This window comes from Cryptomeria japonica, chromosome 1 (genome assembly GCF_030272615.1).
Source record: "Cryptomeria japonica chromosome 1, Sugi_1.0, whole genome shotgun sequence".
NCBI lineage: Eukaryota > Viridiplantae > Streptophyta > Pinopsida > Cupressales > Cupressaceae > Cryptomeria > Cryptomeria japonica.
In genome coordinates this window covers 23,478,990-23,623,168 of record NC_081405.1, presented here as the reverse complement: position 1 = coordinate 23,623,168, position 144,179 = coordinate 23,478,990, and the positions used below count along the sequence as shown (strand labels likewise).

Here is a 144,179-nt window from a genome sequence, read left to right as displayed (position 1 = left end):
TATTTTCTTTTAAAGTCCTCAAGATTAATTTAGAACTTTCAATTTTCAAAGATGACTAAAAATAACATTGTTTCTATTTTTAGTTAGTTTGCATATGAGCACATAGGGACTTGAAACATACTCCAAAGCTCTAGAATGGTAAGTTGCACATTGTAGGTGAGTTTTTTCTGAAGACACCTAAGGGCTAGTAATGACCATTTTTTGATAATTTTTTTGAGTAGGGGAGAAGGATCGAAAGTGGTAAATTTTGAGAAGGGAGGGAAGGTAGAAAATGTAAGCACATTTGAGGGTAAAATAAGGCAAAAGGCTCTAGAAAATAGAGGAAAGAAGTTGTAATGTGTTGCAACCTATTGAGGATTTCATCCTCTATTTTGATTCCAACTTTTGTAATGTAATTTATTTTTCAATTCAATATAAGAACTTTCATATTTTTTTGTGAGAAATCTATGTTGTTGTGTGTTGTGGTATCTACGAGCCTTCATCACCACATTAAATATTTGTTTGAATGAGAGGATGGATGGTTAGAGTGCTTGGATAGTTGGTTATTGGTACTAGTATCATGGTTGTTTATCACAATGTCATGGATAACTTGGTTACATAGTTTAATGAGAAATTTTAATAGTGATAATTTCCTACTTTATCTTCTTAGCTTGGAGATGTTGGTTATACTTTATTCTCTAGAGTTGTTGATATTATGGACCATGGGTGATCTTCATTTAGGCTATTATTATTATCATTATTCCATGAATAACTTAGTATCATAGTTTAATGGGATATTTTCTAGTGACATTTGGATTTATCTTTTGGTGATGAGTGATTTTTTGTCTAGTGGTTGTGGATGTCATGAAAAACTCCTGGATCATGATTTCTGTCTACGATATGAGTACTTTAACATCTTGAATTACATTAATAGGAGATAGTTATCCTCATGTGATTAGGGATTTTAACATCTTGGTTAGCCATGGAGGACTCTTGGAGTCTTTGGTCGAGGTATCATTTTATGAAATCAATTTTAATAGGGAATCCTTTGTTAAGAGAATGTTTGGTATTATCAGAGTTTATTACTTATCGATATTGAATTACATAATGAAGTGTTTATATATCTATGAAGTAGTTATACATGAGGAACTTACAAATTCCATATTAAATTGACTAATAATAAATATTATCTAATATAGACAAACAACCTATACCAAATTACTAACAAATAAACAAACTATAACCAAACAAACCATACGGGTGAGAATGATGGAATATGACAACATTTTCCCCCTTATTACATCATTGTTTAAGGGTACTAATAAGAGAACCTTGAAATGTATCAAAATTCACACATACAAGAGGCATGGTGAAGATATCAACACGTTGTTCTTGTGTGGAGCAAAATTGGAGTTGAATGTTGTTTTGTTGATCATGTTCTCATATGAAGTGACAATCGAATTCAATATCCTTGGTTCGTTCATGGAACACTAGATTACAAATAAGCTTGAGAATATTATGATTTTCGCAATAGAGGACTATAGGCTAATCCTTCTAATGTGTGATGTAGCCAAATTGCTTCACAAACTATTGCACTTGCTACACGATATTATGCTTCTATTGAGGAATGAGCAACTAGGATTGCTTCTTACTTCCCCAAGAAATAGGTCCCGAACCTAGGAAGAAAAAAAATCCAAAAGTGGATCTCCTATCATCAACTGAACCTACATACTCTACATCTATGTACCCTATCAAGAAGAATTGATCATTCCTTTTATATTCCAAACCACGATTCATTGTACCTTGGATATACCTTAAAACCCATTTTCTTGCTTTCCAATGACACATTTTTTGTTCTTTAATGAATATTGATAGATAATTAATAGAAAAACTAGTATCTAGTCTGGTGTAAGTCAAGTAAATCAAACCTCCAATCATCGATTGATAGAGAGTTGCATTCACCTGAAGAGATGTATCAGATATAGATAATTGCAATCCTGATTACGTAGGTATACACATGGGTTTGGAATCCATCATTCTAAATTTCTCAAGCAGTGTCTTGGAATATTCCCTTTTAGATAAAAATCAATGGTGATTAGTTTGTTAGACCTCTAAGCCTAGACAATAATGCAGTAGCCTGAGATCTGTTATATCAAATGCTTTCTTGAGATTATTCTTGGTTGTTTCAAGCATTGCTTATGAGATGCATATAATAACCAAGTCATCAACATATACATTAATGATCACAATACCCCCCTTTGATCTTTGAGGTAGAGATTGGGATCATATGGATGCCCAGTGAAATCATCTTGTAGCAGATGTTCATCAATTTTAATATACCAAGCTCTAGGAGCTTGTTTGAGACCATATGTGGATTTACCAAGTTTGCATACCTTTTATTCTTTACTAGGTGCAATGTATCCCTCTGGTTGGATCATATAGACCTCTTCCTTAAGGTGTCCATTAAGAAATGCAATTTTTACATCCATCTAATACAATTTCCATCCAAATTGTGCAATTAAAGAAAAAAATAATTCTAATTTTCTATGGGAGCAAATGTTTCATCATAGTTTATACCTTCTTTATGGGCATAACCCTTGGCTACAAGTATAGCCTTATGTTTGTCTATATTACCATCTACTTTATATTTAGTTTTAAATATCCATTTACATCCAATTACTTTCTTACCAGGTGGTAGATCAACAAGCTCCCAAGTGTTGTTTTTCATTAGAGATTGATACTTTACATCCATAGCCTCTTTCGAAGGCTTTGATTCTAGTGCTTCTTGAGCATTAGATAACTCAAAAAATTTCAACAACTATAGTCATTAGAGCTAAGTTTACCTCATTTTGAGCCATGTTGCGAATCCTCAGACCTAAAGTGGAAGTGTTTGGATCTCAATCTAGCTTTGCATCATGAATGGTACTAGTATACCGAATTGGTAAAGGTTTTGTGACATTTGTGAGTGTTGAATTAGATTGACTATCAACATCCCCATCATATTTCCCATCCATGTTGAATATAGGAGCACTATCTGTAGTAGGTGATGATATGGGAGGAGAACCTGACTTGCTCTTCTCATAAAAAAATACATCTCTAAGTACTAATGTATATCTTGTGTGTTATGATCCATAAGGTGACATGCCTTAGATTCATTACTATATCTAAGAAGAATAAATTGCATGGATTTTTCATCTAGCTTTTTCCTTTTTTGTTTGGGAATGTGCGTATAGGAATTGCATCCAAAAACATGAATATAAGAGATAGAAGGCTTTACCCAGGCTATCCATGCTTCTTTTGGTGTGATTCCATCAAGAGCTTTGGTTGGTGCATGATTCAAAAGATAAACTATTGTGTGAGCAACTTCAACCCAATATGCATGCTCTAGTTGAAAATCTTTCAACATTATTTGGAGCATCTCCACGATGATGTAATTTATTCATTCAAAAACTCCATTTTTCTAAGGTGTGTATGCTGTTGTCAGTTGACATTGAATTCCATGTTCCTTTAGATATGTGGATAATTATATGTTGGTGTATTCCCCCCCTTAATCTGAGTGGAGTACATGAATTCGATGATTCATAGCTTTCTCCACAAGAGTGTGAAACTCTTTGATGTAGGAAAAAGCTTCATCTTTATGCTACAAATAGTATACCCACATTTTCCTTGTGTAATTATCAACCAAATGATGAAAGTAACTATATCTTTTATGAGTAGGTATCATGGGGTCGCATAGATTTGTATGCAACTACAAGTGTTGGCTTGCATGTTCTCCCTGGGATAGAAGGGTGATCTATGTTATTTTTCCAGCAAGACAGCTAGAACAAACAACACTCAACTTTCTTAAGTGATGGAAGCCCTTTGACCATGATTTTCTCATAAGTTTTAACCTAGTAACTAGTTCTTAAATGACCAAATCTACGATGTCAAATCATAGAAAGATCATTGTCTTTAGTCACTAAGGCTTGATTGTTAGCTATTGTATAAAGCCTAAATATTTTACCAACTTTAGTAGCATTGGCAACAATCTTTCCATTTTCCTTGGTGATTATCAAGTTCTCATGATAGAAAATGATGATAATCACCAAGGCAAATGGAACAACACTAGTGATAGATAAAAATAGTTAGCAAGAAGAGCATGACAGGCCAAGAAAAATATTGTCTAAAAAAACTACTAAAATGACAACCAACTCGCCAGTGCTTGGAAACCACTTCTAGGTACATTAAGTGAACGAGGAAGGAGCAATCATACTGTCAAATACATCAATATTATTCTAGCAAGAAGTTGATCCTACCAGATTCGAGCTCGCAACCTTTGGTGATATGAAGAATTGTGGGAATTGTTATCCCCGATTTCAACTTTGGTGAAAACATGGGATAACCCCTACAAATTTTTTCCAATTTTTAGTCCAAGTGCTCTAAGAACATTGATTGAGGTGAAATTCTATTTTTCTCGTTCACATTTTGGTCCCCAAGAAGTCATCTTGATTTGCATTCCAAATTGTCAATTTGGAAAATTGATAAAGTGTTCTTTTAAGAGTTAGTTTTTATTTTTAGGTATATTTTTGGAGTTAAACTTTGATTTTTCACTTGTCTTTAGAAAATATGCATTTTGGGGTTACAAACCCAAAATACATCGAAATACATGTTTTGGTTTTTTATCAACACCTTTTTGGTGTAGTTCAGAGTTGTAACTCCAAACTACACACTTTACTAGTCCCATCACTAGGTGTAGTTCAGAGTTACAACTCCGAACTTACACCAAAGTCCCATCTCATCGAGGTGTAGTTTAGGTTTATAACCCCAAATTACACCAATATGTTTTTTTTTTTAACATGGACTGAGGTGTAGTTCGAAGTTACAACTTCAAACCACACCAAATTATCATCACTTTCAATAGTGTAGTTCGGGGTTGTAGGTCCAAACTACACTGAGTTTCCAAGTGTTTCACCAAGTGTAGTTTGGGGTTATAACCTTGAACCACACCAAAAACACTGGACCATGTGTAGTTTGGGTTTATAACCCCGAACTACACCAAGCTGGTTTTTCACCCATGAATAAGTGTAGTTCGGGGTTATAAACCCAAACTACACCATTATACCATATAAGTCCAATTTACATTAAGTGTAAATTGGGGATATAAGTCCGATTTACAAATTTTTGGTCTTTTTTGTCTAACTCTGAGAATTCCTCAAATTAGTATTGCACTCCACTCCAGATGCCAGATTTCGCATTCTAGGACTAGATGACATTGAAATACAAGCTACCTTGCAACAATATAATGTTTTTTGATGAAGGATGTGTCTCTGCATACTTAGTTATCTTTCACACTTTCTATTTGTGGGTGCATTTTTGTAGTTGGTAATCAACACTTCAGGTGTCATTTTGTATATACATTTTTGCATCTAGGATTGCACAAGTCTTAAGTCAAATAGAACTCTACTTTTGACTTAGTCATACTTAGTTGAGTTTTTTTCCTAATTTTGCTCATAGCCCCTCTCCTATATATATGAGGATGCTCATTGTAAACATCATCTTTAATTTTATGCAACAAAACTTTATCGAAGTGAAGAGAAAAGTGAAACTTTGAGTTCAAATTGTTATTTTACAAATTCAATAAAAAAGGAAAGTATTTTTTGCATTCAAACTTTGAGTTGAATTCATTGTGTTTCTTGATGAGAATGTTCTTATATCATTCTTGTTATAGAATCTTATTTGTTTGGATGAGAACAATGTGTTGAAGCATTATTGGAGAGTAAAGTAATTTCGGTTTTGTAAAACTGTAGCACATAGTTCAAGATTTGCTTAGTAGAATTAGTAAATAGATAAAAAATTGAAGACTTTGAGCTTAATCTTGTTATTTTAGTGAAAGTTTATGAATTTTTATGTAAATAGCAATATAAATACTTTGAGCTTCATTTTGTTATTTCGAAGAGAGTTCATAGTGGGTTATAGAGCTCATTTGTAAAAGGAAAGGTTGATAAGATAATAGTGTGCTAAAGACTTTAAACTTCATCACTATTTTCTCATCCTGCGAAGCAACAAAAGACTTAGTGCTTTCATAAAACCTTTGCTTCTTTACTTGTAAATTTCATATATATGCTCCTAGGTTTTTTCTTAGGAACTTAGAAGTTGTTTGAACTATTCTTTCTCTAAATTGTAATATCCTTTCTGAAAAGAGAGAAAATGATAAACATCTATTTGAAGAAAGAGAATGAGATTGTGTAATGCCCAATCTTAGAATAGGATTAATAATTAGAATTTTATTTTAAGATAGTTAGAATAATAAGCAAATGGGGAGCCTTCCCTTACAAATGGGAGAGATTCAATTTCACACATTGTGGTTCAAACCACCATTTTGTAATAATCCTTTGATTGCAAAATTTTCAACAAATAGGAATAACCTAAGTTGCCCACGAAACAACTGCTCTTGAACTTCCACAATTGCATTTAGAGATCCTCCTTATCACTAAATAATAGAAACAAAATCTATATTGCTTTGATACCATATCAAAGTTTATTACTCATCGATCTTGAATTACATAATGAAGTGTTTATATAGCTATAAAGTAGCTATAAATGAGGAACTTATGGGTTCCATATCAAACTGACTAGTAACAAATATTATCTAATATAGATGGACAACCTATAACAAATTACTAACAAATAAACAAACTATAACCAAATAAACCATACGGGTGAGAATGATGGAATGTGCCAACATGTATTGTGTCATGGTGGACTCTTGATCATGTGATAGTTTTTTGACATGATATAGGTGCTCACAGGAATACAATATGTTAATTGTAGCATGTAATCCCCAGGGAGAAGATGTTAGATCATGACATCATGGTGTATTCTTGATTAAGTAGTTGGAGCTTTGACATTGATCAAGATAACTTTCTTAGTATTGAGTATATTAGTCATGTTATTAGGGTTTTTATAAGAGTGCATTGTTACATTGGGATCTTAGCATGGATTTATTGGATATAGGTACTCATGGATACTTAGATACTAAGGTGAGGCTAGAGTTCTCTTGAGTTTAGTGATATTTGTTTAGAAAACTACTCTTTAGAGGTTTTATGAAGAAGTCTAAGATTTCACTTGGATATAGATGTGAGTTCATGACGGACCTAAGAGGAGATTATTTTTGGAGAGATTTATTATCACTTGGTGTATCCTAGAGGATAAATCTCACTCCCACTCTTGGAACCTAGCTGAAAAATAATCATTTGATAGGATTGCCCATATTATTTTGGATTCATTATGTTTTATTTGTCTTTTCATGGATATGTATCTTCATCTTTTTAAATTTTTTTTTTGGATGGTTCATTTGAGGAGTATTTAACATATTTACCTCCTTATGTATATGAGTTTGATTTATGATGTCCTTTATGAGGAGTTGACAAGATGTTGTTGGGCTGACTTCTTGGATTTAGGAAGGCATTTAAGTTTGATCTTCCTTGGTTTCAGAGAGGTTTACATCCATTTTGGTTATAGATACATATATATATTTTTTAACTATGATATGATCAATTGAGTATTGCTAACCCTTTTTTAGTTGACGTTATGAAAGAGGTCAAACTCTCGGTACAATTTGACACTTTCAAGCATTGGTAAAAGAATATGTTATGTAGTGTGATTTGTAAGTTCTCTTTTTATTATATGACTATTTATTAGATGTTAATGTTCACATAGTTTGTTGTGGAGAACTTGGGAGAATTATGGCATATAGTTATGATAGAGCATGTAGATGTTTCTTGTTACATGTGTGGATAATTGTGAATGTTATTTGTTACTACATGGTTTTGGTTATTAGCTACACCTTGGTTGTGTTTATGGTGAAAATGGATAACAATAATAACGATATTGAAAGGCTAAATGAATTCAACCACAAAACCCTAGCCTAACAACAACAAAGATCCACCATAACATATGAAGATTACCTAAGACAATGCAAATCAAATGAAATCACAAAGATTATACCATCACATGTCCAATAGGGTTTGGATCTCCATTCTTCCTATCTCCATTGATCTTGCTTGATATATTTTCTCTCAGATTTTATGTGCACAAGAGCTCAACAAAGAACGGAATGTGGTTGCAAGTAGGATCGCCTATGTTCAAAAGCGTAGTGTAGTCAAGTAGTCAACGGGGGGCATAGATTGATTAGAATGATTGATTAGGGTTGATAATGAAGGAAGCATCTCCTTATATAGAAGACACTATAAGAAATGGAGGGATAAGATTGAGAGGTGTAAAAGAGGTCGGCTATGATTAGAGGGTAGGTAAAAGAAATAATAAAATAATGAAAGGGGTAGGTAGTGTATGAATTAAGAGATGAATGACATGTGTCATGGGTAGAAAAGGTTAATGAATTAATTAAATAAATAAAGATTTATTTAATTAATAGAAGGAGTGAGATCAATTAAATAAATAAGATATTTATTTAATTTAGGAAAAGGATAATTTAAATAAATAAATGTATTTATTTAAATGAGAAATAAGGTTAGAAGAGGATAAATGAATTAATTAAATAAATAAAGATTTATTTAATTAATAGAAGAATTAAGCTTAGATAATTAAATAGACTGGACAATTTTGGGTGTCTACATTTTGCCCCTCTTTGAGACAATGTGGCTTGTCGCGTTGTTTCAAAGAAGATAAGATGAATTGATACAGAGTTGCCCCAAGATGGGAATGATATGCCCCCTCGAGAGATTGGATGAAAATGTATGAAAAGACCACAGACAATCTCTCGATAAGAAAGAAAGGCTAGAATGGACTGACCAGATAAAGTGACAAAGTCACAGGATAACGAAGACTGACACAGGAGACTAGGGCTAGGGTAGTCTATAAGATAGACCACGAGGGGAAAACATCCTCATTGTCATCCACACATCCAAGAGATCAGAGTGCAGAGCGAGATAGAGCAACAACAGTCAGCAGCGATGGCAATGGCTCACAGATTCAATCGTGTTCGCCGATTTCAGAGGCCAACAGAGGCAGGAGAGCTAGTAAGTACAACAAAATCTCCTTGTACTTTGATGCATTTATTGTTGTCATTAATGCATGCTAGGTAGAGTAATAAATGCACTTAGAATAGGGTCCAAAAAATGTCAAAAATGTATAGGCACGTCTGCGTTGGTGCCAGGCACGTTTATGCGGTCTAAAAGAGTGTTTATGTCATGAAAGCACGTTTGTGTCCAAAAATGTGAATTTATGTCTTCTAGGTCAAATCGACAGTTCTGTGATGAACATACGCTGTCGATTGGATAAGCTACTGAGAGGATACACTCAAGCAGGTCCTCTAGGGAAGACTAGGATAACAAATAAGGCTAGGATTGACAATTTTGTGATAGAACATACGTTGCCAATTAGGAAACTTCTCAAGAGGATTCACTCAAGCAGAGGCCCTAGGATAGGATAGATCAAGGCACTTTGTGATGAACAGTGAGTACCAAGATATAGTACTTTGTGATGAACAGGGAGTACTAAAATATGAGCAACACTTTGTGATGAACAGTGAGTGCAAATGTGAGCAGCACTTTGTGATGAACAGGGAATGCCAAACACGTAGTACTTTGTGATGAACAGGTTGTACCACTAGGATAGAAGCAACACTTTGTGATGAATAGTGAGTGTCACTAGGACTGAGATGATTGATTTGTGTGACTACAAGAGTATTTACCTATGCTAGAGTCACGGGAGAGATTCCCATCGACTTAGAGGTTGCGACTTGAGTTGATAGCCGAGGACCGAGCTGCGATTGAGGCTATGGGATTGAGACATATTCTATATGTGCCTGAGTTTCGGGTGAACATGGGATTGCTGACTACATTGGCAGAGAGGTGGCACTCTGAGACTTGCACTTTTCATTTGTCAATGGGGGAAATGACACTCACCCTGGAGGATGTATATAGGATTCTATGGATACCGATCGATGGGGAGCTGATTTCATATGACAGAGATGGAGATAGGGATGCCCTTAGACGAGTGTTCCAGGATCCGGGACTAGAGATGAGGGTGGAAAATGTGGCATGGGATACCATGACATGGACAGGATTAGCACTACCAACAATGTTGGCAGGAGTTATCAGTGGGTTCCTCTGTCCGGATAGGGCGACATGAGGGGTGGCTGCAGAGGACACAAGGGCCAGGAGAGATGATCTTGGGGTGGGTCCTTCTAGGGCTCAGACTCCGTCGAGACTAGCCAGCTCTGAGGAAGGGAATTCATCATAGCCGTAGAGGGCTCCCTATGTATCAATATTGTACCATTTTTGTATGATGATGTAGACACCTACGGGTGATTGTAGCCATATGATTTTGACATCATTGTATCATGACACTTTATATATATATATATATATATATATATATATATATATATATATATATATATATATATATATATATATATATATATATATATATATATATATATATATATATATATATATATATATATATATATATATATATGAGATGATTCATCTTTGCGGCAGCTATATGCATGTGTACCTATGTGATGAGATGTGCTCATGTGATGCTTATGACATGGATGCAAATATGTAGATGATGCAATGCAATAGATTTTTTTGTTTGTTCTTTTATGTTTTATATGTGTATGCATGAAGCAAATGTGAATGTATGTAATGCAGATGAATATGATAATGCAAATGTAAATTATGCTAACAAGTGTTGTGTGCAGGATGTGATGCAGTTGTGATATCTATATGTATGTATGAAATGCTTATATGTGGTAATGCAGGTGCAACTACATGAAATGCAAATGTTTTTGGTGTGTCATTATACTCAGTCATGTGATAGTAGGCTACGAGGACTCGAGAAGGATGATGGAAGTCAATCAAGAAAGGGGGATGGAAGACAAAAGATATGAAAGTGAAAGAGCTTCTTGTGCGTTATCATCATTGAGCTTTATTATGGAAAGTAGGTTATGATAATTGAGGCATATGTTCGACCCAGAAAGTCATTGTACCTGTTTGCATGGAGATAAGACAATCACAAATAAAGAATGCCCCAGTTCATACTAGAATCACAATGTCCTCATATCCTTGGACAAGTCATAACATTACTAAGAGACAATCGATAGACAACAAATACAAATAGGTGACGATACCCCATCCTCGCCTTTCTAGTCAAAGACATCCTGGAGATAGAATCTCTAGTTAGAGACATCTTGAAAAAGCTAAAAGACATGTCACCAAAAGATAAAATCAAAAGAAAACCAAGATTCGACACCAACATCCATTGTAGTCCTCAAGTTTAGTGTCTCTTGTCACTTGTATAAGTCTTATTTGATTGTGGTCACAATGTTTACTTTCACAAAAAGGATAGATAACACTGAACCATATGTTGTCTGAGTCTATTGAAAGATTTGATTTGTTGAAGCCCATTGTTGCTGCCGTGTCTCATCTGAAACTGACTGAATCCATGAAACTGATACTTTATTGTGGAGAAGATGAAACTTTATTGCAGATTTGTGATGCAAATGTTGCTTTATTGCGGATTGTGCGTGAATAGACTGAAGAAAAGTGGAAGAAACTGTACTCCTCGAAACATGTGATGTTCTTAGTTCCGCACCCATTACTAGATGTAGGATTTGCCTTAGCCACAGATAGGAGTTGATTTATTATGAATGGAAAGGGTGAAAAGGAAGGTTATTATGGATGATAAACCAATCTTGGGTAGATCAATAACAAGCCATGATGGGAATGGGTAAGTTTATTATGAACGAATAGGTTGTGAGTGTGTGCAAAGTGAAAGGATGAAAGTGAATCCTGAAGGAGGGAGGAGCAATGTCTCTACACATGGCGTTGGTGACCCAATTTTCACCATGGTACTTGCCCAAGGCGCCACCGAAGTGGTTTTCACCATTGGACGAAATTATTTCTCTTTACTTTTTTCGATTTTTCAATGTTTTTTGTGTCACAAGGCGCCTATTTGCCAGGTTTTCACCAAGTAATGATTTTTTTTGTTTTATAATTTTTTTTTTGTATTTTTGAATTTTTTGATTTTTTTTTGTATTTTTGAAATTTTTGATTTTTTTGAAATTTTTGAATTTTTTTTGTATTTTTTGAATTAGGATACTCTGAAGAGCTATGTGTAAAACCTGCAAAGGTGCATGCAGTTGATAGGATCCTCCAAAGGTTCACCTTCTCTAGTTGAGAGCTGATATGCTCCAGATCCATATGCTGCTGTAATGATGTAAGGACCAAGCCAATTTGGTTCGAACTTGCCCTTCTTCTCTCTGTCTTGCTGATTTTTGGGATTTTCTCTGAGAATTAAGTGCCCTACCTCAAATGTGTGAGGCTTGACTTTGTGATTGTAGTTGCATTGTTCTTTGACTGAATGATGTGTAGCTTGAGTGTCTGTCTTCCTTGATAAAGGAACCGAGATAGAATTACTAGTGTGTAGACTACGTAGGCCCATATGCATGTCACCTAAAGAAGTTTGGGCATCCCTGATAACAAAGTCCCTTGAGGAAGCTCCATTAAAGGTCCATGATGTATCGCCAGAAGGGAAAGGATGTGTGAAACAAGTGGATGAGTGATGAAGGCTTATGATTGTGAAAAGAAGTGAAAGTAGGATAGCATGATGAAGACTTAGGATCAACAAGTATGCTTTTTGACTTGAAATTGTAGAATTTTTGCCCCCAGTTATTTTGATATTAGGGGAGATCAACTCTTGTTCCTTTTCTTTCATAGTATTTTTATCCTTGACTTTGATTTTTGCAGAGTCCAATAGCTTTTGATTTTGATTTGGACTGAAGGACTTTTCTTTAGTTTTGACTTTTAGTTTTCTCTATTCATAGCTTGATTTTTGATCCTCAATGAGGAAGGGCTTTTGTGATTCTTGTTGATCCAAGTCTGGGAAAGAAGTGGAAATGGAATGAGTGGATGAAATGGTAAGGCTATGTGAGTTCTTAAGAGGGCTGGTGATACACTCAATAGATTCTTTGTTGGAACCACTCTTAGGACTATTAATATCAAGAGATGCTTGCACCACTAGAGGAGATTTGCATTCGGACTTAGTAGCCACAACACTAGGTGCTTTGTACCCAATTCCTTGATATTACAAATTGTTTGTAGATTGTTCCTGTTGACTGAATACCTTAGGAGATTGTGGGAGTTGATTAACATGAAAGATATACTCACCACATCCCAGGTCTTTAACCTTGAATTTTTCTTTGAGCTTTGTTTGTTTTGATGTAGAAGCTTTCAATGATTCTGGATCCACATATGCTGATGAAGGAATAGCTTTTCGATTGGCTAGAATTGTTATTTCTGATCTAGGTCGCAGATTGTTGCAATATATGAATGGATTTGGGTCAGCTTTGACGATCACTTCAACTCCATTGTGTGGAAACTTGATACATTGATGATACGCAGATGGGACTGCGCTCATCTCATGAATCCATGGACGTCCCAAAAGTATGTTGTATGTGAGATCTAAATCAAGGACTTGACAAACCACATCCTTTGTAACTGGCCCAACTCTGAGAGGCAAGGTGACTGTGCCTTTGGATGAACGTTCTTCATCATCATATGCTTTGATGGTAATTTTGTTTGTAGAATTCACAGCTTTATCAGAATATCCTAATTGTTTAATAGTGCTCAATGTACAAATGTTCAGACCTGATCCTCCATCTATCAGTACTCGTTTTATTCGATGTTTGTGTATGAAGGCTTCAATGTGTAATGGTGCATTATGTGGCTAACTTACGGAGGCGTCATCGACTTCTATGAATGTAAGGGAGTGTGGAACAGAAAGGTATCCCACCATGGCTTGAAATTGGTCCACGTTCAAATCAGTAGGAATGACAGTTTCTCTCAAGATTTTGTCAAGAATGGATTTATGTGCGGGGGATATGCGTAGGAGTTCAAGAATGGAGATGAGCGTGGGTGTCTTCCCTAACTATTCTAGAAGGTCATACTCAGGCTTGGTTGATGAGGAAGCAATATTTTTAGCTGGAGCACCTTGCAAAGTGAATTTACCTCGATGAGTTGTAACATGACATTCAGAGGTAGGTTCGGAAGAAGATCCAATGCCTTTCAGAACAATCTTGGGTCTCTGGGTAGAATTCTCAGGGGTTTTGTCCTTGATGATAATGGTAGAGACATAATTGTCCAGCGAGATGTGATTGATGGTTGAATCATAGTTATAGGATGCTCTTGTATAGTTGGTTTGGTCATCTATGGCTTTAGCTTTTCCTTTGTCATGTTTTGGGAATGGTTCCTTAAACATCTCATGTTCTTGATTGGATGAGTGTCCTTCAATCTCAATGTCACCTCTATCAATGAGATCTTGTATGATGTTCTTCAGTCGATGACAATTTCCTATTTTATGACCCTTGCTCTTATGAAATTCACAATACTCATCATCATTCCACCAATTTGGTTTAACCTTTGGTTCATATGGAGGCAAATTTGGAATTGTTATTATTTTGTTTGCCACTAGCTTTTTGAAAACTGACTCAAGTGGTTCTCCCAATGGGGTGTACTTCCTTCGTGATTTGGAAGTTGTTTGAGTATTCACTTGATTGTTTGTAGAACTTGATCCAGAAAAAAATGATTTTTGGTCGTACCGTGTTGGCATCGACAACACCATCATTGACTGTGTTCTTGTTTTTATTCCAAAATCTTGGCTTGTCTTTTCCTTTAAAGTCATCTTTGTTTTCCTTGAATATCTTAATGTCTCCTTATTCAATTAGGACCTTCTCTGTTGCTAAGCCTTTTTCAATGACATCCTTGAAGGTGGACAAACAAGATTTCCTTAAATCATAGCCAATGTCTTTGTTAAATTTTGGGTGAACATCTCTACCATTTGTTTTTGTGGAATTTCAAAAGAGCAACTGTTGGCTAGATTCCTCCATCTTTGTAAAAATGATGCAAAAGACTCTCCCTCTTTTTGCTTGGTGTTGCACAAAGTAGTGATTGATATGTCTGTCTCTATATTGTAGGAGAAATATTGAATAAATGCCTCTACTAAGTCACCCCATGACTTAATATCAGGTGGAAGTTGGGAGAACCATTCCATAGCTTGATCACCTAGGCTTTGTGGGAATAATCTCATCAAATATGTCTCTTCTGAAGCTACCTCAATGCAAGCTGTGAAAAACTGTCTTATGTGTGCCTTAGGATCCCCTTTTCCTCTATACTTATCAAACTTAGGTGTCACAAAGTATGTAGGAAAAGGAGGCATTGGAATGCTCTTGTCAAATGGATAAGGACATATGTCTCTCATTGTGTATGTTGGCTTCAATGTATTTATGTCCTCCATTTTCTTTTGTAAGTCCCTGATTTGTTGCTCCAAATTGTTCTTAGGTGGAGATTGACTTCTTGGACCATACCCTATACTTGAGGCACCAATTGGAGGAGGAGCATGTTGCATATATGGATGATATTGATCATACACATGTTCATATGGAGGAGGTCTATAGTGATGCTGCATATATGGACCACTTGGTATAGATTCATGTTGAGGAACGAAATATCTATTTTGTCCATGTATACCATACTCTACAGGCATGTCATGTTCTAATGTGTTGCCCCCAAATTTGACACGGGGTTTCCTTGTGTCCAAATTTTGAGCATGCCTTTGAATATCCAATTGCTTTGGTGGTTGATCCTTAGCATTGATATGTGATTGAGAATATTTCTCTGCATAAGACTTCCATAATGGTCTGCGAAGGTGAGTATCATATGCTTGACCATGTGTATGTGGGACCTCTGGTTTTTGAAACAAAGATGATGGTTATTCAGGCACAAGATGTGGTCGTCTATTGCCTCCACTATTAGGCCTCCTTTGATCCATGTTAGAGTGAGGTTGTTGCAAAGGTCAATTTTCCATTATTTGAGACATGTCAAAATCATGAGGTATCTTGGCTCCACTTTGTGCCATCATTTGTAAGAAGCATTGTCTATCCCTCCTCATTATTTCCTCAACCAATCGATTGAAACGGGGATCCATAATGGATTCTTCCACATCTGCTGAATGTACTGAAAAGTTGTCCATATCATCATTGTGTGTATCATTGTTGTTTGTAGTGTCCATGTTCTCAACATTTGGAATGTTTCTATAGGCATCCATGTCAGGTAATGTAGTATGATCGGAATTGAAAAAGATATCATTGTCATACTCATAAGAACTCATGTTTGTGGACTCTTGAGCCTCTTTAGTTTCTCTCCTAGATTTTTGAAGACGGGTTTCAACCATGAACTAGGTATTGACCGAGATGTGTGAGACTAGATGAAAATGGAAAAAGTATGGAAGACCAAGAGTTGGATGGAATGTAAATGAATCTGAGGTTTACTTGCAATGTCCAAAGTGTAAGACCAAGTATGTATGTAGTAGAGTAGGTGTGGCTTCCAAAGAGAGGATAGTTTCTCTTAATGAGGTAAGTTGACCTTGACTCTAAGTAAGACCAAATGAGACCCAAAGGTGATAGACCTTGATGAGGGACCACTTAGCAAAATGTTGTTGTATGTAGTGTGTTGACAAAGCAAGATGAGGACAAGCAAGTGACCTTTTGACTCAAGTTTAAACAAATGTGAATGTAATGTAAGGTGTAAAGCAATGATGGACTTTGTGAGACCCAAAGACAGGTTGAATGCTAGATGAAACCCTAGAGAAATAACCTAGGAAGCTCAAGAATTTTGAAACTGACTGTGTTTGTTTGCTGGACTGTAAAAGTTTTTCAATTCTGGATACAGACGTGCCTGTATACTGCACAGACGCGATTTCCTGACGTAGACGTGGTTCTGTTAAACACAGACGTGTTTCTGAGATTTTGTCAATGCAATGTTGATTCTGGGAACACATACACGTTTCTGCCCTTCACAGACGTGGCTATACAACACAGACGCAGTTATTGTCATGCCCAAAATTTAGGGCAAAAACAGAATGATTTTTTTTTTTTTTAAATAACTAGATAACAATAAGTTCGCTAACACAACATGCACTAACATGTTTTGCCATATCTATATTCAAGCTAACTCTAATACTAAATCAAGTAATGAAATTAATTTAAAATTTATTTGCGGAATACAAAATGATTTAATTTATTTTCTCATCCAACATAGTCAATAGATTAATTAAATCAAACTCATTAAAATAGTAGATGAAGATAAAATTAATCTCCAATACGTCCATATTGTCTAAACTTCATTTTAAATCAATAATTAAAATAATCGATTAAAGTGTCAATTAATTTCTTAATGAATATCTCCCATAAGTTTATTTATAATAAAATCTAAAAACAATCCCTTTTTTTTTATACTCTTATGTTTAACAACCAACTCTTAATAAAATAGTTGATTTACCATTTGTCCTATATACAACCTTATTATTAATTGCTTAAATCAAAACAAACATTAATACATATATTATATCATAAAATATCTTTGATATATGTAAATAAATTAGATATATTTTTCCTTTAACAGATATTATTACAACTTACTCAATTTCGCTCAAATGTTTAAACTCTTTCTTTACTTTATATATATATATATATATAGAATTTTTCCATGATGAACATGTCCAAGAAACCCTAACTTTATTAATATATTAATACCTTTCTTTTATTGTAACACTTCTTTATTTTATTTTTTTTCCCTAGCCCTACCCGGGCTAGGGTTTTATCCTTAACTCATGGCAGGGCGGAGTTTCGCACAGAGGCCGAGCGAATGAAGGCAAAGGTCTCCATGTGGGAGTAGTGGCGGCCAAACACAAGGGAGAGGCAGCTGAATGGAAGAGGCGTCGCCAGTGGGATGACCCACTGTGGGGGTCGCGGCCCACACAATTGCCTTGGCCGCTGTGTGCGTCGCGGCCCGCACAGTGGCTGCGGCCACTGGTGTGGACGCGACCCACACAGGGAGCCGCAGGCCCTGTGGGTTCCGTGGCCCGCACAGAGGCTGCGACCTCTGTGCTGGTCGCGGCCCACACAGGGACTGCGTGCCCTGCGTGGCCCTTCCCATATATATTTCATTTTTTAATTTTATTTTATATATTTACATGCATTTTTTTTTTTAAAGGGAATCCATTAAGTTTAATATATATATATATATATATATATATATATATATATATTTTTTTTTTTTTTTCTTTTTCATATGTATATATTCATATATATATATTTGTATATATATATTTAGGTTTATATCTACATTTGTTTCGCAAGTAAATTTTATGATATGTTTTATATATATGTATATATAAACATATACATGAAATTTGCATGTAGATAATTATATATATTTATATATAACTATATTATTATTTCTTTTCTTATAATAAAACCGAATTCATGGAAGATTCTGATTTTCAATTGTAGGAAAAGAAGTAAAGTAATAAATCTGTTTACTGTAGATATCAATTTTTGAAAATAAATATTGCCAGTATTTAAGATAAATATCTATCTTTCTGAAGTAAATGAAAAAAATATTTTCCAGAACTTTATTGCACTATATTGCTTTTACAGAAAACAGAAAAATATAATTTATTTTTAATCTACATTATGCATGCAAGCCTAACTTATGCCTTTTCTATTTTATTTTATTTTAAATGCTTAAGAAAAATGGAATTAAACTTCCTACTAATCTATTTATCATAACACATCAGATATATTTTTTTTTGAAACTTTGGGAATACTAATTTAGGAATACATAATTCTTTTCTGCAATAAGTACATTCACTGATTCTGCAATTACTACAGCAACTAAATATGATATTTTTATTAAAATCTAACAACAACTACAACTCATATTTTCTGCAATTAAAATGAGGACAAATTCACAGATAAAAGGGAAACACAGAATCAAATAAAATGATTTTTATTTTTCAGTGGGCTATTGCATGCAATTCAAAAGCATTTCTTTTCAAATAGAAAGAAGAATATATCTAGCTTTTTACAATCCAAAAAGTATTATGCAAAATTTACAAGATGTTTCTTTATCTAAATAACAATAACTAAATCTCATGTCTTTATTTCTAATTTACAATTAGCCTCTCATTTCAACGAATGAATGTATATTTCTCCTCTTTAAACTAATAATTACAATTGCAAGTAAATATTTGCAATAATAACTCCTGCAACCTTTCACTTGTCCTATTCTTTTCTCCCGACAATCCTGCATATTAAAACACAACTATGACCATGGAGTGCTCACCTCCCAGCCTAGGCTAACTGGTAGCCACCCCCGAGCTCGGAGAACCAAGCCCTAGACAGGAAACAAACATGCAAACACATAGAAGGCAGAATACACACAGATTTCAAACACACTCCCATCTTGGCTACACTGCACCACACTTTGGTGATGACCTTTTTAAGGGTGGTAGTGGACCAATACCCTGAGGAGAACTGCAAGTATGGAAAACATATAGCCACCTCATGGCACAACAAATACATCAAGAATTTCAACCCCTTATTCCTTATGCCCCCCAAGGCATTCTAGCCTTATATCCCTCCTTATGACCCCCATTGCACAAACAGGCCATGCAGTAAGGGTCACACAAAAATCCCTTATGATCGCTCTCATAACGAGAGTCTCTCACTCGAGGGTTGTCATTGCTACCACCCACAAGATCCTCCTCTCTCCCAAGAGTAAGAGGTCTTGAAGACTCTCAAAAACATATACAAAATAAAATACAAATACCTAATGAAATACCCAAACATAACATACAAGGAAACAGATTTCTTACACCAACATACTTTCAAACACATGCAAAAAGAAGTTATTTTAAGAAGAATGTAACCAACCTTAATCTGCCCAAAGGTAGGTTAGTATGGTTGAGGAAGAGCTGCCCAATTCCACGGATCTTCTCCTTCTACCCTTAGCCAAATTTTACTATTCCAAATCTAGTCTATTCTTTTCAAAATTTCTCGTCTCCAAAAATGGAGAGTGGGTGATTACCCTCAAATTTTCAAATTCTTGCTTAAGAAGCTCATTCTCTCAGTTCTCACAAGTTTCTAAAAACTAAAGAGGAAGGTAAAACAGAATGGGAAAGAGAACTCTCATTCGAAAAGGAAAGTTTACAACTAGGTTCAATCTTCTAATTTCAATTTTCGCACAACTCAGAAAAGTCAAATTTTAGAGTGTCTAAATGGTCACTTAGGAGTAGAAACTTGTCTAAAATTACCCCTAACCCTTAGGTATACCTTATGGGCTTTAGGAAGCCCTATTAAACTACCCCTAGGTGTTCATTTAATCCATTTTAAACCCCTCTGAAGTTTATTTTCGGGTCAAACCTATGTTGACCACCCCAAAGGTTCTTTACCCAAGGTATTTATGAAGTTATATTAATTGAAAAGGCTATAGTTGAACACTTTCCCACCAAGAGACAAAAATAAAAATTTAAACTTAAATCCACACGTGTCAAGTGACACAAAGAAAAACACTTTTAAAATTTAATAAATGAAATCGTCTCTTGCGGATTTTACACAAAACAATTAAATAACACTTAACACACATGCATCATGTACTATTACGAATAAAATACAACACAAACGGGGTGTTGTCTCTCCAAATAGACAACCCATGGCTTACATAAGTCTAGGTTTGGTTCTCCGTAATATTTCCATGGTCACATGGATAACTTCCTGCGCATCTCAATTTACACATTAGTACTTTCAAATATCCACATATAATATAATTCAAAGGAATAATAATACACATCATCACTTGCATACAATTTACATCTGAACAAATTAAATACATCTTTTATCCAAGAAATTTCACATAAGCAATTCATCCCAATTCTCATAAACTTAAGCATACATCATAATTCTATTATCATAGTAAAGTCCTGCAAATTCAATAACGACATTTATCACCGCAATTTCATCTTATCTAACAATCATGTAGTGTTCTATCTCATAAAGCATATAAATAAATCATCAATATATAACAATGTTATGCAAATCCTGAAATCATATAAGTTCTAAATTCCAAAATGCATCAAAATAAAATATCCATAATAGTCTCAATATAAAATCACTAAAATGTCAGACTGAGTCGAGGTGAGGCCTCACAGTTATATCAGACACAGACGCATTTATGAAAAATTTGTGCAATTTTTTTTCAATCTGTGAAGTTGCTTTATTGTGACCAAATCTGAATGTTTAACTGTTTTTTTCGTGACAAGATGACACAGTGTTGGTGAGGACTCAATGTTTGCAAGTGTCTGGACAAAATGACTCAAAGAAAAATGTGTTGTTTGATGTAAAATTGTTTTGCATACACTTGAAGACACAAAAAAACACAATATTTTGCTGTTTGGTCTTGAATGTTTTGAATGTTTAAAATAAGTCAAACACAATTCTTATGGCTGGCCAAGACAACAGTTGTTGATCCCACATGAGGTTTTACCCCCGAGGCTACGCTATTCAGAGCGGATACTTAGATGCTTGACCTCACTGGGTCCACCCTCGGCACTCACTTCTCAGGTCAGCCAAGCATCAGTCCCCACAAAAAATCCCCGTGGCGAACTTTGTATTTCTACTAAGAACCGTATGTGTGTGGGCCGCTACCAGAGGTCCGACCTCCTGCCTCAACAACTAGAAAGATTTTGGCTTCTAAAACAAAAAGGTGCTAGTAAGGGCATCCACTCACGTGGCCATACATGTGACACTTTCAGCTCTGTAAATACAGAAGGCTCCTAGTCGGTAGGGGTTACGCCCTACAACTGATCAAATAAATTTGATCAAACGGGTTTATGGGGAGACATAGTGTCGGTATGAACTAATCAGCACACGTTATCCATAGTTTTCACCATGAATACAGTTGTTTATAATGGTTCAGAAGAGGTGGGTTTTTCTCGCTACCACTTGGGTTGTTCTCTTCTCATTAGTAGTCCTAATGACCACACGGGAAGACAGACCCTCTAAAGATTAAACAAAAAGAGCCTATTGCTAAAGACACAAAAGACAATGATTCAATTTTAGTGCACCAATTGAAGTGTTTGCTAGTCTATGAAAAAAAGGCACACAATAAAAATCCAAAAACCCTTGCCAAGGACCTGCAACAAAGATTTATTAGTAGTTTGGATTGTTTGAAATAATCACCCCTTCCTGCAAGCACACAAGTTAGGTAAATTTTAGATCCAAAAGACTTTGTGAAATAGGGGCCTTCAACAATGCATTTTGTTGACCAATTCAAAGATATGATTCATCATAAAAAAGAACACCTGTAAAATTTCAAGAGATTTCCAGAAATGTAAGAAAATCCAAAAAATTTGCTAATTTGCTCCAAAAATTAATTTTTTATGAAAAATCATAAAAAATTCATATAAAATGAAAAATCGATCCAAAAAATATGAAATTTTTACTGGAGAGTCCCGATGGTCTTCCAAACCTGCATAAAAAAATTTCTACAACAAATCCAAGCAGTTTGTGAGATATGAGTAAAATAATGCAAAACCCTAATTTTCAAAGATCTAATTTTTGAGGAATTATTTTGCATCAAATTTAAAATAAAAAATAATATATCCTATGTATAATTCTGAGATATTTCCAAAAATGTAAGAAAATCCAAAAAATTCGCTAATTTTCTCTCAAAATTAATTTTTTATGAAAAATCATAAAAAAATCATATAAATTGAAAAAATGATCCAAAAAATCTGAAATTTTTACTGAATCCTTCTAATACTTTTCTTGACTAAAATCGGTTTGTGAGATCTTATCAAAATAAGGAAAAACCCTAATTTTTAAAGATCCAATTTTTAGGGAAATATTTTGCATCAAAATTAAAATAAAAAAAAACAGATCTTATGTATAATTATGAGAGATTTCTAAAAATGTAAGAAAATCCAAAAAATTCTCTCATTTGCTCTCAAAATTAATTTTTTATGAAAAATCATAAAAAAATCATAAAAAATGAAAATGTGCTCCAAAACTTTTGAATTTTGAATTGAGAGCTCTTGATACTTTCTTCAACTTGAAAAAAATATTTGGTGCAAAATTTCCAAACCATTTGTGAGATATGATCAAATCTCTCCAAGATCTTGATTTTGTGTCCAAAACCCTAGCTGCACAAGGTTATTCTCCAAATTGTTTTACAAAACAACAATATAGGGTTAGAAAAATCTACAAAAAACACAAATTTAACAAAAATCCATGTCCCATCGGGCGTGCCACAATGTTTATGGTGAAAATGGATAACAATAATAACGATATTGAAAGGCAAAATGAATTCAACCACAAAACCCTAGCCTAACAACAACAAAGATCCACCATAACATATGAAGATTACCTAAGACAATGCAAATCAAATGAAATCACAAAGATTATACCATCACATGTCCAATAGGGTTTGGATCTCCATTCTTCCTATCTCCATTGATCTTGCTTTATATATTTTCTCTCAGATTTTATGTGCACAAGAGCTCAACAAAGAATAGAATGTGGTTGCAAGTAGGATTGCCTATGTTCAAAAGCGTAGTGTAGTCAAGTAGTCAACGAGGGGCATAGATTGATTAGGGTTGATAATGAAGGAAGCATCTCCTTATATAGAAGACACTATAAGAAATGGAGGGATAAGATTGAGAGGTGTAAAAGAGGTCGGCTATGATTAGAGGGTAGGTAAAAGAAATAATAAAATAATGAAAGGGGTAGGTAGTGTATGAATTAAGAGATGAATGACATGTGTCATGGGTAGAAAAGGTTAATGAATTAATTAAATAAATAAAGATTTATTTAATTAATAGAAGGAGTGAGATCAATTAAATAAATAAGATATTTATTTAATTTAAGAAAAGGATAATTTAAATAAATAAATGTATTTATTTAAATGAGAAATAAGGTTAGAAGAGGATAAATGAATTAATTAAATAAATAAAGATTTATTTAATTAATAGAAGAATTAAGCTTAGATAATTAGACTGGACAATTTTGGGTGTGTACAGGTTGTACACTTAGTATGACTTGATCCTAATTTTCTTTATATTTGACTTTTACAATGTATTTGGAGTTCTTAGATATGTATGTGCTTCAGTAACATGTTTTGTGATTATGATTTATGGATTGGGTACATTATTGGCTTGAGTTCCACTAAAGGTTTTAGATACCTTTGGAGGTGTGGGTGATTAAGATAAATTAACATTTTTTGTGGTTTCTATTTTCATAAATCTGGGGTTTTTCCTTTGTAAAACCTTGGACCTTTTTTTATCACTTTGATTGATGCTCTTGTTCTTTGGATTGATGCATATTCAACTTTTCTTGTTCTTTTTCTTCCAAATGAGCCACATTGGATTAGAAGAATTGTTGCTTGAGATGGTGGTCACTGTGGATGTTATTGTACACATCTGGATGAAGCACAAGAACATGTTGGAGGTTCATGTGATTTCATGATTATAATAATTTTATTCGTTGATTGACCCTTATGCAATATATACAAGTAGGAAAATGCTAGTATAAAGAGTGTTGTATATCTTGCACAAGAAAGTGTTGGTGTAATTAAGGCATTTTACCCTGGTTTATTCTTACCTAGGTCCTAATTACACTTTACTTAAGCTTACTTAGGGAATTGCATAGGAGTAGTTGGATCATCTCCACTTTAGGTGGACATATCACTGTACCACTTTATCATATTCACCTTTCATACTTGCACTTTTCCACCTTTAGTGGCATTATCATGTGATCACTTTTCCACTTTAGGTGGGTTGATAGATTTTCACTCTATTTATCATGTCATGAGACACCAACACTTGTCCTTGTCTCATTCACTCTCATTCACTCACCTTGGCTATATAACCAAGGGGGTCTAGTCTAGTCCAGCTTATTGCATCATTGATGAGAATACAGTTTGTTCTTGTCTCTGTTGTTCTATCTTTTTATTGTGTTATTCAATAGGCCTCTAGATCTTGGGTGGCTATCTCTATAGTCAATTCTTATAGAAAGAGATATTTTAAATAGGTAAAATAAATATATTTAAGGTTATATTAAAAAGTTATTTAGATCCACTTGTAAAATTATATGAGATATTGGCTAAATATTTTATGTGTACATGTACATTGGAAAAATATTTAATATTAGAAAGACTTAGTACCAAAATGTAAATGTCAGGGTCAATGATTTTGTGCTCATGGTTTCAAAACACATAGTTTAGCAAATACCACTTAGTGGTTTTGTGTGAGCTTGAATGTATAAAAGAAAGCACATGTTTAGTGGTTGAGGTTGGTTGTCATTTTGTTCAATCTCTCTTGGAGTGCACATATGTGAATCATGGCATTGGATGTGTGGTTGCATGATTACCTATATGTTTAGACACACAAGTATGCATTGGAGGAGCTTGATATTTTAAAAGTATTCATAGAGACTTTGCAAGTGTATTGTAATGCTTCATTGTTGAAAAATAAATCGAGTTTGGATGCTTTTGGAGGTTTTTTTTTCCCTCGTGAAGGACTTTTTAGGGTATATCTTGTGTAATCTTGTGGTATCTCTTTGATCATTGCATTATGGCTATTTTATAAGCTTGTATGCATGCTACTTTCTCACAAGGTTATGCAAAAAATAGTTTGATCAACTTGGTAATTTCTCACCACTAATTGCACATTTCCTTTTTGTTTTATAGGTTTCCATGGAGCATGCATGCTAAAGGATAAACACATATGATAAGTTTTAGGGAGCTCCATTAGTTTATATGGGCCTCAATATCTTTTTATGTCCAACTATTTTATTTACATGCATGTTTGTGAGTGTTTTTTCCTATGAAAGTAAAATTTAATGTTAGGATTTGTATGCACCTCCAAGAAGGGGCAAAATTTAATAGTAAAATTTGCATATTCATGCCAATTCCTATATAGTTTTTGGCCCATTTTGATAAATTGGCTTAATACAATAATACATCAATTAATATTGCAATATTTTATGAAGTTGGGCTCATCCCCCAATCCTTCACATATCTCCACCTCCTTACATCCCATTTATTCAACCTTCACACATCCATTTCTACAAATATTCCCACACATGTGACACTTGCACAACCATGTCCAAACATTTATTCTCCACCTTAGCATCACCTTTTCACCACTTAGGATCATAGGGTGAGTTCAATCCTACACCACACAAAACTAGCACTTAAATTTCAAAATATCAAATTCAAATTTATTGACTTCCAACAACTTGTTTCACCCCTCCCCATGAGTTGACTTGGCACATGTTTCACATGGTTTATTGCTATCTACTAGTATTAAGAACATTAAATGTGCATCGTTTTATCATGAAATATTTAGTGAACAAACATTCACATTTAAGGAGCATTTATTGTAGGAGTCTTTTAACTTGAAGCATTAAAAGAAACCTAAGTCTACAACATCATTCCATCACATTCACATAATTAAAGAGTGTTGTCTTTACTCATTTTCATGATTGTGAAGCTAGTATAATTGAAGGCACCGACTTAGGAGAGCACGAACCTTGAGATTTGACAATCTCCCCAAGGCATTTTAAATACCATCAATCCCTATCAAATAGAGAAAAATAGAGAATTAAATGAATTAGAAAGCAAGAGTGCTAACTACTAGAACAAATCCATATGATCAAACTATGATACAATTGACAAATTATTTTGATTCTCAAGTGAAATAAAAATAATAAGATATCTATACTAGCTAGAAAGTCATGAAACATAAAAATCGAAAGAGAATAATCTAAAGAACTTAGAATGTTACTTAAGATATCTATACTGGTGCAAGTGGCTATCCAGTCAACTAAAACTCAACTAATATGAAGAACAGTGTTGCGTTTTAGTTAGCTGAATAGCTGTTCCCTGTACTAACTTAAAGAATGGTGAAACATAGAGATGGAATTAAGAATGTTAGTTAAAATATCTACACTACCTAGGGAGTCATGAAACATAGAGATGGAGAGAATAACAGAAGAACTTGGAATCTTTAAAAAAAAAACTTGGAATCTTTAAAAAAAAAACTTGGAATCTTACTTAAGAAGAAAGCTATCGAGCATTAGATTTTCTCTGTAGAAAGCGCGAAAGAAAACTAGCGGACTTCAAATATTTCTTCCAGGCAGAAGGTACTCGTGTTTGTGTTGTAATAACTTTTGTACAGTTACATGTCAGGAATCAGGATTTGTGTTTGAAGCACATTAACGAAGCGACTGCAACGTCTTTATTCGAATCACGGATAAATCACAGCAGAATTGGCTCTCCTCCTTAATGCAAAATAATGGTGAACAGACAGATCTGCACAAAATTCCTTTTAAATACTTCTCGGCTTCAAAACCTTGGCAAATGATTATTGACAAGGTATGGCGAGATCCAAGGCGATGAGCAAGGCAGATCTGATGCGTAATGCCAAAATCAATGTGATCAACAGAACTTCTTCCAAAGATTACAGACTTTTGGAGAGCGAAGAATGGAAGCGTTCCTGTTGCTTGGATTGTTGTGCAGAAGAGGTACCGTCTGTCAGACGGAAAAGATTCCTGTTTCCGTGGGGGAAAATGAGTGTAAAAGATCTCAGGCACGCTGTTGATTCGGCTCTCGCAGAGATATTTGGGCCCGATATAGTGCTCGCTTTTCACACCTTTCCCCTGCCTAAAACAGCCGAAAATGCCCTAGGAGTTCCAAAAAACGGTTCTTCCCAGATTTGGGACGCCAGAAATTAGGGAGAGCTTTGACGCATTCATCACTCCATGAAATTACCCTTAATTTCTTTTTTATTTGAAGATTTCAGAGCGTGTTTGCTTCTTGTACCAGTGCAAATCTGTATCTTTATGCTTAGTTTTCATGCTTTTGTGATAAGTATAATACACTGGTTTTCAATCTGGACAGGCTTTGCTTACATAGAAGAGAGCCAGCCAAGTTGGTTATTTCATGATGACCTCATACTGTCTCTGTTCTTCTTCTTTCTCTTCCGAGGAATGTATTTTTTTGGGGTTGATCTTTGCATAAATATTCTGTGCTTACAATGTTTTATATTTGGAAGATTGCTTTTTCCCCGAGTAAGCAATTTTTTTCAATAAGTTTCTGGATATAATAAGATATTATAATTCATCTTTATATATATTTTCTTTAGAGACAATAATTTTATAGATTAATGTTGGTATTTCTAAACATTATTATCATTTTCTTATTTCTTATGTTTTTAATTTTCATTAGTGCAACAAAAACTGTTAAGTTTTAATAATTATGCAATGTTAAACTGGAAATATTTCAAGATATCTATATTAAACATAAAACTTTTAAGAGTGTCATATTTAGAAGATTTAGAAGAGAAATGTGAGTGATCAGTATTTATGGTCCACTCAAATAAAAATGAACAAAATGTCAAACTAAGATATGATGACACTAATAAAACAAGAGAAAATAATAAGTACACACCATAATGCCAAGAGGCATAGGAGTATCATCAGATTGATGAACACGCTGTTGGGAAGGTTTGTTGGGTATATGATCTAGAACCTTCATGCCCACCCTATGAATCCCACACAACCAAAGGGATAAAAAGACTCTCCCTTGGCAAAAAATTCATCAGCCTCAACTCCACTTTGCATATAATGAAACACCTTGACATGAGGAGATGCAAAGTAGCCCTTTTATTGAGCAAGAGGAGATGGTGAAAAGTGACTTCTATTATGGCAATGGATCTATTGTTAGATAGCATGGTTTGCATAGGACTATTAAATAAGAATTTACTCAAGGTGCATGATGAACTCCCCCAACGATTAAGCAGGTCTTGTACATGTTTAAATTCCATTGCAATCTTCTCCACTTGGGCTTGAATATGTAAAAATGCAAAAGTGATAACACTGATTTTCTCAAGGAAAGAGAAATAATTTTATAAATGAATTTAGAATAAAAATAAAATAGTTGTATTTTTCTAGACCTAAAATAAAATAGAGATTCTTAAGAAATTCCAAATCATAGCAATAAGTAGGGCATTGAGTTGTATCCCCAAAAAGAGGTGTCCTCAAAAAAGAAAAATTTGGACAAAAGGCCATGTATCCTTTTCTTGGTGTCTTTGGTATGGAGGAAAGTCCATAAAATATGCTTAAATGTCTCTAGTCTATGGTTGGTTGGCTTATTAAGATGATCAATGGTGATGTGGGTAATCCTTTCACTTTATGACAATCATTTATTTACCAATAATCAATGGAAATGAATTAATTTTTACTTCAAGATGGGTTTTCTGTAGTAATTTTGTTGAGACAAATGTAAGGGGAGGAATTTAATTCCTATAGCTTGTTAAACTTATAGAGAGATAAAGATAAAGAACTAATAACCGTATAAATAAATCTTATAATAAAATTTAAATCTAATGTCGAATTTACACCACTTACTACTTCTTCCACCAAGTGTGAGGAGGTTAAAGCCCCAATGTTTGAAGCATGGCATTGGGAATTTGAGATCTTGTATGCATATTATCAAATGAAAGTAAACAAAAACAAGATAAAACTCTTGCTGTAACAAGGACCAAGGGATTAGTCCCAAGAGGAGGCAAGTCCCTAATAATGTAGATGACTTTGAAAAAGTATGAGAGCTTTAATGCTAGGAATTTCAACCAAATAGAAGCTAAAGGTATTAATATTTGGTGATCACGAAATATCATGGTTATTGGAGTACTCGTCAATCTTGAAACCATCGTTGGATCATTTAAAAAAGGATTGCACAATCTAATGACTATGACTACCCTCAAAACAACGCAAACTATCTAAAGAATGACAAACGATCGAGTTCTACTCTAATACTATAATGATGTTTGAAAACTTTCAAACAATCATAAAATGCAAACTCACTCAGCCTTCAGTGGCGACAGGAACTTAATCGAGCACAATGACATTCTGTACATACACGTATAGAGATGCAACGACTACTTTCAAAACATATCAGAACATTACTGCTTACTATTTCATGATCAATCTTTAGACTAAGAAACAACCGGAACGACAAGGTAAACATCAGCATTATGTGGAAAACAAACACAATGATTACAAATCACAATGGCCCACAATCTTTTATTCTGAAATCGATGCCATCCACCTCTCAAACACTAGTCCAAGAAAAACTCCTTTGTCGTCCCTTGTTCAATCTGGCGTTTTCCTCTCTTTCCCCAATCTTCACTCCATCCGATGGAGGACTAACAATTTGGTCCTGCCGCTACTCTCTCTATTGTCTTATCCTCTCTCCTACATGTTTCTCTTCTCTTAAAGCTTGCATTTTCTGTTATTGGTGATATGTCTGGGCGTCTCTCTCTTCTCCGCGTTTTCTGGTTTGTCTGATCTCTAACTCCTCCACACTCTCCCTCCAATCGACCATACTATCCTCTTTTATTGTTTTCGGATCTATACGATTTTTATCTCTCTCTTTCCAAATTGTTTCACCATTTCCATAACTATCACAATTGAAATTGATTCCAAGTTGAATTTGACCACACCAGGTAGAATAGGTAATCGATGCTCCTGCATCAAACTCCCCTAGAGACAAAAGAAATCATGTGCTCCTGTGCATGAGGTCATCATCAAAAGTCATTTCTCGAGCTCACTTCTTTCAACATCCTGCCAGAATAATTGTCATCCTTCGACTGCATCTCGTTTTCCCACCCAACAGTCCTGACATAGGCTGCCTCTCATTCAATGCTCTGCCTATGCACACATAATCTCGGGCTCTTACTATTTCATGATCAATCTTTAGACTAAGAAACAACCAGAAGGACAAGGTAAAATTCAACATTATGTCGAAAACAAACACAATGATTACAAATCACAATGGTTTGCAATCTTTTATTCTGAAGTCGATGCCATCCACCTCTCAAACACCAGTCCAAGAAAAACTCCTTTGTTGTCCCTTGTTCTATCAGGTGTTTCCCTCTCTTTTCCCAATTTCTTCATTCCATCCGATGGACTAACAATCTGGTTCCAAGGGAATTGAAGCTAATTCCATTTCTTGCCATAAGAAGATCTAGAGGCAATATAATGTATGAGAAGAATCTCCTTGTCCACTAAGCCCTTTTTTGAATGAACAACCCACTTGGCACAAAGCTAAATAATTATGATACCTCCTTCATCCTAAGAAAGGGAGAGAAGAAGGAAAAACAAAAGCAAAAAACATGAGCTTCTTTGACACTAATCCATATAGAAAATCCTATTAGATCTGTATGAGTCTATCATGTAGGTAGCTTTGGATGGGGTTCAATAGGAAGAATAAAATAAATTGGTGGCTTCTAGGAATTTGTACATATATAAAAAAATTGTACATGGGAGAGAAATTAGCTAATCCAAAAGATATCTTCTTAATTCAATTGGAGAACATATTGCTAAAGTGTGATGGAAATTTTTTTAAAAGAAAAAGAGATGCCAAGGAATTCAAATATATCTCATTTTTCCAACCCTACCAATTGGAATATTAAATCTAGTTTAACAATAAAAAAATGATTTTTTGGTAATATCATGTTTTTCTCCATTAAAGATTTGCATTAAAATATTAAAAAAAAAAGTCTTCTCACATGACTTATAGTGCTTTATAAGCATGGAAAAAGAGTTTTCTACGTCATGCCCATTGATGAGATACTAGGAGGAGGGAAGATTCATGAATACACGTAACTAATCCAGGTAATTCTCTATGATCCAAGAGAAATCTAAAGGATTCAACAATAAGAACTTGCAAACACAGGGAAGTAGCATCCCTAGTAAATAGTTCAAAATTTTCACAAACATTGTCATTGAATGGAAGGAAAGCCAAGGAATTAAAGAATTTTGATGATTACCACGAATCATTATTACATTATTTACAAGGAAATGAGAAGGAAAATATAGGCAATGAATTCAAATTTGTTGAATACAATGTGAACAACATAATGCTAATATTAATAATTATTTACTTTCAATTTGAATAAACGAGTGGCGAACCATATCACACTAATGAAATAAAGGCTAAGAAAACATAAATACATATAAAAATTAAATAGTAGATATACATAAATAAATGCTTGTAAGAAAAATATTCCACTAACAAAGATACCCAAGCTTGTATTTATAAGTGAAAATAGAGTACAATAATACAATCAATTTATCCCTCTAATTGACAATAATCTAGAAGCATACTGGTACCGAAAAAAAACCCTTACAATATAGTCATGGTCAAGCAATCTAAAATAGAAAGTAATTCCTCTTACATCTCTTACACCTCTTACACCTTTCCTACACATCATAATATCAATCATAACTTGGTTAAATTTATGAATTTCCCATGCTCCATGAGGGTATTTAATGCTTTGTCATAATAACCCCATTGGAAAGCTACACTCTATAACACCCAATTTTGACTTTTTATTGTTGTCTCCATATTCAATGTCTTCTTACATAATATTAATATTATCTTGAAAAATAAATAATAAAAAGATAATATCTCTACCCTCAACTAGGTGTGTATTTTTCCCACTCTATAATTTTTAGAGATCATGTACATTATTTATTAGCTACATGATTAAATATAGTTAATTAGGACATAGACTTTAAGTGAATAACACACCTAATCCTTACATTAGCCCAATTAACATTTATATTGTAAAGACATATTAGGAAACTAAAGTATAACGAATTGATTGATAGAAGAGGTGAATCCCATGGTCTCTCTAAACCAATAAAACTTATCCATATTCACTGACTTAGTGAGAGAATTTGTAACATTAACCATAGTGTCAATCTTTTTTGTCATAGCTTTTGCCACCCTCAACCATCTTGTGAAAAAGTGTTACTAAATATCAATATGCTTCTTATAAGCATGGTACATTAGTTTCTTCACTAAAAAAGAACACTCTTACTATCACATTTGATCTCGACTTGTCTAGACTCAAGGAGAATGGTTGAATATAATATCCACAACCACACTATATCCTTAGAAGGATGTGTTGAACAATACTATACTCTTATTCTATAGAGGAAAATATAAATATGAGTTAATTCTTACTCATCCAATTGATAACTCGTCTAAATAAATTGAACATATAACCACTCATGGACATCCTATTATCTAAATTGCCAGCTTGACCTAAATCGACAAAGCTTTACATATAAAGAAACTTGGCCACATCATTAGTCTCATAATTAAAAATGTAGAAGTTAGAAATCCCTCATAAATATATAAAAATCCTTTTCTAGGGTTAGAAATAAATCTCCTAAGAATTCCCTCTATCTAGGTAATTTTTAATCTTGTATACACCACAACATACATTAGGCTACCTACATTAAACTAAAATATAAATGTCTCTACTTTATGGTAGGTTAGGTACCTAAGATGAACAAGGTGAATGTTTTCTACATTCATATTTTGTTTGAAATAACTATGTCTAATTTCTAGAGCCCTATTTAATGTTAGGTGGGTTTCTTTCTCCTATTTTGTTTGAAACAACTATAACCTCTTAAATTGACCTCTTTTCATCTAGCTTATTGAGTCCTATTTAATGATATTAATAATTAAATAATAAAATTACACTTAAAAAAAAACAAACAAACATTGTCACGATGTATTGGAAATAATAGTTCAATATTACATTACATAAAACATGTTGATCATTGCCCAAACCAAGAGAAGGTCCCAAATTTGAGAAAAATATCATAGATTTCTTTCACAAGGAAGGAAGAAAAATATAAAGGTTAAAAATAAACATGTAAAGGTCCAATTTAATGAAATGCCTTAGACAAGCTTTTTTTTTTTTGATAAAGAGGAGTATTTCAAAAACCAAATAATAAGATTTATGACTCTACAATAAATCAACCCAACATATTGCAATCCACATATTTAATACACATAATTTGGAATTAAGCACTAACAAAGATAGCTATAAAAATATATGAAAGACAAGGAAACATAAAAAAAGCTTTTTACAACCAAACCATTTATTGAACTTCATAAGAACTTATAAATCTTTATTAAGTTAAGATCTTCACGAAGTTAAGATCATTATTGTATAATTAGATTTCTTTGAGTTTTTCTTCATTCTTTTCAGCACAACTATCAAACAATGTGTAGTTATAGATACAACATCCTTTCTTCATTATTGATTAAAAACCCTTTCCTCAACCACAAGATAGATGATAATGCTTTGAGATTATATTTTTATTTTTTTCATATTTAATCATTTTCTTCTACTCTACAATTATTTAATAGCACTTGCTAGTGTCTTAGTGTTGGTCGACCATATCTTTTTCAACTACACTGGCTCAAGAATAGGTGATTTCGACTTGACCTAGATTATGGGCAGGTTAATTTTTGTCTTCTTGGCAAGTTTCCTCTTTCTTTCTCTCTCATGACTAGGAAAAGCAAGTTCTATTAACTTTCCACACACGACAACTAAAAGCTGCAATTATAGGAGACTTACAAGCCACATGTTTTGAAGGAGAACAAGTTGCCACTTAATGCTTAAGAATCTCTATATTTTTCCACACAAGACAGTGACTATTTTACAACAGACAAATTTAGAGAGACAAAAATCTACGGATAAGACAATCCAATCCGCAGGCTTATTTGACTATCCAGTCAAAAAAATAATTTTCATATCTGTAATAGTTAAAAAAAAATTCTGTGTGGAAAATAAGTCGCTGATGCGAAGGGAATCGCGATTTAGGCAACATAATTAGTCAAAAAAATGAGGTCGAATCTCTCATATTCAACAACGTGCCGACTGTTTACCCCTGTCACTCAATAACCGAGTAAAAAATGATGAGCGTGATGTGAAGAAATCGGGATTTATAGGTGAAGGCAGGCAAAAGATGGAGCAGAGCAGAGCAACAATGGCGAGTGGAAGCGCACATGTTGTTGTGCTGGCGTTTCCCCAAGCAGGACACACAAATCCCATGCTGCAATTCTCAAAAGATTTGGCCTCCCAAGGCGTGATCATCACTTTAGTTAGTTTCGCCTTTGACCACCACAGAATGTTAAAGGCGGATAAAACGCTCCAACGCCTGGGTATACGTATTCGGTTCGAGTCCATTCCGGACCGACTTCCGCCTGGAATTGACATCGTTTCAGACGTTCTTTACGTTTTCAGGCACTTACAGCACATAGATGGATCCGACCTGGAAGAGCTCATTCATCGCATCAACGTAACGGGACCTCCTGTCACTTGTATTGTTTACGATGCGTTTATGCCCTGGGTTGCCCAAGTTTCAACCAAATTAAAGATCCCCCGAGCTGTTTTCTACACGCAGTCTGCAACTGTTGCTGCAATCTATCATCATTTTAAATACGGTTTGTTTGTTGAATATCTCGCCCTTTTTATTAATACAGAAAATTATCGTCGGGATCCCACAGTCGTAGTAATTTTTAAATTTAATTCTTCCCATTTTCGCTCTCGCATACCTATCTGCTAAAAAATAAGGTTAATCTTTGATTACAACAAAAGTTTTTTTCTGGTTTTGTGTTCACAGTCGAGAAGTGGAATAACTGCGAGCAGGATTCGAATGACGTTGTTGTCATTCCGGCAATCGGCGAGATGAGAATGGCCGATTTGCCGTCGGCGTTTTTTCCTCCACTTCTCGTTACTGGTAATCTGGACGACAATCTAAGTTTCGTCGAGGGTTTTAACGGCGCGTCGTGGGTGATTTTGAACACGTTTGATGAGCTCGAAGATAAAGCGATGAATTACCTAAGGGAAGCAAATGTTCCAGTCTGTACAGTGGGTCCTGCCATACCCTCCGCCTTTCTGGACGGAAGAAATAGCGAGGACACACAGTTCGGCGGCAGCCCGTGGGAAGAAGAGACGGAGGAGTGTATGGAATGGCTCCAGTCAAAGCCTCCTCACTCTGTTGTCTACGTTTCCTTCGGCAGCGTAGCCACCATTAGTGCACAACAAATCCGGGAAATAGGTCGTGGGTTGCAGAGAAGTGGCCAGAATTTTTTGTGGGCGATCCGTCCCTCTGCAGGGCAGACAACGGTATGGGAAAACTTTTGGGAGGGGTTTGCGGAGGAGATTGGAGATCGGGGTTTGATTGTGAAGTGGAGTCCTCAGCTCAAAGTGTTGAATCACCCGTCGGTGGGGGCGTTTATGTCTCACTGTGGGTGGAATTCGACGTTGGAAGCACTGAGTTCTGGTGTTCCGTTGCTCGCCTGCGACCTGCGCTTCGATCAGCCCACCAATTGCAAATTTATGGTGGAGGTGTGGAAGATGGGTGTGAAATTGAGGCGGACGCAGCATGTGGATGGTAATGCGACGTTTGAGTGGGATGAGATTGAGAGATGTGTTCGAAGGGTGATTTGTAGCGAGGAGGGTGCAGAGCTCCGAAAGAATGCAGTCCATTGGAAAGAGTCGGCGAAAAAAGCGAAGATGGAAGGCGGCTCTTCTCACTCCAACGTCGACAGATTTGTTAAAGAGGTGACAAAGTGATGAGAATTGTAAACAACTTTTGATTTCATGGTATGTGAGCTTCTAGATTTGAACTGTGTGTGTTTTTTTTTTGAGCTTTTGATTAACGTTCAACTCTTTCAATATAAAAAATCTTTTGCTTCCATTAGTGTAATTTTTATTTAATTTAATTTAAATGTTGTGTATAGAGGATACATTATTTTAATTTCTATATCAACATTTTTTAAGTAAAAATTCAAATCTAATGAAAAAATGAGTTTGGTAAAATTAATGGGGAATCATCAAAGACTAGATCATAGGACATATTTATGTTCTAATTTTCAAAAGTCAAATATTCAAACGTAATAATGATTTTTTAAATTGGTAAAATTATCCATTGCATTTTAGTGTGGTGTAGTCCAACCAATAAAGCGATATATATGTTTACATTTGAATGAATTTGAAATCAACAAACATAATATTTCTATGTCAATCTTAAAACTAAATTTCTTATATCTTTCACATTTGGACTCTTGAATTAATGTGTAAATATTGAAACATTATTTTTATCTACAAATAGAATGCTCAAATCTGGATGAATTCTTGGATACTTCCAAAAAGAAGGGGTATGGTATTTAATGCACAAGGATACATGCCCCCAAACAACTTCATGTCGCATCTATGCATATATATGCTACATGTTTTATTCACATGGTTACTCCCTAGTAGCACATGGTTTCATAAATCACAATAGAATTATCATTAACATCAAGAAAAAATGTGACAATTATAGCTTGTGGGTTTATGGAGTTTTACACTTGGCTTTCAATGATTTTAATTTAAGTATCCAATGTTGTGTCTATAATGTGTAGCTCTAATTTCATTTCTTTTTCAAGTGGCCTTTTCAAGTCATGGTTTTGGGTGGAGGTGTGGAACCAACAAATGGTTTTTATCAAAAAGTTTACTTTGAGGCCATTGGTAAGGTTTATTTCATTATTGATGTATAAGTTAAACACATACAATAAGAAATATCATTAGGAAAGTCTATTCATTTGAGAACAATGCCAATTGGTTATAAAACTTTGTATGAGATAAATTCTATTAGAAGAAAACCTTGGTACAAGTGTAAATAAATAATATTTATGTAAATCCTAAAAGAGGTTCAATATTATTTGAAGCAAAATGTAAATTAGACTGCATTGGTTCGAACATCTTCAATAAGGTGATTCTATACAATAATCATACAATAAAAAAATTGCATGTTGATAAAAGTTAGTAGGAAAAATGATATAGACAAATATTAAATATTCTATAGAATAGCATAAGCCGACTAATAGAATGTCTAGGAAATTATAGTTGATCACATGATCAAAGTAGAATTACAAAGTTATAAAATAAAACTCAAGTCCTTTGTAAAAACATATTATGCTCATTAATATGGACTAGGGAAAATTACGTCTATTGCATGATTATGAGTTAAAATTGGGTAGAATGCAACATATTGTTCACTAGGTGCAACATATCCTTTCAAAAAAGGTCGAGTACGATTTCCCAATGATCTCTACCAATGTGAAACTCTTCTATGATGGGGTTGAATTTAATTGCAGAATAAACAGATTAATTTTTTTCTATAAAATATCACCAAAAAATTCAAAAGAGGGTATTCCATGTCATGCATGAATTTGGAGATACCGTCAAAATTCTTAAACAACTATAAACTAAGTTTATAAGATTGAACTAGACCGTACATCATTTGATTTTTCACTTCTTCACAATGGACCATCTTGATGGCTAAAAATGATATACTCAATGAATAGTCATCCAAAAATCTTTTCCCGAGATCAATAAATAAAATAATTGTTGTCATTACAATGATCAGAAGGTTACTCAACATCAAGCGATCAACTTCAAGATTGTGTAGAAATTGTGTCTTGCTATCAAGGATGCCGAAGAGAAAAAAAGGGCATAGTTTGTAAGATAAATAACATGAAACCCTACCAAGGGAGATTTTTTTTTTCAAATGAGAACCAAAATCAATATTCCTACACCTGTCCATGGTTAGATGACTACTTGGGAAATTTTAGAACATCATCATTTGGTGAGAACATGCCCTCTTTATGAAAATAATACCATGATATGAGTGCTTTATAGTACCAAGCCTTTGATCTTTCCTCATGGAAGAATTCACCATCTAGTATGATCAAAGTGTTTCTTGCTTTTACTTCTCCCCACCTTAGTAACAACATGTAGCTTTTTTTGGATAGCCAATACCAATAGGCTCTTCATCTCAACAAGCTTGTCCATTGCCTTGCCATCTAATTGAAAGTAACTTGATGCATTTAGTGTACATACAGAGGACAACAACCCAAAATCATCAGATTCCATATCTATATTAGAGCAACCAAACACGTTCAGTTACTTGAGATACTTCAGCTAACCAAATCCTTTAGGAAGTCTCAATAGTTTCTTACAATCAATTATATTTATCTCTTCCAAACAGCTAAGTAGGCCAAAGCTTTTTGGAAGGCAATTTAATTTAATAAATTCTAAATTCAGTTATTTCAATGAAGAGCATAGAGAATCAAATAACTATACCAATAGTTAACTTTGGAATTAATGTTCTTAATTTAATAGAAAATAAAATACAAATACCTAGACATCATTCAAAGAACATATAGCATTAAATTAAGGAATTTTCTATTGCACTACTTTCTTGCATGTACAATTTAAGTAGATCTCTACATGATTGCTTCAAATATATATATATATATATATATTTGTTCATAGATGTTAAATTACTTGATCTAAGGATTTGACTAAAGAAGAATCAATCCTTGCCTTTAAAATTCCACGAAGATGATCCTAAACATCTCAAAATAGAGATAACATATCATGGGCATGTAGGAAAGTAAAAAAACAAATATAAGAGTTAGAAAAAATTAATTCTACTGTAACGGAGGGAATTCGACACCCTAGGAGTGATGAGTCCTCGGAGAGCGAATGGTCCTTCCAATACCTCTGTGAACTGGCACAAGGCTCGACCAGGGGATAAAAAGTAATAGAGTTAAATAGTTAACCGCAAATCAAGGCTCTCGCACGACTTTGTCAAACCTCTGTCTAGAAGACGAGCGCGTGGGTCTAAGATGCCAGCGCGACGTGTTGTCGTCCTATACGGATGAGGTACAAAGTTGTATAGAAAGTTCCAAGTGTGATTATAATGCAATAAAACACAAAAAATAATGAAACTAAACTAGTAAATGTGTTATACGAAATAACCAAGATAAAATGGAAGGAGAAAAGGGAAGAGAATAGACAAACAATGGCGAGTGGAACTGCAAGTGGAAGCGCACATGTTGTTGTGCTGGCGTTTCCCCAAGCAGGACACACAAATCCCATGCTGCAATTCTCAAAAGACTTGGCCTCCCAAGGCGTGATCATCACTTTAGTTAGTTTCGCCTTTGACCACCACAGAATGTTAAAGGCGGATAAAACGCTCCAACGCCTGGGTATACGTATTCGGTTCGAGTCCATTCCGGACCGACTTCCGCCTGGAATTGACATTGTTTCAGACGTTCTTTACGTTTTCAGTAACTTACAGCACATAGATGGATCCGACCTGGAAGAGCTCATTCATCGCCTCAACGTAACGGGACCTCCTGTCACTTGTATTGTTTACGATGCGTTTATGCCCTGGGTTGCCCAAGTTTCAACCAAATTAAAGATCCCCCGAGCTGTTTTCTACACGCAGTCTGCAACTGTTGCTGCAATCTATCATCATTTTAAATACGGTTTGTTTGTTGAATTTCTCGCCCTCTTTATTAATACAGAAAATTATCGTCGGGATCCCACAGTCGTAGTAAAATTTTAATTTAATTCTTCCCATTTTCGCTCTCGCATACCCATCCGCTCAAAATTAAGGTAAATCTTTGATTACAGCAAAAGTTTTTTTCTGGTTTTGTGTTCACAGTCGAGAAGTGGAATAACTGCGAACAGGATTCGAATGACGTTGTCATTCCGGCAATCGGCGAGATGAGAATGGCCGATTTGCCGTCGACGTTTTTTCCTCCACTTCTCGCTACTGGTAATCTGGACGACAATCTAAGTTTCGTCGAGGGTTTTAACGGCGCGTCGTGGGTGATTTTGAACACGTTTGATGAGCTCGAAGATAAAGCGATGAATTACCTAAGGGAAGCAAATGTTCCAGTCTGTACAGTGGGTCCTGCCATACCCTCCGCCTTTGTGGACGGAAGAAATAGCGAGGACACACAATTCGGCGGCAGCCCGTGGGAAGAAGAGACGGAGGAGTGTATGTAATGGCTCAACTCAAAGCCTCCCCACTCTGTTGTCTACGTTTCCTTCGGCAGCATAGCCACCATTAGTGCACAACAAATCCGGGAAATAGGTCGTGGGTTGCAGAGAAGTGGACAGAATTTTTTGTGGGCGATCCGTCCCTCTGCAGGGCAGGCAACGGTATGGGAAAGCTTTTGGGAGGGGTTTGCGGAGGAGATTGGAGATCGGGGTTTGATTGTGAAGTGGAGTCCTCAGCTCAAAGTGTTGAATCACCCGTCGGTGGGGGCGTTTATGTCTCACTGTGGGTGGAATTCGACGTTGGAAGCGCTGAGTTCTGGTGTTCCGTTGCTCGCCTGCGACCTGCGCTTCGATCAGCCCACCAATTGCAAATTTATGGTGGAGATGCGGAAGATGGGTGTGAAATTGAGGTGGACGCAGCATGCGGATGGTAATGTGACGTTTGAGTGGGATGAGATTGAGAGATGTGTTCGAAGGGTGATTTGCAGCGAGGAGGGTGCAGAGCTCCGAAAGAATGAAGTCCATTGGAAAGAGTCGGCGAAAAAAGCGAAGATGGAAGGCGGCTCTTCTCACTTCAACGTTGACAGATTTTTTTTTGTGAGCTTTTGATTAGCGTCCAACTTTTTCAATATAAAAAATCCTTTGCTTCTATTAGCATAATTTTTATTTAATTTTATTTAAATGTTATATGCATAGAGGATACATTATTTTAATTTCCATATTAACACTTTTTAAGTAAAAATTCAAATCTAATAAAAAAATTGAGTTGTATTAGTAAAATTAATGGGGAATCATCAAAAGACTAGATCATAAGACATATTTATGTTCTAATTTTCAAAACTTAAATATTAAAATGTAATAATGATTGTTTAATTTGGTAAAATTATCCATTGCATTTTAGTGTGGTGTAGTCCAATCAATAAAGCGACATATATGTTTACATGTGAATGAATTTGAAATCAACAAACATTATATTTCTATGTCAATCTTAAAACTAAATTCTTATATCCTTCACATTTGAACTCCTGAATTAATATGTGTAAATATTAAAACATTATTTTTATCTACAAATAGAATGCTCAAATCTGGATGAATTCTTGGATACTTCCAAAAAGAAGGGGTGTGGTATTTAATGCACAAGGATACATGCCCCCAAACAACTTCATGCCACATCTATGCATATATATGCTACATGTTCTATTCGCATGGTTACACCCTAGTAGCACGTGGTTTCATAAATCACAATAAAATTATCATGTACATCAAGAAAAACTGTGACAATTATAGCTTGTGGCTTTCTTGAGTTTTACACTTGGCTTTCAAATTTTGATTTAAGTATCCAATGTCGTGTTTCTATTTTGTAGTTCTAATTTCATTTCTTTTTCAAGCAACCTTTGGAAGTCATGGTTTTGGGTGGAGGTGTGGAGCCAAAAAATAGTTTTTTATCAAAAAATTTACTTTAAGGCCATTGGTAAGGTTTATCACATTATTGATGTATAATTTGAACACATACAATAAGAAATTTCATTAAGAAAGTCTATGAGCACAATGCCAATTGGTTATCAAACTTTGTATGAGATAAATTCTATCGGAAGAAAACCTCAGTACATGTGTAAATAGATAATATATATTGAAATCCTAATAAAGGTTCACTATTATTTGAACCAAAATGCAAATCAGACTACAATGGTTCGAATCTCATTTTCAATAAGGCGATTTTATACAATAATCATACAATAAAAAATTCTCATGTTGATAAAAGTTAGTAGGAAAAATGATACAGACAAATCTTAAATATTCTATAGAATAGCATAAGCCAACTAATAAAATGTCTAGGCAATTGTAGCTCATTACATTATCAAAGTAAAATTACGAAGTTATAAAATAAATTTAAAGTTATTTGTAAAAACATACTACGCTCATTAATATGGACTACATAAAATCATGTCTATTGCATGATAAATAGTTAACATTAGGTATAATGCAACATCTTGTATGCTAGGTGCAACATATCCTTTCAAACAAGGTTGGGTTCAAATCCCCAATGATCTCTACCAATGTGAAACCCTTAGATATGATGGGGTTAAATTCAATTGCTAAATAAATGGATTAAATTTTTTTGTATAAAATATCATCAAAAAATTCAAAAGAGGGTATTCCATGTCATGCATGAATTTGGAGATGCCATCAAAATTCTCAAACAACTATAAAATAAGTTTATAAGATTGAAATAGACCATGCATCATTTGACTTTTCACTTCTTCAGAATGGACCATCTTGGTAGGTAAAACTGATATACTCGATGAATAACCATCCAAAAAGATTTTCCCAAGGTCAATAAACAAAATAATTATTGTCATTACAACGATCAAAAGGTTACTCGACATCAAGCGATCAAGGATGCCGATGACAAAAAAATGGGCACAATTTGTAAGAAAAATAGTATAAAACCCTACGAAGGAGATTTTTTTTTTCAAATGAGAACCAAAATCAATCTCCATACACTTGTCCATGGTTGGGTGACTACTTGGGAAATTGTATAAAATCATCATTTGGCGAGAACATGCTATCTTTATGAAAACAATGCCATGATATGAGTGCTTCATAATACCAAGCCTTTGATATTTCCTTATAGAAGAATTCACCATCCAGTATGATCAAAGTGTGCTTTTAATTCTCCCCACCTTACTATCAACATCTAGCTTTTTTGGATAGCCAATACCAATAGTCTCTTCATTTCAATAAACTTATCCATTGCCTTGCCATCTAATTGAGAGTAACTTGATGCATTCAGTGTACATATAGAGGACAACAACCCGAAATCATTAGAAACCATATCAATATTAGAGCAACCAAACACGTTCAGTTATTTGAGATACTTGAGCTAACCGAATCCTTTAGGAAGTTTCAATAGTTTCTTACAATCACTTATAGTTATCTCTTCCAAACAACCATGTAGGCTAAATCTTTTTGGAAGGCAATTTAATTTAATAAATTCTAAATTTAGTTATTTCAATGAAGAGAGACGTAGAGAATCAGATAATTGTACCAAAAACTATCTTTTGAATTAATATTCTTAATTTAATGCAACATAAAATACAAATCATTTAGAAATAAAAACTAGAGAGAGATTCTATCTTTTTTTAAACTAAAAATTCTCAAGTGCGATAGAGAGTTGGCCATTTCGAACATAAGGATTTGCTAAAATATTTGGTAGACTTAAGAAGGCCTTTTGCCTTTTCTTAGACTATGGTTATAATTCTTTATGCAATGAATAACATACAAGGGACATTATTTATACTGAAAGATGAACATAACTGAATTCTTATCTAATCCCATCTACACATGTTCTTAGGAACTAGTTCTAATCAAGTGAATTTTACTCGTTCCCCACTAAGTTCAAATTTATGATTTGAGCAATTGATTTAGGTTGGTTATGCAATTTGATGAAATGAAATCAAAACATTTATAATTCAAAGTCAAATTTAATGTTGACAAAACAATTCCTTTAATCATTATGTGTCAATTTGAAGCATGAAATTTTTTGCTTTTCACCTTTTGAGTCACATTTAAGAGATAACCCTAGTTCACTTTTACACATCCAATATGTAATACATATACATCATTCAAAGAACATATAGCATTAATTAAGGAATTTGCTATTGCATTACTTTCTTACATGTTCAATCTAAGTAGATCTCTACATGATTGCTTCATACCTTTTTTTTTTAATCTTTGTTCATAGATGTTAAATTAGTCAATTTAGGGATTTGACTAAAGAAGAATCAATCCTTGTCTTAAAAATTCCACGAAGATGATCTTAAATATCTCTAGTTAGATATAACATATCATGAGCAGGTAGGAAAGTGAAAAAACAAATATAAGAGTTAGCAAAAATCAATTCTACAAACCAAATTTTAGATTTGTATGCCCAAATTAAATGTATAATTCGTACAAATCAAATAATCATGAAAGTGACCTCGATGAGTTTTAGATCATAAAATATACATCTAGTCATTTATATTTTTCCTACATATTTATATTGCTTTTCAAATTAAATATTTTTCTTGTATTTACTTAACTTTTCAATACATTATTCTATGTAATATTACATTAAATAATTATTAATTCTAAAATAATTATTTTACTATTAGAACTCAATTATTTTATCCTAAGATTTTATATAAAAGAAATTTGAGATAATTTTTCAACGTTTATCCAAACAATTGTGTTTTTTATAATTTTATAGTGTTAACCATATTAGAAGAACATAATAATATAAGAAAAGGGGAAAACCAAACGTATTCTTAAACAATTAATAATAAACTTTTATATTAATAATAAGAGAATGACTCCGTTAAAACGCAACTCTATTGACTAAATAAATTTATCATTATTTTATCTTGAATGACATTGAAATTATGTCACAATAATAATAATTAACAATTATATACTAATTTCCTTTTTCAGCTTCTTGTCTTATTATGCGGTTAAAAAATCTGATCCGCAGGCGCAATTGACTATCCCGATAAAGATAATTTAATTATCGCATTTATAATAATAAAAAATAGTCTCTGTTGAAAAAAGGAGAGTATGCGGATGGAATTACGATTTACAGGCGAGGCAAAATAATTAGTCAAAAACTGAGGTCAGCAGATCGAAGATAAACACTCAGCAAAAAAAAATGAAGGAATCGGGATTTATAAGTAACGGCAGGCAAAAAGATGGAGCAGAGCAGAGCAACAATGGCGAGTGGAAGTGCACATGTTGTTGTGTTGGCGTTTCCCCAAGCAGGCCACACAAATCCCATACTGCAATTCTCAAAGGACTTAGCCTCCCAAGGCGTGATCATCACTTTCGTTAGTTTCGCCTTTGACCACCATAGAATGTTAAAGGCGGACAAAACGCTCCAGCGTCTGGGTATACGTCTTCGGTTCGAGTCCATTCCCGATCACCTTCCGCCTGGTCGAATGGACATCGCCTCAGATATTCTTTACATTTTCGGGCACTTACAGCGCATACAGGGATCCGACCTGGAAGATCTCATTCACCGCCTCAACGTAGCGGGGCCTCCTGTCACTTGTATTCTTCACGATGCGTTTATGCCCTGGGTTGCCCAGGTTTCGCACAATTTAAACGTCCCCCGAGCTCTTTTCTACACGCAATCTGCAACTGTTGGCGCAATCTATCATCATTTTAAATACGGTTTGTTTGTTAAATATACTACCCTCTTTATTAATACAGAACACAGGATTAGTATATTTTTATTTTATTCCTTTCCGTTTTCACTCTTACATCCCTATTTGCTCAAAATTATAGTGAAGCTTTGCTTACAACAAAAGTTTTTTTTCTTTTGGGTTTTGTGTTCACAGTTGACAAGTGGAACACCTGCGAACAGGATTCGAATGACGTTGTTGTCATTCCGACTATCGGCGAGATGAGAATGACCGATTTGCCGTCGACGTTTTTTCCTCCACTTCTCACTGCTGGTTGTCTGGACGACAATCTAAGTTTCGTCGAGAGTTTTAACAGCGCGTCGTGGGTGATTTTGAACACGTTTGATGAGCTCGAAGATAAAGCGATGAATTACCTAAGGGAAGCAAATGTTCCAGTCTGTACAGTGGGTCCTGCCATACCCTCCGCCTTTCTGGACGGAAGAAATAGAGAGGACACACAGTTCGGCGGCAGCCCGTGGGAGGAAGAGACGGAGGAGTGTATGGAATGGCTTAACTCAAAGCCTCCTCATTCTGTTGTCTACGTTTCCTTCGGCAGCATAGCCGACATTAGTGCACAACAAATCCGGGAAATAGGTCGTGGGTTGCAGAGTAGTGGGCAGAATTTTTTGTGGGCGATCCGTCCCTCTGCGGGGCAGACAACGGTGTGGGAAAATTTTTGGGAGGTTTTTGCAGAGGAGATTGGAGATCGGGGTTTGATTGTGAAGTGGAGTCCTCAGCTGAAAGTGTTGAATCACCCGTCGGTGGGGGCGTTTATGTCTCACTGTGGGTGGAATTCGACACTGGAAGCGCTGAGTTGTGGGGTTCCGCTGCTCGCCTGTGACCTGCGCTTCGATCAGCCCACAAATTGCAAATTTATGGTGGATGTGTGGAAGATGGGTCTGAAATTGAGGCGGACGCAGCATGGGGATGGTGATGTGACGTTTGAGTGGGATGAGATTGAGAGATGTGTGCGATGGGTGATTTGCAGCGAGGAGGGTGCAGAGCTCCGAAAGAATGCAGTCCATTGGAAAGAGTCGGCGAAAAAAGCGAAGATGGAAGGAGGTTCTTCTTACTCCAATGTTGACAGATTTGTTAAAGAGGTGACCAAGTAATGAGAATTGTAAATAGCTTTTGATTCCCTAATAACGCTCAACTCTTTCAATATAAAAAGTCCTTTCATTCCATGAGCGTTGTTTTAATTAGTTCCTGCCGATAGGCAGGATACTTATGCATCTGTTGGATGCAATTTTCCTTTTTATTTTGATCAATCATTTTCAAGTATTTTAAAAATTTGTATACATCTGTATAGTTTTAAAATTTATAAACATTTAAATAATTCTAACAAAATTATTTATCTCTTTTGCTATTGGCCTATAGTGGCTACAGTCATGGTAGAGAATTAAATTTTCATCATTCTACCTACAACATTTATGACATATGAGAGAGAAATATGAAAAAATATACTAAAGTATGTAAAAATCTTACCTAACTTAATGCAAGGAAGTAGGAAGATCTACACAAATCTTGTCATCTTCAATGCAAGTAGGGACAAATCGTATGCGTGGGAAGACGAGGCCAATCGATGCAACCATTTGTCTCACCATAATCTGGAAAAATCTTGGCTTAATGAATGCATATTGAAATTGATGACTGGAACTATTCAACATACTCGAAACTTCCAACATAAATGTGCATTGTTCATTCATTTGAATATGGTGTTAGCTAGAAATTACGAGCCATAATTGTCAGTCTGAATCACTTGAGGTTGCTAAATCTGTCCAGGAATCGATTGCAAGGACATATAACTCCATGTATTGAGCAAATATTGTCTTTGGAATATTTGCAGGCGAGCATTTTATTTTGTTCTAACTTAGCATTTCTTTTTTAGACTTTTATGATTATAATTATTTTTGTTTCTTATTCTGCTTGGTACAAACATCATCTAGATCTTAGTTACAACCACAGTTCTACCATTGGATTTGCAGGCTTCACAGCTTGGCTTGCAAGTTTCTATTTATCTTTATAGAGGTAAGGATTGTTATGTTATGCTTCATCTCTGTTTTGTGCCTATTGTTGCAACGTTGCTTTAATCTTAATATGCTCACTCTTAAATCTCTTTAAAGCATGCCAATTTCTCCTTTTGTTAGGTTGATATAGCTATTAATAATGGCAACATTATTTGTGTTTTTTTTAAATTTTGAATGGAAAACTTCTCGAAGAGTAGTCACCTAATTCCAATGTTAGATAATAAGCCACCATGAATCACAAACCCAACTCTATACGAGATTGATCTTAGGTTGCAGTTGTAATGGTGGCTATAACCTATGCTATTTTAAGTCTTAGAAATTTGCACAATAAAGCTCTATGCTTTTATGTGATCTATATGTGCGAATGCTTTACTGCAGTTCTCTCATTTAGCAGCATGATTGACACTTCTATATCATTAATTCATTCATAATCATGCTCTGATAAGTACTACAAACTTGATAATACATATTCAGAAAACATGGAACAAAACGGTATGGGTTTGATTTAATACTCCATTTTGTAGACCGAGAGATAATAGTTGTAAGGGATTCTGGTTTTGTAACTCTAAACTTCCAGTCCTTAGATGAGAAAAGAGAAGCCATCTCATAAAATCATTCTCGGGACTAATTACTGACCTGTGTAGGAATGAATCTTCCTAGTAAAGAAGTTGTATGTTGGAAAGTGTTGTTATTGTTTTTGAATAGGTATTTTTTGACAGCTTAGGTTTAAGCTATTTTCTTTTCAATAGGTACTTTTTAACATCTTACATACAACTTAAGCAGTTGTTTTCTGATTAACATGATTACAGTTCTAAGATGAATAGGTTGTTGGGCACTTCAAATAAAACATGAAATTTGTTTCTAAAGTCATCTAAGACCATTTGTTCAATTTTTTTCAGAAAACAACTAAGGCATCCTGAAGGAACATCTACATAGTTAGATGAGAGAGTTAGGCATTCAAATTCAATAGGAGGTAATTATAATAAAAAATCCACAATTTCAGAGAATAGATAGAAAGTCTAGATGAATAGAAAATTATACGTGTATGGCATAACAATCAAATGTTAAAAAATTATTTTTGGCCTGAACTGTGTTGTTTATGTAGCATTTATTCTGTGTGCATCCTATATGTTGCTCACACATTGTTTACACTATGGGGACGTCATTCTATTATGATGCATTCCATTTGCACTTATTGAATTCCATTAGCATTTGCAAATACTGTGCAGCTCCAACCAATGACTCAACTTCCTAATAGGACGCCCAACATGGATAGCCCTGCCTTACAAACATTCGAGTGTATACCAGTGTAAGAGACCAGCAGACATAACTCCTTGGCCTACATAATCCTAGCAAGACTACAATTGTAGAAGAAACACAACCTTTTCGTTTGAAGGAATAACAACACAACTCTAGGCTTTCAGACGGAAAAATGCATGTGTTCGTCTCTACCCAACTTATAATATCTCACTTTTTCTCTAGTCCATGTGTTAGTATTTCCTGACATATGTCAATGCACAACTTTATAGATTTTTATTTTTATTTTTGTTCGATATCTTCAATGTTTGTATTATTATTAGTCAAATATATTAATAGACATTTATGTTGTTTTAAAATATACTAATTATAGGTAGAATTCCCAAAAAATGCCCAAAGCAAAAGGGCCTACAATTTAAATTTATGGTTTTCTACAATCCACAATAAAGTTTTTAAAAACTGCCAGAAGTGTTTCAATGAAAAATGAACCAAAAAACAAGATGTCACAGATTTACACAAAGCAAAATGCATATTTTGTCCAAGTTTTCAATTGAGTTTCACCTCACTACAAAACTCTTAGATTGCACACTAAAGAGTCCAAATAATAACTTATCCAATATTATAAATAAGGGTTAGGTAATGGTTTCTTTAATATGTTTTAAAACTTCTCCCTTTCACTTGATTTTCTCCTCCTTTTCTCATGCTTCTTATTCTTGTTCTCTGTTCAACAAAATTTTCAAGGGACTGTCTTGGTTTTCTTTTTTTTATCTTTTGATCTTAATTTTTTATACAATTCTGTCATGTTTTTGTAAGCAAATCTCTTTTTTCACATAAAAAATCATTTAACAATTCAGATTGATCTCTACTTAAAAGGGGGCATTAATTTTATGTTTTTTATTTGTCATTATTTATTTCTGGGCATCAATTCTTTATTTATGATTAATTTTGGGTTTAAATGTTTGACTAGGTCATCCTGATGAAAGTGTCAATAAACTGTACAAATTTGTTGAGGTGCTTTTCTACTTTTACAGTACTAGCAATTGTGAACTCATTCAAAGCATACTGACATAGTATTTTGACAAGATTGACAATTTTTTCTAAATATTGGTAAAACAAGCTATACTTCATATATTTAAAAGTAAAACTTATATACCCATTGATGACAAAGATTTATTAGATCCATGTGACAATTATATGTTTTTTCTCAACTATGTTGTACACATATATACATGCTATACATATTTAAATGTGCATGTCGGTCTATGTATTACCATGGAAAGTTAATAAATCATCTGCTTTACGAAAGTATTTTTGTCATGTGCATTATTTGTGATATCTGATATGAAGATTTAAAGAGTTAAAATAGATTTCTAGGCCTCCTTTTGTAAACAAATTATGGAGTTTTATATCAATAATACTTGTTTATTTACCTTTTTTACAATTCAGTCTAATTGATTTATGTTTTATATGTAGTATTCTAATATTATCTGGAGTATTTTTTTCCTTTTTGTTTTGTAGAACACATTGAAAACCCAGAAAGAAGACTAAATATGAGTGTAGATACATTGATGGATGAAGTAGTTTCGTGCATAATGTCATAATGTCCAGTATGGATGAAGTAGTTTCGTGCATAATGTCATAACGTCCAGTATGGATGATTGCATAGATTCCCCAACACATCTGAAAAAAAAAGTGAAAAATTTGAAAGAAAGTTAAATATGTAAAATGTTCAAATTGCTTTTTTAATTTATTTAATCAATTGTGAATATTGAAATCTCTCTAAGAAAATATAATTAATCAATTGTGATTATTGAAATTTGAAATCTCTCTCTTTGCAAGGAAAAGGAACGTTGTTAATTGTATCAGAGGCAAAGTTTCATAACAGATTTGGAAATATGTACATATTCTTGAAGGGCACTATATTTTGCATCACTATTGAGAATCCAAAGTTCAAAAGAATAAACTATTTTTGAAACAAGTATTATTGCAATTCCAAATTGTTTATTTGCTACTTTATTGTACTTATCCTTTCCCATGCAAGTTATCAATTAATGGATATAATCAAAGGTTATGTCATACAATTTTCTAATAGGAAACCTAAAAGTTTAACAAAATAAAGGGAAATCTCATAACTAGAAACATAGCCAACTAAAGCTATAGTAAATTTGATCTAGATGTGTCACCATTGAATTCTCATTAAAATATAGCAAAGCCAATCAAACAACTCATGATGTAAACTCTGAGGATGATGGCTTGAACTATGCAAATTTTGAATTTTATGCATATGATATTTTTTTTTTCAAGTATTGTATTATCTTATACCATTGACTATTAATGGACTATATTTAGTACTTCCAGTTTATTACAACTAATCCAAAACATAACACCATCGACAAGAACTTGACGCTTTGCATCTCTTGTTCAATTTGTCTTCTTCTATTTATTATTTAACTAGCACTTTTACCTTTAGGAAGTGTAAGGAATACATTCATAGCAAATTAAAACACATCTATAAATTTAGTGTTTATATGTTTAAATAATATAATATTTTATTAATAATTAATTAAATTATAAATTTATTATTAGCTTTATTTTACTTATATTTGAAATCATTGTTATGAGTAATTATATTATATGCAATTGTTAGAGCTTGGATTAAACATAATGCTCAATAATAGTAATCTCAAAAAATTTACATTGCACATGATTCTTGATTTAAAAATGGAAATATATAACGATTAAAAAATAAATGTAGCATCCTTCATAGAACAAAACAAAAACATCCATTATGATATTGTGTTTAATTAATATGAAAACAAAAGGGCTCAATGTGAAGGGACCTATAAGATGAAAAGCATGAATGCGCCTTCATTCATTATGCTTTGTGTTTAAATAATATAATATTATATTAATAATTAATTAAGTTATAAATTTATTATTAGCTTTATTTTACTTATATTTGAAATTATTGTTATGAGTAATTATATTATATGCAATTGTTAGAGCTTGGATTAAACATAATGCTCAATAATAGTAATCTCAAAAAATTTACATTGCACATGATTCTTGATTTAAAAATGGAAATATATAACGATTAAAAAATAAATATAGCATCCTTCATAGAACAAAACAAAAACATCCATTATGATATTGTGTTTAATTAATACGAAAACAAAAGGGCTCAATGTGAAGGGACCTATAAGATGAAAAGCATGAATGCGCCTTCATTCATTATGCTTTGTGTTTAATTAATATGAAAACAAAAGGGCTTGATAAGGAGGGTCCTATAAGGTGAAAGCATGAGTGTGCCTTCATTTATTTTCTTTTTCCTTTGTAGTATTAGAATTACTATGAGTGAGGAGTCCCCCATTCAAATAAGAGAAATGGGTCAAGATAACCACATGCTCACATTTTTAAGCAAGACAAATTCCTAAAAGAGAGAGGAAGTCTCCCACATGAGGACTTTACTTTGCACCAAAGATCGATCCTAATATTTAAGAATAAATATATTAATTAAATTAAATTAAATTCAAATTATATGTCAATTATAATTATGTAATTAATTGTCGAAGGAGTCTAATATGAAGAACAAAGTGGATGGTATGCATTTTTAATATTTTAAATAAACTACTTTGTAGAAGGTTTATTTTTATGGGCTACTCCTTGTTTACCATTTTTTAGTTTGAATAAAATTTGGATTGGTGAATTGATAACTTTTTGACTCGAATACTTGTAAAATATTAAAATAAAATGTATATAGAGTTTGCCAAATATAATTACATTAATAATCAATTTTGATTATTGCATATAATTGTTTGGTAATATTTAGAAAAAAATAGGATTAGCTAATACTAGTACTGCACTAATATTTAAAAAAAATTAGGATTAGCTAGTAAGTGAAAACCAATATTGGTAGTTCGGCTAAGACTCTATTTCTATAAAACCCATATAAATATCTTCTAGTCACATTGTTTTCAGATTAGAAAGATGCTTGGAGTGGAGTGGAGTGAATATACAAGCCCTCTAATGAAATATAATTCTCGTATTTGTGTTTTTAGAGAGAAATTTTCGAACGCGGGTAGAGACCTGGTGTGGCAGATCATATTCCATACCGTGAGACCATATTTTGAAGCTTAACTGTTTGCGTGCCCGTGCCTTGATAAGGCTATACCATTTGCATGCATCCTTTTGCTTTCATTTTGCTACATCCATCATATGTGCTGCCATACATGGTTTGGACTTTTAGAGTATGATTCGTTGTGTTTTGTTTTAAATCTCACCTTCCATTGATTTTTATAACACATTATAGAAAATATCTTGGCGTAGTTAAGGAGATTAAAGGTAGTCTTATACTTGTTAGTTCCATTTGAATGAAGTTTCTTTAAATTATTTTGATGCATGTCTATATTACCACTTATTATGATATATGAATAAAGTTAATTTTGGTTGAGTACAATCTTAATTTCACATCCATAATCAGGTATAGGCTCTTTGGTCTTTTTGGTAAAATCCTCATCAAAGAGTCATCATCTCAACACACGATCCTAAAGTATAATATGAGATCTCATAGCCTCACCCGATTCTCTCTAGTCTCCATGAGCATATACCAATTAATCCATGCTAGCTTCAAATGTGATCCTGCAAAATCATGAAGCTCCAAGCAAATGATTAATACTCAAAATCAAAGAGAAACACCAACACCTCACCAAAGACTCAAGAGTTCTCCATGGAACCAATATGTCATATCCACCGTCAAATGATGAACCCACATCACTACCTAAGCTCCCACTAAACCGTGTAACCAATTTCTCTATGCATCATGACGACCATCTCCTAACTGAAAATCCTCCATGGGGGGCCAACACAATCAAAGAACTCAACCAAGAGCTCCCAAAAGAAAGAGTCAAACCACAATCTCCAAACCAAGAAGATACAACTGCACATCCTTAATCAATATAACCAAATATGTCAAACTTTCATTGCAACCTGAAGGCAAAATCCAAGAGCTTCACATAACACCAACACCCAATGCAAAAGATCATCCATTTTCTAATCAAAGATTGTCCATGGCTCACAATACACTGCAACAACAACAACTTAGAACCAAAATCTTGAAATGAATAAGATAGAACATATTATGTAATTACATAAAGCTCCCACTAAAAGCAATACCGAGTTATGCATGGCATCATGAACAAAATCATTACCAAAACTCTATTAAAAGTGAATAGAGATTCTCATGCATCATAATCTGTTGCTAAGATTAAAAATGATCAACTATATCAGATACTCCAAATAATCTTTCTCACTGCAATAATCATACCAATGCAATAATGGTGACCAACAACAAGGCCTACCAAACTGAATCCTCTTCAGACAATTTAGAAGATCGACACAAATTTAACATCTCAAAGAAGAAATACATAATCAGTTCTTTGATCTCAAATAGCCAAAATATTCAACCCAACATTAGTATGATGCATAATAGAGATATTAGGCATAACATGCGGATTTCCAAGACTCAAATACCAAAATCAATGCTAGATATGATTTGCCAAACAAACCCACATAGGAGAAACCATTGATCAATAAGAACCTTCCAAGTAGCCATGCAATTTTTTAACTGTTTCCATCCAGAACAACCTTAATCCCTGGTCTTACCATAGATCTACATCCCACAAATTTAGTTAACATGTAAAACTTACAAAATTATCTCTATAAATATGAAATCCATATAAACATACAACATTCACATTATACATGTCATCCAAATAATGGAAATAGCACAGATCTACAAAACCCAACAACTAAAAATGAGAGATCACTGTAACCCAAGAAAGGAAAGTAAAGTTGTCTAAGAGCTTGAACCATATAAAATAAATTAGCGCCACAAATTACAAAGAGGTTAGTGGCTTATCTTTCAATTCTTTCATGTAACCATGGGATAAAACCATGAACCCAACATAAGTACTCCATTCCATAGTCCAAACAGTCGGTATATCTCCATGTGACTAGGATGTTGAAATACTCCTCCAATATGAACACCTTTAGCTATGATACCAAATGTTGGGAAGTAAACAGGTTCAATACTAAAGATTGTGAAGACCAATCTCTATCCAATAAACTAATCAATGGATGAGATCCAAGGCTTGGATAGCAACAACATGGAAATTTGAAACTCATATGAAAATCTAAACAGTTAAGTTGCCTTAATTGTGGAAAACCCATGATTAGATCCTTCTTCTTTATGATGCCAAAAATTAGCCTATTAACCATGCTTAATAAACATGTATCTTATGTGAACGCATAATAACAATAAATGATGATTAAAAATAACATTTAAGATAGAAACAATGAGGCATAAATCAACAACATGACATCAAAACTTAACACACGATTTACGTGGAGAAACCCTTGCAAGAAAAAACTCCACCAAGAAGAGAGGGCAAGCTTGTATTAACAACAATAAAATTTCTTATAATACAATCACTTCCATTCTCCTCTTTGCCTCCATGATAGTAGCACCTATGTACATGTGAACAACCACCTTATGCCTCCCATTTGTCCTTCGTTCTTGTAGAGAAATCTACATTCAACCGTTCTGATGAAAATCTACACCCAAAGATTGAATTTATAGTATGGCAAGATCTCCAAAACCACTAGTAAAGGTTCCTAAAGAAGACTCTTCATTCCTCATGACCACAACTATTTTAATTCCTCCACAAAACTTGAAGAAGATATCAATTTATCTTTCAATACGTTCCCTCCAACATGGACACCTATACTTGCAAGATAAACATTATATTAAATGTAATAAATGACCAAAGACTAAGAGACACATGTATTGCCTCTTCCATGCTCCCACTTGGAGAAGCACATAGGTCACTCTTTTTACACTTTGTTAGGTCATTGAATATCTTATTCTAGACATCCATAAGTGGGGAAAACAATATTAAAAATATTTGTGTTCACAACCCACTTTAACTGCTGCTAGTGGAACCCATCATCCCTTATGAAAGTATTACAAATAATCGTGAGAATTAAATATTACAATTCATTTTTTCAATACATCCTAAGTGCCTTAGGACATTTTCCAAGGATACATTGGAACCATTTCATAATATTTACAAGGTAAATGACACCTTAATCCTAACACCGAGATGGAGAGGACAATGTTTCCATGGCACATTGCATGGAATCAAGGGTAGATAATAAGGTTCTTTTCATAGGAGTTCTTTCTATATTCTATAGGTTAAAGGGAAGGGTGTGGTAGACTCACTAGCTACAAGATCTCTACTCAGATGTGTACTGATTGCTCCTAATCTCCAACTACTTCTTTCTCTTTACTTTTCATTTTTTTCTCCTTTATTCTCTTTTTTTGCTCATGCATTTGGGTCATACCGAAGGATTGTTCAGGGAACACATTGTCAAAAACTATATCTGTATCTGTTTCTAAAAGTGTCTTGTGGTAGTAAGATCTTTTGTAAAACTTTGCGTTGGTGCTCAAAGGGTTTGGATTGTAGCGTTGGTGCACTTTTGATAGGGATTCAAAGATTCCTTAGGGTTGCTGCCCTTAAAAAGCATTGTAATTGAAGTGAAGATTGTGATGCCAGATTAGGACAATAGATCTTAGTGATATTTCTCACCGTGGTTTTTCACATTGGGTTTCCATGTAAAATCTCGTGTGTTGTGCTTTTGATGTCGCATCTTGTCTTGTTTCAATGGTTGCATTTTATATCTTTCAATTTTCAGATCAAAGTTCAGTAAAAATTTCAAGTTGTAAAGAAAAATTAATAGTTCTTGTACTACTGATTCGCCCCCCCCTCTCAGTAGTTCTTATGTGTTCTACAAATATTTGATGACTTTCCCAAAAATGTGCACTGGAAAATAGTGAAATGGGTTGTGGATTTGTAAAAATTTAAATTGCGCTTTCAATTAGAACTTCATTATGTAAATAATTGCTAAATTACTTTTGACCATATTTATAGATATTATAGCTTCACAAGAAGCTTCCTCTGTAAGAATTAATATTTTACACGTGCACTTTTAAGAAATAGTTGTAGGGCAACATGAAAATCAATTTGTTTGAAACAGACTCTCAGAGCCAACACTATTTTATGATCCTACATTCAACCACAACTAAGTGCATCAACATTTCAGTAGGCATGTTGCATAGAGAAAATAAATTGAGCTTTGTCTACCCAGTGCAGGGCCAAGTAACAAATATGCGAGCACCAAGCGCCAAATAAAGGAAATTTCATAAACAAAATGGCCTTAAAGAGAAGGGGATAGGAAAAATATCCATATGCTTACATTGAAAGTCATTTAAACCATCATTCAATTGAGTGAGTGATTATGAAATCTTAAATGTATCTCTATTTACATAAAGCATGGATGGGTCAAACAAGCTAGATTAGTTATACATCTGTATTTGACACAACAAAAACCATGGAACAAGAAGTTAGCCATATGAGTTTTAGATCAGTATTTTAAGTCTTGAGTTATCAATATGAAAATAAGAAAGCAAATATGAAAAGTTTAACAAATGGTCCAAACTCATATTATTATATGCCAAGCCCTTGCCTAATGGCTTAATTAAAAAGAATTGACTCAGAGCTCTAGAATAAATCAATCTAGCTATTATGATATTGCTATCAAGATTCAACTGTGTAGTTTTTGAGTCAAACTCATTGACCCATGATTCATGAGTAGTGGTTCACAAGAACCCATCTCTCATGAGAAGGAATGTCACACTCAGCACTCATTGCATCTAGGTGATGCTCACAAAGGTGAAGCATTGGGACTTCTAGGGAGGTCACCCATCCCAGTACTACTCCAATTTGAGTGTGCTTAACCATGGATTTTCCTCCAAGGTTAAGCCCACTCAGCTTGCAACCCCATTTCCAAAACCTTCAGTAAGTGCTGTGCCTTATGAGCCATTCATTATAGAGCCCCTTAAGCTCATCAAGTGATAAGTAGGAGATATTTTTCCACAACAAGTCGAATTATGATATTGCTATCAAGATTCAACTGTCTAGTTTTTGAGTTAAATTCATTGACCCAAGATTAATGAGTAGTGGTTCACAAGAACCCATCTCTCATGAGAATGAATGGCACACTTAGCACTCATTGCATCTAGGTGATGCTCACAGAGGTGAAGCATTGGGACTTCTCGGGAGGTCACCCATCCCAGAACTACTCCAACTCGAGCGAGCTTAACCATGGTGTTTCCTCCAAGGTTAAGACCACTCAGCTTGCAACCCCATTTGCAAAACCTTCAGCAAGTGCTGTACCTTATGAGCCATTCATTATAGAGCCCCTTAAGCTCATCAAGTGATAAGTAGGAAATATTTTTCCACATCAAGTCGAATTATGATATTGCTATCAGGATTCAACTGTGTAGTTTTTGAGTCAAACTCATTGACCCAAGATTCATGAGTAGTGGTTCACAAGAACCCATCTCTCATGAGAATGAATGACACACTTAGCACTCATTGCATCTAAGTGATTCTCACACTTAGCCATTCATGAAAATGAATGACATACTTAGCTATGTCTTGTAGATGAAGAAGTAGTTAAACTTTTCCTGCAAGAGCCAACTGAAGCTCACTAAAAAGTACTTTTCCTTGATTCTTCAAAATTCTTCGGAAAATGAAGTAGTAAACTATTTCTTGCAAGAAATATCAAATGAGTTACACAAATGAATTATCAACAATTAAGTAATTTTGTTGTAACATTTAATCAATTCTTGATGCAATCATTTTCAATCACAAATGTTGATATTTTATCGAAGGATTTGTGTGGCCTGCTTGAGGAAACGCCAACACAACAACTGTGAAGAACTGATGCTGAAATCTCAGCTTACTGGGAGATTCACCGTAATACTGCATTCACCGCATGCATCGAATATTTGATCACTATTTTTAGAGAGATATTTCTTAGTTTTTATTAGTTTTTTCAGTTGGCTCAGACAGGACAGGGTTGCCTTAGAACCTACAACAACATGTGCATTTCCACTTCCACTCGCCATTGTTGCTCTGCTAATTCTTTTGCCTGCCAACAATTATAAATCTTGATTCCTCCGCAGCATGTTCCATCATATTTTACTCAGTTATTGCTGGCCGGATGTGTCTGTTGCATAAAATCGGTTGAAGCCATTTTAACTTCAAAACAGATCTTTCGTACAGCGTGTTAGTGACAGGTTAGTGAATCGTAACCATTAATTGCAAAATCGACAGTATAAAACGTTCGACTAACACACGTATTAATCACTCTGTACCAGAATAGACGTGTCCTATAAAATCTGAATCTGTGAGATTCGACCTGCCAACCTCATTTAGGTACCCAATCGACGGCTCTGCTGCGCACAGATTTAGATCTCGTTGACATTTTTTTGTCGATTTTCTTTATATGCGATGCGACAGTCGAACCCAACTTCATTGTATTTTTAAGCCAGGGATCAAATATCCCTCTCCGCGTTGAAATGGAATTCAGTAAATGGCTTATACGTAAAAAGAAAATAAATGCTAGTTATGTTATATTCAATCGAAATTTTGAAAAATATTTTAATTAAAATGTATAATTTTTTATTCATCAAATTTTGTTTAATATTATTTTCCAAATAAAAATATTCTTCTTTTGTTTTAAGAAAGTTTATTTTTTCTAAAGAAATTATGGCTATTTACTCTTGCTAGGATGTAAAGATTTAACCATTATAATTATAAAGTTTTTTTATTTTTTTTTAAATTATTTTGTGAAATGTATTAGAAATGGCAGATAGTGAAATATAATCTTGTATTTTTAGAAGTATTGAGATTAATAAGGTATTTTTCAACACTTTAATCATTGAAAATTTCATCTAATTGATCCACAAGGTTATCATCACCATGATATTTTTCACAATCTACAATGCTCTCATCATCATCATTGTCAAACGGATAATTACATTGGTCAAAAATAAGATTCATGATTTCCTACTTGAATTGTGTTAGGCTTTCATATATATATTTGACTTATGTTTTATATGAATTTAGCACAAACAAGAAGACAGTGAAGACAAAAGAATTGTTATGCACTTAGGGATATGATATTGTAATGTATTTGGTGGATCGAGATGCCAACATTTGACACATGTATCTTAAATTGGTTATATTGGATCATGTGAGTAAATTATATAATTAATTATATCAAGGAAAGAAGCTATATGTATAAGCAAAGAACATCAAGACAAGTCAAATATTAGATATGGATATTCAAATTTATGAAGATATAAAGATCTCTATGGGTAAATATGTTTTGCATATTAACTTTCTTGCTTTGGATTTGAATGGAAAGGATATTGTTCTTGGTTATCTTTGGGAACAATAAATAAATTAATGTACAAAATAAGTTCATAAATCTTTAGTATACGAGAAAAAAAGTTACATCACAAGATATTATACATGATAGAGTTCAAAGAAAATTGAAGGAAGAGATAGTTCAAGAATCTTGTGAATATTGTAACAATGAATTAGAGGCAAAAGAGGAGGATCAAGATGTTGATAAAAATGAAGAGACAAATAATTTTATTAAGAAATCACTAAAACAAGTGGAAAAGGATGGTGAAGAATTAAAGAAGTTTTTATGACAGCAAAGGGTGAAATATATAGACATCCACATCATTGCGAAAAAAAAAAATCATGGAAGAATGATAGTACAAGAAATCAGCAAACCAATCATTATAGAACTACATGAAATCGAAAGAACAATTCTAATAATCAATTATAGTAATTATAATAATCTATTTCTCCCTCTCTTTCTCTTCCTCTCCTAGACCACTATATCTATATCACTCCAAGTTACCTCAAAGCTGTAAATTACACTCAAGCCAAAAGAAAATCGACAAACGTCGATGAGAACTAAATCTGCTTCTAGAAGAGCCGTCGATTGGTACCTCAAAGTGGTCGGCAGGTCGAATCTCACGGAGTCGGATTTTATCCAGCCGGCCGGCTATTTACTCCAGCCGCGCCATAACGGAGTTAAATATGATGTAACGTGATGCTGAGGAATCGGTATTTATAAGTGAAGGCAAAAGTTGCAAGTGGAACTGCAACTGCAATGATGGAAGGCGGGTCTTCTCACTTCAATGTCAACAGATTTGTTAAAGAGGTGACAAAGTGAGGAGAATTGTATATAGCTTTTGATCTGGTAATAACCTCCAACTCTATCAACATAATAAAAAGTCGTTTGCTTCCATTATGTGTGTCACAGGTTGAAATCTTCATACATCCAAATATATCATAATATCACATCTTTAGGTACATAACATGTCATTTCTCATTGAAATGCATCAGCAAAATATGAGAAGGAGAAGAAGTTAAATAGTAAGATTATCACAAATTAATATAAATATGATACTATGGTCAATCATTTGACTGTTATGGAGAGAGGGAGAGAAATAGAAGAAAGAGAGAGAGAAATATATTAAAGAGAAAGAGGAATAGATAAAGATATATGGGAATAGAAAGGAAGAAACATGTGTATAGATAGAGAGATAGATAAGGGGAGATGGGGAAATATAGAGAGAGAAACCTGGATGAAAATAATTAGAGGGAAAAGGAGAAGAGGGGGAGAGAGGGAGAGATATATGTGGAGGAAAGGGAGAGAAAGTTCAATATATCTCTATCTATATCTCTACCTCTACCTCTCCCTCTTTATAGAAATAAAGAGGGAGAGGTAGAGGTAGAGGTAGAGGTAGAGGTAGAGGTAGAGGGTGATATAGAGCGATAGAAAGGGATAGAGAATGAGATAGAGAAATATGGAGAGATAGAAAGGTGGGGAGAGAGAGAGAGAGAGAGAGAGAGAGAGAGAGAGAGAGAGAGAGAGAGAGAGAGAGAGAGAGAGAGAGAGAGAGAGAGAGAGAGAGAGAGAGAGAGAGAGAGAGAGAGAGAGAGATGGATAGAAAGCGACAGAGATTGAGGGAGAGAGTAGGAGAGGGAGATATAAAAAGATAGAGAGGGATAATGAATGGATAGGGAGATAGTGAGAAAGACAGAAAGGTAAAAAATAGCCACGGAGTCTAAATATATGTATAGAAAGAGATAGAGAGGAGTGGGTGAGTGAGAGTAGGAGAGGTAAAGTGAATAAGAGAGAGGGATATAAGATCATTCAATAGATAAAGAGGGATAGATAATTCTTGTATAAATATTTTTGGTTTAAGATTAATTGTCTCATTAATTATCTTTTAATTTGTTGATTGTGCATTTGAAAAACATAAATAGATATCTAGATAGATATATACATGTGAGCTAATATTTGACTCACGTGTATTAAATACATGTTGTGTTACAGATGCTACTAAATTAGATATCTTTTATACATCTATCTAAAATATATCGAGAGATATTAATCTCGAGGCGCCTATCTATTCTCTATAACTATTTCAACATAGGCACTTCGAGATTGATATATCTCAACATCCTTTTGATAGATGTATAAAAGATATCTAAGCTAGTTCAATTATAAATGTAACATGGTTTAATGTTATATTTTAAGTGTATATGATTTTTTTATAAATTAATTAATCAATTTTATTATAAATATAAAATAATTACATTTCAAATTAAAAATTGATAATTCTTTTTATTGCAAGTCTCACAAGAACATGTCCATAAAAAATTCCTTTCTATGTAATTTAGGAAGCAATCATATCTCCTAACCTTTTGGCTCTAGATTTGAAATCAAAACCTTTTCCAGATGTCAAGCAATAACTTATTGTTAATATATGTTCCATTAAAATTTTGGGAAAAAAATACGCACAATGAAAGTCAAACTACACCGAGGAAATACAATAAAATGAAGAAAGAAGATACCAATTGTGTCACATGATCACTCATATATGTAAGAAGAAATAGAAGAACTCAAAAAAGGGAATTATATAAAACCTTCTCAATCTCTTGTTTGTTGTTATACATTTCCAATTCTTAACAAATCATATTTGTTAGAAAAGGTTATTAGTGCTAAATTTTTTTCTCAAATTAATTGCAAATCAAGATTTTATTAGATCATAATCAAAGAAGAATGATCAATACAAAATTGCATTCAATTTTTCTTTTGGACATAATGAATGGATAGTAATACCATCTAGTTTGATGAATGCTCCTACATATTTATAAGAAAGAATGGACACTATATTTAGGGGATGTAAATATTTTCGTAAAGTATATATTAATGATATTCTAATTTTTAGTTAAACTTTTGATGATCGTACAAACTATCTAGAGATATTTTATAGATTAGATTTTAACTATGGGATTGTTCTATCCCTTAATAAAATCCAATTGTATCAACGTTCTTGTAACTATTTAGGAATGATTGTCAATAATAGTGTCTTGGAAATCTAACCTCACATTGAAAAAAGATCTTAAAATTCAATACTCCATTTGATAAGAATAGTTTACAAGCCTTTTTAGGTATCCTTAATTATTTAAATAATTTTTATCCAAATGCATATTTTGACAAAGAATAATTGTAGAAATTTCTCAAGAAAAAGACGATCCAATGGTCTTAAGAACATACCCCAAAAGAAATAACTTTATTTTTTATATAGATTCTTTTGATATCGCATGGGAGGATAAATAGTCTTTATAAAGGATGGTAAAGAATATATAGTTGAATATGCCAACAATGTATTTCTAGATGATGTGAAGAGATCATGGATTTCTTTTGACAAAGAAATTTATAGATTAATCAAAAGTTCAATTTTTAATTTTATTTTATTTTAAATTTGATGCATTTGAAACGTTTTATTATCAAGACTGTTGTAGCTTCATAAACTTCAAAGAAAATGATCATGGAAGGAGAGATGATCATGGAAATATGTGAGATGGAAAGCATATTTGAATTAGTTTCATTACATATAAAGCTCAACACATTGCAAGAAAAGATTAGATTGTAACTGATCATATTAGCAAAGAATTTTCAAAAGTATTCATGCAAGCTTCTAGCTCTGGCTAACCAGACTATCCATGATTTGATATGATAAAAGATTTTGATGTCTTTTTCCAAGGATTAAACCAATTATCTTAGTGTGATATCTTAATGAAAGGAGTAAATCAAAACTATCTATAGAATGGTATTTCTGATGCAAAAATAACAGGTATAGTGGCTCAAAAAGATAATCGACGAGAAAATGGATAAATTGTCAAACAGATCCCACCATGCTCATCATCACATACTGATCAGAAGAAAATTTGAAAATATTTTTATATATTTTCTTAGCTTTTCTATATGTTAGTAATTGACATTTTTGAAGGCCTTCGGGGCATTTTCAGTCCTTGAAAGTTTGGCCTGTTCGTTAGAACGTTTTCGTAGGCATGTTCTTGCAGGACTTCGCTCCTAACTCTTGGAGACCTTTCCAACGAGTTAAATGACTCATAATTTCGAGTCCCGAGCAGAAAGTTATGCCTAGTTAAAGTTAGGATAAAATTTAATATAGTTTTTTTGAAATTTTCATAGTTTTAGATTTTATTATGTAATAAACAAATGTGACTGTTGGGCTTCGATTCTCAAGGGGTTTTCGTGACCCTTGGAATCTCATGAACTACTATATGTTGGATTTTTGAATGTAATAGATTACTTTTTTGGCTTGCTTCAATTCTGTATTATCTTGTTCATCCACAACACCGCAGGTTCTCACTTAGGTGTTGTCGTCTGAATCCATAATTCGGGTCACATACATGGTATATCACAACCACACTTCACTTACCCAGGGTTTCACACATGTATAATCCTCTATACAAAATTCAAATTGCATGACAAAAATGATAAAAATTGTAATCACAACCACTGTATTGAGTGCATCCGACGAAGGACAACCTACAACATTTAATCTCTAAAAATAATAATAATCTTACAAAAATTCATAATAATTTTATTTAAAAACAATAGTAAATTATTTTTTATTAATAAATAAATATCATTATTGGATTTTTTTTTAATCAACTAATTGAATATAAAATAACTAGCATCTCTTTTTCCCCATTTACTAAATCGACGGAAATTAGGTTGAATATCTCATCACATATTAAATAAAATAAAAAATTGGTCGATGTGGAAATGATTGCAATAGCGGAAAAGGTTCTCTATCAAGCAGAGTGTAAAAAATGTACCTACATTTCTGTCCAAGCAAAATCGACAAATATGACTTTATGCAGCCGGCACAGCCGCACGGCCGTTTCCGCCATTGCTCCAATAACCGAGAAAAAACTTTAAAAATGATGGAATATTCTTCTTCTTCGGAGGAATTGGGATTTATAAGAGAAGGCAAAAGAAATGACAGAGCAACAATGGCGAGTGGAAGTGCAACTCCAACTGCACATGTTGTTGTGTTGGCGTTTACCCAAGCAGGCCACACAAATCCCATGCTGCAATTCTCAAAAGACTTGGCCTCCCAAGGCGTCATCATCACTTTCGTTAGTTTCGCCTTTGACCACCACAGAATGTTAAAGGCAGAGAAAACGATCCAACGCCTGGGTATACATCTTCGCTTCGAGTCCATTCCGGACCATCTTCCGCCCGGAGTGGATATCGTTTCAGATCTTTTTAAAATTTTCGGGCAGTTATATCAGATGGAGGGACCCGGCTTGGAAAAGCTCATCCAGCGACTCAATGCAACGGGACCTCCTGTCACCTGTATTGTTCATGATGTCTTTATGCCCTGGGTTGCCCAAGTTTCGCACAATTTAAACACCCCCCGAGCTGTTTTCTACACGCAGTCTGCAACTGTTGGCGCAATCTATCATCATTTTAAATACGGTTTGTTTGTTATATACCTTGCCCTCTTTATTAATACAGAACACAGTGGCCTCGATCACACAGTCGTAGTAGCTTTTTGTTTTATTCTAACTGTTTTATTTTTGGATTTTCGGTTTTGTGTTTACAGTGGATAAGTGGAATTATTGCGGGCAGGATCCGAAAGATGTTGTTGTCATTCCGGCAATCGGCGAGATGAGAATGGCTGATTTACCTTCGACGTTTTTTCCTCCACATCTCACGGCAGGTTTTCTGGACAGCAGTCTACGCTGCGTGGAGAGCTTTAACGACATGTCGTGGGTAATTTTGAACACATTTGATGAGCTCGAAGGTAAAGCGATCGACTACCTGAGGGAATCAAATGTTCCCGTCTGTACAGTCGGTCCACTCATTCCCTCTGCCTTTCTGAACAGAAGAAATATTGAAGACACAGAGTACGGCGGCAGCCCCTGGGATGAAGAGACGGACGAGTGTATGGAATGGCTCCGCTCCAAACCTCCTCATTCTGTTGTTTACATTTCCTTCGGTAGCTTAGCCGACATATGTGCACAACAAATCCGGGAAATAGGTCGTGGCTTGCAGAGCAGTGAGCAGAATTTTTTGTGGTCGATCCGTCCCTCTGCAGGGCAGACAACGGTGTGGGAAAATTTTTGGGAGGGTTTTGAGGAGGAGATTGGAGATCGGGGTTTGATTGTGAAGTGGAGTCCTCAGCTGAAAGTGTTGAATCACCCGTCAGTTGGGGCGTTTATGACTCACTGTGGATGGAATTCGACGGTGGAAGCTCTGAGTTGTGGGGTTCCACTGCTCGGCTGCGACCTCCGCTTCGACCAGCCCACCAATTGCAAATTCATGGTGGAAGATTGGAAGATGGGGATCAAATTGAGGCATGCGGATGGTGATGTGACGTTTGAGTGGGATGAGATCGAGAGATGTGTGCGAAGGGTGATTTGCAGCGAGGAGGGAGCAGAGCTCCGAAAGAATGCGGTCCATTGGAAGGAGTCGGCGAGAAAGGCAAATTTGGAAGGCGGTTCTTCCGACTCCAACGTCAACAGATTTGTTAAAGAGGTGACAAAGTGACGAGAGTTGTAAATAGCTTTTGATTTGCTAATTACCCCGAGTTCTTTCAATATAAAAAGTCCTCCGTTGCTTTTATTCAATTTTTTTTTCTGTTAGTTAATCCAAAACTTTTACCTTTACGACGTCTAAGGCATACATCAATAGTAAATTAAAAGGAATGTATAAATTTAATGTTAATATGTTTAAATAATATAACATTTGATTAATAATTAGTTATGTCGAGAGGATAACCTATCGTGGTAGTATGGAGTGTTAACATAAATAATTTAAAATTAAAAAATATTAAATTATAAATATATATTACATTAATAATAATAAATAAAAATAAACAATACATAGCCAACAATATAAATATACATGAATAGGCTTGTAGATGGATATGGAGAAGATAGATATTGAGAGGATGAGAGAGAGGGGGGAAGGTAGAGATGGAGAGATAAAAAGATAAAGATGGAGATATAAAGTGGTGTATATATATATATATATATATATGAGTAGAGAGGGATGAAGCGATGGAAGAAGAAATATGGATAGATAGAGATAGATTGGCTAAGATATGTAAATATAATGGTCTAGGAGAGGAAGAAATAGAGAGGGACTGATAGAGACAAAAGAGATAAATATAGAGAGAGGAAGAGAAAGAGAGGGAGAGATGGAAAAATAAAAATAGAGAGAAGTGATATATAGCAATAGGTGGAGAGAGAGAGAGAGAGATAAGGGAGTAGAGGGAAATGGAGAGGTAAAGAGATAGAGATAGAGGGAGAGATTGAAGAAGAAATATTAAAGGAAGAGGGAAAGGAGGGGGAGATGGGTATAGATATATATGGTGGGATAGTGTGGTAGATATATAAGGAGATATATATATATATATATATATATATATATATATATATATATATATATATAGAGAGAGAGAGAGAGAGAGAGAGAGAGAGAGAGAGAGAGAGAGAGAGAGAGGTCTACATTTGTGTGTGTGTGTGTGGAACTTGGTAAATATCTAGAGATAGAGAAATATGTGGGAAGAGAGAGGTAGAGATAGAGAGATAGATGGAGGCATGATGGGGAGAAAGAGAGAGATAGTGAGATGAGAGATAGAGAGGGAGGAAGAGATAGATAGAGATGGATAGGTAACCAAGGGGGAGAGAGAGAGAGAGAGAGAGAGAGAGAGAGAGAGAGAGAGAGAGAGAGAGAGAGAGAGAGAGAGAGAGAGAGAGAGAGAGAGAGATAAGGGGAGAGGGAAATATATAAATTATAGATGAAAATATAGAAAGATAGAAATAGATAGAAAGAGAGGGAGAGATAGGGAGAGATATAGGGACGTAGGGAGATAAACATAGAGAGATAGAGATAGAGGTGGATGTGCAGATAGAGAAGGAAAAGGATATATAGAGGGGAAAAAAGATAAAGAGAGAAAAGAGAGAGGGATAGATAGAGATGTACAAAAGATAAATATATAGAGATGGAGAGAGAGGGAGTGAATGAGAGAGGAGGAGATAGAAAAGGTAAAAATAAAGATGGAAGAGAGAGAGAGAGAGAGAGAGAGAGAGAGAGAGAGAGAGAGAGAGAGAGAGAGAGAGAGAGAGAGAGAGAGAGAGAGAGATGTATAGATAATAGAAAGGCGGGGAGATAGAGGTAGAGAGAGAAATGGATAGAAAGTGATAGAGACCGAGAGATATGTATAGATAATAGAAAGGCAGGGAGATAGAGGTAGAGAGAGAAATGGATAGAAAGTGATAGAGACTAAGGGAGAGAGTAGGAGAGAGTGATATAGAAAGATAGAGAGGGATAATGAATGGATAGGTCCAGATACTGAGAGAAATAGAAAGGTAGAAAAAAAGCCACAGAGAAAGATGTGGATAGAAAGAGATAGAGAGGAGTGGGTGAGTGAGAGTAAGAGAGGTAAAGTGAATAAGAGGGAGGAGAGAGAGGGAGAGATCATTCAGTAGATGAAGAGGGATAGATAATTTTTCTATTAATTTATTTATGGTTTAAGATGAATTGCCTCATTAATTATCTTTTAATTTGTTGATTGTGCATTTGAAAAACATAAATAGATATATACATGTGTGCTAGATATTTGGCTCACATGTATTAAATGCAAATTACAAGGAAAACAATTGCTGATATTGAAGAACAAACTATGTACGTGAACCAACATATTCAATACATTATAAAAGAAATTGTGCAATTCATACAATCAAATTCAGTTTGCTATCCATCTTGCTCCCTCAAGTTAGATGCTAAACAATGTAAAAAAGAGTTGTACAGAATGATGATGAGACATGGAATTTTTCAAAGTGCAAGCTACATTTGTAAATTATATCTATAGATACATACTTCAACTAAAGCTAGCGGATCATACATGAACATTATGGGTTGTTGCTCTTGGAGAATTGGAGCTACCTCCCTTTTGGTATTTCTTCAAAGGATTCATATATGATATTGTTCAACCAATAATTAGATATTGGTGTTAAGACTATAATCAAGCAAGTTTTTTTTAATCAATTTCTCTTCACTATCTCATTTGAATATGATTCAAGTGGTGTTCAAAGTTAGTTGAAGTTTTCACCTAAGTTGACTAGATAGATTTTGTTGGAGAAAACATCTTCTTGAAATGGGTAGAATCAATGATATGTATAATAATGATAGTACCTAAATCTAAATCTATTGCATAAGATATGTACAAACATATTTGAAAGACAATATATACAATAATTCGGTTTTTTCTCTTTCACATTCCTCTTCTATAGGACCTCCAAGTCTACTTGTTAATTTTTTAATTTTCTATACTTGCTTCACATCAATTTATTCATTTGATGTTTGAAGTTTTTTAATTTGTTATGATTGATTCACATCAATGAGAAAGGTTTATATAAGTCTTTCATTGGGTGCTTATGAATTGTTTTAGTTGGTTAAGTTCCCTAACTCCAAAAGACTACAAGAAATAAATTGGCCCATAAATTCTTTTGCTTTTGGAAAAAGTTGTATTCTAAAAAACTAAATGCTCTTTAATGGTGTTTGAGCTTTTATAGGGTTATTACTAGCAATTGAGATTTATTTTTTCTTTTCTTTGGTATTTTAAAATTGTACCTTAGAAATGGCTAGGAAGATTAAATTAAAAAAAAACATTGTCTTGTTAATTACAAACCTTTTTTTTGTAGGTTGTGTCAACTAAAAGATATTGAAGAATTCTGATAGAAAAAGCTAAAAAGAATAAGGTAAAAGAATTTAATCTTGATAGCAAATTCATTCTGTAATTGAGAAAGTTTACTAAATTCAATAAGAGCTTGAAAATGTAGGAAAACCATATTTTTGGGGGGTTTTATTTTTTATTTAAGTATTTCTTTTTTATTATGTGGTAAAATTTACTTGCAAAGTAAATCATTTCCATTTGGATGATACAATTGTTGGTAGATTTATGTTTCTTTAACAATTGAACATATCCAATTCTACATGCAATTCAAGTAATCTTTATGCTACTGTGATCTATGGTTATTGTAAATTGAATAGTTTTATGACAAAGTAAGTGATAGGATGTTGGAGGCAGAGCAAAAGTGTAATGAGATACAAAGTTGTATATTTTTTTAGTGTGCATCTCTAATATGCAATTCACTTTAATATACTTTTATACTACATGATGCATATCTTAACATTTATTTTTTGTATTTATATTAATCTTCTATAATTGTACATATTAATTTTTTTTCATATCGATAATGAAACGTACTATTTTTTTTACTAATGACAAGCTCCACCCCTCAAAATTATCAAACTAGGTCCTTTGAAATTGAAAATCAAAATCTATAATGTCGTAAAAGAAGTCAATACTACTATGCTTGCCATGAAGAAGAAATAAGTACTTGTCATCATATGCAATGCAAAGAAAAAGAGATAACACAAAATATGAATCTACAAATGATTAGTGAAGCAACAACTATTCATTCAAACCATCCCAAACCACAATCCAATAATGACTTCATAATAGCTTTTAGAAAATTTCACAATAGAATAGATGCATTATCAAACTTGCAAACATGCATAATATGTAGTGAGCGCTACCTTGGAATGTATACCAATTCAACGAACAATGTTCCAATTTGTACTAGATTCTTTTGTGAGAAAGGAAGTCATCGATTCTCAACATCTAATAATATGGACCTAGGGAGACAACTAGATGGGTTAAAAATTCTAACCCAAGTTGAAGAGATGCTCATAACATTAGTAAATATGATAGAGCAAGTAACCCACACTCATTTAGGATAATATAAATATAGTGGTCACACAATTATTTTCCCACAAGATATAAAAACAATTTACAAAAATATTTTCCACATAAAATTACAAACTTGGATGTCTTAATTGTTTGAAGATTACATACACTAGGAAAGCATTATGATTCTTATGTGAGTAGAAGTCATGTATGGGCAAAATTATAATACAAGATTACATATGACCCATACCACAAAGATATCCAAATAGATGACGACTCTCTAGAGTGCACCTCCTGACACAAGTATAGATATTTCAAACATGCTTCATACTATTAATGTTTAAAGAGAACATATGGTGCCACCAAATATTGAATCTATGATTGTTGAGGATCATTTTGAAAATGAAACGACTTACTCATCATTATTTTTGTCTAAGTTATCAAATAGACGCCATGAGCTAAAAATCATCAAAGAAACTTTACAAATTATAGATGAACATGATACCCACATTCATTGGCCACAACTTGACTCTTCTCCAATAAATGAATACAATACTAAGGGTCTTTTAGATATGGCTTTTACCACACTCTTCTCTAATGGCATTGCGTTGCAATTGCAGTCTTGATATAGACAGGTTGAGATGCATGAATATGTGTTTTACTTAATGAGGTTCCATAATAATATATTTGATAGTCATCCAAGATTTCAATATTTTGTATTGAACCTCATGATGCGACATGAAGCCAAGGCCTTTTGTCTATTTTTGTCAAGACAAATGCAAAGGATTGCATACCAACCACAATTGATAGTCTTCTCCTCCATATACAACAATTGCCTAACACTCAACTGGCAAAATAATTGATGCATTTTGGATCTTCCTTGAGAGGGCCCCACTCATATTGGAATGTGTTGTGGTGATCTTACAAATAAGATCAACCAAATAGGACCCCCTACTCTCTTCTTCAAGTTAAGTGCTATAGATACTAAATGGCCAGATTTACAACGACTCTTTTTTAATGGCATGTCATCTAGACCACAAACTAACAATGATCACACACAAACATCATTAATATCCCACACATGGAATCCCTATACTTGCATCAGTGATTCACATTCTTTCGTGAAGAAGTAATGGAGAAGCTCCTTTATGAAATTGATTATTGGTATAGATATGAATGGCAACATCAAGGATTTGCACATGTACATAGATTCATTTGGATTCACAATGCAACAAACATGGACAAGCTTGATTAGGAAAACCATGTTGATGTAGAAAGAGTAAAGTGATTCTTTGACAAATTTGTAAGTGAATGGAACCCTCGTTCTCCATCTAATAGAAACAACACATGAAATCAATCTTTGCATGAAGATTCATTCTTACTACAAATACAAATGAGATCTTCTCTAGAAATACACTTGTTGATTATGAAGATTTAATCAATCGTGTCTAAAGGCACACAAAATGTATTGAAGCAACATGCCTACTCAAGTGGGGTAAAGTTTTAGAGTGTCTTTACAAAGCTCCTTGGACAAAGTGTGTTGGCTCTTCCTTGTCTTGTGATGAATTTGGAAAGAAAAATGCCCTTACACCAAATGATGATAGCTTAAATATACATAACCCAGAAATAATTTCAATATGGAGAGCTAATATGGATTGTCAACCAGTTGTATAAAAAATGCTTGTTCTTAAATATATTGTCAAATATGCATCTAAGGAAAAAATAAAATTAAAGAGTTGCATTGATATGCTAACAAGAATACGTAAACATCAAGCATTGGAAGATCAAGCACTAGCAACATATCACAAATTTATGGTTGAGATCAATGCCGATCATGATATAGGTGCACAAGACACATGTCGTATGCTACAAAAATTTCTGCTTGTTATTTACAATTGCTCATTTATGACACCTAATGTTGGGCAAAAAGTATTCCATTGTATCATGCAAATGAAAATACATTACAATTGAGCTATCTACATTCCTACATGCAACACCCTATTGAGATGGAAACAATAACATTTATTGAATCTTTCATATCATTCTCATTTTCTTCCACTCGTAAAGGGTGCAAGTGGAAACATAGGAAATATCAAGCAATTGTTAATTTATTTCCTTGATTCTATGCTATTCTTGATGAGGCTTCTAAATATTTTGAAACGTTTTTTCTGGAGTGAGCTACTTTTGTAGAAACATTTTTGTAACACTTCTAGAGATATAGATCTCACTAAAGATGATACTATTGCAAATTGGAAGCAAATCAACGTAAATAAATATGATGAGTGGCATGTTGATCTCCTAGTTGAAATAGAGGTTAATCACAAAGAAGATGAGGACATTGACAATGAGTTAGATATAAGAAATACAATACAAATAAATGAATGGGAATTGCTATCACAAATGGGGCTTGCTAGTGGTGAAAATTTGAATGCCCTTCAAATGCTTGGTAGATGTGATTGATAATATGAACAAGTTGGATGAATGTTCAATACCTCCATATTTACACGATAATGCAGAACATTCCATAAGCACAAAAAAGATGTCCCAACAAGATGAACAATCAACATTAGAATTTGATGATCCACCATACCCACTATCTCCCAAACAATCTAACTAGCACTTACCATTATTAAAGAATATTATAATGATAATTCCTTCAAGCAACCCTTGCACATGATCATACAAGGAATGGAAGGTACAATAAAATCCTACCTAATCTATTGCATCAGACATGCACTTTCGAGTTTAGCATTAAAAAAAAAAAAACCACTCCTTGTTGTTGCTCCTATAGGAATTGCTACATTCAACATACATGCATCAACTAAACATGTTGCCTTTAAAATTCCAATAAGAGGAATGCAACCATTAAAGGGACAACAAATTGGAATTTTTCAAGAAGACATGAGACACATAAAATACCTCCTTGTTGACCAAATGAGCTTCACATGACCCAAGTTACTATTGAGAATAGATAGTAGATTGCGAGAAACTTTCCCCCACCAACAACACCTATGATTTGGTGGGACATCTATCATTCTTGTTGGTGACTTGGCACAACTACCACTTGTTATGGGCAAACCCATCTATGCATTAGACTCAAATGTCAAATTCCTATGGGAATAATTCACTGCAATTGTTACATTACGGATGATGTTTCATCAACAAGGTGACACTCAAAGTCAAATTGACTTCCGTTAAATATTAGAAAATATGTGAAATGGAGAACCAATTGAATGGGACTGGGAATTACTAATGAACCACACAAACAAATCACTATATATTGATGAACAAAAGGAATTTGACCAGTCAATGCATCTATACTCTACAAATGATTTAGTGAGGGTACACAATAGAAAAATGCTTAAACTATTAAATCTTCCTATTGCATTAAGTATTGCAATAAAAACACACATAAAAACAAAATATGATAATGACAATGACCAACTTCCCTAAGAAATCTTGCTATGTAGAGGCCAACGAATATTGTTAACAACAAGCCTATGGATTCAAACAGGTCTTGTCAATGGTTCTCTTGGAGAGGTATTAGATATTGTGTACACAATTGGTTGTAAACCACCACATTTACCTTTGTATGTAGTTGTTTGATTTGATAGTTACAATGGACCACCTTGGAACCAAGATGACACAAAAAGTATACCTACAACACCCATATCTCTAGGTAATCATAGACAAGTAACACTATCCATGGCATGGGAAATCACCATATGTACATAAATTGCAAGAACTAATGCTCGCCAAAGCAACAATTGATATAAGTAAAATAGAAAGACAAGGCTTAACTTTTACAACTACATCTAGAGTTAAATCAATAAAGGGTCTTTGAATAGAACCACTATTCTCCTTTGATCGATATTCAAGAATGAAAATTAATCCATACACAATTATCAGGATAAAGGAAGAGTTCCAACTATAGCATCTTTCATTGTAAAGTGTAGAGGTATGCAATTTTAAATTAAACTTCTGTACAAAAACTTTCAATTTATTCCTTTCGTTGTTGTCTTCATAGAAGATTCTTTACAAAAAAAAAACTACTATACGAACATTTCCATGTTGTACAGGTTTCTAGTTGATATTTATTTACATTTCTACATTTTGTACCTTGCATACATAAGACCATCTATGTATTCATGATACAAATTCACTAACTTCTTATCTCAATGTGTACAAATGCAATAAAAAAATAATCCAAAAGATTTTGCTAGACTCCATTTATACAAGCACGATAATTCATCAACTTTAGAATCCTTGAAAATGAAATTCTCAAAAAAAATTCTTTCATTTCAATATGACCAAATATGTAATATATATAGTTTTGCAAATGTTGCAAGCAAGATTGTATGTAAATATATAGAAAATAAAAAATACACTTCTTTTTCATATGTAACACATATTTTTGGAATTCTTTTCATCCTGATGATGAATCATAGAGTGTGATTCGAAACGTCGATGGGAAAAAAAATACACACAATCGAATCCAGAAATTTTCATAAGAAAATAACACATTTTTTCAAATGTTCCAAACAAGATTACATGTAAAAATATAGACAATACAAATACACTTCTTTAACAAATTTATTATTTACTTTTAACTCTCTATCGACATAATCATTACACCCCTTTCTGATGCAAATGCTAGTTAATAATAAATATTATCACTAATGGTTTTTTTTTTTTTTCAATTGATTGAATATATGCATCTCTTTTTCCTTCACCTATAGGCCATTTACTAAATTTCATTCCAACTAAATCCAAGGAAATTAGGTTGATTATAGGTTGATTAGGTTGACGTAGAAATGAGTTGCAACAGCGAAAGAGCTTACCTACATTTCTGTCCAACTAAAATCGACAAAATATGATTTTATGCTGCCGGCACAGCCGCCCGCCCGTTTCCGCCAGTGCTGCAATAACCCAGTAAAAACTGAAAAAAATGATGGAATTGGGATTTATAAGTGAAGGCAGGTAGGCAAAAGAAATTGCAGAGCAACAATGGCGAGTGGAAGTGCACATGTTGTAGCGTTGGCATTTCCTCAAGCAGGCCACACAAATCCCGTGCTACAATTCTCAAAGGACTTGGCCTCCCAAGGCGTGTTCGTCACTTTCGTCAGCTTCTCCTTTGATCACCACAGAATGTTAAAGGCGGTTAAAACGCTTCAACGACTGGGTATACATATTCGGTTCGAGTCCATTACGGACCACCTTCCGCCTGGAATGCACATCGCTTCAGATCTTCCTAAAATCTTCTCGCAGTTATTTCAGATGGAGGGATCCCACCTGGAAGACCTCATTCACCGCCTCAACGTAACGGGACCTCCTGTCACTTGTATTGTTCATGATGCCTTTATGCCCTGGGTTGCCCAAGTTTCAACCAAATTAAGCATCCCCCGAGCTCTTTTCTACACGCAGTCTTCTACTGTTGCTGCAATCTATCATCATTTTAAATACGGTTTGTTTGTTAAATATCTCGCCCTTTTTATTAATACACAAAACAGTTGTCGGGATCCCACAGTCGTAGTAATGTTTTAATTTATTTCTTCCCTTTTTCGCTCTCGTATCCAGTGGAGAAGTGGAATAACTACGAACAGGATTCGAATGACGTTGTTGTTATTCCTGCAATCGGCGAGATGAGAATGCCCGATTTACCGTCGATATTTTTCCCTCCACTTCTCACTGCTGGCTGTGTCGACATCAATCTAACAATCATCGAGAGTTTTAACGGCACGTCTTGGGTGATTTTGAACTCGTTTGATGAGCTCGAAAATAAAGCAATCAATTACCTGAGGGAAGCAAATGTTCCCGTCTGTACGGTGGGTCCACTCATTCCCTCCGCCTTTGTGGATAGAAGAAATAGCGAGGACACACAGTTCGGCGGCAGCCCGTGGGAAGAAGAGACGAAAGAGTGTTAGTTTAAAAACGAGCAGAGAAAACATATAATAGTGAACAGAAAACAGCAGAAAGAATAATAGATACAACAAAGAACTCGAGACACAAGATTAACGTGGTTCACCACCAAGTGGCTACGTCCACCAGAAACGCAGAGAGAATTCTTATTAACCAATATCCAATTACACCATATGTCATGTATGGGCTGCATACAGCCATTTATATAAACATATCAAATATGAAATGAAAAGTCTTCCGGGGAAGACAAACAACCATGTGACTGTTGGGCTTCATATACCCAACAATCTCCTCCATGAAGTCCAACTGGCACAACCTGTAACATTCCCTGCATCTCCATTCCAAGGCTCTGATACCAATTGTTAGTTTAAAAACGAGCAGAGAAAACACATAATAGTAAACAGAAAACAACAGAAAGAATAATAGACACAACAAAGAACTCGAGACACAAGATTAACGTGGTTCACCACCAAACGGCTACGTCCACCAGAAACGCAAGGAGAATTCTTATTAACCAATATCCAATTACACCGTACGTCATGTATGGGCTGCACACAGCCATTTATATAAACATATCAAATATGAAATGAAGAGTCTTCCGGGGAAGACAAACAACCATGTGACTGTTCGGCTTCATATACCCAACAAGGAGTGTATGGAATGGCTCAACTCAAAGCCTCTTCACTCTGTTGTCTACATTTCCTTCGGCAGCATAGCCGACATTAGTGCACAACAAATACGGGAAATAGGCCGTGGGTTGCAGAGTAGTGGACAGAATTTTTTGTGGGTGATCCGTCCCTTTGCAGGGCAGGGAACTGTGTGGGAGGGGTTTGCAGAGGAGATTGGAGATCGGGGATTGATTGTGAAGTGGAGTCCTCAGCTGAAAGTGTTGAATCACCCGTCGGTGGGGGCGTTCATGTCTCACTGTGGGTGGAATTCGATGGTGGAAAGCCTGAGTGCTGGGGTTCCACTACTCGGCTGCGACCTCTGCTTCGATCAGCTCACCAATCGCAAAGTAATGGTGGAGGTGTGGAAGATGGGTGTCAAATTGAGCCAGACGCAACATGGCGATGGTGATGTGATGTTTGCGTGGGATGAGATTGAGAGATGTGTGCGAAGAGTGATTTGTAGTGAGGAGGGTGCAGAGCTCCGAAAGAATGTAGTCCATTGGAAAGAGTCGGCGAAAAAGGCGAAGATGAAAGGCGGTTCTTCTCGCTCCAACGTTAGCAGATTTGTTAAAGAGGTGACGAAATTACAAAAGTTGGATACAATGTCCCAATTAAATGTGATTTGATTAATAGTTAGTATTTTCAGTATGTAGAAAGTAGCTTTAGTGAGAACAGAAAACTGATTACTATTTGTTTTCTCTCATATTTGAAAGAAAAATTAGAAATTTGGTGTTTCTGCTTGTGAGCTTGAGCTACCTCAAATGGGCATTGGGTTTATTGTCCTCATATTTTGTTTTGGTCAAAGTAAAAGGGGAAACAATGTTGAGGGTGGAGTTTATCGGTAATATTTATTGAGAATTTGAGATTTTATATCTATTTTAAAATTCAAAGGAAGTGTTATTGTTTGTACAAACATGGTGGGTGTAACTTATCTTTGTTCAATTGAGATCAATTTTTATTAAGTTTTTTCTACTTTATCCACTGAGCCTTTTCGTCAACCAATTTGCATGTATATTTGAATTAAAGGTTTTTTATATTCTGAGTTATCTTATTGCAAAGTATTCAAGGTTTTCACATAACCATTTATAAACATTTTTTTTTCTTAAAAAAATGATAAATAACCGTGTTAACTGATTTTATGACAAGTACCAAATTTGCTATATCAACACAGATTGATTTCATTTCAAAATTCACAAACTAATCAAATTTAAATCTATAAACATAAAGATATCCTTGATCTTATAGTGCAACAACATATATGTCCTAAGGTGCATATAATGTTGTCAAATTTCTATAGAAAAAAAATGCTTTATTTTCCAACATTAGTATTTACCCAAATATAAATATCTATCTCAACAACTGTTGCATGCAGTGTAGTTCCAACTATACTTGGTAGGAGAATTTTGTTGGGAGCTTGGTAATAAAGTCCAAGAAAGCTCTAGGTAAATTGCAATCTTGTCTTCATTGATTCCAAATTATCTTGATAAGTAGGAGGTATTTTCCATAGCAAGTCAAGCAATGATATTGCTATCAGGGTTCAAGTGTGTAATTTTTGAGTCAAACTCATTGACCCATGTTTCATGAGTAGTGGTTCACAAGAACCCATCTCTCATGAGAATGAATGGTCCACTTAGCACTCATTCTCATTGCAATAAGTTCTAAGTGGACCATTCATTCTCATGAGAGATGGGTTCTTGTGAACTACTACTCATGAAACATGGGTCAATGAGTTTGACTAAAAAATAACACAATTGAACCTTGATAGCAATATCATCCAAATGATCTTGTTATGTAGAAATTAAAGGGCTATTAAAATAGTTTTGAAGATTGGTTGGTCAATGTAACTTCATTGCCAAGTGCTCTCAACAAAACAACTCATGTTTACATACGAGGGAGGGGATTTTTGTTGATCTACTAACCTAATCAAAATAAACAAAATTAAATTGAAAACGTAAAAAATTTGAATAAACAAGAAAGAAAAACAAAAATTAAGCAAAACTAACCTTGATCCATAATGTTTGGTGGAGAAAAGTGGGAGCCCGTTTGTGGTTTTGTGGGGAAAATAAGACCCAGTCAATTTAAAAAAAAACTTTTATTGACAGGTACCGTGTACGTGGTATCTTTTCTTTAGGCTCGGGGACAACAGACCTAAGCGCGTACGCGGTGATTTCAAATTTTAATACCGCGCAGGCGCTACTTGTTTTTCCATTTTTTTTTAGGTGGTGTCCACTTTTCTGACCACCATCTTTGTGCACTTACTTGCATATTAGTTAAAAGAAGAGAGAGCTACACTTACTAATTCACAAATTCATATTCTACACATCAAAAAATCCTCTTCTTAAGCCAAATCATGAAAATAAGCACAAACAAGCAAAAATCACTCATTCTCATACATTGGTGTACCATTAGTAAACAACAAATATGTGCCCTTTTTGTTGATCTTAAAACTGGTGAGTCGTTACCTCTTAATGCAAAGAGGTTTCCCATACATTGGTGTACCAATGTGCAGATGAAGAATATTTTTTGGCAGAGGTGGTGGATGGTCTTTAGTGATCTACCTTGTAATAATTATGAGATGCCATTGTATTGTTTGAGAAAAGTATACTGTGAGTTTATCCTAAATGTGTGGCCAAACTATTTTGACATGAGAGAGTTCCATGGTAGAGGTGGCGGCTCTGCCCAAGATAGACCTGAAACTCGTAGGCGAGTAGCTCCGGAGAGTCGCCGCCCCCTAGCACCCAAATCCAAGGTGCATCAAACTGTCCTAGTAGAGTTGAAAGAGTCGATGGATCTATAGACTCTTCAGGTGGCCACAACATTGATAGGTTCCATCATCCAACATGGGACACAATTAGCACACCCTCTTGTACTGCATGCTGAGCCATTAGTTGCTCCAGGTGGCGACAGAGAGCCCATTCAACATGTGTGTGTCAGTTGCTCAAGGATATGCACGGGGACAGATGACGAGGTCACTGTAGATGGATCCACATCTCATTCATTCATGATTTGTTGGAGTAGATGTCAGACCCACATGACCGAGGATGTGGCCCTAACAGAGGAGATGATAGACATGTTGTTTGGCCATCAGCCATAGACATAGGTGTGTTGATTTGAATTCATAGCATTTTATTTATTAGTCACTTTAATTTGTAATTACATAAATAAATTTTCATTTATACATCAATTTAAATTGATACAAATATTATGCATTTCAGGATGCAACAGTGGTATCCCATACTCCTCTCGCAGTTACTATAGCTGCAACTTCGACGCTTGAGGTGTAATTTTTTTAACATGTTAAAATAGAATAGTGCACTTTGAATTAAAAAAAGAAGAAGATATACTAACTATCTTTAATGCTTGGTCCAATTTTTGGTTTGTAGGTGTTTACAAGGGACCAAATGTCCCGGATTGATGACATCACACTCTCAGCGATCGATTTGGCGTACAAGGCTATACGGTATCATATTTTGTACACCCTTTTTTATGTATTGTTTTGATGGAATATGCAAGTCATTTAATTTTAGATTTTTAAAATTATGTTTAATATATTATCTGTACTAATATCTCATGTTAATTTTATTTTTTTAGGGTACCCCCTCTGCGTCTAGGCCTCGTCCTAAGAAAAAGAAATCCTCAAAGACGCCAAAACATGGGAATAAGGTAATTGAACACATTTTTAGTTGTACAATTGTTTGAATATGTTGAAATTGTCTTAGTTGGGATTTGTAGATTGATTAGTGTTTTTTGTCTATTTTACATGTATAGCAGCCATTGAGCTATGTGGATTTGTTGAAGGCACCTGATACACCCGAGGATCGAGAGAGGGCAGAGGTATGTATCTCTACTTTATTTTCTTGATTTCATGATTATATGCATGTGTACATGTGAACTTATGATAAATTATAGTCTTATAATTTTTTCATATAGGAAATATCCATAGTTTCTTCATCATGGCGAGCCCTCCTTCGTGTATTGGAGAAGCATCTCAGGATCTAGTACACTTTTGTTTGATATATTACATTAATTTTTTTTAACCTACAATACTTATCATTATATTAATTGTATTTAATCTTTGATCATTTTTTGTATAGGTAATAGCGACAATTTCTCCATCGATGGTGAGCCATCCTCAGTCCATTGAAGAAGCATCTCAGGCACCGGTATGTCATTGCTCTCTATATTATAGCTTTTAAGTGTTTTTGATGTATTTATGTTAGTACATTGTATTAATTATACATTTAATCTACAATAGCCCCCTTTGCGGTTCAGCCATAGCTTGGATCCTTTGAAGTTTGTCTTCAAGAAAACTCCTAAGGCTGACAAGGAGAGGAGAGCGAAGACATTAGATCTGAGATCAGCCGATGAGGTAATCTACATTTCAATTGCAAAGAAATTATAGGTAAATGCATAGTTATGTTGTTACTTGTCAACTATTTTCTACAAAAGAATTCTAACTTGGCTTTTGAATTGTGGTTTTGCAACCATCTACAGAGCCGCGTACTGCATCGAAGAGGCTCGATTTTGATGATCCATCACAAGTTTAGGATCATATAGTGTTAGTTGTGGTCATAGAATGACCAATACATGTAGATATATTCTAAATTTTTATTGCATATTGATATGGACATGGCATATGTCACATTTTTGTAATACTTGTATTGACTTGGTAGACATGCCTTTTTTGATATATATACAAAATTTGATATTTGATCCAATAAATGTGTACTGAGTTCATTATTGTGTATTCATTGTATTTCGTGGCTACCCTTTTATAAAGTTAATTGATCATTTCCCTTTTTAATCAACAATATGAGTATAAACAACAAAAACCTATGATATAAAACATTGCAATTGTGGAATATGATTTGATAAATTTTCTAAAAAGTTGAATTAACCCTACAAAACTTCTTGTATTCAGTTCATTATTCTGTATTTGTTGTATTTGGTGGCTGTCCTTTTATAAATTTAAATGAATATTTGCCTATGTAATCAACAATATGAATATAAACAACAAAATGTGTGTGGTGCTCCTCATGCTCGCAATGGTCAAATTTTGGTTCTCATGTTGTTTTACCATTGTTTTATCTAAATAAGGTAATTTGGGACCATTAATGATCATTTGAAGACATTTGTGAAAATTTGGGTTCATTTGGATCAAATATGTAAAAGTTGCTCAATTATCGTCAAAGTTGTCAAAGTTTGGCTTCATTTGGATAAAAGATGTAAAAGTTTCTCAGTTGTTGTCAAAGTTGCTCAGTTGTTGTCAAAGTATTCAAAGTTGCAAGATAGCCTAGATTTGATTATGTTTGTTGTGTGCACAAAACAACGTCACGAGCATATATGGGTGGCACGTTTACGCTAGGCATAGTCCTCTTGTGCATCCCAAAGCATTGGAACGTCGAGAGTCATACCCTACCGACACGATCTCTCAAGTGCCCTGAGTCCAAAAAAATGTCAAAATTTTACGAACTGTTTCTTCCAATCCAGGACACATATGATCAATCCATTTGAACCTATGGGGTCACGTGAGGCTCCTCTACAATGGCCTATATCGGTTATTGACGGCTCGGAGCCATTTTCAATTCGTAGCATTTTTTCGCCTGCTGCAAAAACCGTCAGTTGCATGCAATGCAAAGTTGCAAGATGGGCTAGAATTGATTCCATTCATCCTATGCACAAACCGACGTCACAAATGCATTTGGGTGGGTACATTTACGCTAGGAATTCTCCTCTCGTGCATCCCAAAGTGTCAGAACGTCAAGAGCCATACCCTACTGGCGCGATCTCTCAAGTGCCTTGAGTCCAAAAAAATGTCAAACTTTGATAAATTGTTTCTTCCAGTCTAGGACACATATGATCAATCTGTTTGAGCCTGTGGGGTCATGTGAGGCCCCTCTACAATGTCCTATCTCAGTTTCTGACGACTCAAAGCCATTTTCAATTGGTAGCCTTTTTTGCTTGCTACAAAAACTGTCAGTTGCATGCAATGAACAGTTGGAAGATAGGCTAGAATTGATTCAGTTCATCCTGTGCACAAACCAACATCGTGAGCGTGTCTAGGTGGGTAGGTTTACGCTAGACATTCTCCTCTCATGAATACCAAAGTGCAGGAATGTCGAGAGTCATAGCCTACCGAGATGATCTGTCAAGTGCCCTGAGTCCAAAAAATTGTCAAACTTTAAGGAACTGTTTCTTTTAATACGACACATATGATAAATCTATTTGAACCTTTGGGGTTGTGTGAGGCTCCTCTACACTGGCCTATCTCGGTTTCTAATGACTCAGAGCCATTTTCAATTGGTATCATTTTTTCGCCTGCTGCAAAAACCATCAGTTGCATGCAATCAAAGTTGCAAGATAGGCTAGAATTGATTCTATTCATCCTGTGCACAAAACGATGTCATGAACACGTCTGGGTAGGTAGGTTTGCACTAGGCATGCTCATCTCATGCATCCCAAAGCATCGGAACATTGAGAGCCATACCCTACCAGTGCGATCTCTCAAGTGCCCTGAGTCCAAAAAATTATCAAACTTCGACAAACTATTTCTTCTAATCCAGGACACATATGATTGATTTTTTTGGAACCTATGGGGTCATGTGAGGCTCCTCTACAATGGCCTATCTTGGTTTCTCATGACTCGGAGCCACTTTCAATTGGTAGCATTTTTTTGCTTGCTACAAAAACTATCAGTTGCATGCAATGCAAAGTTGCAAGATAGGCTAGAATTGATTCGGTTCGTCCTGTGCGCAAACCAACATCATGAGTGCATTCGGGTGGGTATTTTTACGCTAGGTATGCTCCTCTTGTGCATCCCAAAGCGTCGGAATGTCGAGAGTCATACCCTACTAGCACCATCTCTCAAGTTCCCTGCGTCCAAAAAATTGTCAAACTTCGACGGACTATTTCTTCCAATCCAAGACACATATGATAGATTCGTTTGAACCTATGGGGTCACATGAGGTTCCTTTATAATGGCCTATCTCAGTTTCTGATGACTTAGATCTATTTTCAATTGGTATCATTTTTTTGTATACTGCAATAACCGTCAGTTGCATGCAATGCAAGGTTGCAAGATTGGCTAGAATTGGTTATGTTCATCTTGTGCACAAATCAACATCACGAACGCATCCGGGTGGGTAGGTTTACACTAGGCATTCTCATCTCATGTACCCCAAAGCGTCAGAACATTGAGAGCCATACCCTATGTAGATTTTTTTTTTGACAATAATGACAATTTTTGCTCAAATTGTATCTAGACTGAATCTATGACTCCCATGACCCGATAATGACTCAAATAATTCTCCATGATTATACAAGAATAAAAAATTATCATGATTGACCTTATCATATCACATGTATAAACTCAAAACATAGTCACAAAACATAGACACAAAAAATAGTCACAAAACATTATCACATATTATTCAAAAATTTGCCTCTAAATATGGTCAAATCAGCTCTTGGCTATTTGAATATACAAAATAATGTCTTACAAATCATCTCATGGAATTTTATACAAAATTTGGCATTACAATATGTGCTATTCAACTCATTGCCATTTTAATATACAAAATTTGACATCTAAATATGTACAAATCAGCTCATTGCCATTTAAATATACAAAATTATGCTCCTAAAAATGTACTTATCATCTTATGGGCATTTATATATACAAAAAATAAATATAGAACAATTCGTCGATGATATATACAAAATTATCAAAATCATTCTACTCTGAACTATAGAATCAATCAAGTGAGCCTTCAAGATCGACTCTAACCTATATTGTGTCATGTATTGCGTCGTGGTCAGATTCATGAACTTTCCATAAAATCTTGTTATGAGGTCTACCACGATACCTTAAATCAAATGAATATTTGTTGCAAATACAAGGTTAGGGAAATGAAAAATATGTATGTGTGTTTCAAAGTCCTTGAACAACCAAACATTAGAATTCTTGAGGGGGTATCTCCTAAGCCATGTTCCTGTCATGACAACAAACTCTATTGGGTACTCAATACCCTCTCCGTCAATGATCATGGTTGTCATTTTTATTTTAGGCTCAACATAATGACACAAAAAGTAATCAATTCCTTCTTCATTGTTCTCTTCTGCAACAACAACATACACATGACCTGCATTTTATAAAGTGATCATTATTACCAAAAATAAAGTGTGATGTACAAAAAAATGAAGAAAAAAGAATACTTGCAAAAAATTAACTCAAAAAATCACTAGAATCCACTAGGTCGGATACATGGTCGAAATCCACTGATGTCTCCTTCTGACTCAATTGTAGTGCTTTGGGAATTTGATATGTATCAATGGGAACCAATGGTTTACAAGACCATTTGTTAACCCACTCTTGTGATTCACATTCTTCCCACATAAAATACATGCATAAAGAGCAAAAACTTACCATCTATCTCGTATAAATTATGAGTGAACTTGCATTTGAACTCATAAATGAGTGCATGTCACTAGATAGTTTTCAATGTTAGATTCAATGATCAACCAAAAACATCTACGAACCATTGATGTACCTAGATTACCTGGACCCATAGTAGAGTTACACCATCACACAATTGTTTCTGCATCTATTAACTTAGCACCACCTTCGTACTTCAATTCTTCTCTAGCTAGGGCTCTTTTTACACATGCTCCTGCACCATCATGCTCTCCCTTACCATGTCCTGCCTCGGTGAAATTCCAAAAATGTTGTACATCGCTTGTCATATGCATCCTTGTCAACCAATAAAACATCCTTGCATTCTTGAATTGTGCGGTGCAATTATCCGACTATATGAAGTGTCAGTTGTATTGTATGTTTCTTTCCTTTAAATTATCATAGAAAACTTTAAAGCATCCTTGTACAAAATCCAACGAATGAGTACGATCATCACTTATGTAGAAGTGATACTCTCTTATCACCTTTCTATCCTCCTTTGTGTTATCATCTACATGCATAAATGTTATGTATACAAAAATAGAAACCTGTGTAAAATGATAATACATAGATTGCACTTCATTTTGAGGTTGTAGTGTATAATTTTCAGAAAAATAATGATAGAGACAATGGTGCCAAGAGGAAATGTGTCCTTGCGTAAGTTGAATTTTTCATCTAACCTTCATGCTCTATGTGTATGTACTATGTACTCATAAACTAGTTTCTCTTGAAACATTTTCATAAATTCGGCTACACATATATCATTTTTCACTAACTCACATCTCTTAAAATATTTTCCATCTTTAACCTCATATGTGATTGTCTTGTATTTTCCAAAAGAAACTAGTTTCATACCAATTTCATGTGTGCTTTCCAAATGTACACATATTGGTAAACGTTGCAAACCACCACATATATCACAAGAACCTTCCAAACAAGGAATCTTATAATAAATGCAACCATCATGTCTATTGCATAGCACACTTGAAATAAATTCTCTTGCCGACTTAGGAGGTGCTTGTATATTGCATTTCTGCAAAACATCATTAGTGTGCAAAGTAGAACAAATATGACGTAGTGCATGGAAAATTCAATATGCATCCTACAACAACACGTGGTGCATACATGATTAATCTTAACATTAAAAGGTTTTGCCATTTCAAAAAATCTCTACAAAATTCTTATTTGAGGAAAATTTTCAAGGAATCTTTCATAAAAAAATGTTTCAGTCATATCCAAATACTGTTTGGCATGTGGCTCATGATTTCTAGGCTCGATTTGCCTTCTAAAATCATCTTTTTTGTTGGGCGAAAATCTTGTGTTGTCATGCCAAAAAATTTCAATTAATATTTTTAGTGCATCAACAACAACCTTGTCTTTGCGTGGTAGTCTAACCGAGAATACCCAAAGAAAGTTATTTTTGGGTTCCTCTATTTTTTCCAGCCTTTGTAATGCTTTACTTAATGTTGTTCTACTAACATTTAATGACTTGTTTTGGTTATCAAACGATCTTTTTTTATTTTCTTTCTCATTATGGTTGATGTAATGACACATCGAGTAGCATTAGAATCTTTAATACATGATTTTGAACCAACGACTTGATATGCATCAAATATATTTCTCACAATAGTTCTTTCACCATTACTTTTAGATGATCTTAGGCATAGAATTTTCATTGTCTCTCTATAATTTAAATTTTTAATCATTTGAACAATTAATTAACATCTTCTAGTTTGATTTAAGTTTTCAAAATAGTTTTGTCATATTCTTTTAACCATTCTCCTACAAGTTCATTCATTCATTTTATCGGCCATTGGCTTCAATATATTCTCATCAATGTCAATTAGATAGTTTGGTTTCCTACGAATGATTTTAGGAGGTGTTAACATTGATGCATTGTGTGCATTGCGTGGAGGTGTATGTTCATCATTTAATTTATTATTCAATAATGTCTCTTCTTCAATTGCACATTAGGTTCATACGGTAATCAATTGTCTGTTCTTCAATTGCATTAGGTGCACTATGTTCGATTGGTAAATTGAATTGAGATGTTGAGGATGATATACCTTCTTGTCCCATTGTTCTTATGCCATGTAATTTCCTATTACACTACCTTTGTCTTTCCTTTTCAGCCTCTCTTTGTTCCATCATTCCTCTCTTGTTCTCATGCTTGATATCGGTTATCCTAAATAGAATCATATTACATATTTATGTAAACAAAAGTAAATTTGACATCAAATAACCTTAAATTTAAGCATTATCATTTTTTTGAATCAAAACTATTAAACAATCACAATAATATTGTCAAAACTAATAAGAACAACAATTCGATCATTTGAAATCATGCAAAAACAAAAAATTCACTTACTTCTATGTATAAAACAGTGACAAAAGTGTAGACACAGTTGCAGTGGGGCTTTCAATGACCTCTTTTGAGGTCTTTGAGGCTCTTGGGAAACTAAAACTATGTCTAAGTATCGCGTACGCGGTCTATTACTAACCGCGTACATGCTGTTAGTCCCTAAATGTTTGCAAGCCCAACAATATTTTTTTTGGCACCCTATACACGTTGTTAGTCCCTAAAATGTTTGCAAGCCCAACAATATTTTTTTTGGCACCCTGTACACGCTTAGAACTCATAAATACCCTGTACGCGCTCCTAGGCCTTAAAAATGTTATGGCAGGGCAACGAACTAATAGGCTCAGTACCCCGTACGTGCTATTTGTAGTTAAGAAAATGTGAAGGAAAAGGGAGGGGAGGGAGAGGAAGAGGGGAAGGGAGAGGGAGATGGGGAGGAAGCGAGAGAGAGAGAGAGAGAGAGAGAGAGAGACGAGAGCGAGAGAGAGAGAGAGAGAGAGAGAGAGAGAGAGAGAGAGAGAAGAGAGAGAGAGAGAGAGAGAGAGAGAGAGAGAGAGATGTGGTGGAGGGATGATGAACAATGGGTTTTGTACACTGAGTCAAATGCTAAGTCTATCAAGGAAAGCATAGCCTTTCAAGCTCAAACTATGGACCTTGGGATTATTAGGTCTACTGTTCATCCAAATGGTGGACCACCTACATGGAAGACCTAATTGCAATACAATAATATAAAGTAAGGGAGATAAAGGGGGTAGGGAGAGAGAAAGAGTGGGGAGGGAGAGAGGAAGAGAGAGAGGGATGGGGTATGGAGGAAGGGAGAAGGAGAGAGAGAGAGAGAGGAGAGAGAGAGAGAGAGAGAGGAGAGAGCAATCTATTAAATCGTATCCTATCAAATCAATCTTACTGCATAAGATAATAAGATATTTAAATGTAATGGAATTGATTTCATTTCCTTGGTATGGTTATAAATTTCTACCCAAACCATGAGTTTAGAAACCACTTCGTATTCTAAGAATTGCAGGGGAGCAAATTAGGAAGAAAAAATGTGCATTACCAAAGATTGCCCAAAGCCCACCACAAGAGGAGTGTGGTGGAGGGATGATGCACAATGGGTTTTGTACATTGAGTCAAATGCTAAGTCTATCAAGGAAAGTATAGCCTCTCGAGCTCAAACTGTGGACCTTGGGATTATTAGGTCTACTGTTCATCCAAATGGGTGACCCACTACATGGTAGACCTAATTGCAATACACAATATAAAGTAAGGGAGATAAAGGGGGTAGGGAGGAAGAGAAAGTGGGGAGGGAGAGAAGAAGAGAGAGAGGGATGGGGTATAGAGGAAGGGAGAGAGGGGGAGCGTGTTGGTTTGTTATTCTTTTAAGTAGTACTGGTACTTCTTTTTATATTGTAATAATGGTTCATCTTGCCACCTTAGAATACCGTATGACCCCTTAGGATTCCATATGCTCCTAAAGGGTCATGTGGTGTTATGTGGGGTCATACAGTGTCCTATGACCCCTTGGGACACCATATCACCCCCTTAGGTGTCGTTATGGGTCATGTAATGTGTCCTTAGGGGTCATATTATGTCCTTCCACCCTTTAAGACACCATATGACCCTTAAGACACCATATGACCCCTTAAGACACCATATGGTGTCTTGATGAGTCGTATGGAGTTCTAAGGGGTCATATGGTGTCCTATGACCCCTTAGGGACATCATATGACCCCTTAGGTGTCAAATTTTGTAAGCAGTATTAACACTTGTTTTTATATTGTAATAACGGTTCATCTTGCCATCTTGAGACACCATATGACCCCTTAGGACATCATATGCTCCTAAAGGGTCATGTTGAATTATGTGGGGTCCTAAGGGAGAGAGAGAGGGAGAGAGGGATAGGGAGGGAGAGAGAGGGGAGAGAGAGAGAGGGGGGGAGAGAGGGAGACAGTACACATACATACACATATGTGTGTATATATACTTAATATATAATATATTATATATTATTATATAATATATAATATATTATATAAAATATTTATATATTATTATATGTATATACACACATATTATATATACAATATCATATTATACCACACTCCCAAATTTTAAACAAAAATAGCGTGTACGCGTTGTTTTAGCTTTATTACCACGTACGCACTGTTTATAGTAAACACAACGCATATGCGCTGCTTATACCATAGGTACCCCGTACGCACTTTTGACTGGTTAGGCTTGGGAATAGGCCCTGGATGACAAAGCTACAGGTTGGAAGTTTTGATATCCCTCCATTTCCCTCCTTTTTGACATGTTTTATTTTATCAACTTGGTTCTCGACTTTGTCATCATCAGGTTTACACTTCATCAAGTGGATATTTCTAAAATTGCCACCATATTTTCACCCATCTTTTGAGCTTTCTAACCATATAAATTTTTTTTAAATTTGAACAACAATAACATATTATTATTGAATTTCTTATACCAGTGTCTCCATAGATCTCACAGACATACGTGTACCTTTTTTTAAATAACTTTTGATCTACTTATCAAAATTTTAAAAACTTTATATATTATTGTAGTGCACCTTGATTCTTTACAATTTAAAACAATTAATTGTATTTCAATTTTTTAGTGCAAGTTATGCTTCGCGCACGAAATAGGTACCTAATTTTCAGGATGTGCTCGATTGGAAAAATCATTAAAAAAAAATACTCAACAAAAAATTACAAACAAATACACAACTTCTAGTGCTCACTTTTAACTATAACTATCTTTCTGCCAAAGGATTTGTCAAAATACTAAATCTAACTATGACTTTTTTGATGTGCTCGTTAGACACTATGTTATGTTTTTCAGAAAAAAAAATCAGGGTCTATTTTTCGTGCGCGAAGTATTTGACCCCCTTAATCTTATCCAATTTTGAATTAGTGGTTTGGAAAATAGATTCAGAGTACTACAATATTGGTTGTTTGATTATCTTCATATCTTGAGTGGACGACTTTCAAATTTTGCCTCCAAGTTCAGGTTCACCTGATTTCAGAAAAAAAGTGTCCACTTATACCCCTTTTTGACCACCATCTTTGTGCACTTACCCGTGCTTTTACCCATTTTCTTAGGGAACATGTAACATGCCAAAAGATGGAAATACATTGAATATAATTTGTCTCTTAGGGGTGGGAGTTATTATATATCAATAGCTAGATATCACTTGGCTGAAAATTTTCTACAATTTTTGGTATGATCACCCAACTTGTAGCAAATTGCTATTTTTTATAAAAGTTAAGAGTGACTTCATGAAGTATTTGTAGAGAGATAAATTTATAAAAGGAAGGAACATGAAATATTTCTCATATGATTCTCATTATATTCTTAACTCAGCTATATTGATGACGACTTCAAAGGATATAAAGGGAGGAAATTATTACTCTGGGGATTATGATTGATATACCAATTACATCTTGTCCCAACAAGAAGGCATATTGTTTCATTCTAACGGTGATTACATAGTGTAAATCTATGATCCAAAATAGATGACATTTAGGAAACTATTGAGTTTGTTCCAAAATCTCTCATTTCTTTATTTAATATTTGTCAATTGTGTGAATATACTCCATAACCACTTCAATTCAAAAGAAAATTATAGTAACCACTTTGCTTTGAGAGTTAAATAAGTTCTATCCTATCTAAATAGTTAGTTTGTTTCTCTTATAAGGGTGTAATTCACAAATTCAATTGACTATGGGCTCGTATTAGCAATCCTAATCATTAGATTTTTTAGCAACGACATTCTATGACAAAAGGTATAATAGAAATTTACCTTTGTGCTTAGGGATTCTCTATTGTTCATTTAATTCTATTGAGGATCAAGATATTGTATTTGATGGCCACACTTGGCTTTGTCATTTTGCTAAAAGCTTGTCATCCTTTCTTTAATGCCCATATTGAATAATTTAATGTGTTTCCCATTTGGATTCACCTTGTGATTCAAAATTTGAGGCTATTGGTACAATTATGTGGGTCACTTCACTTAGGTAAAACTACTAAAAAAATCACTAACACCACCTTCACATAAATATTGGTCAAATTGGATTTATCTAAACCTCTCCATACAAAGGTTGTTTTGTAAGTTTTGGATTTTTCTTGGTGAGAACCTTTGTATTATTATGGTATTCCCTTTTCTCATAGGAGTTTCTTTTACATAAATCATTTGGCTTATTTTTGTCCTCACTTTAAGGTCTTGAGATCTTCCTATTGGTGGAAGGATGTTGTTTGTGAACATTTTACAATTGATATAATAGTTTTCTATTATAAGTCTTTCAAGTATCCTAATATTGGTGGGGAGGTGGTCCCTCCCGCACCTTGGTTCCTATTGCACTTGTTTTGGATTCTCCCCCCTTTTGAAGTGTTGAATATTTGTGCCCTCTTTTGATGGTGTTATGATTTTCACTATGTCAGATTACTATGTCAGGTTTACATGTGTTTCAATGCAACAAAAAATAAATAGCATACAATCGTTAAGATCCCTCTTAGCTTTCCGCCCATATAATTATTTTCAAATTTCGATTATCTTAAGGCCCCCATCTCTAATTCCTTTTGTTAGTGTCTCTGTTTTTTGTTAAAAACTAACATATCATATTTTGGAATAGATTTTTACTCATTTATCAAAATTTGAAGCAAATTTACTTTTTTATAAACTAGACTCCATTATACATAATTTAAAAAATAAAAAAGTAAAAAAATAAATTTTGATTAGTTTTCACAAATTTTTGTGGGGAGCATGCTTAAATTTTTGGTTTTTAAGATGTGTCCACTTCAGAAATTTGTAAAAATTTATATATTCATCAAAAAATTAACCAAAAAATCCAACATAAAATTCAATGTGTTAGCTACTTTCTCACATGAGAGATTTGTAAAATTCTAAAAAAAGTTAACATTTAGGGGCGCCACATTTGGTTCTATGTTATATTTTTTTCTAATAAAACAAAACCAATAAATGTAGTGCCCTTTTGAAACCCTTAGTCTCCCACAATTTTCAAACAAATTAGTAGTTTAGAAAGTAGATTTAGAGAACTTAAAATTTTGTTCTTGGGTATGTGTAGGATCGTGAGAGGCCAAAAAGTGGCAATGGGGAAAAACGCGTTTTAAACTTTGCCAAACACGCCAAATTCTGCTTTTGACTTTTTCTAATGGTCGACCAAAATTTGAATTTGGTTTGGTAATACCAAACCGAAATGGATATCCATTAATAACGAATATCCATTTTGTGACATCAATAGTGCGATGTCATGTTTTCCAAAATGGATATCCATTTTGCTCAACATGAAAAACATGCTTTAGTAAAATGGGCATAATTTTGCATTTCTTATCAAAATTTCGGTCTTTTAAAGGCATTGGAAAGTTAATTCAAAGGCCTATGAAATGGATAAGATAATTTTACTAGAGTATACACTAAAAATTAATTATTATCATTTCAAGTTAATCCTTCATTTTTAAAACTTTAAAAGCTCACAATTTTGCATACAAAGTCTCTCTTTTTTCCTATCACCTCCTTTATCTATCACTTGTCTATCTATACTTCTATTAATAACTTTTATGTATCTATTCCTTCTCTAATTATCTCACTCCATTTTCTCATCCCATCTAGATATTTCCAAAGTTATATCTATCTCTATGTATATCTCCCTCTTTCTATTCTCGTCTCTCCCTCTCCCACTCTATCCTTGTCACTCATTTCTATCTCTCTAATAATCTCTCTTCTATATATTTATCTCCCCCTTCTACCTTATCCAGCATATACCTATTTATTACTTTTCTATATCACCTACTTTCTCTCCCTATATTTTCCTCTATCTATATCTCCCTATAGATCTATCTTCATGTATATTTATATCTCATTATCTCTAAATCTCAATTATTCAATAGATCTCTCCCTCCGGTTTTCCTACTCTCTTTATCACTTTCTAGCCATATCTATCTCTACATCCATCTTCACATCTCTATCTCTTTCCCTATCCATCTCTATTTCTATATGTCCCTCTATCTTTATATCTCTTCCTCTATACATAATTAATCTACCTCTCCCTCCCTTCCTCTATCACTCTCTCTATGTATCTCTCCCCTTTCTATACCTTTATCTCTTTATTTACTCCATATCTATACATCTCTTCCTCTCTCCCTCTCTCCCTCCATCATTCTCTATAAACCCTATATATATCTCCCTTTTCTCTCTCCCTCTCTATCTATCCCTATCTATAATTTCCATGTATCTCTTTATCACTCTCTCACACTATCTACATATCTCTATCTATCTATATTCCTTTTCCTTTATATCTCTCTATCTATTCCTTTTTGTATCTCACTTTGTGTACCCCTCTTTATCCATTTTTCTCTATCTCTCTATATATTAATCTTTGTCTTTACCTCTCTCTTTCTCTATATATATTTATCTCCCTCTCCCTTCATCTTCATTTTTATCTCTATCTTCCTCTCTCCATTTCAATCTCTAGATATGTCTCCCTCTTTCTATCCATCCTTGCCCTTTAGTATTTCTCCCTCCCTCTTCATAGTCCTTAATATCTATATCTCTATTTATGGCTATCCCTTTTCTAGGTATGTCTATCTCTCTCTATTTCTACTTCTATCTCTCCCCCCTCTATATATTTATCTCTTCTACCTCTCATTATCCCTCTCCTCTCTCTTTATTTGTATCTCCCTTTCTATCTCCATCTCCCTATCTATCTCTATTTTCATATATGTAGAGATCTCTCTCCCTATTGGTAATGGATCTTGATTATCTTTCTAATTTATATTTTTTGTGTTAGCTATATTTTGATCTTAGTTCCTGATGAGGTGTGTGGAGTATATTTTCCCTATGACTTTTGTTACTAGGGAGGGAGGGGGAGTGGTAGAGAGGTTTGTGTGAGAGAGATAGAGGTTGTGAGAGGGAGAGATGGGGAGAGAAGTGGAGAGAAATACAAGGAGAGACAAAGAGAGAGAGGGTAATTAAGAGGAGGGGGCAGGGGGAAGAGAGAAGTATCAACTAAGCAAGAGGAAAAGAGAGGTTAGAGAAAAAGAGGGTTATTGAGAGAGAGACAGAGGGTTATTGAGAGTGAGAGAGAGAGAGAGAGAGAGAGAGAGAGAGAGAGAGAGAGAGAGAGAGAGAGAGAGAGAGAGAGAGGTGGTAAGTGCACAAAGATGGTAGTAAAAAAGGAGGGTATAAGTGGACACTTTTTTTCTGAAATTAGGTGAACCTAAACTTGGAGGCAAAATTTGAAAGTCATCCACTCAATATATGAAGATAATCAAAGAACAAATATTGTAGTACTATGAATCTAGTTTCCAAACTACTAAACTTTTTCAAAATTGGATAAGATTAAGGGGGTCAAATCCTTCGCGCACAAAAAATAGACCTTGATTTAAAAAAACAAAACATAACAGTGTCTGACGTGCGCATCAAAAAAGTCATAGTTAGATTTAGTATTTTGACAAATCCTTTGGCAGAAAGATAGTTAAGAGTGAGCACTAGAAGATGTGTATTTTTTTTTGTAAAGTTTTGTTGAGTATTTTTTTTTATGATTTTTCCAATCGAGCACATCCTGAAACTTAGGTATCTATTCGTGTGCGAAGCATAACTTGCACTAAATAAATTGAAAAATACAAAAAAAATTTAAAAACTGTAAATAATCAAGTGCACTACAATAATATATAAAGTTTTTAAAATTTCTATAAGTAGATCAAAAGTTATTAAAAAAATGGTACACGTATGTCTGTGAGAACTATGGAGACATTGGTAAAATAAACTCAATAATAATATGTTATTGTTGTTCAAATCTAAAAAAAATTATATGGTTAGAAAGCTCAGAAGATGGGTAAAAATATGGTGGCAATTTTAGAAATACCCACTTGATGAAGTGTAAACCTGATGATGACAAAGTCGAGAAACCAAGTTGATAAAATAAAACACGTCAAAAAGGAGGGAAATGGAGGGAAATCAAACTTCCAACCCGTGCCTTTGTCATCCAGGCCTATTTACAAGCCTAAACAATCAAAAACGCGTACGGGGTACCTATGGTATAAGAAGTGCGTATGGGGTAGCTATGGTGTAAGAAGCGCACACGTGCTATCTTTACTATAAACAACGTGTATGTGCTACTTTTGTTTAAAATTTGGGAGTGTGTATAATATGATATTGTATATATAATATGTGTATATACATATAATATATAATTTATATACAATATATAAATATATAATATAATATATATAATAATAATAATAATATATAATATATTAAGTATATATATACACACATATGTGTGTATTGTCCCCCTCTCTCCCCCTCTCAAGCACATACAAGGTGCCTCTCTCTCTCTCTCTACCCCTCTCTCCCCTTCTCCCTTCCTCCACACCCCATCCCTCTCTCTCTCTCTCTCTCTCTCTCTCTCTCTCTCTCCCTTTTCCTTCACATTTTCTTTACTACAAATAGCACGTACGGGGTACTGAGCCTATTAGTTTGCTACACTGCCATAACATTTTTAAGGTGTAGGAGCGCGTACACGCTAATTATGAGTTCTAAGCGCATACAGGGTGAAAAAAAAATACCATTGGGCTTCCCAACATTTTAGGGACTAACAACATGCACATGATTATTAATATACTGCGTAAGCGGTGCATAGACATAGTTTTATTTTCCCAAGAGCCTCAACAACCTCAAAATAAGTTTTTGAGGTCATTGAAGGCCCCACTGCAACTGTGTCTGCACTTCTATCACTGTTTTATGCATAGAATTAAGTGAATTTTTTGTTTTTGCATGATTTCAAATGATTGAATTATTGTTCTTATTAGTTTTGTAAATATTATTGTGATTGTTTAATAGTTTTGATTCAAAATAATTACGACAAGATGCATATTTATGGTTATTTATTTATGAACTTTTGTTTACATATATATGTAATATGATTCTATTTAGGACAATCGATATCAACCATGGGAAAGAACAAGTGAGGAATGATGGAACAACAAGAGGTTGAAAAGGAAAGACAAAGGCAGCGTATGAAGAAATTACGTGACATAAGAACAATGGGAGAAGAAGTATGTCATCCTCAACATCTCAATTCGATTTACCAAATGAACATAATGCACCTAATGCAATTGAAGAAGAGATATTTGATTTACCGTATGAACCTAATGCAATTGAAGAAGATACCGAATTGAATAATCAATTAAATGAATTGAATGTACACATTGCACCGATGTTAACACCTCCTAGAATCATTCGTAGGAGACCAAAGTATCTAATTCACATTGATGAGAATATATTGAAGCCAATGCCCAATAAAATGAATGAACGAACTTGTAGGAGAATGGTTAAAAGAATATGGAAAAACTATTTTGAAAACTTAAATCAAACCGCAAGATGTCAATTAATTGTTCAAATGATTAAAAATTTGAATTTTAGAGAGACAATGAAAATTCTAGGCCTAAGATCATCTGAAAGTAACAGTGAAAGAACTATTGTGAGAAATCTATTTGATGCATATCAAGCTATTGGTTCAAAATCATGTACTAAAGACTCTAATGCTACTCGATGTGTCATTACATCAACCATAATGAGCAAGAAAATAAAAAAAGATCATTTGATAAGCAAAACAAGTAAATCATTAAACATTAGTAGAACAACATTAAGTAAAGCATTAGAGAGGCGAGAAAAAATAGAGGAACCTAACAATAATTCTCTTTGGGCATTCTCGGGAAGACTACCACGCAAAGACAAGGTTGTTGTTGATGCACTAAGAATATTAATTGAAATTTTTTGGCATGACAACACAAGAGTTTCACCCAACAAAAGAGATGTTGTTAGAAGGTGAATCAGATCTACAAATTGTGAGCCACATGCCAAACACTATTTGGATATAACTCAAACTTTTATGAAAGATTCCTTGAAAATTTTCCTCAAATAAGAATTTCTCAAAGAATTTTTGAAATGACAAAACCTTTTTATTCATTTTTTGTATATATAACTTCCCATGAGCTGATTTGTACATGTTTAGGGGCATAATTTTGTATATTTAAATGGCAATGAGCTGATTTGTACATATTTAGATGCCAAATTTTGTATATTAAAATGGCGATGAGCTGAACCGCACATATTATAATTCCAAATTTTGTATAAAAGCCCATGAGATGGTTTGTAAGAAATTTTGCCAAGAGCTGATTTGACCATATCTAGAGGTAAATTTTTGAATAATATGTGACAATATTTTGTGACTATTTTTTGTGTCTATGTTTTGTGACTATGTTTTTAGTTTATGTGATGTGATAAGGTCAATCATGAGCATTCTTGATTCTTGTATAATTATGGAGAATTATTTGAGTCATTATTGGGTCATAGGAGTCATAGATTGAGTCTAGATATAATTTGAGCAAAAATTGTCATTATTGTCAAAAAAGTTGTCAAAACAATTATCAAGCAACTTCTACATCGTGCCGGTAGGGTATGGCTCTCGATGTTCCAGCACTTTGGGATGCACAAGAGGAGAATTCTTAGTGTAAACCTACCCACCCAGACGCGTTCATGGCGTCGATTTGTGCATAGGATGAATGGAACCAATTCTAGCCTATCTTGCAACTTTGCATTGCATGCAACTGACGGTTTTTGCAGTAGGTGAAAAAATGCTACTAATTGAAAATGGCTTTGATTCGTCAAAAACTGAGATATGCCATTTTAGAAGAGCCTCACACGAACTCACAGGTTCAAATAGACCGATCATATGTGTCCAGGATTGGAAGAAACAGTTTGTCAAAGTTTGACATTTTTTTGGACTCAAGGCACTTGAGAGATCGCATTGGTAGGGTATGACTATCGACATTCTGACGCTTTGGGATGCATGAGAGAAGCATGCCTAGCATAGACCTGCCCACCCGGATGTGCTCGTGATGTCGATTTGTTCATACAAGAACCAAAATTTGACCATTGTGAGCATGAGGGTGCTCTCACACCACACACATATTGTTGTTTATATTCATATTGTCGATTTTTGTTGTTTATATTCATATTGTTGATTACATAGTCAAATATTCATTTAAATTTATAAAAGGGCAGCCACTAATACAAAAAATCCACAATAATGAACTGAATACAAGGAGTTTTGTAGGGTTAATTCAACATTTTAGAAATTTTATCAAATCATATTCCACGATTGCAATGTTTTATATCATAGATTTTTGTTGTTTATATTTATATTATTGATTACATAGGCAAATGATCAAATAACTTTATAAAAGGACAACCATGAAATACAACGAATACACAATAATGAACTCAGTACACATTTATTGGATCGAATATCAACATATATATATATATATATATATATATATATCAAAAAAGGCATGTCTGCCAAGTCAATACAAGTATTACAAAAATGTGGCATATGCCATGTCCAAATCGATACAATAAAAATGTAGAATATATCTAAAAACATTGGTCATTCTATGACCACAACTAACACTATATGATCCTAAACTTGTGGTGGATCATCAAAATCGAGCCTCTTCGATGCAGTACATGACTTTGTAGATGGCTGCAAAACCACAATTCAAAAGCCAAGTTAGAATTATTTTGTAGAAAATAGTTCACAATTAACAACATAACTATGTATTTAACTATAATTCCTTTGCAGTTGAAATGTAGATTATCTCATCGATTGATCTCGGAGCTAATGTCTTCGCTCTCCTCTCCTTGTCACTCTTAGGAGTTTTCTTGAAGACAAACTTAAAAGGATCCACGTTATGGCCAGACCGCGAAGGGGGCTATTGTAGATTAAATGTATAATTAATACAATGTACTAACATAAATACATAAAAAACACTTAAAATCTATATATAGAAAATAATGACGTACCAGTGCCTGAGATGCTTCTCCAATGGACTGAGGATGACTCAGCATCGATGGAGAAACTGTCGCTATTACCTATACAAAAAATGATCAAAGATTATATGTAATTAATATAATGATAAGTATTGTAGGTTAAAAATAATTAATGTAATATATCAAAAAAAAGTGTACCAGATCATGAGATGCTTCTCCAATGCCCGGAGGAGGGCTTGCCATTGATGAAGCAGCTATGGATATTTCCTGCATGAAAAAAATTATAAGATTATAATTTGTCACAAGTTCACATGTACACGTGCATATAATCATGAAATCAAGAAAATAAAGTAGAGATACATACCTCTGCCCTCTCTCGATCCACAGGTGAATCAGGTGCATTCAACAAATCCACATAGCTCAATGGTCGTTGTACATGTAAAATAGACAAAAAACACTAATCAATCTACAAACCCCAACTAAGACTTGATTTCAATATTTTCAAACAATTGTACAACTAAAAATGTGTTCAATTTTACCTTCTTCCCACTTTTTGGCATCTTCGAGGAATTCTTTTGCTTAGGATGAGGCCTAGACATGGAGGAGGTACCCTAAAATAATAAAATTAACATGAGATATTAGTACAGATAATATATTAAACATAATTTTAAAAATATAAAATTAAATGACTTGCATATTCCATCAAAACAATACATAAAAAAGGTTGTACAAAATATGATACTGTATATCCTTGTAGGCCAAAATTGATCGTTGAGAGCGTAATGTCATCAATCTGGGACATTTGGTCCACTGCCAACACCTACAAACCAAAAATTGGACCAAGCAATAAAGATAGTTAGTATATCTTGTAATTTTTTTGAATTTAAAGTGTACTATTCTATTTTAACATGTTACAAAATTTATACCTTAGGCATTGAAGTTGCAGCTGTAGTAACTGCGAGAGGAGTATGGGACACTGTTGCTACATCCTGAAATGCATATTGTTTGTATCAATTTAAATCGATGTATAAATAAAAATTCATTTATGTAATTACAAATTTAAAGTGACTGATAAATAGAATGCTATGAATTCAAATCAACACACCTGTGTCTGTGGCTGATGGGGAAACAACATCTCCATCAGCTCCTTTATCAGCACCACATCCTCAACCATGCAGGTCTGACATCTACTCCCACAAATCATGCACGAATGAGATGTGGATTCATCTGCAGTGGCTTCATCATCCGTCCCTGAGCATATCCCCGAGCAACTGACACACACATGTTGAATGGGCTCTTTGTCACCACCTGGAGCAACTAATAGCTCATCATCCAGTACAAGAGGGTGTGCTAACTGTGTTCCATGTTGGATGACGACATTAGTCAATGTTGTGGCTTCCTGAAGAGTTTGTAGCTCCCTCGACTCTTTTAGCTCTACTGGGACAACCTAATCCACCTTGGGTTTGGGTGCTAGGGGGCGATGACTCTCCGGGGCTACTCACTTATGGGCTCCAGGTCTATCTTGGGCAGAGCCACCACCTCTACCATGGAACTCTCTCATGTTAAAATAGTTTGGCCGCACATTGAGGACAAACTCACAGTATTCTTTTCTCAAAAAATACAATGGCACCTCATAATTATTACAAGGTGGATCATCAAAGAGCATCCACCACCTCTGCCAAAAAAAATTCTTCATCTGCACATTGGTACACCAATGTATGAGAGACCTCTTTGCATTAAGAGGTAATGACTGACCAGTTTTAGGATCAACAAAAAGGGCACACATTTGTTGTTTACTAATTTTTTGTTTTCACTCCCTCGTATGATAACCCACCAGCATAGTATTGAAGACACATATCCCTAAAGTTTCCCCATTCTGTAATTTGTGTGGAAATGGTTGTGGCACCACTAGCTAATGTTTCTAGGCTAGTGGTGAGGGATTTATGATGCTCAAGCTCAGATGTTTTCAATTTATTAATCAGTCTATTTATTTTAGACTTGTTTTTCCCTAGCTAATTAATCAATTGCTCCTGTGTTTCAAGTGTACAGTCAAAAGGAGGAATTGGATGTGTATCTTGTGGGTTTTTTTGGGGTTTTCAAGAGGTGCATTTTGTTGTGGATTATCACAATCTATTTTTTGAAACAAAAAATAAAAAAACTTAATCAAAATAAACGAAATTAAATTCAAAACGTAAAACAAATTGAATAAATGAGAAAGAAAGACAAAAATTAAGAAAAACTAATCTTGATCCATAGCATTTGGTGGAGAAATGAGGCATCCTGTTCATAGTTTCATGGCCAGGAAAAGGAGGAAAAAACATTGTGGTCACGAGAAAATAAGACCCAGTTCTTTTTTTTTAAAAAAAATTGACAGATACCATGTATGCGGTTTTTTAGGGCTTATGAGCACGTATGTGCTCACTTTCCTAAAGATAGCGCGTACGCGGTATCTTTTTTAGGCTCAAGAACAACACACCTAAGCGCATACGAGGTGATTTCAAATTTTAGAACCGCGCATGCGCTGTTTGTTTTTTCTTTTTTTTTTGGGTGGTGTCCACTTTTCTGACCATCATATATGTGCGTGTACTGAGAGAGAGAGAGAGAGAGAGAGAGAGAGAGATTTGGAGATAATTAGGGTGTAGGATGAGAGTAGAGAGGAGAAAATGTTAACAAAGGGAGAGACTTGGAGAGATGGGGAGAGAGGTGAAGAGAGAGAAAGAGTAATGAGGGGGAGGGAGAGAGGGAGAGAGGTGTACGAGGAGAGGGTGATTAGGGGGAAAGAGAATGACAAAGATAGAGAGGGAGGTAAAGAGAGAGATTAATTAGGGGGAGGGGTAGAGTGGGGTGATGAAAGTATCAATAAAGGGAGAGGGACAAAGATTTTAGAGAGAGAAAGGGTGATTGGGGGGAGGAGAGAATGAGAGAGAGTTGGGGTAATTGAAGGGTAGGAGGAGAGGGGGAGAGGGGAAAGTATCAATAGAGAGAGAGAGAGAGAGAGAGAGAGAGAGAGAGAGAGAGAGAGATTTGGGATAAAGTTAGAGGGAGAGATATGTGTGTGAGAGAGAGATGGTAATTGGGGACGAGAGAATTAGAGAGAGAGTTGGGGGTATTTAGGGGGTAGGAGGATAAGTGGAGGGTAAATTATCGACAAAGGGAGAGAGGGAGAGATGGGGAGATAGGTACAAAGAGAGAGGTCTAGAGAGAAGGTAATTAGGGTGAGGGGGAGAGGAGGGAGAGAGAAGTATCAACAAATGGAGAGAGAGAGGGGGGAGTATCAACAAAGGAAGAGATGGGAGAGATGAGGATTTAGCCCTCTAATTACCCTCTATCTCTATCTCTTTGTTTATAATTCCCTCTCCCCCCTTCCCCTCCCACTAATTATCCCTTATTTGTCTCTCTTCACCTCTCTCCACATCTCTCCCTCTCTCCCTTTGTTTATACTTACCCCTCTCACTCTCCTCTTATCCACTGATTACACCCAACTCTCTCTCTCATTATATATTCCCCTCAATTACCCTCTATCTCACCTCTCTCCCCTTATTCCTTTATAGGTACTTTCCTCTCCCCCCTCTCCCCCACCCCCTAATTACTGTCTATATCTCTCTCTTCACCTCTCCCCCTGTCTCTTTTCTCTCTTTGTTGATACTTTCCCGTCTCCCCCTCTCCTCTTACACCCTAATTACCCCCAACTCTCCCTCTTAGAACTCTCTTCACCCCAATCACCCTCTCTCTAACCTCTCCCCCTCCTCTCTCTAAACTTTTTTGACAGATACTACGTATGCAGTTTTTAAGGGCTTATGAGTGCGTACGCACTCACTTTCCTAAAGACGGCGCATAGGCACTCACTTTCCTAAAGATAGCGCATACACGATATCTTTTATAGGATCGGGAACAACAGACCTAAGTGCGTATGAGGTGATTTCAAATTTTAGAACTGTGCACGCGCTGCTTGTTTTTTCATATTTTTTTTGGGTGGTGTCCACTTTTTTGACCACCATCTTTGTGCACATACCAGAGAGAGAGAGAGAGAGAGAGAGAGAGAGAGAGAGAGAGAGGAGAGAGAGAGAGAGAGAGAGATGAGAGAGAGAGAGAGAGAGAGAGAGAGAGAGAGAGAGAGAGAGAGAGAGAGAGAGAGAGAGAGAGAGATTTGGGGATATTTAGGGGGTAGGATGAGAGTGGAAAGGAGAAAATGTTAACAAAGGGAGAGATGGGGATAGAGGTGAAGAGAGAGAAAGAGTAATGAGGGGGAGGGGGAGAGGGGAGAGAGGTGTAAGAGGAGGGTGATTAGGGGGAAAGAGAATGACAAAGATAGAGAGGGAGGTAGAGAGAGAGTAATTAGGGGGAGGGGTAGAGTGGGGTGATGAAAGTATCAATAAAGGGAGAGGGGAAAAGATGTTAGAGAGAGAAAGGGTGATTGGGGGGGAGGAGAAAATGAGAGAGAGTTGGGGAAATTCAAGGGTAGAGAGTTGGGGCAATTCAAGGGTAGGAGGGAGAGGGGGAGAGGGGAAAGTATCAAGAGAGATCGAGAGATCGAGAGAGAGAGAGAGAGAGAGAGAGAGAGAGAGAGAGAGAGAGAGAGAGGGGTGATGAAAGTATCAATAAAGGGAGAGGGGCAAAGATGTTAGAGAGAGAAAGGGTGATTGGGGGGAGGAGAAAATGAGAGAGAGTTGGGGAAATTCAAGGGTAGGAGGAGAGCGGGAGAGGGGAAAGTATCAAGAGAGAGAGAGAGAGAGAGAGAGAGAGAGAGAGAGAGAGAGAGAGAGAGAGAGAGAGAGGGGTGATGAAAGTATCAATAAAGGGAGAGGGGCAAAGATGTTAGAGAGAGAAAGGGTGATTGGGGGGAGGAGAAAATGAGAGAGAGTTGGGGAAATTCAAGGGTAGGAGGAGAGCGGGAGAGGGGAAAGTATCAAGAGAGAGAGAGAGAGAGAGAGAGAGAGAGAGAGAGAGAGAGAGAGAGAGAGAGAGAGAGGGTAATTGGGGTCAAGAGAGAATGAGAGAGATTTGGGATAAAGTTAGAGGGAGAGATATGTGAGAGAGAGAGAGAGAGAGAGAGAGAGAGAGAGACGGTAATTGGGGAAGAGAGAATTAGAGAGAGAGTTGGGGGTATTTAGGGGGTAGGAGGATAAGTGGAGAGGGTGAATTATTGACAAAGGGAGAGAGGGAGAGATGGGGAGATAGGTTCAAAGAGATAGGTCTAGAGAGAAGGTAATTAGGGTGAGGGGGAGAGGAGGGAGAGATAAGTATCAACAAATGGAGAGAGAGATGGGGGGGTATCAACAAAGGAAGAGATGGGAGAGATGAGGATTTATCCCTCTAATTACCCTCTATCTCTATCTCTTTGTTTATAATTCCCTCTCCCCCCTTGCCCTCCCACTAATTATCCTTTATTTTTCTCTCTTCACCTCTCTCCACATCTCTCCCTCTCTCCCTTTGTTTATACTTGCCCCTCTCACTCTCCTCTTATCCACTAATTACACCCAACTCTCTCTCTCTAATTATATATTCCCCTCAATTACCCTCTATCTCACCTCTCTCCCCTTATTCCTTTATAGATACTTCCCTCTTCCCCCTCTCCCCCACCCCCTAATTACTCTCTCTATCTCTCTCTTCACCTCTCTCCCTGTCTCTTTTCTCTCTTTGTTGATACTTTCCCCTCTCCCCCTCTCCTCCTACACCCTAATTATCCCCAACTCTCCCTCTTAGAACTCTCTTCACCCCAATCACCCTCTCTCTAACCTCTCCCTTCCCCCCCTCTCTCTCTCTCTCTCTAGTTACCCTCTCCTTCTCACCTCTGTGCCCCCTCCCTTTGTTGATACTTCACTCTGCCCCTTTGAATTTTATTGCTAGAGATGGGAAGGAGATGTAGAGAGACTAGTCGATATCTTAGGGGAGAGAGAGTGACATAGAGGAGTAAGTGATTAAGAGGTAGAAATACAAGTGTTGTTAGTTGTTAATGCTACCTATGGGTTGTTAGTGTAAAGCGCCAACACCCTTGTTTTGTTGCTTATAATATCAAAAACAATTGTACAACTATATTATATTGTATATTTATAATAATAAAAATAGTTATAAACCTCAACAAATATTCCTATCTTATCACAAATCTTGATAAGATTCATGTTCACATCTAAAATGACAATAAGAAATTTTAAACACACTTTAAAAAATAATAATTTTGAAACACACTTTAAATTGGAATCTTAAATTATCAAATATTATGAATAGCTTAGCAACCAAGATAAAATTTTAACATTTTAATCAAACTGTCAATTACAAATGAAACTAATCACATTTGCTTTTATTTTAAAAAATATTAAAATAATACTAATATTAACAAAAATTATTTTGTATAAATGAAAAAATATTTTTACTTTTTTATTTGTAAGGGCAATGAATCATAGTATCCCCAGATTCTATATTTTCAAAAAGAAAAGACAAATTAAGAACCATATTTATAAGCGGTAGCTTGGGGCATGCACGACAACCCAATAACATGTCTAGATCGAAAAAATTAATATCTTAATTGACTAGAACATTTTGTTGCATCTTTCCCAAATATAGTAGAACCGTTTTGTCGACTGCATAGACACCACAGTATTCCTAGTTTTCCAGATTGCAAACAAGTTGATTCATTTCTTTGTTTACAACGGTCCAACAGATTATTTACGTTGAGCACTTTGGATCCTACATCCTTTCGTGGTGGATAACTAACTGACAAAATCACTATAAAGCAGCCATTTTGTTGGCTGTGTAGACACCGCCCTTTGTTTTCTAGATTTTGGACGAAGGTATTTATGCTTTGTTGTACTTTATTAAAAAAAAATTGTACAAACGAATATATTTAAAGAAAGGCTAGGGACTCCATAAAAACATGAATGATTCAATATTCGCTGTTATCAAATATTTTATATTTAATTATTATGTACTATCTAATCTAATCTAAAGAATCTAATTATTATGTACTATCTAATAAAAAGTGTTTTTTGAATGATGTGCGAATTTGGCGGAATGGATACCCCTCAGTCCTTAGCTCTTAGCTGAAGAGGTTCAGCCTATTGACTCGTGCCTCCGTATCGGGTGGCAAAAATTACTATGTGAAGGCCCTCGCTGGGCTGGCAGCTCGCGGACTTCATGCCCTTGCTGAGCTGTCGTGCTCGTTGGTCTGGACGTTCATCAATATATATATATATATATATGACTGCATAACCACCAATTAATCTTATTGTATTTATTATCATAAGAGAAGGAAAATGTGTTTAGTTATATAAAAATGAATTAACTGTTTGGTTGTGTTGAAATGTGAAAGTTTGAATGATAGAAGTGATCTAACTTATCAATCAAACCAGTCTTTTTATTAAAGTAGTTGTCTTTAGCAGCTTTGAGAATGCTTTTTTGATTTCAAATCTGATGCATACCCCATCGCAACTTTTAAGCTTTTTGAGTGATGGTCCATCTAAAGCTATAAAGGTGATAACTTTTTTTTCACGTTCTTTGCTTTCACAAACCTTTTCAAAACCAAGAAAGAGTACAGATTTTTCTAGATTATATCATGAGTTTCATTACAATATGCTTAAGATTTAAGTTCAACTTAAAAAAAAAATTGTCAAAATGTAATACTATACTGAAGAGTCATTTGATTGATCCAACTAAACAAGGAAAATGGATTTGTGTACCGCAAACCGCATCTAAAGATAATTGTGATTGTTTGCAATAATTGGGTAGTCAAAAAGTGTATGGGGTTTAATATAGTGTCGGCGGCAAAAGAAACAGCACAGTAATAAGTGGCTGGTTGTATCTGCAATTTGATGTCTATGGTAAACCGTTTTGTTAATTTATGTTGTATTCTCTTTCAATTACTTCTTGTACCTCACCTGTTATTTTTTATGCTCTTACTTTGATTCAATACTTCAAAAACAATGGCGAGTAGAAGTGGAAGTGCACACGTTGTAGCGTTGGCCTTTCCTCAAGCAGGCCACACAAATCCCATTCTGCAATTCTCAAAGGACTTGGCCTCCCAAGGCGTGCTCATCACTTTCGTCAGTTTCGCCTTTGACCACCACAGAATGTTAAAGGCGGAGAAAACGCTCCAACGCCTGGGCATACGTATTCGGTTCGAGTCCATTCCGGACCGACTTCCGCCTGGAATTGACATCGTTTCAGATCTTCCTAAAATCTTATCGCAGTTACATCAGATGGAGGGATCCCACCTGGAAGAGCTCATTCACCGCCTCAACGTAACGGGACCTCCTGTCACTTGTATTGTTCATGATGCCTTTATGCCTTGGGTTGCCCAAGTTTCGCAAAATTTAAGCATCCTCCGAGCTCTTTTCTACACGCAGTCTGCAACTGTTGCTGCAATCTATCATCATTTTAAATACGATTTGTTTGTTAAATATCTCGCCCTTTTTATCCCACACTCGTAGTAATCTTTTAAATTATTTCTTCCCTTTTTCGCTCTCGCATCCCTATCTGCTCAAAATTAAAGTGAAACTTTGCTTACAACAAAAGTTTTTTTGTTTTGTTTTGTTTGGGTTTTGTTTTCACAGTGGAGAAGTGGAATAACTGCGAACAGGATTCGAATGACGTTGTTGTCATTCCTGCAATCGGCGAGATGAGAATGCCCGATTTACCGTCGATATTTTTCCCTCCACTTCTCACTGCTGGTTGTCTCGACATCAATCTAAAACTCATCGAGAGTTTTAACGGCGCGTCTTGGGTGATATTGAACTCGTTTGATGAGCTCGAAAGCAAAGCAATCAATTACCTGAGGGAAGCAAATGTTCCAGTCTGTACGGTGGGTTCACTCATTCCCTCCGCTTTTCTGGATAGAATAAATAGCGAGGACACACAGTTCGGCGGCAGCCCCTGGGAAGAAGAGACAGAAGAGTGTATGGAATGGCTCAACTCAAAGCCTCCTCACTCTGTTGTCTACGTTTCCTTCGGCAGCATAGCCGCCATTAGTACAAAACAACTCAGGGAAATAGGTCGTGGCTTGCAGAGCAGTGAGCAGAATTTTTTGTGGGTGATCCGTAGCGCCGCAGGGCAGGGAACTGTGTGGGAGGGGTTTGCAGAGGAGATTGGAGATCGGGGATTGATTGTGAAGTGGAGTCCTCAACTGAAAGTGTTGAATCACCCGTCGGTGGGAGCGTTTATGTCTCACTGTGGGTGGAATTCGACGGTGGAAGGGCTGAGTGCTGGGGTTCCGATGCTCGGCTGCGACCTCTGCTTCGATCAGCCCACCAATTGCAAAGTAATGGTGGAGGTGTGGAAGATGGGTGTGAAATTAAAGCGGACGCAGCAGGACGATGGTGATGTGACGTTTGAGTGGGATGAGATTGAGAGATGTGTGCGGAGGGTGATTTGCAGCGAGGAGGGTGCAGAGCTCCGAAAGAATGCAGTCCATTGGAAAGAGTCAGCGAAAACGGCGACGATGGAAGGCGGTTCTTCTCATTCCAACGTTAGCAGATTTGTTAAAGAGGTGACAAAATTTCGACAGTTACTAGTGTCTCAATTAAATGAGATTTGATTAATAGTTAGTAGTCACTATGTAGAAAGTTGGTTTGTCCAAAAGTTTCTGTCGATAGGCAGATTATTTATGCAATTTATTTTTTAGGCTGGTCAATCACATTAAAGAATTTAATAAATTTTTTTTAATTTCTTATAGTTAAAATTTATGAACATATTTTTATAATTTAAATATTCTTATTTATTGACTCTATTATTAGTTTATTGTGGAAATAGTCATTGTTCATTTTTTAAACAATTTGAATTATTTATCTTTTGTTTGAATGCATATTATTAAATACAAAGTACTCTCCAATGAAAAAAATATTACAATAGATGCAAAAGATTAATTGTCATTTAATGCTCATTGATTGCATATTGTTGTCCTTGTTCATTGTTTCAAAGCAATTCTAGAAGCATTCTCAAATTTCATTGTTTCTGAAAGTGTTCTCAGGTTTCGTTGTTTCTAACTATTTCCAAAAGCGTTCTTAGTAATTTCAGAAATAATTTCAGTAAGAACAAGAAAAACTGATTAGTATTTATTTTCTTTCATATTTGAAAGAAAAATTTAGAAAATTGTTGTTTTTGCTTGTAAGATTGAGCTACCCAATTTGGAAATTCCCCAAATGGGCACTAGGTTTGCTTATATGAAGTATTACATCTGGATATATGGTTCTTATATTTTGGTTTGCCCTCTAATTGAGGGCAGAGTTCTATCAGTAACATTTATTGAAAATTGAAGATTTTGTGTCTATTTTAAAATTCAAAGCAAGTGTTATTGTTTGTTCAAAGATGGTGGGTGTAACTTATCTTAGTCCAATTTAGATCAATTTTTAACAAGTTTTTTCTTCCTTATCCGCTGATCTTTTTTGTCAACCAATTTGCGTATGTATATTTGAATAAAAAGTTTTGGGTTTTCTAAATTTATCTTATTGCAAAGTATTTAAGATTTTCACATAACCATTCATAAATGTTATTTTTTCAAAAAAAATGATAAATAACAGTGTTAAGTGATTTTATGACAAGTACCAAATTTGCTATATCGACAAAGATTAATTTAATTTCAAACATCACAATTTGAACAGATTTACATCCATAAAAATATAGATATCCATAAATACAGATTTACATTAATGTCCTAAGGTGCATAGAATGTTGTCAAAGTTCTGTAGAAGAAAACACTTTATTTTCCAACATCTATGCACCAGTATTCGCCAGATATAAATATCTACACCTACCAATGCTTAATTACAGATTACAATGTTCATGGCAGTTACAAACTTGTCATTTAGAAATATATTAGTGAATAGGGCCTTCCAATCATCCAATGAACTACCCAGCTCGGTAAAATCCTATCAAACATCTAAGATATTGATAGAAAATCCTTGTATAGCTTTTAACAAGTGTTGACTGACTATGCAGAAGTTTGCACACCACTTAGAGGAAGATTTGCTATACAAAATAAGGTCCACGAGATGCAAGGAGAACCACCTTCAAATCTGAGCTTCCCACACCAATCTCATACTTAGTTGACTTGCAAAATGAAGATGCTACACACAGCCATGATGGCCCTTTCCTCACACCAAACTTTGGAACACACTCGACTTGTTTAATAGCCCTTGTTTTGTTTTTTTCTGTTGAGCAACTACACTTATAATTTAGTTTTTAATGGCAACCTATCAACAGCATTTAAGGATACAGAATAAGGCAATAATCCATTCTCAATCTCCTTTTTGCATGAAACAAGAAATATATAGAAGTATTAAAACTCCATACTAGCAAGATAGAAACAAAACTAAGGCATCATCGTGTGCACTCTCACAATCTTAATTTTTATCTTTGGCTCTTTTCTTTCTCTTCTTTCTTTTTTTTTTCAATCTTTAAATTAAAGAAGAAACATATAGAAATATAGATGTATTTTAAGTTGCATATTAGCAATAGAGAAATTCAACAAATAAACATATTGTTGTGTAACCATTTTGTACCCTTGACAAGATAAGATGCAGTCAAGTTTCTTTTTAAAGAAAACACACAAGAACATATATTTAATATGTAATAGTTTTCTATTTTATTGTTGTAATCTACAATATTTTGCATATTAATTTGTTGCATGAATCATTCCTGTAAGCACTATTAGACTTGAGGTATGTAGCTCTATTCCATCTGAATTGAAACATTTCGAAGATGTTAATTTCTTATACATACATACATACATACATATACATACATATATACACATACATGCATGCATGTATGTATGTATATGTACGTATGTATATGTATATATGTGTGTGCATGTGTGTGTGTGTATGTAGAAACAAAACAAAGGCATAAAATCTTAATTTTTATCTTTGGCTCTTTCTTTCTTTCTTTTTTCTTTTTAAGCAATCTTTAAATTAAAGAAGATATATATATTTTTTACAATGACAAGTTTTACATTTCTCTATCGTGGGGGAGCATAGATGACTATGTCATGTATGTGCTTAAGGATTCTTTTCTGGATGGAGGGTTCATTTTAGAACCAGTTAATGATCTTTTAGATTCTTTATTTAGTGTGAAGGGGTACATAAGAGAAGATGTTTTTTATTCAGATCTGTTTTGGAGACGGCTTATCCGTAGTGTTCATGAACAGTCTTTGGCAAAGTTAAAATCTTTGATGGGTCTCATTCTGTAAGTTTCGAAATGGAAACAGGGGATATCACAGTGCATGGCTGTGCCGGTTGGACTTCACGGGGGAGATTGTTGGGTATATGAAGCCCAACAGTCACACGACTGTTTGCCCCCCAGACTCTACGTTTCTTCCTGAATAAATGTATAAATATATTTGTATGGTCATGTATTGTATATTTGGTTAATAGAAGTTATTCCCTGCTTGCGAGTGGAAGTAGCTATTTTTATGGTGAACCACATAAATAGTTGTGTTGTGTGTTATTTGTGTTTGTCTTTATTTGCTTTCTATTGTTTTGTGTTCATTATATGTTTTTCTCTACTCAATTAAATTAACACTTATTTGTGGCCGCCTTATTTTCTTTCAACCGTTGTCTCTTCTACGAACTTCAGTTCAACAATATTCCTTGCAGCAACTTGTTTTCTTTTTTTGGCTGCAACACCATCTTGATTTGGCATACACCGACAGTTTTAAACCCCACACTCTAAGTAACATATTAAATTTAGAAAATATCAGTTAACTTTGAGTGTTTAACACTTTTAAGTCTAAAAGTCAAAACTTAATGTATGTGATTTAAGCCATCCACTTAATTTATTAAGACAATACTAGAATATAAACTTAAACAGATTGCAGATCAGAACTCTACAGAGTTCTTCAAATGTTACGTATGTGCATTGGATTACACATTACATAATAGCTTGGATCAAGACCTATTTGTAGTTGTAGTGAGGCAGTTTATGCTTGGAGCACACGGTAAGATACAGCAAGATAAGTATCAGATAAATCTGATCTGATGTAGAGGTTGTCAGTAAACAAAATAAGATAAGATCAATCTTCAAGCGGTGGAGATAAGACGATCTTCCATCGATAGTGAAGAGGTCGGTGAACTTGGTCCATTTGGAGAAACATAGCCTCACAATCTTATCCCATCTGATTTCCAAATCAGATTCTATTCACGTGGATATAAATTTAATTGTCATTGTTCTATAGTGTTGCAATAATTGGGTACTGAAAAAGTGTATCGGGATTTATGGAGTGTCGGTGGCAAAAGAAACAGCACAGCAATAAGTGGCTGGCTGTATCTGCCATTTGATGTCTATGGTAAACCGTTTTGTTGATCTATGTTGTATTCTCTTTCAATTACTTCTTGTACCTCACCTGTTATTTTTTATGCTCTTGCTTTGATTCAATAACTTAGCCTTTAAAGCAAAAACTTGCCAGTACCATATTCTGGATGTCTCTCCCAGTCGACAGTCTTGATATTTCTCTGTTATTTATTGCTGCCTCATCTTCACAAATACTGTGTAGAACAAGACATCAATGTTAACCACCTCATTATAGTTATAAATAAAGGCACTTGTAATCGATTAATCATGGAATAAAATTTGTTTTGTATTTCTTTGCTCTAATCATAAATATGTCTAAGATGGTTTAGCATATATTTGTTTCTTCATCTATTTTTACCATGGTCTCTATTTTTGTTCTTTGATTGTGTCTTCAACAAATATGTATGTTTTGTCTGTTGGTGTTATTACATTAGTTTAGATTTAATTAATAAAACTACCGATGGTTGTGTTTTCAGTTGTGCAGTTACACAACCATTTGTTGTTTTGTATTGCCTATTTAAAGGCACACATTTAGAATGAATATGTGTATCTGATAATATATTTTATCCTACAAAATCAAATCAATAATATTTTTCATTTGTGCCATTCTCTGCAATCATGGTTTAGTTTTTTCTGTTCTATGTTGGCTCTACCATTTCAACATGGTATCAGAGCGAAAACTTGTTTCTATGATCTGTGGCTAATGGAGGAATAAGATTGGGGTTGGCTTTTGCATTTGTTGTGTTGCAGAGGAGACAAAGCGGCTACTGGGCGTGACTTAGAAGAACTGTAGATGGCAGTGATATGATTTCAGTGTTTGTAATGGTGAGAGAGGAACAATAAAAGGAAGGTGGAAGTGAAAATAGAGATATGATTCAAGTCCAAACACCAAACTAGAATCTTGCAATCATGTTTCAAGAAAAGAGGTATGAAATGGACTATCTCTTTATAGGGTGACATCAAAATTTTTTTGTTATCATTTTATTTGTCTAAGTGATAAAGATTATGGATAAAGTAGTTACAATTCCTAAATTCGAAGGGCATGAATTCCACACATGGCAAATTAAAGTGCAACTAGCATTAATTGAGAAAGATTTGTGGGAGATTGTGGATGGGACTATAACAAAGCCACAAGATGTAGATGCAGCAACGAAGTGGACAACAAAAGATCGTAGGGCCACGACATTGATTGGTCTTGGTTTATCAGATGCATACTTGCATCATATTGATTTATCAAAGACGTCAAAAATAATATGGGACGGGCTCAATGTCTTGTTTGGTTCTCAGGCTTAAAGTGCCAAGATGTCTATTAAGCAGAAATTGTTCGGGTTAAAGATGAATGGAGGTGATAATATTATTCAGCATATAAGCATTTTTCGTTCTCTCCTTAATCAACTTGCAGGTATAAATGCTAATGTCGCTGATGATGATGCCAAGGCAATATTACTTAACAGTTTGCCTTCTAGTTTTGACCATATTGTCTTTACTCTAAACAAAATAAATCCTAGCTTGGAAACAATAATCTCTTCTCTAATTGATGAAGGAAATAGAACTAATAAGAACTATCAACTTCCTGAAGAATGTGCTTTGGTTGCTAGGAATAAATCTAATGTTTCCAGTAGAAGAGAATTCAAATGCTTTTATTGTCAAAAAAATGGGCATGTGCAGATGAACTATTTTCAACGGGCCAAAGATCTAATCGATGGAAAGTTAAAGAAAGATACATCTTTTGTTGCAACAGAAGGTGAGGCCAACTTTTGTGGATTTGCAGTACATAGAAATGACTCATCTGATGGTGACAGTCCATCAGATGATATAGGGGTTGATACAAGATTTCTACTTTAGAGAATAGTGAATATTGATAGGAGGTTGGAGGCAACGGAGGCAGGAGAATCTTTTATCATTTCAAGTTAGCTTCTCACTCAGAGATGATCATTGCATGAGAAGCAACCTATCTGTGTCCCTGTAAAGTCGGGGCTTGGCAGATTTGTCCCTAAAAAGGGGGCGCGATTTATCTGTGTTCCTGAAGAGAAGAGGGAGCTTGGTAGTGTGATTGTCCCTTCTAGGAGCAAGGGGAGGGATAGGATTGTGTAGGCATAGCGGCAGTGATCAAGTTTCCATAGCACTTGAGGAGGCGTTAGACACACTTGGAGGAGATGTGGATTGGACTTTTAGAGGAAAGGTGTCTCATGTGCAGCACTGGAGGAGGCATTAAACACACTCAGAGGAGATGTGAAATTTCAGAGGAAATGTGTCTCATTGTGCAGGGGAGGTGGGAACTTTTGTTCTTGTGTAAACAGTTCCAGGTTTTGCGGTCAGGAGATCCACTGATGCAGTCAGTTCGATGTTTCTTGGGCGAGTGAGGAGGATTGGTGAAGGCGCTTCATCAAAGTCACTCGAGGGTTGGATTAAAACCCTTGCAAATTCCACTCTTGTTCAGATTAATGTAATAAGGGGGGGAATGTTGGTGTTATTACATTAGTTTAGATTTAATTAATAAAACTACCGACGGTTGTGTTTTCAGTTGTGCAGTTACACAACCATTTGGTGTTTTGTATTGCCTATTTAAAGGCACACATTTAGAATGAATATGTGTATCTGATAATATATTTTATCCTACAAAATTAAATCAATAATATTTTTCATTTGTGTCATTCTTTGCAATCATGGTTTAGTTTTTTATGTTCTATGTTGGCTCTACCATTTCAACATTGTCTAATGTCTACATTTATGTTAGCATCTACTCTTACTTTTTTGAAATATTAACTCTTTTTTTTCTAAATTCAAAAACAACATAAAGTTGACTTCATCGTTTCTCAACCACAAGTAATTGTAAGTGCTACAATAGGAAATTTCTTACGACTAACCGCTTCTCAAAAAAAAATTATATGTAGTTTCAAATGTAAAATCATCTCTGTATATTTATAAATATCTTACCCCATGATGATATAATTCTTCATTCACTATGTCGTAGATAGTCCATTTGAGAACTAATTCCTCAAAATAATTTACATTCTTGTGTTGCCCTCTCTCACTATAAAGTCTCAAAAATTCCATGCCTACTATCAAACTGTAATATTTAACTTAGAATGAACTTACATGCATTGCCAATTCACCATAAATTAGTTGAAACCTTATCTAGAGGTAGAAATATTATGTCAAATATTTGTATAGCCATTCTAGGAGAGGGAAGGATCATTAGCTAGAAAATGGGTCATATGATTTAAGCACATAGGAAGGAAGAAGATTCAGCATTCAAAACCCACACATGCTACCCAAAGAAGAAGAAGAGAGTTGTGCAACAACATGTACATGAAAGTAAAACAAGGATCAAAGCACAACTTTCCCTCCATGTTATCACTTGAATGCAAAACATGGAAGCATTGACAAGGCATGTGAGCTATCTTGCAGGATGCCATGCATCGCAACTACAACCCATGTGCCCTCCCTCCAACCAAAGGCATAGAGAAATTCCCTCATGGCATGCATCTTGAGTAAATATTTTTATTTTCACCTTGATATGACATGATTTTATAAAAATTGTGCTTTGATGACTATGGGTCCGCTCCTAGTCAACATGGAAAGAGTTAAAAGTCCAAGATATAAGGCAGCCCCAAAATAAAATAAATTAACCTTTGGTAATGGAAGCCACAAAATCTAGATATTTTACTTCATTAACTTGAAATAGATATCCAATTGAAATACATGAAAATTTCAAAACTATAAAACATAAGGACATGAAATTAATGAACCCTATATTGGAAATCCTTCAAAATAAGACATCTATAGATATTTTATTTGGGGTGTATGTATCCCATGCTCTTAGGTCTCAACTATAGAAACATCAAATATGAAATATATTAAACTTATTACAAAATAACAAATATATTAGATCCTTTACAAGACATTATCTTTTCTTGAGGATTTTTTTGTTACTATTACTATCTAATTCGACATTTGAATAATGTCTAAATACATAATAGAAATATTTACTTTTGATGGATATATATAATTCATCTCATTATCCTTACTTGAGTCTATATATTTATTTCAAAGTTGGGTTTATTTTTTAAATGCTATGTAAGAAAAACAAATTAAATTTGCAATTCCTTTAGAGCGATAAGATCACTATGGCACATAGTCACATGCATCTTAAGGTTCCAAGAAATACAAAATTTCTATAAATAAAATATAAAAGCCTAAATATGACATTTAATTTAACCTTTTTAAATATTAACATGGACTAAAATGTATGCACAAGTGAATAGGTAACTCTATATCATTAGGGACTTGAGAAGAAAATGAAACCATAGGGATTTAGGATCTACCACCCAAGTCGAGAGGTTTGTACTAGGCACAGTCGACCATGAGACAACTAATCTATCATCAAAGAGATTCAAACCCTCCTTAATGGAGTTGCCAATTTTGCTAACACAGAGCAACTACCACTACACCAAAAGCTCAAACTATTAGCGAGAGCACCACCAAAGAGGTTAGGGTGTTGAGGATGGTTGAGGGTCCCACACAATAATATAGATATAAGTAGAACAATTTGTAACTAAATTATCAATCTACCATGATGTTACAAACTCTATACTTTCTAGTTACATTATCCACTAAGTTGCAGTATCAACACAGAGTCATTTTGCAAAAATGTTGCAACTGCAACCAATGTTCATCCACAAAGTCAAAGAAAGAATTAAGAACTATAACTGTATCTATTGTTTTGGGAAATATTGGTGGTGTTATGGGTTTTATTTAGAGTATTGGGACTTCTTTTTTTAGTGTTACTTAGAAAGGAGGACCACAAAAAAAACTAAAAATGAAGCCACCAAGAAGATTAGGGCAAAAAAATCTTTCTACAAGCTTCTCTTTAGATCTGCTAGCTAATGCCTATAAGCTCTATCTCCTTTGTTTTTCTTGTATCTCAAACAAGAGATGATCGTGTTAATTCTACTTAATACCTCTAGAAGTGTTTAGACTTCTTCAGATCTTCTAAGCTATTTCTTATTTTTTATTCTCTACTTTTGATACACTAGCACATGATAGTTTATTGTTTTTGTATTTTGTAGACGTGGAACACTTTCCTCTTTATGTTGTGTCATAGATGTTTCATATGATTCTAGATCATTATTAATTTCTCAACTAAGTCTTAGGTTATGAATTTGCAAATTAGCATAAACCATTTCCAGATGGTGTTTTTTTGAAGTTATGAAACAAAAGAACTTTACTATTATCTTAGATAATATATTTGTAATCTAAGTCCACATGTCTGCACCTTATTGGCTAGTTCAAGTCTTCATCATATACGAAAATGTGGTTTTCCAGGATTTTTTTTTCTCTTATGTTCAATAATGTTCAAACCATAAATGTAGAAAATTTGGACACTTTGTTAGAAACTACTTACAATGGTGATAATTTCTGAATGGTGAATGCATTTACAAGCTAGTAACTATGCTTCATAATCATTCAACTTTTCCTTACAACACTTGTTTTGTTTTGACATCTTAAGCTCATTTTTTAAATCTTGTTTTTATGGATTATATGTGAATAATATATGTTTCAAATATAGAGCATTCATCTATTAACATCAGAACTAGCCAATTGCTAAAGTATAGTGTAACTATATTATTTCTTTTGAAAAAGTGATTCAAATGGTAAATATAAGTTGTTTGCATCCTTGATCTACACTCTCTTCTACAAAAAAATAAACCATATGCTTCTTCCACTACATCTTTATAGAATATTCAAACATCTTATCTGTAAAGCGGAAAAATCGAACCCTAGTTGTTCTCCCCCCCCAACTCCAAGGAGAGAGAAGGGAGGTCACTAGGGTTGATGGTTTTCACTTAGGAGAGACTTTACATTCAAAGAGGGGTTGAAACCCACAAGATCCAATCCCACACAATGCAAGACTGGATTCTAAATGAGTTTCAAGGGTTAAGACATCAAGGATACCCTCTTTTGTAAAGAATGTAGATAGAATGATTGAACTAGGAATGCATGTAAAGTGAGAAAGATTCACTTATAAACAGAGATAGGGATATGGGATGAAGCTGCAGACCTGGAATTAGCAGTAAAATGTCGAGATGATGCTGCTCTGCAAATTTGAGTGAAAGTTGACGGGACGATGGCGCCCGGAGTGCACACGGTCCTCCGAAAAATCTGCGAAACGAATGGGGATCTGTTCGTCTCTGCACAAGGATTCCAGATCTTCAATTATAGCCGCGTACCTGCAACCTACACACAGAAAAGAGAGGACGATTGGGGGGTTAGGGATTAGCGGTTTGCCTTTAGGTCAAACCCCGATTTTGGAATTAACCAAGAAATGAGAATGCTGTAAATGTAAATGTTTGTAATGTAAACAAGTACTGATACCTTGTTGTAAGAATGTTTGTATTCTTACATGCGAAGGTGTAATGTATGTTGTATGTTGTATGGTGTATGTGATCTCCTCTTCAATGGTTGAATCCTTGTCATGAATGCAACACCTAGCCTTGAATGGAGACTTAGAATGCTCAATTGCTTGAAGGAATGCTTGAATGCTTGAATGTTTGAATGTTTGAATATCGCTTCCGCCTCTTGCACACATATGTTTTTTTCCTCTTTTTTGGAAGAGGAAATGTAGTTTATATACTTGTTAATTAGGGTTGAGAGACTGATTTTCCCAACCTTAGGCCGACCTAGAAACAATATTTTCCAATTTGCAAACTTCAAGACCTGATGCCCAACAAGAGACCGGGCCCAAGATAGGGCCAGGGACCAGGGCGCTGGGCGCCATGGTCCCACCTCCCGAGACAGCATGGTGCAAGGAGGGATCAGGCCAAGGTGCAAAAAGATGCAGTCTTTGGTGTCGTAAACAGGTTTCGAGGTCTCCATTCAGGTTCAACGTTGCGCCGCCATCGTGAAGACCCAAATGCAGTCGAAATTGCAAGTGTCACAATTTTAGGACGCTACATTTAGCCCCCACTTTAGCGGGAGTATAAGCGTACGCCCATACTTCCGGTAAAGTACAAGGAAACAACATTGAAAGACTTTTACCACGTCAAGGAGGCAAGATACCCCAAGCCCCCAGTGGACTAAGGATTTTACGACTTCGATTGACAAAGTAAAAGGGAAGATCACGAGGGAGAACCATGACTGTCAGTAGTAAGGTTCCCTCACTATGAGTCATGCAAGAAAGATATCAAAAATTTTCAAGGCAAAGCTAAATTTGTCAAGAAATTTTCAAGTATCTTGGAGAGATATGAACGGGGTGTATGCCCCCCTACGTTAAAGCGATCGCACACGCCTCATCGGGGGTGATTGCTTTAAGGTAGTGATACATATAAGAAATGAGAAGAGAAAGGAGCACGTTATCACAAGGATTTAGCCCCCAAGTGTGAGATTAGCCCAAGGATAATAGACACAAAACACAAAGCACGAGGTGACTTTTCTTTCCTCGGGGTCAGTATGTTGTATGATAATTCATGTATATCATATGTATGTATGCATAATTGTTCTTCATTCCCCAGTCAAGGAAGGTCACCTAGAAGAAGGGAACACATGTGTCTTTTGAGTCAACATGAGAGAGACCAAAAGAGATCTCAATGCTTTGCATCGTCCGCAAGTAGACAACACTAAGGACAATAAATAGAAGAATGAGAATAACACATAGAAGAAGTAACAAAAGAGATCAAGAGAGGAGGAGAGAGTTTGCTATGCTAATGAAACTAGTCTAGCACATCATCTACCCCCTGATCTTGCTGATCAATATTTCGGGAAGGCAGGAAACACGCTAGAGGAGGAACATCCAACACAGCAGATGGAGCTATCACAAGATCCAAACAAGGGCTATGTTCATGTTCCAAGCCACGTTGTTCTTGTCTAGGAGCTAGGATAAGTGCTTTAGAAAATTTGTTAGATAAATGGTTATCAACATCAACATATTCATATTCACTATCAGAATGAACAGAAGTAACATTTTCATCATGAATAACATTTTCATCTATATCATCATCAAGATTTATAAAAATAGGATCTTTAACTCGCACAGGATCAAGACCATCATGCATCTTATGTTTAAGAGATTTTGGCTCAATTTTCGGTTGAGGAGAAAATGGAATAATACTAACTGAAGGTGTTTTTGGGGATTGCAAAGTTTGAGAAGCAGTTGCCTGAGCTCTAAGACGACGCTTTCGTCGGCGTTCACGTGCAGAACGATTTCGTCTAGTCTTAGAAGGAAGTTGAGAAGATTGAGGAGGAGGAATGTTCTCATCCTTATCACTTGGGTGTTTAGGTTGTAGTCTCTTAGGTTGAATAATAGGAGAAGAGGAAGGTCTATTTTCTCTATAAGAGGAAGGAGGAGGAACTGCTCCATATAAAGGAGGAATATTTGGTTTAGGAAGGAGATCAAGTCCATCATGATGAGGAGGTATAGGTCTACTTTTAGAAATTTTATTAGATATAGGCATAATCACATTCATAGGGATGGGTTGGGAATCTTCTTGAGGAAAGACATTAGTTTTATCTTTCAAAGGAAGAACTTCCTTCTCAAGAATGATAGGAATATCAAGTTTGGGTGTTCTAGGCTCACTTAGAGATAGGATCATATCTTTTTTCCACTTTTGATAAGATTTGAAAAGATGATCACTCCGCGGTGGAAGAGATTGGAATTGTTTAGGCCAAAAATAATCAATAGGAACGCTAGAAGTTCTTTCAGCTGGTTTAAAGAGACTATGATTGACAGTAACAACTTCACCATTATGGGGAAATTTCAAACACTTGTGAATAGGAGAAGCAATAGCTTTCATGGAAGATAGCCAAGGATAGCCTAGCTTCACACGAAATTGTTCAGACGATGGAATAATAGCAAAGTCCACATCAAGGGATTTGTTATGGACCTCAATAGGTAATGTAATAGAACCAATTGCAGGAGAAGAAAATGCATCAAATAATTTCACAACCACATTTGTTTCATCATAGATCACTTGATTCAATTGCAAAGTAAAAAGAAATTCTTCAGTAATAACATTAATCATACAAGAAGGATCAATAAGCACTCCACGGCAAGGTGTATTCTTGACTTTTGCAACTATATATAAAGGACCATCAGGTGCCCTGATAGTTTCACTGGAATCAAATGTGATGGAAGGTTCCTTAGGGATTTTCTGCTGCTCCACAAAGTTAATCACATTTGGAGTCATAGACACAAGACTATCAGGTGAGAAAGAGGAATCATTAGTCTCAACCACATTAGAGGTATGAGAAGGTAATGGATCAGTAAAAATCTTAAGATTTTGGTTAGGAGGAGCTATAGATGTGTTGCCTTTATCATTCACACCAGAAATAGATATAGTATTATTATCAATCAAATCTTGAATTTTACCCTTTAAAGCAAAACATTTTTCAGTATCATGCCCAGTTTGACGATGAAATTGACAAAAAGATTTGTTATCAAAATAGGGTGAGTTAATCTTTGCAGGATCTATTTGCTTTATAGGAGGAAGAGTAAGCACATTTTGTTCCAATAACTTATTCATAATACTATGCAATGATTCATTCAAAGGAGTAAACTTTCTTTCTTTCTTGAAAAACTTAGAAATAGGAGGCACACCTAATGCTGCATTCACATTGTTGTTGATGATGTTTTCATTGAACTTAATTGACTCTCTATTCGGTTTAAACTTCCCAAATGGTTGTTGACTACTATCACCCTTATCACTCAGAGCCATAGGATTTGCCTGTTCCATTTGACTCACAGTCAGTTGATAATTGTGAAGAGTTGCGCACAACTATTGGAAAGAAGTAAACTCAAAAAACAGAAGTTTTACTCTAATATCTTTTTGTAAATTAGAAATAAAGATCCTTTGAATATCATTGTCAGGTACTGGAAAAGAAATTTGAGCATACAAATGCTTATATCTACCGATGAAATCAGTCACTTTTTCTTTAACACCTTGTTTACAATGCATTAAATCAATCAAAGTAACTTTAGGACTTATATTGTTTTGAAATTGTTGAATAAAAGCATTTGCAAGTTGTTCGAAAGAAGTAATAGAATAAGAAGGCAACGAGCAATACCATTGTAGGGCTTTATCTCTTAATGTTCTAGTAAACAGTTTTGCAAGCAACCTTTGGTCATAAGCAAAATCAGTACATATTGTTTGAAAGGTCTTAACATGTGTTAGAGGATCACCCTTACCATTATAAAGCTCCAATTGCGGGATTTCAACATGTTTAGGGGGGATAGCTCGAACAATGTCAAGAGAAAGTGGGCTCGCAACATCAAATGTGGGCACACTAGACTTAGATTGATTCATAGAGGCAATTTGTTGTTGTAAAGAAGAGATAGTTTGTGCAAGATTGTTAATGGTCGCTTCAGTCGAAGAGTTCATATTAGACGTGTTAGATTGTGATGGAGGTATTATGTTATTGAAAGAAGGTATTGATTGAGAGTAAGGTGGCAGGACACTATGATAGTTAGTCATAGGAGATGATTGGAAAGAAGGAACAGTACAAGGAGAAATGGAATGGTTAAATGAATTGCCCCCTTGCGTCATGTTCATTTGTGGAGATGCAATAGGAACACTCATTGAAGGAATGAATGAAGAAGTTGGATTGAATGAAGGAAGAGGGTTGATTGAAGAAGAGGGATTGCCCCCATGACTGGTGATCATAGGTGGAATGTCTTGTATTGAAGTAGTCATTATGTTTGATGTAAAAGTAGGTATACTAGCAATAGGAGTTGTCAAAGGAATAGAATGATTAACTTGAGTAGGAGGTTGTGTATAACCCAAAGTTTCGGCACAACTCTTCATAGGCATCACATTTGAATCCACAATGTGTGCAATACCACGCAAAATATCAATTCCATTCTTATCACTTTGAACCATACGTTTTAGACCCTCAATTAATGAAAGAGCTTGACTATCGGGGTATTCTTGAGACATCCATTGTCGAAAATCATCAAATTGGTTATCCAATTTTGAAAGTTGTTCTACAGAAACCTCATGGAGAGCTTCTTCATCATTAAGAGGATTAGAGGAATTACCCATGTCCTCGTTAAAAAGGCCATTCAAATTAGGTTCCATCTCCTCAGTAATTAAACCTTGTAAAGACTTAATTCTAAGGCTTCGTCTAACGGGAATAGTGTAAGTAGGGCTTATTGTTGTAAAACTCATGCACTAAAGAGAGAGAGAAGATTTTGAATTTTATAGGTAGCAAATTTCAATAAAATCAGCCAATCTCCTAGATTTAAGCTGTTAAATACAATCAGGACAATCTCCCGAAATTTTAGAAAAAATGTCAGGGACCGTGGCGAACGAAGTGCACACGGTCCTTGCAACTTTTTTCAAAATTTTCAGGGATGAAAGTTATGATGATTTTAAAGCTAATCTGAAAAAATTGAGTGATTTTACGATCTGTAGATAGGCCAAATTAAAGTTGCAATCTCAAAATTGAACCCTACCAAGATTGTTGAAAAATGCAAAATTTGAATTTTGAAAAAGAGAGGGAAACTGAAATTTTGAATTTTATGATTTTAGAGGGAATACTGAAAGCAATGCAGGCTTTGAAATTTAAAAGTTGACTCAATTTCATGCAAAATTCAAATTTGAAAGCGGAAATCAAAGTTGCCGCAATTAAACACCTAATTTCAAAAGTCACAAATTGTAAAAATTTGAATAAAGCACTGAAATTTCGAATGAATGCCAACACACTTTTCAGATTTAGGACAGTAAGGAACACAATTTTGATATGAATTTTAATTTCAACAATTTTTTGAATGATTATAAGCCTTTATCCAAGCAATCACTAGACCAACTTTGACTTTAATTTTGAAAGTGTTAGAATTGATAAAATCAGCCAAAATTCTGGATTTTAGCAGAAAAACACAGTAAGATCTAGCTCCCGAAATTTCGAAAAAAATGTCGGGGACGATGGCGCTCGGGGTGCACACGGTCCTCGCAACTTTTTTCAAAATTTTCAGGGATGAGAGATATTGTGATTTTGTTGCGGAATCCAAAGTTACAGCCGATTTGGAGGTGTTTTGATCAGTGAAATTATCAGTCAAAGGCTGAATCAGGAGGGTTTTTTAAAAATTAGGGTTTTGACACTTAACCACTTAATCTTCAGAATTAAAGCACAAATAAAAATTAACAATTTGCAATAGAAGGGTAGATCTGAAACAAGCATTAACAATTAAACATTTCACAAGCTTAATTACTAAAAAGAAAATTTTAGGGTTTTTATGCAATTAACCTCTAAAATTTGCAAAAGATCAAACATGAAAAATGTAATTAAGGAAGCAAATTTTTCAGATCTAACCATGAATAATCAGAATTAGGATGTTCACGTCAGGTTCACCAAAATGTAAAGCGGAAAAATCAAACCCTAGTTGTTCTCCCCCCCCAACTCCAAGGAGAGAGAAGGGAGGTCACTAGGGTTGATGGTTTTCACTTAGGAGAGACTTTGCATTCAAAAGAGGGGTTGAAACCCACAAGATCCAATCCCACACAATGCAAGATTGGATTCTAAATGAGTTTCAAGGGTTAAGACATCAAGGATACCCTCTTTTGTAAAGAATGTAGATAGAATGATTGAACTAGGAATGCATGTAAAGTGAGAAAGATTCACTTATAAACAGAGATAGGGATACGGGATGAAGCTGCGGACCTGGAATTAGCAATAAAATGTTGAGATGATGCTGCTCTACAAATTTGAGCGAAAGTTGACAGGACGATGGCGCCCGGAGTGCACACTGTCCTCCGAAAAATCCGCAAAACGAAGGGGGATCTGTTCATCTCTGCACAAGGATTCCAGATCTTCAATTACAGCCGCGTACCTGCAACCTACACACAGAAAAGAGGGGACGATTGGGGGGTTAGGGATTAGCGGTTTGCCTTTAGGTCAAACCCCGATTTTGGAATTAACCAAGAAATGAGAATGTTGTAAATGTAAATGTTTGTAATGTAAACAAGTACTGATACCTTGTTGTAAGAATGTTTGTATTCTTACATGCGAAGGTGTAATGTATGTTGTATGTTGTATGTTGTATGTTGTATGTGATCTCCTCTTCAATGGTTGAATCCTTGTCTTGAATGCAACACCTAGCCTTGAATGGAGACTTAGAATGTTCAATTGCTTGAAGGAATGCTTGAATGTTTGAATGTTTGAATATCGCTTCCGCCTCTTGCACACATATGTTTTTTTCCTCTTTTTTGGAAGAGGAAATGTAGTTTATATACTTGTCAATTAGGGTTGAGAGACTGATTTTCCCGACCTTAGGCCGACCTAGAAACAATATTTTCCAATTTGCAAACTTCAAGACCCGATGCCCAACAAGAGACCGGGCCCAAAATAGGGCCAGGGACCAAGGCGCTGGGCGCCATGGTCCCACCTCCCGGGACAACAGGGTGCAAGGAGGGATCAGGCCAAGGTGCAAAAAGATGCAGTTTTTGGTGTCGTAAACAGGTTTCGGGGTCTCCATTCAGGTTCAACGTTGCGCCGCCATCGTGAAGACCCAAATGCAGTCAAAATTGCAAGTGTCGCAATTTTAGGATGCTACATTATAAGAACTTGATGCATTACATCTATTGTTTTAAGTAAATGTATTGCTAGGTGAAATTTACATCTTGAGAATTTTTGAGTAAAAGTTTAGAAACATGTATAAATATCATTAAAATGATTATTAATTTTTTTTCAAATTATGGTCATACTGTGATATGAATTATTGTATGAAAAATAAAAGTATAAATAAGGCATTAGAAGTGTTGACAAAATATTTCAAATCATTGTTAATTTCATGATACAAAATATTGTATGCAAAGTGAAATTATAATCAAAACATTATAACTATTTTACAAAATACCTCAAATTATCAACATTGTTGTATGTGCACAAAATAGACTTTTGAAAAGGCCTAAAACTTTTTAAACAAAATGAATATTAAGTAGCATAATGTAATCTTAACAAACTTATACAACATCCTCTCAACATGTACCAAACTTTCCGCTTTTATAAGTGCATCAAAATAATGAATTACTTATGAGTCAAATAAGGATTATAAGTATTGTATTTATAAATATTATAATTTATTAAAAAATATTATGAATAACTGATAATTCAATAAAAATTTATCAATTCTAACTTTGAGAAATCAATTATTCAATAATTACGAATTACTAATATAATATTATATTTATATTCAAAATGAATTTATATAAAACAAAATTATAAAATACATTAGGAATTTTTGTTAGATAAGGCACCACTCAATATAATCCATCTTAAACCTCAATCCTAATCTTAAAAAATCACAACTATATATAGAGAGAGGGGGGGGATATTTATCATTCAGTAATAAACAATGTTGAACCAAAACCTATTCAATTTAGTTTTATCCAAAAGCATTCTACATAATGTTCCCCACCAAAAATTTATGTCACTTTGTTGTTGGCCTAAAATTGTTGTCCTATTAATGGTTAAATTCAATGACCAATATAGTTATAATTACACATTTTAACTATAATATACAATAAAATAATTTGCATGTTATATGAAATAAATGTGAAATTTTATGGAAACAATAAAAAAATGCATGATTATAATAAATATAAATATAATGTCTGATATCCCTTCCTTATCATGGTTCATTTGAAGAATGATAATAAAAAGATTAACCACCAAAAAAGTTTACCATATTAAAATTTACACTTTTTTTGTATTAGATATAAGAGATTCAAAAATACATATATTAAAGTTGTTCTAGTTGTGTTTCACATCACAACTTGTTGTAACATCAAACTATACATTTTCACTTCTATCTAATAAAAAAAAAACATATATAAACTACCAGACACGTGCATATAATGTTGTCTACATAGTGTATATAAATCAATAATGACATATATAACATCACTAAAAGGCATATATACACTACACAAAATGTGTTTTTCATCAAACTCTATAGAAGACACCATCTGGATCTCTATCATCCCCTCTCCTCTCTACCCATGCCACCCATCCTGTATTTCCTTCCATCTATTTCAGCTCCTTGTCTTCTTGGATCTACTGGTTGTATGGGTTTTGTAACTCTCACTGCCACTAGAATGGGGACAACTGTTGTAGGTGCCCCAGCCACTATAGGTGGTATAACTGCTAAAGGTACCATTGCCATTGGTGTCTTTGTTGCTCTATCACCCCTCTCTCTTTGTTGCATGAGTTGTGCCATGAAGTTGTGCAATGTTGTTTCAAAAGGTGTCCTTTCCTCGATTCTTCTCACCCATGTATAACCATGAGATATCTCCCATTTGAAGACCCTTGTTGTTCCATCTTGCAACAAGTCCTCAAAATTTTCCTAGAAAGCTTCATAGTAATTGTAACCTGCATGTCTATGTCCTAAAATATGAGTCTCCTCGGAGACTCAGTAAGAGTTCTAACCCTGGCAATATAAACATTGTCATTTCTAAACTTTCAAATAAGCCAAAGAATCTCAATTGAAATACTAGACAAAAAAAAATTGAAATTATTTCTAAGGCACAAGATATCACCAAATACAATCTCAAAAATAGTAATATTCTCATTAATGGAGAAACCAAATAACTTCCATATCTCACTAGCAAACATGTAGTCAAAAAATAGATGCTTCAGTATTTCAAGAGTTTTGCACATTGTACATAGAATAAAATCCCCATTTAGTTTCTTAAGGGGGAGCCTGTGGAGTATCAACCTCCACATAAAACATTTCTTGTATGGCTCCACCAGCTTGCCCCATAAGTTATCAAAGGTTTTACACCAAAAGGAAGAATCATGGTTCACAACCCAACAAGAATTAACATGGCATAAAATTTCCTCATTATCAACAAGGGAAGAGTATAAGGTTTTGGCTTTGACACAAGGGAGAGGTGTACCATCAGGAAATTGAAAGGATAGAAATATATTGTCATCAGCATTGCACTACTTTGGGAGGGAGAGAGACTAGCATGCCTCCCTTAATATAGAGTATGTTCTCCACTGCACTTGTGGAATGCCATACCTTTGACTAATCTCCTCCCAATCCACTAGATATCCATCCTTTATAATGTCATCCAACTTTTTTATCCCCTTCACTGCCTAGCTTTTTGTTGAGCATCCCTGCAACAAAGCAAGGTGTTGATTAGGTTGAAAGGATTAGAATACTGAGAGGGGAGGTGAATCAGTATTCTTACAGATATAGAAAAAAATTCTCAAACTTTAATCTTCCACTAAGATATCAATCTTCATCAAACAAACTTAACATATAGAAAACAACAAATGAAGAATAAACATGAAGAACACAACCACAAGACAAACACCAAATTTTATACTTGGAAAACCCAAATGGGAAAAACCACAAAGAGTATTAACTCTCAGGAGAATATAACTAGTTATATGGTGTTTACAAAAGGGGTATCTCACTACCGGGTGGCTCACTGCCACATTACAAAAGCGGCTCATTATCGGACTACTCACTACAAATATACAAAGGAACGACTTACTGTCATAATGCTGACTGCAACAAAAAAAAAGGTTGAATTGAAAAGGACTGCATCTCCAAATGCACATGACCAGTTTGAAGATTAAGCTCAAATTACAATTTACAAACTCTTACAGTAGATCCAGTTAGAGATCTTTGTACAACTATCCTACAACAGATCAGGTGAAGGACTACTGCACTACCCAACGTTTATCTTCATTGTCCACAACTCACACTTCACACACTGGTACCTTCGTTACTAACTCTCTTTCGCATATCTCAGGAACTTCATCAATCTCTTTCTCACACACACATTCATACCATTCCATTCCCCATGCTACTATATATATATATATACCAGAGGGCACAAATACAAAATAGTGTGTCATCCAAGCCCAACATGTTAGCAAGACTCTCATGTCAGCCTCTGCAAGATCTCTGCATGCTTCCCTTTACATACCTCATTTGCCAATGCATATGCCAAGATTACCGGAGTAGGGAAGGGTCATCTGAATCCAAGAATACTAGCCCATTATAAAAAAATTAAGAATAATATCTCCAAACTACAGACTCTACACATACCAAGGATACCAGAACACGAAACTCGAAGAGATACTATTGATGTGATCAAAACGGATAATACTAGGACACATAACTGATGTTGGGATCAATGAGAACTCAAAATTATGGAACAAGGATCTTCCAGAGATTACCACATTATATTACCTCCATCATACTACATCATAATATTTGTCCATAATAGAAACATCTATCCATAACAAAATAACTACATATATTGACTTCATACAACATCTGGACCAATATGCGGACCAATCTGGGCTACATATATTATCTAATCCAAACTGGATAGCTGGTTTGACATCAATGACAATAATATCAACAATATTCACACAAGTCTAACAATCTCCCCCTTTGTCGTTGATGGAAAAGCATATCCAAAACATAACTACGTACAACTCCCCCTTACTCATGCAACTCCTCAAATCCAAGAAACCACATTCCTTTCTCCCCCTTTTGACATAAAGGAAAAATGATGCCTTTGATGCAAAAAGAATGAAATAAAAATGAAGAAAAACATAATATAGACAACTGCAAAAAATGTCAAAACCTGAACACCGCACAAGAACCTTCAGCTACTCTTCTTCGGAAATATTAACTTGTATTTCTTTTTCAAATTGGGAAGAAGAACTTCCTAAGAATGTATGGCTAGTTTAATGCTAATTGAAAGGCTTCTGCACTCTACTAACAAATCAACTGCATGGTAAAAAACTATACGAAAAAGGTGGGCTCTGCTCATACTCAACTGCATTCCCAAGGAATGCTAAAAAATGCTCCAATTTGGCCTTGACAATCTCCTTAACCTTCCAAAACATGTTCACAAAGTCTTCTCTTTGCCTTTGCAGCAATAAAAGTTCATCTTGAAGATAATTGATTCTTTTCCTTTGCTCTCCATCCTTATCATTCAAAAAAAAAAAAAATTTGCCTGTGGTTGTCCACTCATCTTCAATAGAATCAATTTTGCTTTTATGCTTCACTACAACCACCGACCAAGAGATACAATACCCATAGACTTTGCTAGCACTACAGATACAATTTCTCAATTCCTCAATACATGCTGATAAGATCTTTTGTGCATTAACAAATTCATTCAATAGGTTCTGCATATCCAAACCTTTTTCTTCAACTGATTGCTCAGAGAACTCCTCCTTTAGAACTTCATTCAGAGATTCTGAAAGTAGATTATTGATATCTTCAAGGCTCATATTGTTCCAGATTAAATCATTCAACAAAAAGATTTCAATTCTATCTGACTCGACTGAAGTCAACCACATCACACCAATCTTCTTGATTCCATTCACACTATCAACCAATTTCAGTAAATTAGATTCATCATCCGATTCTCCAGCTTCTTGCTCTGCAACAACCGAATCTCCTCCAGCTACAAGGTATTCTGGATCATCAATCACAACAACATCGTCTGCCTTGCTTCTATTTGGCTTCAAAATACTAACAGGAATAGACTGTCTCCTTTTCTTATTTTCAGAGGAGGAACCTCCAGAACCAAAAATGAAAGATACAAATATTGGGCCAACACTCCATATGTCCAAAAATGCTTTGAAATAGGTATCACAAACTTCCTCTTTATTATTCAGACTATTTAAATATCTAATTATCTACCTTGCAATTGGAACACCAAACTCCCATGTGACATTATCTTTTCTCGAAAGGGATCCCAAACAGTACATAGCCAAACTTATAAGCAATGACCCAAACCAGAAAGCAAAATTCTTCTCTTTTGTCATCTTGATATTCTCTAACAATAATTTACACAAGTCGAATGATTTGTTTTCCATTGCAAGAATATGTGTCATATATACTACAATTGCCAAGGTGACACCTTCCCTATTCCTAAAACAGATTTTATAAGAGATGTCGTAGGAAATACACCTCACCATAGGGTTGATGATTGTGTTAATGATTAAAGCTCGTTGATAACCCTTTACGTTGGTTAGGGCTTCCATTTCTCTGTTCAAGATTGACTTATTTGCCAAAACTTCTCCACTATCACACAAGTTAGTAATTACATAAATAACTTCCTTCGTGATTAGATAGGGTTTATCAAACATGATGATATCATCCCACACACAAGTAAGGATCATCCTGATAACTTCCGCATTATCAAACCAAGGGAATTTTGTCCAAAGATTCAAACCTTTGCTTTCTAATCCTTTTACTCTAAGTTCATATGCTTGATTAATACACATATTTAGTTAATTAGTTGATAAACTCTAAGGTCTTAGTTACCTAAAGGTTTGTTCAAAATGGAGGGTTGATATTTGAATCATCAAAGGGTTTGACTATCATTTGTAGTAGTTCACTTTTCATACTCTACAACCACCTTGTAACTATCTTTGACATTGTATTGACCTAATTTTGAAGTATTCAATCTTATATTTTCCTTTCCTTCCCTGATAGTGATAATTCTATCCTTTAGAATGTTGGGATGACCACCAATCCAAACTCTTTCCACCTCTAATTACTAATGCCCTTATGAAAACCTTCTTCCAAACAGTCCACCACATGATTTCCCTAGATATTTGTAAGGATCCTTTTTGCCTAAGGTAGTTTCTCTATATTGTCTATTATGGGGTATCTACCACACGAATCTTTCAATAAAAGTGTTGAACACTCATCGTGGAAGTCCCATATGAGGTTTTATGTGATAATAGATCTACAAGTCATGAAATTTCATAAGTGGGAGCCTTCTAGTAAGTTTCTTGAGGTTAAAATTCTTGTTGGCTCCTGACTATCTAAATACTTGTTTTGTAGAATCCTTTCATATTTCAAATAAGGCTAAGCAAACATTTTTCATATCAATTTTGTGCCCAATGCTTTGTTTTGAGATGATTGTCTTGTTGACTCAACGCCTCTTTTTGCATATGTTTTGTAAATAAAATCCCAAACTATAAGTGGAAGTTTGTTATGCTGCCACTCTAGTAGGAAGAGATAGACAAGACATTAGATATATCAGTAAAGTTGAGATAACAACTTTCAACATGTCAATACTCGTTGTTAATGAAAGTCATTGGCCTTTCATGGTGAGATTCTATTTGAGCACTATTCAAGAAAAGGGTCTCATGATTTGCCTATTTTGAGCCTAGTAGACCCAAATATGTACTTTGTATTCATCCTCTTTTGAACTCTTTCTTTTTGGGTCAAGTGGAGAGAGAATATTTCAAACTTTGTCTTGTTCACCACTTTGCCTAAAGCATTAGTGTAGGCTTTCAAGATCTCTTTCATTAGGTTTTATTCATTTATTTTAGATGAACCAAATAAAAAGGTGTCATTAACAAATTATTGGTGTGATATTGGTGGGAAATTACTATTTATGTAAATGCCTTCTAGTTTCCATGTTGTGACAACATGATTGATTGTTCTCCCTAAAGTGTCAAACATCACAATGAAAATGAAAGGAGATAAAGGATCTCCTTGACATATTCCTCTATATTTTTAAAAAAATCCTTAAGGGGAGCCATTGATTAGGATTGAATAAATATGGCTTGCAATGAACTTGACGATCCTATCTAGCCATTTTTTCTCAAAGCCTTCAAAAGCTTCAAGTGCCTTGACTAAGAACCATCAATCCAATCGATCATAAGTGTTCTTAATGTCTAGTTTGACTAGCATGCAATTCTTTCATGTTATCTGTGTAGAATGTATAGCCTCTTGTGCTATAATGACCCCATGAAATAAGGATCTTCCTAAAATGAAACTGCTTTGTTTTTCAACAATGATGTTAGGGAGGATCTTTTTTAGTTTGTACACCATAGCCTTTGAAAAAAATTGTAGAAAATTTGCATATGAAGATATGATGATAGTCATCTAATGAGAATTTTTCGGTATTAATGCACTCAAATTCATGTTTATTGATCAAACCTTTTAGCAACTTACCTTTTTTTTAGATTCTTTAGTTGCTTCCTATATATTCTTCTTATGATGTCCCAGAAATTATTAAAGAATCTTGTAGGAAATTCATCTGGTCTTAGGGATTTGTCAGGGTGTAGCTAGATCATAGCCTCTTTTACTTCATGTTTTGAAAAAGGCTCCAAAAGCATTTTGTTCTGCTCATGGAAACCAACTTTGGAATACCTTCTGGAAATTGAGATTGAGAGTTTTTGTTTTTAACCTTCCTGATTGTTAAGAAGATCCTAAAAGAACTCAATCATTTTCACCTTTATAGATTTAAGGTCTTTTTTAATTGATCCATCTACACTATGAAAAAAATTAGATTTTTGTCCCCATCTTTCAATCAAACCTCTCTCGACTTTTTGGTCCATACGATTTTCTCTCTAATAAGCACTTCTATATATTGACTCAATTGATTTTCTATCAAGAATATTTCCTTATTCATACCAGACGAGAAAACTTAATCATTTAGGGCTTGAATATTTCCTTCAATTATACTTTTTCTTTCAAATATATTCTTGAAATGTTTTGCATTCCATTGCTCCAGGTTCTTCTTCACATAGTTCAGTCTATAGAATAGTCTAAACATTCATTATCATGACTAGAGGTCTTTTGACCACCATTTATAATGAGTGTGAGGAAGTTTGATTCCCTCATCCATATTTTTTAACTTAAATGGGCATCTTTCTAGACTCTTATCTTCCATTAAGGTAAGTTGAATTAGATAGTGATCTAAACCAGAGTATGGAATCAAGGAGCATTCACATGTTGTGGAACTTACCCCCAAATTTCCTCACAATAAAAATATGTCAACTTTTTTAGATATATTATTGAAACATAACCTTTTGTTGGTCTACGTGTAGGACTTATTTTTCATTGAAATTTCTAGTAGGTTATTTTTTCCTACAAAATCCTCAAAGTCTATCTATAATGATTGATTTCTCTTTTGTACCCCTCGTAATTTGTTTTTGATATGAAGGATTAAAGTCTCCTCCAAGAATGAAGATGTTATTTGTGGGTTGCTGACAGGAATCTATCAAATTCTTGTCAAACCCATTTCTTTTTTATACAAGTGGTTGGTCCACAAATATTATGAGAGTAAAGTGAAGATTAGAGTGTAGGCTTTTTGCCTCACTAACCAACCAAAAAATAATTCAACTACTTTTTCCATTGAAATTGAATGGAGGTGCATTGTCAGTCTTGACAAAAGCTACATCCCAAGTCTTCAATTTACCCTTCATGATCTTGATTTCTTTGTTGGTCACTTTTGTCTCCTGAAGCATGTAGATATCAGCATTAGAAGGTTACATTCGGCACTTGGCCAAGTATTTTTTGTTAGGGGCATTCAATCCCCTAACATTCCATCTAGAGACCTTCATTTCTTTCTAGAAAGGGTCTTTCCCTTCCTAGACATTAGCATCATACTCATTTTAATCTTCCCTTATCCATTCATATTGGTTTAACTTTTCCTTATTGGTTGTTTGCCCTTTCTTCTTTGATTCTCCCTAATCTACGGCTTCCTTAATTGACTCTATTAACATCACCCTAATTTTTTGATGGTCCATAAATCCCCATCTTCCTCTATTTCTATCCCTGGATTCTTAGGAGATTGCTTCTTCTAGGTCTTTGATCTCTCCTTCCTCTAAAGGGAGGTTTTGTTTATCTATTTTTCTACCATCATTCAATCCTTGGACTAAATCCAACTTATCTTGTTTGATCTCAACTAAAGGGATACTCGTGTTGATGATTCCAAATAGTTCATAGGCTACCACTAATTTATTAGTAGTTTGTCTATATCCAATTATAGATCTCCTCTAAGACTGCATTACGCAAAACCATCCTTCTTTTGTTTGTTCATTGTTTTTACTTTAGTATTGTCTCCCAAAAATTCTATTTTGCTAGATGGGTTTGGAGCTCTTGTGAGTTGGCCTAGTGGTGTAGAACTTGTGCTCGTGAAAGAGGTAACAAGTTCAAATCCCATAGGGGTAAGGTATATGCCTCATTGTAGCATAGTTAGGTACCTCTCACAAGGAGTACAAGATAGTCCCATATTACTATAAGCCATCTATAGACCCATATACAAACCACCTAACATCATGGACTATTAAAGAATCTTTCTTTATTTCTTTCTTGCATTCTTGTTCATCTTTTTCTTGTTGCTTGTCTTTGCCTTTCTTATCAGGCTATATCTTCCTACAATATGTTACCAAATATTTGATTTTTCTACATTGCATGCATAAAATTGGGAATATATCAAATTCCACCTTGTACCTCCATATGCATAGCTCCATTATGAGTTCAAGACCTTCTACAGGGCGAGTTTGGCTCCATGAGCAAGCAAATTATAGCATAAATACTAAAATCTCTTTTAAAGAAATGTTGATCAACATTGATGAAAGATCCCAAAGCTTCTTAGATAAAGGGAGATTGTGTAATCTCACACATACATCTGTGTTTTGCAAATTTTGTGCTTTATGGGGTTGAAATTGGGAACCCAATCTGTTGTGTAGAATCCAAAGCCATTCATCATTAAAAATTCTTGACTAAGAATCTATTTTTTAAACTCTCTTGTAGGGTGTTTCACTAAGAAAAAACCCCTAGGCAAAGATTTGATTTTTATCCTTTCCCCCAATTGTCTAACCACCACTTTTAGATTTTTACCTTGCTGCCCACTCTCCAATCCATTTGATGAAAAAGGTGCAATCCATGAGGAGTGTTGCTATGAATGAAAGCTCTTTTTAAATTCAAAGTTAAGGATTCGCAACTTACTGGTTTTTCTTAACCTAGTGGTACTCAATTCACTCAAGTGGCCACATCATAGCTCTTCAGGATCCACATGCTCTTGCTCCCTTCTTGGGTAGGATATTGTCTTCTCCTAATGGTATTATTCCTTCTTCCGCAATATTGAAGCTTCTTCTGTTCCTCATCAATTCCTTCCTTTTGCCCCTTCTGCATGGCATGAGGGAATTATTCATGCAATTTTGTGTTCCTTTTATCTTCCTTCTTATCTACATTGAAATTTTTTCCAATGCATTTTGAAGGAGCGGGGTTTTCATGAAAATTGTTTGCAAATTTTCAATCATGTGCCATCTTTCTTTTTTTAATATTGTAGACACCTAAAATTGTCCTATCCTAATTAAATAAATATTTTATTTAATTAATTATTTTATCCTAAGACTTCTATTAATTAATTAGATTTTTATTTATTTAATTAATTCATTTATCCTTTTCTAGTTTTTCCCTATTTAAATTAATATTTTTATTTATTTAAATTATCCCTTCCCTAAATTAAATAAATGCAATTGACCCCACTTCCTCTATTAATTAAATATATCTTTATTTATTTAATTAATTCATTAGCTTTTTCCCTCCATGACACTTGTCATTTATCTCTTAATTTTCCTCTAACTACCCTCTTCATATTTTATTATTTTCCCTACCTACCCTTTAATCTTAGTCAACCATTTATTCGTTCACCTCTTAATCCTATCCCTTCATTTTCTAAGGTGTTCTCTACATAAGGGGATACTTTCATCCTTATCAACCCTAATGATATATGCAATCTAACTTACTTGTGATCAAGCAACTCTACACAACCACAATTATATTCTTTGTTGAGCTCTTGTGCACATACAAAATTTGAGAGCACCCATAATAAGAAAGATCAATGGAGATAGGAGACAATGAAGATCAAACCCTACTTGGCATGTGAATAGTATTATCATTTATTTATTGATTTGCATGTTCTTAGATTTCTTCGTTGGTGTATGGTGGATTCTTGATTATAGAACTAGGGTTTCATGTGGTTGGATCTTTTATGGTTTTACAATAGTTTATCATCATTTTCACCATATACATTTTGGCATGCTCTGTGGGACTCAAGTATCCCTTAGTTTCTAACATCTTTTTGAATTTTTACTTTTTTTTTATCAAGTTGCAGGTCGGATCAGCAACGATTACAAGCAAAATTGTGGCTGCAAATCATCTTTTTGCATCAATGTTTTTGTTTTGTAGGTTTCAGGTTTCGCATCTATGTCAGATATTTCCGCATATGAGATCCATATTTTTGCATCTTTATTTTTAGACGCGTCTATGCATCACTTTGTCGCGTCTCCGACATCTTTTTTCGCATCTACGTTTCAGAGTTGATTTTGCAAGTTTTCAATAATTTTGTGATTGTGATATTTGTTTTCGCATCTGGGTTATTTTTTTCTGCGTCTATGTTTTTTGTTGGTTTTGCAGGTTTCAACTTGTTTCTGTGTCTTCATTGGGTCTTTTTGTGTTTAGGGAATGTATAATTGCATCTGTGTTTTGCATTTTCAATTTTCATTTTTTGTCTTTTTCATTTAGGGTTTTCAAATTTGGTTTTATCCTAACCCCTTGCTTGGACTAATGAAGTGGTGCAATTGTCTAAATCGTATTGTTGAAGCCCCCCCTTTCACATTTTGATTTGAATTTTCTAAAATAAACCTAACAAGTGTGCTTGCAGGTGGGGGTGATTATCAAAACTACTAATCATTTTGTTGTAAGAGTAATTTAGTGTGTGTCTTCACATTTCAATTCCTAGTTAATTAGGCTCACACGTTTTCATTTTTATTTTCCTGTGTTTGTTGAGAGTTAATTAACTTGCTTGAATTGTATTGTGCCTTGGCACTCTTGCATTTAGATTAGAACCCTAAAGGTGATAACAAAATTATCCTCTCCCCTTGCCTTCCATTGGATCTTAGGTGTAAGAGAAATTGTTATTGTCTTTTAGAGGGTTTGCCTCCTGTCTTGTGAGAGGGAACAACCCAAGTGGTATTTTGTTTTGGTCTACTATATAAAAGATTGTGGTTTTAGACAAAAGTCTCTTATCATCTAGTGTTGTTTTATACCGACGGATGTCTCCCTCGGTACATGTGTGATGTGTAATCCATATAGTGGTGCATAAAAACCTGAAAGGGATGGGAGGCCTCCTTAATTTGAGTGAACCATCACATGTATAGCCACCAGATTCCCTGAAACATTACGAGACACCTTAGAGTAGTGGCCCACTTTTTTTTGTTCAAACATCGTGATAATTTTAGTGCAAGGGGATAGTTGGTTTTCCCCCCAAGATACTCACCATAAGGCTCTCGTGGGATGAGACATAAATCCTCGACTTAGCATGAGCTACTTGTGGCTTTCTAGAGAGAGGGTGATATGATCATCCTTCCAGTCCTGGAGGCCCCTAGCTATCCGCTCACAAAAAATTCAATATTAGTGAATACACCTATCAAGGTGTCCCTACACTTGAGCCAACAGAGATTCCAGGTTGTGGGTTAAAGTTACCACTATGATAACATTGACCTTAGGCTAAGAAAGTGTTTGATGTGTCTTTGATTGTGCTAGACCCATGGAAATTGGGTTGATTCGGCCTATTAGACATACACATTGCGCTCAAAATTTGACAAAACACCTTCAAATATTGTGTCTTCATTTTTTGTTGTGTTTTCTTGCCATAAGACATTCAACATTAAGATTTGGTCACACTCAACAATTGAAAAACTTGGATAGAATTGTGAAAAATTGTTCGAAATGCATTTATGCTAATGTCAATGCACATTTGATCATTTTAGTCATGTCTATGTTGTTTCTTAGTGCGTTTCTAAATCTTAAAATCATGTATGTGTAGAACAACACTGCGTATTTTTATTTGCATATCAAACTTGGAAAAAATTGTCAAACCATCAAAAACTACATCTTTGTTGGATTAAACAACGTGTGTATTCAGAAATTGTGTCTGTGCATAGCAGAATCTCGTTTCTATATTTTGAATTGATGTTGCATCATCAATAGTGGAAATTGTGTTTCTGAAATGTGAAACTCCATATAAGTGGGTTAAAACCCCGTCTGTGAACTCATGGCGTGTCTATGTATAGAGATCAAAGAGCTTTTAAGGCAACTTCCCCTAGGGTTTCATTTTTTATCAACCAATCTTTATCATGGCTTTGTCACATATTTTCAATCATTTGCAGTCCTCATACACACTTTCAAACTTGAGTCAAAAGGTTGTTTAGTAGTCCACATCATATCTTGCAAACATACTACATTATCTCACTAGGTGGTTCCCGAATCAGATCTATCATCTTGGGTTCCATTTTGTTCTCTTTAGTCAAGGTCAACTTACCTCATCAAGAGATCTATCATCTCTTTGGAAGTCATACCTTACTTTAGATCACACTTATCTTGGACTTACACTTTTGGACATTGCAAAACAATCCTAGATTCGTTCCATTTCATAATTCCTCTTGGTCATCCATAGTCTTCACATTCTCTTCCATCTCTTATAGTAGCCAAGGTTTTGTTCATGGTTGAAACCTTCTCATGAATGTCTTAAAGAGAAGTTGAGGAAGCTCTAAGATCTCTCAGCATGAGTACCTATGAGTTTGATGGAGATGAATTTTACAACCCACAAAATTTTGACAATCGCATTAATCCACCAGAGAATGAGAATAAAAATGACAATGACAATGACAATGAATCCATCACTTCCACATAGATTGAAGAGACTATAATAGATCCGAGGTTCAATAGAATGGTTGAGGAAATTATGAGAAGATACAATCAATACTTCTTTCAAGTGATGGCACAAAGTGGAGCAAGATTACCCCATGATTTTGATGTGTTGCAAATTTTAGAGGAGGATCCAAATCAAGTGAATCAAGAAAATGCAAATCCTAAAGGACATAATGGTGGTAATAGGAGAGAACGTTTCATTCTTGAGTCATCCTCATCCTTATTTCATAAACTAGAAGTCACCAACAGTCATGCTCATACCAATTTTGCTAGAAACTCTCATGAACAACCTCGTGGTCATCCTCTCTCATGGAGGATAAATGCTAATAAACATGCTCAACAACAAGATCGTACCCAAGATCATGTCAATGCATACAATTATACCCAAGGGAGACTACAAAATCATGACACAAGGAGACCTCATGTCAGATTTGGGGGCAATACTTAAGATCATTCTTATGATGCCTCATATCCTCATGCTCATGACATGTAAAAACATCCTAGGCCTAGTGCTCCTGATTATAATACCATACCAAGTGGCCCATATGCTAGTTACAATTATGGTCCCCTCCATTTGAGCATATATATGACGAATACCTTACATACATGCATTATATCCATCCTCCTCCACTTGGTGGCTCAAGCATGAGACTAACTCAAAGAGATAAGACACCACCTCAAAATGACTTGCAACAACAAATCAAGGATTTGTAAAAACAAATGGAAGACATGCATGCATGAAAACAAGAATATACTCTGAAGGACATATGTCCTTATCCATTTGACAAGAGCATACCAATGCCTCCATTTCCTCCACATTTTTTGACACCAAAATTTGACAATTATAGGGGCGAGGGAGATCCAAAGGCACATATAAGAGATTTTTTATGACTTGCATTGAGGTAGAAAGAGAGGAAACATACTTGAAGCAACTATTTCCACAAAGTTTAGGTGGACAATCTATGGAACAGTTCTCACAACTCCCACAAGGAATTAAATCATGGAGTGATTTGGCATAAGCTTTCATACAACACTTCTTATACAATATTGAAACAAATGTGTCAGTGACCACCTTGTGTAATACCAAGCAAAAAAATGGAGAGTCATTTGCATCATTCTTCTAGTGGTGGAGAAGTTTAGCTAATCGATGCTCTTGTGATATCCCACAAAAACAAATGGTAGAAATGTTCACTCAAAACGTCAACAAGGACATTGGATATGAATTAAAAAAAGTTGGTTTGTCTACTTTTAAAGAAGTCATTGAAAAGGGATTGGCAATTGAGAAAGTCCTTATTGAGCAAGGCACCATTAACCTATTCAAAGACAAGAAAGATGAATCAAATGGGAAAGATAAACCCCGCTTTGCGAACAAAAACAAGAATACTATTAACAATGGGGTAGTAGATGCAAATATGGTAAAACTGAAAACTTTTCCCAATGCAATTTCATCAAATTCTGGTAATCAAGTAAACACTCAAAGGCCATCAAAGCCTCCAAGAAAATTCACTCCATTGGGAGAGCCAATTGAGACAACATTTAAGAAATTGGCTGCAAATAAGCTTATAACAATACTAGACAATCCACCATATGAACCAAAAGTAAAACCTACATGGTTGAATGATGATGAGTTTTGTGAGTATCACAAGAGAAAAGGACATAAGACTAGCAATTGTCATATATTGAAGAGCGTCATACAAGATCTTATTGACAAGGGAAACATAGAAGTTGATGGTCACACTTCCAATGAGGAACATGCAATGTTTAAGGAACCATTCCCAAAACATGATAATGGAAAAGCTTCTAAGATATATAGCAATGCCAATTATACTATCGTGTCCTATGATTATATAGTTAACCATATTTCAATAGATAATAATGTTTCTACCATTATTATAAAAGACAAAACTCTCAAAGGTCCTACCCAAAGGAATAAAGTTATTTTGAAAGGCATTAGACCATCTTCATCATCATATATTGATGAAACCCCTGAATGCAATGTTCCAACTCGACAAGGTAAAGTCATCTTGCAAGGTGTTCCATCCAAGACCATAACTTCATCATCTATAAAAAATGAGTATGACCTTCAAGACTAGTTAGGGAAGACACCCGCCCTCATCTCCATCCTTGAGCTTTTTCATATCTCCCCTTCACATGAAGCTATTCTTGACAAAGCATTGAGAGAAACCTTTATTCCCACTAATCTGAATGTGGACCAGTTTCAAGATATTGTGGGATACCTTTCCACTCCACATTGCCTTACATTCACAAAAGCCGATGATGCATCTCCATGTCAACCACACAATGCACCTCTCCATATTGAAACCTTTCTCCATAAGAATCATATCAAATGAGTCTTAATAGATGGAAGAGCAGGTCTAAACATTTGCACATTGAAAACAATATTACAATTGGGATATTCTAAACAAGTTGTGGATTCAAGAAATAAGATTACCATAAAAGCATATGATGACAAAGAATGCTCATCCAAAAGAATAGTCGCCTTACCTTTAAGCATTGGGCCAGTGATAAAGGATGTGGTATGTCAAGTCCTTGATCTAGATCTTACATACAACATACTCTTGGGACATCCATGGATACATGAAATGAGAATAATACCATCAACATATCACCAATGTATCAAATTCCCTCACAATGAAGTTGAAGTGACAACCAAAAGTGATCCAAACCCATTAATATATTGCAACAACTTGTGACCATGACCGGAGGTGATAGTTCCAATTAATAGAGAAGAGACTTCATCTTCAACATATGTTGATCTAGAACCATTGAATGAAGGCTTCCACATCAAAGCAAGGAGATCTCAAAGGAAAATACAAGGACAAAGGCATAGGAGAATATAGCTTGAACCAAACCATGTACTTAAGACAATTAATGGATTCTCCTAAGGACTATGGATGACCACATCCTTCAAAGAATGTATCTGCAATTATAATAAAA

The 144,179-nt window shown here is 34.8% G+C and overlaps 3 protein-coding genes across 3 annotated transcripts; all 3 read left to right on the top strand.

Annotated features, from left to right (window-relative positions):
- The first annotated feature begins 34,625 nt into the window (after window positions 1-34,625).
- LOC131038912 (UDP-glycosyltransferase 74E1) lies at window positions 34,626-36,455 on the top strand. Its single transcript, XM_057971490.2, has 2 exons — window positions 34,626-35,198; window positions 35,378-36,455. Exons 1-2 carry the CDS (start codon window positions 34,721-34,723, stop codon window positions 36,331-36,333), a joined length of 1,434 nt encoding a protein of 477 aa, XP_057827473.2. The 5' UTR covers window positions 34,626-34,720; the 3' UTR covers window positions 36,334-36,455.
- A 3,154-nt stretch (window positions 36,456-39,609) lies between these two features.
- LOC131028717 (UDP-glycosyltransferase 74E2) lies at window positions 39,610-110,160 on the top strand. Its single transcript, XM_059218528.1, has 2 exons — window positions 39,610-40,079; window positions 108,991-110,160. The coding sequence occupies exons 1-2, from the start codon at window positions 39,611-39,613 to the stop codon at window positions 109,968-109,970; spliced, it is 1,449 nt and encodes a 482-aa protein (XP_059074511.1). The 5' UTR covers window position 39,610; the 3' UTR covers window positions 109,971-110,160.
- On the top strand, window positions 45,303-46,998 carry LOC131038891 (UDP-glycosyltransferase 74E1). The gene is made up of 2 exons (XM_057971453.2): window positions 45,303-45,804; window positions 45,972-46,998. Exons 1-2 carry the CDS (start codon window positions 45,324-45,326, stop codon window positions 46,925-46,927), a joined length of 1,437 nt encoding a protein of 478 aa, XP_057827436.2. The 5' UTR covers window positions 45,303-45,323; the 3' UTR covers window positions 46,928-46,998.
- Window positions 110,161-144,179: the final 34,019 nt, after the last annotated feature.

Excerpts from the sequence above, each read along its gene's own strand:
- LOC131038912 (XM_057971490.2), top strand. The coding sequence starts at position 34,721 with ATGGAGCAGAGCAGAGCAACAATGGCGAGTGGAAGCGCACATGTTGTT. Across the intron at positions 35,199-35,377 it reads CTATCATCATTTTAAATACG|TCGAGAAGTGGAATAACTGC; the intron begins GTTTGTTTGTTG and ends TTGTGTTCACAG.
- LOC131028717 (XM_059218528.1), top strand. The coding sequence starts at position 39,611 with ATGGCGAGTGGAACTGCAAGTGGAAGCGCACATGTTGTTGTGCTGGCG. Across the intron at positions 40,080-108,990 it reads CTATCATCATTTTAAATACG|TGGAGAAGTGGAATAACTGC; the intron begins GTTTGTTTGTTG and ends TTGTTTTCACAG.
- LOC131038891 (XM_057971453.2), top strand. The coding sequence starts at position 45,324 with ATGGAGCAGAGCAGAGCAACAATGGCGAGTGGAAGTGCACATGTTGTT. Across the intron at positions 45,805-45,971 it reads CTATCATCATTTTAAATACG|TTGACAAGTGGAACACCTGC; the intron begins GTTTGTTTGTTA and ends TTGTGTTCACAG.